Source organism: Ahaetulla prasina, chromosome 1 (genome assembly GCF_028640845.1).
Source record: "Ahaetulla prasina isolate Xishuangbanna chromosome 1, ASM2864084v1, whole genome shotgun sequence".
Lineage (NCBI taxonomy): Eukaryota > Metazoa > Chordata > Lepidosauria > Squamata > Colubridae > Ahaetulla > Ahaetulla prasina.
In genome coordinates, this window is record NC_080539.1 from 349,264,849 (window position 1) to 349,385,587 (window position 120,739).

Genomic DNA, 120,739 nt, shown 5'->3' on the forward strand with positions numbered 1-120,739 from the left:
TTTTTGATTATAATTTGAATAATGAAACATCGATAGAAATGGTTTGGGACGCCAGTAAAGCTTTTATGAGAGGTGTATTAATATATCTTAATAATAGACAGAGAAATAAGCAACAAAGACAGCGAGGTATCTAGAAGAGGAAATTTATAAGAAACAACAATTATTAATACATAATCCACATGATCAAAAACTTAAAGATGCAATAAAGTTACTACAGAATCAATTTAATATGATAATGGCTGATCAGGTGGCAACAAATATACAATATGCCAAACATAATACTTTTTGTAACGCAAATAGACCTGGTAGGTGGTTAGCATACACCTTAAGGAAAAGACAAAAACAACGTACTATAGAAAAAATAGAATACAAAGGCAAAGAGAGATATCAACAGGATAAAATTAAAAAAGCTTTTTTAGAATATTATACAAATTTATATCTTAAAGATAATATATTGAATAGGGATATTGATAATTATTTGAAGGAATATAAGGTTAAAAATTTAACTTTAGAACAAACGGATGAACTGAATCGGCCTATAACCTCTGAAGAAATTATTTTGGTAATTAAACAATTAAAAATGGGGAAATCTCCTGGTACGGATGGGCTCACAGTTATGATGAGATGTTAGGTCCACTTAAGGAATTATTTAATCAGATACAACTAGGAGGGGGAATTCCCCCCTCATGGAGAACCTCTTTTATTTCATTGATACCAAAAGAGGAACAGGATTGCTCTAAACCTGGGAACTATAGGCCAATCTCACTTTTAAATAATGATTATAAGATTTTTGTTAAAATAATAGCTAATAGATTAATGTTGATTCTGCAGCGAAGAATTCATAATGATCAATCTGGATTTATAAAAGGGAGACAGATGAGGAATAATGTTAGGCAGATTGTTAATTTACTGGAGTACTTAGAAAAGAAAAATTTTATTCCAGCAGCATTTATTTTTCTCGATGCAGAGAAAGCTTTTGATCGATTGCATTGGGATTTTTTATTTAAATTAATAGAAAAGATGCAATTTGGAGATGGTTTTTTAAGAATAATTAGGGCAATTTATGGAGAGCAAACAGCACAGATTATAATCAATGGTAGCTTAACAGAACCTTTTAAGATTGCGAAAGGAACAAGACAGGGATGTCCTTTATCACCATTATTGTTTATTTTAACTCTAGAACCATTATTGGATAAAATACGAGAAGTAAAGGAGATAGAGGGAATTAGAGTTAGACAATATGAATATAAACTAAGAGCTTTTGCAGATGATTTGGTGATTACTTTAACAAACCCTATAAATTCTAGTAAATCTTTGTTGGAAATAATTGATCAATATGGGAATGTCTCAGGGTTTAAGGTAAATCAGAAAAGACAAAAGTGATAATAAAAATATGGCCAGACAACAGAAAGAAAAACTAGAGGAAATAACAGGATTTGAAATTGTAAAGAAGGTTAAGTACTTAGGGTTTATATTACATCGTCAAATGTGAAATTGTATAAGAATAACTATGAGGTTTTATGGCAAAAGTTCAGAAGGAGTTGATTGTTTGGAAAAATTGCAATTATCTTTGCTGGGAGAATTGCTGCTATTAAAATGAATGTTTTACCTAGATTTTTATTCCTCTTTCAGATGATACCAATAATTAAGAAAGATAAGAATCTTGAGGAATGGCAGAAGGAATTAACAAATTTATATGGGAAGGTAAAAAGCTAGGGTTAAAATGAAAATAATTCAAGATTCTCGGAAAGGGAGGTTTAAAATGCCTAATTTTAAATTATATTATGAAGCAGCTGCTCTCTGCAATAAGTGATTGGTTTAATTTAACAGAGGACAGAATTTTGAATATAGAAGGTTATGATTTGCTATATGGATGGCATGCATATTTAATTTATGACAAAAAGTGGATAAGGCCTTTAAAAATCATGTGCTAAGAAATGCCCTTCTGCGTGTTTGGAAAAATACTCTTATAAACTAAATTATAAGGTTCCTATATGGGCAAGTCCTAGACATACAATAGAAAATATAAACATAGAACAGAATCAGGAAATGATTACATATAAAGATCTTTTGTATACTGAAAGAGGTAATTTGCAGTTAAAATCTCTGCAAGTATTAAGAGAGGAAGGGAAAAATTATACTTGGTTTCAATATGAGCAACTACGTGCTAGATGGAAGGGAGATCAGAAAATTGGTATAGAGCAGAACGAGGGAAATTTGGTAAAGCAAATTAGAAATCAGTCTCAGGAGCATATAAAGAGATTGTATAATGTGTTACTTGAAATAGATTCTGAAAGGGACTTGGTAAAGGACTGTATGATAAAGTGGGCACAAAATTTTCAGGAGCCAATATTATTGGAAACTTGGGAAAAATTTGGGTTAGAAATGTTAAATTCACGAGCACAGAATCTGAGGGAAAATTTTTATAAAATGTTTTATAGATGGCATCTAGATCCTAAAAAATTATCGTGTATGTATCCAGAAATGCAAGCAAAATGTTGGAGATGTAATTGTGATGACGCTACATATTTTCACATTTGGTGGACTTGTAAGGACATAAAGGCCTTTTGGATAAAAATTTGGTGGATTTTACAAAATGTTTTGAAAAAGAAGATAAAGTTCCTGCCGCAATTTTTCTTGTTGGGAATTATTACGGATTGTACAGTAATTGAGACTAAATTGATTTTAAACCTAATAACAGCAGCAAGATTACTAATAGGACAATACTGGAAGAAAAAAGAAGTACCTACAATAGAAGAATGGATATTGAAGGTTGCCAATTTGGCTGAGATGGCGAAGATATCAGCCTTTTTGAAAGACAATACGCAAGAAAGATACTTAAAGGAATGGAAAAAATGGATTGACTATATTCAACGTAGATATCAGACTAAGAGTTATCAGACTGTTTTTGAATGATTATGATGCATTATTCTTGATTGTTTTTGGGGGAAGTTAGGAATTGATGATTGTAGGGGTATAATTAAGTTGGGATGAAATTTTTTTAGCATATGTTTGTTTTATTTTTAACTATACCTTGTGCCCGTTCCGGGAAGTCGGGGGGGGGTTGTGAAGGGAGGGGAGGGGAGGGGGGGAAAGGGGGAAAAAATTTTGTAAAACTTTTTGAATTAAAAAAAAAAAGAAAAAGAAAACAGGAACAGGAAAGTAAAATGTAGATGAAATAAAGAACAATAGATGAATAAGAGTAAAATAAGACAGAATTAAAATATGTATAAATAATAGGAATGGACTGCCTTGAAAAAAATTGTTTTTAGGAACGGGAGCGAAGGCAGCAAGGGATTTTAAATTTTAATATTTTATTGGGTATTTTATATGGTCAATTGGACGGTTTTAATTTCGGCCTTTATTGAATAAGTTTTTTAATTGTTATTTTAGTGTGTATATTAATTGTTTTAATGTAGGCTGTACACCGCCCTGAGTCCTTCGGGAGAAGGGCGGTATAAAAGTTTAATTAAATAAATAAATAAATAAAAATAAAAAAATAAAAAAAATAAAAAAAAATAAAAAAAAGAAGTTGTTCTAGACCTCTTCAAGGTAGAATGGATTTGAACACCAAAGTCATGAATACAAAAGCTACTATATTACACAGGTAAAATTTCAGTAGGGTTTCAGTTTTAAATGGGTTTTTTACTGTTTTATATTTTAATTTGGGCCAATTTAATAAGTTTTTTAAATATTGTTTTTATCTTGTATTTATTCTTGTTTATTTTTATCTGGCTGTAAACCGCCCTGAGTCCTTCGGGAGATAGGGCGGTATAAAAATCTAATTAAATAAAAATAAATAAATAAATAAATAAAATAACAAAATCTCACAATTCTGAATGTGTCTCATCCAGTGGTGGGTTTCAAATTTTTTTACTACCGGTTCTGTGGGTGTGACTTGGTAGGTGTGTCATGGCTTGGTAGGCATGGCTTGGTGGGCATGGAAGGGAAGGATACTTACTGTAAAATCTCCATTCCCACCCCACTCCAGGGGAAGGTTACTGCAAAATCCCCATTTCCTCCCCAATAGCTGGGACTTGGGAGGCAGAGAATAGATGGGGGCGGGGCCAGTCAGAATTTTCACTACCAGTTCTCCGAACTACTCAAAATTTCCGCTACCAGTTCTCCAGAACTGATCAGAACCTGCTGAAACCCAGCTCTGGTCTCATCGCCCTCCCCCCTTTATCCTAAAAAGAACTAATTTTTAAAAAATTACATTTCTGACTTGGACTCAGAATTCCTCCCATCTCACTGTTGTCTTCCTTTTGTTCCTCAGGATTATTCTCATAGCCCATTTACATATGGTTAAGCAATTATATGCTGTTGCTATGCTTTTAAACTTTTAGGCTGTATATACACAATATTGTCAGTCACCAGAATCTTCTGAAATGGGGAACTACAATAAATCTAATAGAGGAAGAGGAGAAGGAGGAAGAAGATATCAATAAATAATTTTTCTTCTCCATCAGGCCTCAAGGAATTGTCACTGGTGATTTAAAACTGTCTGAGACTGTGGGATTATTTTCCCTCCAGAAACATTTTAATCAAGATTCTCTTTACTGCAATTTCTACACAATATATTTTCCCTGATTTTTGAAGGGTTAACTCTGTTAACATAAATCACGGAGCAATAACTCAATCATATCATTGTTGACATAGTAGAGTTGATAATAAATTAGCACCTTACTGGGGATTTAATTATAACATAAATCATTACCTCAAGGATTTAATAAGAGAATTTGTGCAAAGCTGCTGGAATAATATAGCAGAAAAAGCAGGGATTTGGATTGCTTCCAGATAAATATATGAGGAACTCAGTGGAACAAGCAAACAGCCCAGCATTTTGGGTTACATGGTATCAACCAGGGACAAGCAACTTACAAGCATGAACAGATGGCCATAGGGTTAGTGTTCATGCTGCCTGTGATTCTAGAAATAATAATCAGGGCTGTTAAAACTAATAGTTATTAATAGCCTGATCCTCTGTGATTTTTCCAGGTTCCTTTGAAACAATGAACATTGTCTCCATTGGTGGCTAGAACCACATCTGATGGCAGCAAATTCCAACTGAGCATTATATTAAAAAGTATTTTGTGTTACAGGTCCTGAATCTCCTTGTATGTCAGACTTCCCTCTGAGCAATCTAATGGGGTGGGGGGGGATGAAACAGTCCAAGGAATAAGAATCTGAGCTCTGATTAATAGTATTTATTAGAAGGAAGTTAAGGCTAAACCACAATGTTTAAATGAGATATGCACATACAGCCAATTTCTGTTGGCCAAACTCTTTTCATTTTGCCCCTTCAGTATCAAGGGGACAAAACTTATTTCTTAATTCATTAGCTCTTTCTTTTGGTAACTGCCAGTCATTGTATTAGTATGATAAATAATTTTCACAAATCAGTGTGTTGTGAAAATTATTTCTCATCCTGATACAATGAGAATGTATGGATACAAGAATTTCCAGTTTTAGCATTGTGAGAAACAGAAAAATACTTTTTATATCCACATTTTTCCATACAATTCAAGAGTTTATCAAGTTTGATATTTTTCTTTTCCCTGTCTTTGCTCAGGTAAAAAAAGCATCCCATCTTTGTGCTCACCTCTTATAGGATCAGGGTTAGGGTTAGGGTTATGCTCTTTAATCATATTAGTTGACATGATCTGCACCTTCTCCATCTCTAAAATATTCCTAAATTAAAGTGAAATTAAAACAAATAAAATAAACAAAAACAAATGGGAAAAAGAACATAAAGTGTAATTATTGGATAAATAAATTGAGGAGAAACACAAATTTTAAAATATGTTTCTACAAGTGAAAGTAATCTATTAGGAAAATCATTAATAAAGTAAGAAATATATTTGAATGGAATCTTTCATTGATTCCTAGAGGTAACAGGATAGGAAATTAAAAACAAGATGGCAGTCTATTTCCAACTTATTGCCAAGAAAATTGCATCCTTATTGACACCATCAGAGATAATCATTTTTTTATAATTTGACTCATATCCTTTACTAGCATACTAATACTCCCTTCCCAAAATGACCAAGGACAAATAAATAGGTAGAGTCGGGACTGGAACCCAATTTTATCTTTTATTAAAGTTTATTCTTAAATTATTTGAATGTGTTATGTATATTAGGTTTCATGATATTTTTATGATGTTTTTATTGCTTTGATCTACTGCCCAGAATTTTTATTTGAGCCGGCATAAAACCACTGTAAAAACAATGCAATATTATTGATAAATGTTTATGCATTTAATTTTGTGCATCATTTGATAGGATTGCTTATAAATCATGTACACTAGCAGTGATTTCAATTCTCCAAGGGCATTCAGCTAAAATAATAACATCCATGCACCAGAAGGAAACCCCAATTTTTCTAAAAGCTAAAAGAGAACCATTTGGGTGGTTCTTGACCTGTGACCACAACTGAGCCCAAAATATCCCTTGCTAAACTAGTTGTTGTGAGTTGCGCCCCAGTTTATGATCTTTTTTGCCACCGTTGTTAAGCGAATCTGGCTTTCCCACTTAATTTTACTTGTTGGAAGCTAGCTGGGAAGGTTACAAATGATGATCACATAACCCTGGGACAGTGCAAACTGTCATGAATACATGCCAATTACGAAGCACCCAAATTTTGATCATGTGACCATGGGGATACTGCAACAGACGTAAGTGTGAAAACAGTCAAAAGTGACTGATCATAAGTCACTTTTTTCAATGCCATTGTAACTTTAAACCGTCACTAAATGAATGGTTGTAAGTCGAGGACTACCTATAATGTGACCATCCAACTGACAGTCACGGACAACCTGAATGCACGCTGTCATTTATTCCTTCTCTGATTATAGGTTGCAGACATTCCTGGTAGAAGATAGGAGAGGGAAGGGCGACTTATTTTAGGTTCTGCAGGAATTGCTGCCAGACCAGAAATATAACCAGACCATCAGCAGATCACTAAGTGACTGGATATGTGGGAAACCCAGATGATCCTGCTGTGGCCTAGAGGTGCAGCTCTTGTTCAATCAAGAGGTTGTGAGTTTGATCCTAGGTAGAGGCAGATGTAGGGTCTCCTGCTTGGGCAGGGGGTTGGACTAGATGACCTGTATGGTCCCTTCCAACTCTGTTAATCTGTTAGATCTGTTAGATCCACCGCTGAGTAGCAGAGAAGGAGCAGAAACTGTCTACAGAGGACTTAGGACAGGGGTGTCCAAACTTGGCAACTTGAAGACTTGTGGACTTCAACCCCCAGAATTTGCTGGCTGCTTTGCTGGCTGAAGAATTCTGGGAGTTGAAGTCCACAAGTCTTCAAGTTGCCAAGTTTGGACACCCCTGTCTTAGGAGGAATCTGAGAGAAGCCCCTGAGAAGAACCAAAGCAGTGTTGCAAACTCCAAAGTAACCATGAACCGAATACCCTCACATTGACAAAAAAAAAAATTCAGGTGGTTCAAATATTGGCAGGAGAGTTTCACAGAGATAGATCTGGAGAAGACTGAAGGTGTTCTGCCCTCTTTGGGTCAAAGTAAAGCTCTTTTGCCATTCTATTCCATTTCAGAAACAAGTTTAGCAAAGAGGGGAAATAGCATCCCCAAACTTGCCCTTAAGATAAGTTACTGCAAGAGGAAGGAGGGAGGATTTGGTACTTGGTGCTGCTCTGAGTTTGATTGTTGTTTGGCAGAAATTTCAATACCAGGCTAAGTAACATCCTCAGTGCATTTCCTTGTGCACTAATGATGTTATGTACCTAGTCTACTAAGAATGTTAGTCTGGTAATGAAATACCTGCAAGAAAATAAAAGTTATCAATCCAACCCTGAGCTACTCTTATTCTCTTCTATTGGAAATTAGAACTATGAAAGACCTTGCTGAAAGGGCTGGATAGAGGACACAATAATTATACTTTTCCATAGGTTTTTGCCTTTCCACCAGTGGTGAAATCTAAATTTCTTTCCTACCGGTTCTGTGGGCATGGCTTGGTGAGGGAGTCATGTGACTGGGTGGGCGTGGCTATGTGACTGGGGGATCAAAAGACAGAAACTCACTAACAATGTCCTGCTGGAACAGGGTTGGACTAGATGACCTCCAGGTCCCTTCCAGCCCTGGATTATCCTCTGAAGCTGCATCTAGTCCCAGGTTTGTAGTCCTACCTTCCTCTCCTTTTTCCTCCCTCCCGCTCTCCCTCCCTCCCTCCCTCCTTCTCTTTCTTTCTTTCTTTCTTTCTTTTTTCTTTCTTTCTTTCTTTCTTTCTTTCTCTCTCTCTCTCTCTCTGTCTCTCTCAAACGAACCCCTCACTCTCCCCCCATTTTTTGCCTAACAGGCTTCAGTTTTTTTACTTTTTAAAAAATGCTGTTGTAAAATGAAAAGTCTCAGACGAGCAGGCACCTCAGTTGGGATCGTCAGAGCCTTGTTTTAACCCTTTAAAAGCATTTTTTTAAAAATGGTTTTAAAAGTAAAAAAAAAAAAGACTGTCATGATCATGTGGCTCAGCTGGGCATGGGGGGGGGCAGGGATTTTTGCTACCAGTTCTCTGAGCCACCCGCTGACATTGCTACCGGATCAGCCAATCCGGTCCGAACCGGGAGCATTTCACCCCTGCTTTCCTCTCACTTACCGGTATATATATTAACATAACTACATTTTTTTCTTTTTTTCCAATTTGCTGTAAATAACAATAAGTACCACTTTGTTGGATTTCTTGGCACTGTGTGTGTGTGTGGATCAGTTCCTGTCCTTACTCATGCACTGACAGGACCAAAGCCACAATAATAGCATCTTATCAAATTATTTTGAGCTTATTCTTATTAAAAATGTGTATAAAATATACTTTCAGATGCAGATTTATTGGATTATAAATACTATTAAATTTTATTTATGCATCTGTTGCATTGGCTAATAGATGGCAGGAGTTGTAGACCCTGGCATCTGGAGGACATCTGCTTGACAAAGACTGGTCTAGTTGATGGATAATTCTCCAAAGCAAATTAATGGTGAGGTATTTCTTCATAGCCAAAAAAGAAAAGAAATTACAGGTGGGAAATCAGCCAGAGCAAAGGCAGACTGTCCATCAACTCTCACATTTTCAGAAGCTTCTGTCTTGCTTCTTGATGGATGGGCAGAAGAAGGCTGTTGCCATGAGTGACCTTGCTGGTGAAAAAGACAGAAACTTGGAGTCATATTCCTATGAATTTGGTTATCTCATGGACTCACCTTCTCTCCAGCAAGAAGAGACTTCTTTCAATGGGCATTGAGCCAAGAAGAAGCTGCCTTTGAAACTCTCTGGTGGAGGACGGGAAGAACTGTTTTGGTTGGGACTGCAACTCAGCCCTCCAGCCAGGTGCAGAAGACCATTCAAAGTAGGCTTTCTGAGCCTACTTTGGGGTTGGGAAGAATAGCAATTGCAATAACATTTAGACTTATATACCGCTTCATAGTGCTTTTACAGCCCTCTCTAAGCGGTTTACATAATCAGCATATTACCCCCAACAATCTGGCTCCTCATTTTACCCACCTTGGAAGGATGGAAGGCTGAGTCAACCTTGAATTGAAGAGTTAGAATGAGACCACTTTGCTTTGTGAAGATTTTAAAGATCCTGAAGGTCCTATCCAAATCTAAAAATTATTACATTGCCAAAAGTCAATATTTCAAATGAATGTGGCAGCATAATTTGGCTGATCTTTGAGGGACCAAATATGATTCGGGTCCTGTTTCTGCTTACCACTGATGGGACCCATTATCCCCATATTTTAAAAGTAATTATCTCAGCATCACCACATGAATTCCAGCCTTAGATTTTAACTATGGAATTCCCTTGGTGTTCCTCCATAATTGTTTTAAAACAAAATATATATTCTTTCAAGTTAGAAGAAAATCAATTAGGAAATTCTTGTGCTGTAAAGCAAAACACCCAGCATTCACTTCCAAGAATGCTTCTAGGCAGTGGTGGGTTTCTACCGGTTCGCCCCAGTTCAGGCAAACTGGTAGTAGCAGCCTCCTTCCACTCACTTGGATGTCATCATGGATGTTCTGCGCATGCGTAGAAGGTTCTGCTCATGCGCACAAGCACGTGCTCACAGTTCCAAACCGGTAGCGAAGGTAAGTGGAACCTATTACTGCTTCTAGGTAGGGAACACCTGCAGTAAAATAAAAAAATCTGTAGTAGAATAAAAAAAACTAAAATGGCAGCCACAACTGTGTTTGCTCCCACACAAAAAAGGGGCAGGGCTTCAATCATGTTGTTATCTTAATGTTTTAGAAATCTCTCCTCCAACTTCTAAGCTCCATGAATGTTCCTCAAATATTTTGACTACCATCTAACTAAGCAAATGAAGAATTGCATATTCCATCCACATTGATTTAATCAAAACATTCTGTTTGCCTTTGAAAGAAAAAAAAATACAAACAGCTTTTCTACAAGACAATGGCTAGTTTTAATACGCCGAGTCTTCTAATTCCCAATATACATACCTCCATTGTCTTCAGAACTGACAGAAAGCAACTTATAATAACAATAGCTTTTGACTTGGATAGGCCTCGAATACCTCAAAAGGAAAAGATCATTATTATGGCTGCTGTTTGTATTTGTTTATTTTGTGGGTGTTTTTGTTGTTTTAATGTTTTTTTAATTGCTTTGTTTTAGAACAAGGCTGTCAAACTCCCAGGCCACAGGCCGAATGCATCACGCGCTGACCACGCCCACACCCGGTTTAGTGAAGGGGAAAAAAAGTCCCGATATGTCATGTGACACCACTGTGACAACATGAGTTTGACACTCCTGTTTTAAAATTTCAGAATTGTAAGCTACCCAGAGTCACTTGGTTGAATTGGATGGCGGAAGGAAGGAAGGAAGGAAGGAAGGAAGGAAGGAAGGAAGGAAGGAAGGAAGGAAGGAAGGAAGGAAGGAAGGAAGGAAGGAAGGAAGGATGGATGGATTTTATGATAAAATGCAGTCTTTGAATTAACCAAAGATTAATTCAGTCCTCAAAGTTAAGCCCATGATCCCTTTGCTCATCCCCAAATATGGCCAAATTGTGAGCTGATAAGAATTGAAGTCCAAAACGTCCATTGGTCTTAAGTTAGTTCTATACATCTGGTTCCAGGAGCATCCAGGGTCATGTGGATCACCAAACATTCCCCACACAATTTGATAGTTGCAAAAATCAAGGTCATAACCTTCAATCAAAGTTCCTTCCATTTTTATGTGCAACAGGTGCAGCTTTGATTGCACCACTGTGGCTACCATCTTGACTTTTTTAAGCACATCCCACACATACCTCTGCCCGGTTGGAAAAGTGAAATAGAGTGAGGAGATCCAGATTCTCAACAAATTCTGTGGGGAACTTTTTGCTATTTTAAAAGTCAGCCTGATTTACCTCAGAATGCGTTTTGGACGTTTGAGCAACGGTTACATTTGATTTATTTCATCCAGATGCTGTTGCTCTTTCTAAAGCTGCATAGTGGAAATAATTCTTTTCTGTAAGAAATTGAGGAAAGTTAATGAAATTGTTAATGAGACTGAACGCAATGTCTAGGGAAACAGATGGAGGATTACTTTAAATAACCTGAAATTGGTTACCAATTATCTTAAAATGAAGTTATACAACTAGAAACAATTGACTTAGATGTTTCAAAGAATGTTTAATAATCATATTACAGTTGGAGATGCAATTCAGGAATTGGAAATCATCTTTGGGTTTCAGGTTTTTTCCTGGGAGAGAACCAATTATTGTTACATTTTGGGTTGATATCAGTGGGATTGTGAATGTACCTCTGGATGTGACTGTATGTTAAAGAGTTGTGTGATCTTCTTAGCTAGTGTATATTCCTATTATTGGGACTCTATCAGACTATCCATAATTGAATGTATTTCAGGAATGAGTGTTGACTAAAAGAATTATTATATAACACTAGAAGAAGAAGTCTGCCTTTGATGTATAGCAAACCGTTATTGATGTGATTCTCCACATTTAAATTAGATGCAAGGGGGAAGATAATATACTTTGGGCCAATTGTTTTATCTTAAAATAACTTACCTTAGAAGATAATTTTTGGAGGTAAACAGGAGAACCATGCATGCTACCTGGAGAAGTTGAATAAATTATAAGATATCAGTGCAGTAAAAACATACATTATTATTATTATTATTATTATTATTTATTAGATTTTTATACCGCCCTTCTCCCGAAGGACTCAGGGCGGTTCACAGCCATAATAAAACAATACAATATACAAATAAAAACAAAGATTAAAAAACTTATTATATAATTGGCTAAAATTTAAAATAGTATACCGTTAAAAAACCCCTAAAAATTTATATCAAAATATGAATATTAAAATTAAACTCTTTAAAATTATAAAATTTAAAATTACGAAGCCAGTCCCGCGCGAATAAACAAATAGGTCTTCAGCTCGCGGCGGAAGGTCCGAAGGTCAGGCAGTTGACGCAATCCAGGGGGAAGTCGTTCCAGAGGTAGGAGCCCCCACAGAGAAGGACCTTCCCCTGGGGGCCGCCAGCCGACATTGCTTGGCGGACGGCACCCTGAGAAGCCCCTCTCTGTGTGAGCGTACGGGTTGGTGGGAGGTGTTCGGTAGCAGAAGGCGGTCCCGTAAGTACCCTGGCCCTAACCCATGGAGCGCTTTAAAGGTAGTAACCAACACCTTGAAGTGCACCCGATAGACCACAGGCAGCCAGTGCAGTCTGCGCAGGAGTGGTGTTACATGGGAGCTACGTGTGGCTCCCTCTATCACCTGCGCAGCCGCATTCTGAACTAACTGGAGCCTCCGGGTGCTCTTCAAGGGGAGCCCCATGTAGAGAGCATTGCAGTAATCCAGGCGGGAGGTGACAAGAGCGTGAGTGACCGTGCATAGGGCATCCCGGTCAAGGAAGGGGCGCAACTGGCGGACCAGGCGAACCTGATGAAAAGCTCTCCTGGAGACGGCCGTCAAATGATCTTCAAACGACAGCCGTTCATCCAGGAGAATGCCCAAGTTGTGCACCCTTTCCATTGGGGCCAATGATTCGCCCCCAACAGTCAGCTGCAACTGCAGCTGCCTGTACCGGGGTGCCGGCATCCACAGCCACTCCGTCTTGGAGGGATTGAGCTTGAGCCTGTTTCTCCCCATCCAGACCCGTATGGATTCCAGGCACCAGGACAGTACTTCGATAGCTTTGTTGGGGTGGCCTGGGGTGGAAAAGTACAGCTGTGTATCGTCAGCGTACAGTTGGTACCTCACCCCAAAACCACTGATGATCTCACCCAGCGGCTTCATTTAGATGTTGAACAGGAGAGGCGAGAGAATCGACCCCTGCGGCACCCCACAAGTGAGGCGCCTCATGGTCGATCTCAGCCCCCCTGTCAACACAGTCTGCGACCGGTCAGAGAGATAGGAGGAGAACCATCGATAAATGGTGCCTCCCACTCCCAAACTCCCCAACCGGTGCAGCAAGATACCATGGTCGATGGTATCAAAAGCCGCTGAGAGGTCTAATAGGATGGGGAAGAGGAACAACCCCTGTCCCTGGCCCTCCAGAGATCATCGACCAATGCGACCAAAGCCGTCTTCGTGCTATATCCAGGCCGGAAGCCGGACTGGAACGGGTCTAGATAGACAGCTTCATCCAGGCATTGGGGTAGCTGACACGCCACCACACTCTCAACAACCTTCGCAACAAAGCGAAGGTTGGAGACCGGACGGTAATTTCCCAAAACAGCTGGGTCCAGGGAAGGCTTCTTGAGGAGGGGCCTCACCACCACCTCTTTCAAGGCGGCAGGGAAAACCCCTTCCAACAAAGAAGCATTGATAATCCCCCGGAGCCAGCCTCGTGTCACCTCCTGTGTGGCCAGCACCAACCAGGAGGGGCACGGGTCCAGTAAACATGTGGTGGCATGCAACCTCTCCAACAGCCTGTCCACGTCCTCGAGAGCCACAGGGTCAAATTCATCCCAAACAATCTGGGGTAAATTTTATCTATTTATCAAATGTTTATACTGCCTATCACACTTATGTGGCTCTAAATAATTAAAATAACATAGGAGGGCCTGGCCAGGAATCAAGATCCCTTTCTTCACTTACCATTTTCTTTGAAATGTAGGAATAAGATGTGGATGGTTTCCTTTGGTTTGACTGTTTGAACTTTTTTAAAATTGAGTTCAGCCAAAGCTCTGAAGAACAAGGTCTCTCCTCACCAGCCAGGCCCCCTTAGCATGTTTTGCTGATGCTTCCATCAAAATGAAAATCCAATGTTAGCTACCATCTCCCACCATTGAAGCAAAAAGGTATGCTGATAAACACAGCACATACAAAACAGCAAGTATTTAATCAGGTTTCTGCTTTGGAAGGGAAGCTTGCCAGATCCCACTAGGTCAGGTTGAGGCTGTTTGCAAAAAATAAAAAATAAAAAATCCCCTATTTGTACAACTGGCCAGTGACCCACCAAAGGCCTGTCCTGCTTTTTCAAGCAAACAGCATTAGTTGAAAAGGTTATTTCTCAGTTCTTCAATCTCTGCATCGAAGAGAAGCATTTAGTTTGTGGCTGACTGACCTGGAAAACTTTCTGACAAAAGAACCCCAGAAAAATGACCTAGCATTTCCTGACCATATTTTATTCTCTTCTTATAGCTGTTTTGCTCAGTTTTTCAACCAGCCTCCTTACTCTAATGTTTTTAGAGCCATTTTTATTTTGTCCCAAACTATTGTCTTTTGCTTCCCTCATCAATTTTTTTGTTGGTAATTCCATTAATCTACAGCCAGCTGTTTAATCACATGGCATTATTACCATCCTTTCCATAGATTCCATAGCAACAGGATTGCCATCTAGATTTTAAAACTAAGAAAGGGGCAAGTATTCTGCCTTGCCATTTATAAGAACAACCATCCAACCATCCAACAACCATCCAAGGCAGAGGTGGGTTTCAGGAGGTTCTGACCAATTCTGGAGAACTGGTAGCGGAAATTTTTAGTTCGGAGAACCTGTAGTAAAAATTCTGACTGGCCCCGCCTCCATCTATTCTCTGCCTCCCAGCTGATTGGGAGAAAATAGGGATTTTGCAGTAACCTTCCCCTGGATTGGGGAGATTTTACAGTATCCTTCCCCTGCCACGCCTACCAAGCCACGCCTACCAAGCCATGCCACACCCACCAAGCCAAGTAGTAAAACTTTTGAAACCCACCATTGGGAATGATGACCCTTTTATGATTTGTGGACTTCAACTCCCAGAATTCCTGAACCACCCATGCTGGCTCAGGAATTCTGAGAGTTCAAGTCCACAAATCATAAAAGGGCCATCATTCCCCACCCCTGATCTAAGGTGATGACTTTGGGGAATAAGCATCTGGGCATTGGAAAACTGAGGCCTAGAGAGCACTTCTTGTCAATCACAGCTGACCCAGGCAGGCATCTTCCTTCTTTTGGGACTGAGGCGTCATCTTGCAGAAGTTCATTTTCTATCTTAAACCAACAAACAGTATTTTGAAAGTAGCTTGGTTATTATCTCAGCAGCAGTGCTGTTATGCTTTTCAACAATGAAGCTGCAGCGAAAGCCAAGCCTGCTGATTCTTGGAAAAGGTTTCCAGTAGTAGAAATTCCTTCTTAAACCAGAGTGACAGTCGAATATTATTTTAGCAACCTCTCCATATCCCTGAAAAATATTCCTGGATATGAATAAAGCCCCAAGAAGCAAAGCCAACTATCCAGGTTGATTAAGGTGCATGTACAGTAGCAGCGTTTATTCGTGCTTCTCCCTTTGATCATTTAAAAAAAATGGCTGAATAATTGAAAACATTCCCAGTGGTCTTATATCTTTCCTCTTCAACTTCTTGGGTCTATGGCCCATATTTTGTCATTAGATCCAGTGATCTCTGTATCTGTGTTACGATTTGTTAGTATTTATATTTAAGGATTCAGAGTTTTGAGTTAGAGCCATCTGTTGGCAATAAGCCACTGGCGATGACTGATACTTCAAAGACAAACCACTAAAAATAGTTACCTCATTACTTATTAATCAAGAACGTTAATAACATTTAGCACATCCTGTTGAAAGTGAATATATAATTAGATAAAATGGAATATGTGAAGGTTCCTTGGCCTTTCATTTTCTCATAAAAGATTTAAGCAAGAATTGCAAATATTTTCAGTAGCTAGTCAGTTGGCTGACAAGACGGATGTTCAGAAAATAGCAGGGTTTTTTTCTGATTTTTCTGATTCTGAAGTTGTGAACCTGTATAATTCTTTTAAGATTTCTTAGTGGCAAAAGTTTGAGAAGCACTACATTTCTAAAGTAATGAAAGATATGAATGTAGATCCAGAGGTCAGAAAGTCAGAAAGACTTTGCCAATTTACTGTTCTAACTCAAAATTCTGAGTCCTTAAATAAATACTAATAAATAATATTACAAATGCAGACATTACTAGATAGAAAGCTAAAATATGAGTTGTAAACCCAGGAAGTTTAAGGGGGAAGATGTGAGACCATGGAGAAGTCTTTCTTGAAGATTTAAAAGCCAAAAGTTCAATTTACAATTTTGGAGAGTTGAAGAACTACTTAATTCATGATCAACTTCTGGCTTTTTTGCATATTTTTTTCAACTTCTAGGAGATCATAGCAATGAAGGAAACTGTGAAGAGATATAAGTTGGGGTGATCAACCAAGAATTATCAAGTTATGGAGAAAACCAAATTATGTTGGAAAATAATTATGTCTAAAGATAAAAAAGAAACACAAATTAAATTCCAGCTCTATGAAGTATTGTGGAAGAAAATACAGTCCAGGTGATTGTCAAATATATTGAGTCCCCTGATTCTCGTACAAGAAAAAAAATATTTTGCAAGCATCAACAAGAAAGAATACAGAGCAGCCCATTCTGTGACAGCTGCTTCTTTTTAACCTTTACATATTACTGTGATATTCAATGAGGCTAATGGCTTTGCTCTTCTTCTTTCATTTCAATGACATTTTTTTCTTCTTATTCAGTTGAACTTCATTACTAAACTCCAACCCTTCACCATAAAAAATGACTAAGTGAAGAACCATGAGGAATACCTTGAAGTATATCAGTGCTAAGAACTTTCATTCCCTTGGGATTATGGAATTGAAGGAGAAGGTAGACAGGGATTCCCTTGAGTTGAACTCAGGTTTGGAGATTGCAGGGATATTCGATTTAATTTTCTTGACAGCAGTATAGACATGGTTCACCACTGTAAGTTTTGTTTTGTTTTTAGTTTTGAGGGGGGTGGACACTTTTATTTAATTCTACAGTTCTAAAAGATCTCTTAGTGGTCTCCCTTTCAGCTATCAAGCAGACATAACTCTACTTAGCATTTTCCAGATCAGCCAAGGTCAGTTACTACCCCAGTTACTATTGTGGAGTTGCTCTGTGAGTGAGAGGGGCAGTTTCTAAATTAGATAAATGGATGGATGGATGGATGGATGGATGGATGGATGGATGGATGGATGGATGGATGGATGGATGGATAGATGATAGAAAGATAGATAGATAGATAGATAGATAGATAGATAGATAGATAGATAGATAGATAGAATTGAATTGAACTGAATTTTTATTGGCCAAATGTAATTGGACACACAAGGAATTTGTCTTGGTGCATATGCTCTCAGTGTACATAAAAGAAAAGATACCTTCATCAAGGTACAACATTTACAACACTTAATGATAGTCATAGGGTACAAATTTAACACTTAATGATACAACATTTAATTATTGTTATAGGCTACAAATAAGCAATCAGGAAACAATATCAATATAAATTGTAAGGATACAAGCAACAAAGTTACAATCATAAGTGGAAGGAGATGGGTGATGTGTGATGGGAACGATGAGAAGATTAATAGTAGTGCAAATTTAGTAAATAGTTTGACAGTGTTGAGGGAATTATTTGTTTAGCAGAGGGAGAGATGGATGGATGGATGGATGGATAGATGGACAAATGATAGATAGATAGATAGATAGATAGATAGATAGATAGATAGATAGATAGATAGATAGATAGATAGATAGATAGATAGAAAGAAGACAGGCAGCCAGGGAGACAGACAATATAGAGTTATGCATCTTATTTTAATTTCTTACATACATTTATTTTATAATTATTACATAGAAAAATCCATTATATTCTCTTTTAGGAGGACATTTTATACCAAACAGAAATATTTAATCTTTTCAGTTCTTCTTTGTCTTGAGGCATCTAATTTTGGAAATTGCAAATACCACTGTTAAAAAAGAGTTGGGCTTTGTTTAGCCTTGCTATAGTTCATTACATTGTTAGGGAAGAAGATCTGAAACTACTTCCCACTGATCTTTCTTGCATGCTTCCTCCTGCAGGCAGTCCCTTTCTTCTACAAGACATCTGAGAGTGATACAGAATGAGTAAGCAAATAGACTGGTAGGAGCTTGGACCAGGGGTGAAATGCTCCCGGTTCAGACCGGCTCACCCGATCCGGTAGCGATGGCGGCGGGTGGTTCGGAGAACTGGTAGCAAAAATCCCTGGCCCTGCCCACTGCCTCTGCTAATCCATGCCATCATCAGAGGTTGGGGTTTTTTTTACTTTTAAAAGCAGTTTTTCTTCAGCTGAAAACATGCCTTTAAAAGTAAAAAAAAAAGCCTTTGAGGATCTCAGGATCAGCTGAGATCGTCAGAACCCTTTAAAAAAAAATTTTTTTTAACAACCCCTTTGGCCGAAGAGGTTGTAAAAAAAAAGTTTTAAAAGGCTCCTCTGGCGATCCCAGCTGAGTTCCTCATCACCAGAACCTTAAAAAACATGTTTTCTACAAGCTCTTCAGCCAAAGAGCTTGTAGAAAACCTCCTTTTAAGAGGTTCTGGGCTGCGATAAGGCACTTACCTAATTAACTGCTCCATTCCGGCTGGGAAAGCCATGCTTTACATCAGTTGCATCAGCTAGCAACTGAATCTGCCTGCTTTGCTGGCTGAGGAACTCTGGGAATTGAAGTCCACAAACCTTAAAGTTACTAAGGTTGGAGACCCCTGATCTAAAAAATATAAATAAAATAAAATAATAAAATAAAATAAAATATTTGTACAGCTTTCTGAGATTTGGTGAGTTTCTGTAGTGTTTCACTCTAACTACACAAACACACAGAATCTCACAAAGCTGTATGTAGCATTTTGTGTGTGTGTATGTGTGAGTCAGTTGTGTTGTGTTGTGTTGTGTTGTGTGTGTGTGTGTGTGTAAAGTGTGAAAGTTGGTTTTTGAGCTTTTTGTGACTGTGTGAGGTTCCTGCGTGTTTCAGGGGCCATTTTGGGTTAAGTGCAACTGCTTTTATATTGTGTATGAGTCAGTTGTGTTGTGTTGTGTTGTGTGTGTGTAAAGTGTGAAAGTTGGTTTTTGGTACCTCTTATTGTTTTGTATACTTTGTTTATTATTTTTATTATTTATTGTTATTGGCCATGCCCACCCAGTCATCTGACCATCAAGCCACGCCCACCAATTAAGCCACATCCACAGAACCGGTAGGGAAAATTTTGAGATTTCACCCCTGGCTTGGAACCACTTTTATCCTATCCCAGCGTATCCTGTCTCCCCATTCCTAAGAGGTCGGTAAGGGGCGTGCATAATAACACCAGGGTGCCTACCGTCCCTGTCTTAATGTTTCTTCTATTTGTATCTACTTTATGTATCCAATCCATTCTTATACGTATTACCTAATATGTTCTTGACAAATCTGAGGAGACGTGCTGAGGAGTTTAACGGTTATCTATAAGATAAAATCGTTCAGCTTCGGGACGGTTTGGACCAAAATTGCGGTGACTCAGGTGAGACGTCTGAGGGTGGTCTTGGTGACATTGTCTGGGATGAGTTTGACCCTGTGGCTCCCGAGGACATGGACAGGTTGTTGGGTAGGTTGAATGCCACCACGTGTTTACTGGACCCGTGCCCCTCCTGGTTGGTGCTGGCCACTCAGGAGGTGACACGAGGCTGGCTCCAGGCAATTACGAGCGCTTCTTTGGTGGAGGGAGTCTTCCTGGCCGCCTTGAAAGAGGCGGTGGTGAGACCCCTCCTCAAGAAGCCTTCCTGACCCGCTGTTTTAGGTAATTATCGTCCGGTCTCCAACCCGCCGCGGCGAAGGTTGTAGAGAGTATGGTGGCATATCAGTTTCCCTTACACCTGGATGAAACTGTCTATCTAGACCTGTTCCAGTCCGGTTTCCGGCCCGGTTACAGCACTGAGACGGCTTTGGTCGCGTTGGTGGATGATCTCTGGAGGGCCAGGGATAGGGGTTGTTCCTCTGCCCTGGTCCTATTAGACCTCTCAGCAGCTTTCGATACCATCGACCATGGTATCCTGCTGCACCGGTTGGAGGGATTGGGAGTGGGAGGCACCGTTTATCAGTGGTTCTCCTCCTATCTCTCCGATCGGTCGCAGACGGTGTTGACAGGGGGGCAGAGGTCGGCCCTGAGGCGCCTCACTTGTGGGGTGCCGCAGGGGTCGATTCTCTCGCCCCTTCTGTTCAACATCTATATGAAGCCGCTGGGTGAGATCATCAGTGGCTTCGGTGTGAGGTACCAGCTGTACGCGGATGACACCCAGCTGTACTTTTCCACACCGGGCCACCCCAACGAAGCTATCGAAGTGCTGTCCCGGTGTTTGGAAGCCGTACGGGTCTGGATGGGGAGAAACAGGCTCAAGCTCAATCCCTCCAAGACAGAGTGGCTGTGGATGCCGGCATCCCGGTACAGTCAGCTGAGTCCACGGCTGACTGTTGGGGGCGAGTCATTGGCCCCGATGGAGAGGGTGCGCAACTTGGGCGTCCTCCTGGATGAACGGCTGTTTTTTGAAGATCATTTGACGGCCGTCTCCAGGAGAGCTTTCTACCAGGTTCGCCTGGTGCGCCAGTTGCGCCCCTTTCTAGACCGGGATGCCCTATGCACGGTCACTCACGCCCTCGTGACGTCTCGTCTGGATTACTGCAATGCTCTCTACATGGGGCTCCCCTTGAAGGGCATCCGGAGGCTGCAGTTAGTCCAGAATGCAGCTGCGCGGGTGATAGAGGGAGCCCCTCGTGGCTCCCGTGTGACACCTATCCTGCGCAGACTGCACTGGCTACCTGTGGCCTTCCGGGTGCGCTTCAAGGTTTTGGTAACCACCTTGAAAGCGCTCCATGGCATAGGGCCGGGTTACTTACGGGACCGCCTACTGCTACCGAATACCTCTCACCGACCCGTGCGCTCTCACAGAGAGGGACTCCTCAGGGTGCCGTCAGCTAGGCAGTGTCGTCTGGCGACACCCAGGGAAAGGGCCTTCTCTGTGGGGGCTTCCACCCTCTGGAACGAACTCCCCCCAGGACTCCGTCAACTTCCGGACCTCCGAACCTTCCGTCGCGAGCTTAAAACACATTTATTCATCCGCGCAGGACTGGATTAGATTTTAAATTTATATTGGTTTTTAATGGGTTTTATTATTTATACTGTTTTTTAATAATTCGGCCTTTTAGAATAAGTTTTTTAATTGTTATTTTAATTTGTATTTATATGTTTTTACTTGCCTGTGAACCGCCCTGAGTCCTTCGGGAGATAGAGCGGTATATAAATGTGATAAATAAATAAATAAATAAATAAATAAATAAATAAATAAATAAATAAATAAATAAATAAATAAATAAATAAATAAATAAATAAATATTTTAAAAAAGTAAATTCTTAGGGGCCAGGACAGAAAGGGGAGCTTTTCAAGACATGACAAAGGAAGAACAGATGGACATTTCCGTCTTCTCTGGTAAAAGAGTAGTTAACTCTTCAGTTAAACCAATGTTTCTCAGCTTCAGCAATCTAAAAATGTGCACACTTCAATTCCCAGAATGCTCCCAGAAGTCCATGTATCTTAAATTTGCTGAGGTTGAGAAATGCTGAGTTAAACTATCTGTGAAAAAAAGGATTAAGCAATTTACTGAGATCCCTTGTTCTGTAATGATTTCAAAGGTGGTGTTTTGCTCACAGTATTCAGTTGTCAAGCTTCTGTGTCTTAGTCCTTTTCCCGCCATAAAACATGATGAAACTCCAAGTCTTGTTTTCTTGACCAGGCTTTGCTGTTTGGGAGCTCCTTTCATTCCATGGTATGCAGGGGAGGGTTCTACTTACCTTTACTACCGGTTCGCAACACGTACATGTGCAGAAGCTTCCTGATGATTTTCAGGTCAGCAGGTGGATTCTCCCACCAGTTTTACTACCAGTTCTTGCGAACCAGTCCGAACCGGGGGCAACCTACCACTGATGGTACGGCTAGCCCCAATGTCAGGATCTGGCAGCACGTTTTGCACTATTCACTCATTTTCTATGTCAGTATTTCTCAACATTGATAACTTTAAGATGAGTGAACTTTTTTTTTTCCTTTTAAGAGTCTGTAATACCTTTATTTGTGTTAGAGTCTGGGTGGCTGAATGGAGCTGAGCGTTTACTGGCCAGATGCCCTTCCTGTCACCTACTTGGAGTTCACAGCAGATATTTTCTGTTGGCACCCTTAGAGAGAAACATCCATCTGTTGCTGCCTGGGATTGAACTCTCAACCTTCTGCATGGGAGGTGAATGTCTTCACCTCTAGGACACCACACTATTCTGAGTGGACCATCTCCCATCTCCCAGAACTGACATATGGACATGCTGGCTGGGTAATTCTGGATGTTGAAGTCCACATATCTTAAAGTTGCTTAGGTTGAGAAATAATGATCTACATGAATGAGATTCCTCTCAACTGCACAGCTCTATTTGTGTTAGAGTCTGGGTGGCTGAATGGAGCTGAGCGTTTACTGGCCAGATGCCCTTCCTGTCACCTACTTGGAGTTCACAGCAGATATTTTCTGTTGGCACCCTTAGAGAGAAACATCCATCTGTTGCTGCCTAGGATTGAACTCTCAACCTTCTGCATGGGAGGTGAATGTCTTCACCTCTAGGACACCACACCATTCTGAGTGGACCATCTCCCATCTCCCAGAACTGACATATGGACATGCTGGCTGGGGAATTCTGGATGTTGAAGTCCACATATCTTAAAGTTGCTTAGGTTGAGAAATAATGATCTACATGAATGAGATTCCTCTCAACTGCACAGCTCTTGTTTTGATAAGTAGTCCTTTTCTATGCCATTTCATGTGCAATTTTAGCCACAAATTATTTGGTAGGAGTCTTATTACAGTCTGTCAGAGTTTCTTGCAAAAATCAACTCCAGAAGCATACACAGATAACTGATTCATCTGGATTCATTAGCTTCTTTATATACATAAAAATACATGAAGATAAATGCACAATACCAATATAGACGATTCTTCGAATGTAGCAGTTACAAGCAAAACACAAGGCAGGAGAGAACGGTTAGATTCATTTCAGCAGAGAAGACAAGTTCACACTCTGGTTTCAGTTTCGTTTCTCTGCACAGACTCAGAAGCTGCAGACTAAGACACACTGTCTGTCTCAGCTCCCAATTGGCTGACTTAATTCCTATGCCTAGGCTGACCTTGTTACCATGTCTTCCCAGTCATGAATATTCTGACACAGTCTTCCCCAAATTGGTTCTCCTGTTCTGCTAGGGAGACTGGAAATTTATGTCCAAAATACCTTGGGGGCACTGGGTTGGAGAAAATTATCTTATAGCCTCAGACTTATAGGAAACACTGAAAAATTCATAAAACACAAAATTACTAATTAAACTTTTTTTTCCTGGGATTTGTTTTTTGGGGGGGAAGCCAACGTTCTCCTGGCAAAGGCTTCTTGCTGACAGATGCATTCCAATGATCCCCATTTCACTCCATGACCTCAATTGCTGTGCTCCCTGTACTGCAGATTTTGCAGAATCAGAGAAGAGCCCATTCTGAAAATGCTGCCGTGAGAATAGAATAGAATAGAATAGAATAGAATAGAATAGAATAGAATAGAATAGAATAGAATAGAATAGAATAGAATAACAGAGTTGGAAGGGACCTTGGAGGTCTTCTAGTCAAACCACCTGCTTAGGCAGGAAACCCTACATCACTTCAGACAAATAGTTATCCAACATCTTCTTTAAAATCTCCAGTGTTGGAGCATTCACAACTTCTGCAGGCAAGTTGTTCCACTGATTAATTGTTCTAACTGTCAGGAAATTTCGCCTTAGTTCTAAGTTGCTTCTCTCCTTGATCAGTTTCCATCCATTGCTTCTTATCCTGCTGTCAGGTGCTTTGGAAAATAGCTTGACTCCCTCTACTTTGTGGCAGCCCCTGAGATATTGGAACACTGCTATCCTGTCTCCTCTAGTCCTTCTTTTCATTAAACTAGACATACCCAGTTTCTGCAACCATTCATCATATGTTTTGCCCTCCAGTCCCGCTAATCATCTTTGTTGCTCTTCTCTGCACTCTTTCTAGAGTCTCCACATCTTTTTTACATTGTGGCGACCAAAAGTGGATGCAGTATTCCAAGTGTGGCCATGAGAATGAAGGGTCTCATCTAAGAAGCTTCTCTCCATTTACGATTCTCCTGACTTGAAGGTCTAGTCATGCAGAAGGTGGAAGTGAGTCCACTGGAATGCAAGCAAGAGGCTTCCTTCCAAATCTTCTCCCGTATTCCCTATTATATAAAGCAACTAGGCTGCCTCTTTAAAAACAGGGCTTACTTCCCATAACTTGCCTACTTCCATTTTCTTGCCTACTGTAGCTACCAAGACTCCGAGTGTACTGCATTGCTGGCAGGGAAGTGGGAGAACCATCAATAAATTGATCAAGATAGACAGCTTGCTTGGCAGAAGTTGCTGAAGCAGCACCGCTTCCTATTGGCTGAGCCCGGGAGAGGTTCTGATAGGACCAAACGTGAGCAGCCCACCAATTGCTGCCCCTTGGAAAGCAGAATGGAATCTGGATGACTATGAGATGTTGTTTTTAATCCTAAATAGAGATTTATTGGATGGGGGCTCTTGGAGAGAAGAATATTCTCCTGGTGCAAATCCACTGTGCCTTTTTCCCTCTGGCTGGTAGACAAGTATTAAATTACAGAACTCTTGAATCCTAGCAATGGCAAGAGGCCATTTAGGGTACCAAGTGTCCAATGCCCTGCTCAGTGTGGAATCCAAGTGAAAGTGGCCGCAAGAGATGGCTGCCCAGTCTCTGCCTGAAGACACCCATTCAATGGCAGCCAAGCATTGCTTGGTAATTGGTTCCCTTATCAAATTCTCCCTTAAGAACCTGCAACTTCAATTGATTATCCTCTCCCTCTGAAATGGTAGAAATGGGTATTCTGGACATAGTGCTGAGTGAGAGCTTTTCTGGTATTTGAAGAGAGCTTTCATGCCCCTACTCACTTCGCTTATCCCAAGATCAAACATCCCCAGCAATTTGAATTTCTCTCTTCATAGAATGGAGTTCCTACTTCCCTGATTGTCTTCTTTGCCCTTCTCTGAGCCTGCTCCAGTTTCTCCGATTCTCTGAACTAGAAGCAGTACTCATGATGGGCAGTCTGAGAAATGCAAAATAAAGTGAAACTTTTAGATTCAGCGTTTAGATCGCCTCAGGGGAAGTATTCTCTTACCTTTGCTACTGGTTTGCAAATGTGACCACACGTGCCACCTACACGCATGTGCAGAGCATTTTGCACATGCGCAGAGGTTAAAAAATTATGTCAGGACAGGTGGATGGAGCCTCCCGCAGCTGCCGCTACCGATTCACGTGAACCGGGTAGAACCGGCCTCCTTCAAATGAGTGCTGACTGAATTCTTGTAGCATTCTTTCTATTGGTTTACTTTAAGATAAAAGAACAGCAAGCAAAAACCTAGTCTGTTTGTTTTTATTGTGCTATGGTTACACTGCTGTGGGGAAGGGAGAAATACATGGATGGATGGATGGATGGATGGATGGATGGATGGATCATGGAGGGATGCAGGGATGCAGGGATGGATGCAGAGATGGGTGGATAGAATGTTTCCTTGTTGTCAGAAATTTTTTGAATGATGAAACAAGAATTTCTTAAACCAGCCTGCTCCAATCTGGCATGTTCAGATGCAGTACAATTGTCATGATTCTCTTTAATCATGGACAGCTTTGTTCATGAAAACTGAAAAAAGATGCTAAGGCAGGTGACCCTTCCGTCAGGGTGATATGTGGCTTGTCTTTCAATCTCTTATGAAATTTAATTGCATTTTCAGGCCTGGGATTTAGGCTCAGCATTAGCCCAATTAGGCGTCTCCCAAATGTCACTTTTACCAGCAGAGTTGGAATGAGAGGAGCACCAAAGAAGTATATCAAATTAGCCTTAATTCCCACCCCAAACTGCACTGCCAGATGGGGGTACCTGCCTTTCTTATGCAGCCCATTATAATCAAGGGGGGGGATGGGACAAGGGAATGAGTGCTTTCTGAAGGACAGATATTTTATTTTATTCTTTTTTACAGTATTTAGAAGGACACTGAAATAATAAAAAAAAAAGCTTTAAAAAAGGAAAGAGAAAAGGGCACACACATCAATAGAATAGAATAGAATAGAATTTTATTGGCCAAGTGTGATTGGACACACAAGGAATTTGTCTTGGTGCATATGCTCTCAGTGTACATAAAAGAAAAGATACGTTCATCAAGGTACAACATTTACAACACAATTGATGATTAATATATCAATATAAATCATAAGGATTGCCAGCAACAAGTTATAGTCATACAGTCATAAGTGGAAAGAGATTGGTGATGGGAACTATGAAACGATTAATAGTAGTGCAGATTCAGTAAATAGTCTGACAGTGTTGAGGGAATTATTTGTTTAGCAGAGTGATGGCCTTCGGGAAAAAACTGTTCTTGTGTCTAGTTGTTCTGGTGTGCAGTGCTCTATAGCGTCGTTTTGAGGGTAGGAGTTGAAACAGTTTATGTCCAGGATGCGAGGGATCTGCAAATATTTTCACGGCTCTCTTCTTGATTCGTGCAGTATACAGGTCCTCAATGGAAGGCAAGTTGGTAGCAATTATTTTTTCTGCAGTTCTAATTATCCTCTGAAGTCTGTTTTTCTTGTTGGGTTGCAGAACCGAACCAGACAGTTATAGAGGTGCAAATGACAGACTCAATAATTCCTCTGTAGAACTGGATCAGCAGCTCCTTGGGCAGTTTGAGCTTACTGAGTTGGCGCAGAAAGAACATTCTTTGTTGTCCTTTTTTAATGATGTTTTGATGTTAGCTGTCCATTTGAGATCTTGCGATATGATAGAACCCAGAAATTTGAAGGTTTCTACTGTTGATACTGTGTTGTCAAGTATTGTGAGAGGTGGAAGTATGGAAGGGTTTTTCCTAAAATCTACCACCATTTCTACGGTTTTGAGTGTGTTCAGTTCCAGATTGTTTTGGTTGCACCACAAGGCTAGTCGTTCGACCTCACGCCTATATGCGGATTCGTCATTGTCTCGAATGAGACCAATCACTGTTGTGTCATCTGCGAACTTCAGTAGCTTAACAAATGGATCATTGGAGATGCAGTCATTGGTATACAGAGAGAAGAGAAGTGGGGAGAGCACACAGCCTTGGGGGGGCCCTGTGCTAATTGTACAGGTATTTGATGTGATCTTGCTTAGCTTCACCTGCTGCTTCCTGTTTGTTAGGAAGCTTGTGATCCACTTACAAGTCTGTTCCGGTACCTGTAGCTGGTTTAGCTTAGTTAGAAGAATGTCTGGAATGATGGTATTGAATGCTGAACTAAAGTCTACAAAAGGACCCTTGCATAGGTCTTTGGAGACTCAAGATGTTGTAGGATGTAGTGCAGAGCCATATTAACAGCATCATCTGTTGATCTATTTGCTCGGTATGCAAATTGCAAGGGGTCTAAAAGCGGATTCGTGATGGTTTTCAGGTAGGAAAGCACTAGCCTTTCAAAGGTTTTCATGACTACAGATGTTAGAGCAACTGGTCTGTAGTCATTTAGTTCCTTGATGGTGGGCTTCTTCGGCACTGGGATGATGGTAGAGCGTTTGAAGCAAGAAGGAACATAGCACATCTCTAGTGATTTATTGAAAATATGGGTGAAGATGGGGGCCAATTGGTCAGCACAGACTTTTAAGCAAGAAGGAGTTATCTTGTCTGGGCCTGGCGCTTTTCCTGGCTTTTGTCTGTGAAATAGGTCCTGCACTTCCTTTTCTGTGATCACTAGGGGTTGTGAACCCAATGAAATGGGGTCAGTTGTAGGAGGCTTGGCTGTTGTTGCTGTGTCTGAGATGGGGGTTGTGGAGATAGGTGGCTGTAGTTTCCTTTCAAACCTGCAGTAAAACTCATTCAGGTCATCTGCCATCAAGACAAAATCATCTCTCTCTCACACACACACACACACACACACACACATTCTTTTGGGTTTGTTTCAACAGAGCTCTCAAGATCTCGCCAGGCAGAAATTCAACAGGCATAGATTTCCTTCAAAAAGAAAAAGAAAAGCTGTGTTAATTAGATATTGCTTTGGGTCCTTTTCTAACAAATCCCAAAGGGTTTTGGGGGGTGGGGCGACAAAGGGTGAACAGGCAATGGGGAAGGAGCCCCAACCTCAGCTTCAGGACTCCAAGTCCTTCTACCGCCAGCCTCCCTCGAGGCTCTGATCCAGTTGGCTGGTTCGTTCAAATCACACAGAGGAATTGGAAGCACTTTACTGCAGAGGTGGGTTTCAGCAGGTTCTGACCAGTTCTGGAGAACCGGTAGCGGAAATTTTGAGTAGTTCGGAGAACCGGTAAATACCACCTCTGACTGGCCCTGCCCTCATCTATTCTCTGCCTCCCGAATCCCAGCTGATCAGGAGGAAATGGGGATTTTGCAGTAACCTTCCCCTGCCACGCCTACCAACCCACAGCCACCAAGCCATGCCACCCTTACCAAGCCACGCCCACAGAAACCGGTAGTAAAAAAAATTGAATCCCACCACTGCTTTGCTGCCTGAAAAGGACAAGGTGACCTCCCACGCCCTCCTTTCACTACTCAAAAGATACTGAAACTGGTTTGGCAGGGCAACCATTCTTTGTGGTCCTAAATCTGGCAACAGGCTATCTTTGGGGGTGCACTGCAGGTTAGGAGACTCATTGATCTTTCCCATCCAACACTTCTATCATGGCCCCATCGGATCCTGGTTCGGAGGAGGAGGAGTTGAAACCAGGACCATCTGACAAGGATTACATGTTTCCTGTTATGTCCCCCTCCCCACTTCACAGAGCAAACGCAAAGACGCGTGTCTCCCAGTCTTTTTATTTGCTACAGACCTGATTTTCTTCAGTTGAGGAAATAGTTGGCAGTGACCGTGCAAAGGCCTGCCAAGTTCTGAGTTCGTTATTTCGTGTCCAAGATCCGTTGCCAAAACTCACTGACAAAGTCCTTTAACCCTCCAACAACCGAGCTGCAGTGCACCCCTGGTAGCCTTTTTTTCCATCACAAGGGCCACATGGCAGCTCCACCCACTTTTATATTTTGCTCAGTGACTCAGCAATCTCTGAGCCTGCCACACCTTTTCCTCTGCTGCGCACGCTTATCTTTTCATCACTGCCTCGGATCAATCCAGGATTGATTGTCAGCAGCTGGGACTTGAGGCATTTGCAGGGAGGGGGAGGGTGCGGGAGAGGGAGGCCTTGTCAGCTCCTTCTCCTGGCCTGCAGCTGGAACTTGGGGCGGTGCCAGTGAGGAGGGTCCTGGCTAGGGAGGCCTTGCTGGCCTCTCTCCCTCACTCTCCGAGTCACTCTCCTCCGTGAGGACAGGCTCGGGGGGCAGAGTCACAACATCTCCCTTGGAATGTTCAGAGAGGCCGGGGGCTGAGAACGATGCTGTCCCAGGCTCTTCAAGCATTGGCAGAGGTGGTCAACTGGATGGGGAGCTGCCTGTCCTCACAGACATGGAGGAGGTTCAGCTGCAGACAAGCAGTGGTGTTGAGAGGCAACAGATCCCCTCTGATGAGGAGCAGCTGCATCCCCTACTTGATTTGAGGGTATGGAGAGTAGAGCAGAGGCAAGCTCAAAGGAGGTCTACGAGGCTACTCAGGAGAAGGTCACCCTGCCCTGCCCCTCCTCACATGGAACACCTAGCTTAGGTTAACTTAAGCAGAGGCTGGGGGCAGGTTGCCTTTGTCAGGAACAATTCTTTGCTTTGGCATGCATTCCCCAGCCTTGGGGAAAACTCTGCCTTGACTCGTGTTTCTGCCTGTGCCTTGTCTTGTGTGCCTTTGTCTCACCGACTTGCCTTGCCCTGTGGAGCTTAACTCTGGACCTTGCTTACACCTTGCAAATTGGCTTGTTGTGTACTAGCTTTTGTTTGTGGGTCTGTGAGTGACTGCCTTCAGGAAAGATTTGGGGTAAAGCCTTACCGGCTGGTTGATGTGCAATTTAACAGAGAAATAAAGGCCTCTACAGAAGCCTGCCTCTGCCTAGGTGACCTGGGACCAGTGGTGGGTTTTAGTAGGTTCTGACAGGCTCTGGAGAACCAGTAGCGGAAATTTTGAGTAGTTTGGAGCAGTGGTCACTAACCTTTCAGGCCTCAGGGACCACTAAATTCATAATTTTAAACCCCGTGGACCACTAATATGAATTTTTAAAAAGATAAATAGTATTTAGTGCAATATAAAAAATGCAAATAGTTTTTCTGTGGACCACCAAAATTTTCTGGCAGACCACCAGTGGTCCACGAACCACCAGTGGTCCAGGGACCACCAGTTGGCGACCACTGGTTTGGAGATCTGGTAAATCTATTCTCTGCCTCCCGAGTCCCAGCTGATTGGAAGGAAATGGGGATTTTGCAGTAACCTTCCCCTGGAGTGGGAAGGGAATGGAGATTTTACACTATCCTTCCCTGGCCACGCCCACCAAGCCATGCCACGTCCCCACCAAGTCACACCCAAAGAACCGGTAGTACAAAAATTTGAAACCCACCACTGCCTGGGACATAACTTCACTGTGCCTTCCTAAATTGCAGGAGGCCATGATTTGAAGCAAATGCAGGACTTGACATGGTTTTTTAAAGCAAAGAATGAAGAAGGGAAAACTAAAGAGTGATTTCAGGAAGTCTAGGGCAAAGTGGGGCTTTTAGGTCAAAGGGAATCAAGAAAGACTAAAATCATGGCCGTGATTGTGTGATCAAAACCCTGTGATACCCCTAAAAAATGGAACATGGCTTCAATCACATGGCTATAGTTGCCATCTTGATTTTTTTGTCCTCCATTGCAGATGCCCCTGAAGGGAAGCTTGTGTATATATTCTTCCAATTTTCAGTCTCATTACTTAGGAAAGAAAAAGAAAATCCTTTTTAATTCTCCTATTGCGAAATTACAGCCTGAGGTTATGTTCAATGTCCCTTAATGCGTTCTTCTTTTGCTGTTTTAATTTATTAAATAGGGTCCAAATAGGAGTCCTACAAAGCTTGTGAATTATTTTGTACACTTTTGTTTTAGTTTGATCCTAATAAAATTATAAACTAAAAAATAGTGTGTGATGTTGTAAAATTTCTGATAAATCAATCCTTTGATTGATTTGACCTTTATCACTACTGTATTTTTCGCTGTATAAGACGCTCCAGACTATAAGACGCACCTACCCTTTTTGGTGAGGAAAACAAGAAAAAGAAATCTGCCTCTGCCTCCCAGCGATTTTGCCTCATTGCAGCAAACAGCAGAGGCCTGCGCAGCAATAGTGTTGTGTCTTGCCCGCTCTCACCACAGCCGGGGTCTGCTTATCTGCTTCCGAACGCTGAAAAATGTCCTCCCGGCCCCAGCCCTGGCTCCATGCCCAGACAGGCTGAGGAGGGGGCATCTCCCGGCCCCAGCCCTGGCTCCATGCCCAAGCAGGCTGCAGAGGAGGGAGCACCCCCCCGGCCCCAGCCCTGGCTCCATGCCCAGGCAAACGGAGCAGCTAGACCCCTCCCCCTCCTCCACAGCATGTGAGCCTGAGGAAAGTTTATTTCCAACAGCTGCTGATTGGAGTGACCCTCGCATCAGAAGACTGGATAGGCGGAGGCAACAGAAGGAAGGGAGGGGCAGGCCTTAATGAGTGCTGAGTCATGGAGCCACACCCCATGGCCTATATAAAGGATCTGCTTTCTGGCAGTCTCTGAGTCAGGCAAAGTCGAACTTATCTTGCTGAAGTCACTTTCTGGTCTCCTGCCTGCTCTGAGGACTTTGCTAGGACTTTGGGTAGAGCTGCAGAGGCAAGCCTGATTCGGATTTCCCTGACCCGGCCGTCAGCGGAGGAGTGGGACACGACAAATAGGCAATGGCAATCCCTGCAGCCTGAAACAGCTGAGTAGAGAGGCCGATATAACGGAAATCAACTTTTGCTAATTAGACTGTGTTGAAGCTGAAATGGGCTGTTTCTTCTTGCTGCTTGCTGCAAGGAGGTAAATTGCTGGGGGGCAGAGGCCAAACGATAGGGGCCAGTGGGTGGGCAGGGTTACATTTGGTGTATAAGATGCACCCAAATTTTCACCCCCTTTTAGGGGGAAAAGGTGCATCTTATACTCCAAAAAATACAGTATATTAACTGCCTTTGTAGCCTAGCATAGCAATATGGGGACTTGTTTGTGCATGAGGGGTGGGTGGCAGGTGTGTAATCTATAGATGTTTATTCAAGAGTAAATAGCTGAAATTTACAAAAATATTTTTTAAAAGTCCAACCATTAGACTGGTCCTTTGTAATTATATGGCTTTGTTCTAGCCTCTGCTCCCAGTTGTTTCTACCTTTCCTTCTTTCTTGCTCATGGAAAGAATTGATCCAATAGTTCTTGCCAGGGCAAGTCAAACAGAATATAAATTTTCCCTTAAAGTAAGTTTCCATAAATATCCTCAAATTGCAATCTGGACGATGCTTCAGAAGGCCTTCCAGTCTTATGTAAAAGTTCTTCCTTCCTTTGTCTGCCCCTCCCTTAATCATCACCCTTATTCATTATGCTCAAACCCTAGAAAATAGATAAGCGGTCTATCAAAACACCGCAAGAAAAAAAATCAGCTGAAACTGTTAGGTTTGGGTATTGACGAGGCAGGAGACCAGGTTAGTGACAACAGCTCTTTAATATAGTGTGACCCAGCAAACCTTCTGGAGAAAAACCTCTCCTTATATACACTTCAGCCAGAGGCTGCATCCAATCAGAAGCGAGATACTTCCCGCCTAAAACTCCCGCCAAAACTTACAGTAATACATTACACTCCTTCCCTCCCAGAAGGCACTTTGCCAATATTTACATATTACTTCTCTACGTAGTCCCGCAGGTACGTGGGGCGTCTCCTGACTCTCCCGGACCTGCGCAATTCACTTTCTGGAGTTGAGTCGAGCTTGCCGGAGGGGCTTTTCGTTCCTCTGAGCTCCTCCTCCCGGCCATCCGGCCCTGGATTATTGCCGGCTCGGACCTGCTGTCCTCTAGAGGGCCGGAGGGTGTCGCTGGACCTCGCCTGACTCAGATAAGTCTCTGTTTGGTTCTCGCTTTCTGTTTGTTCTCGGCTCCAGTCAGCTGTGGGGTTAATTAAATCATAGTCAGGGCTGGTCTCGCCTAATTCTGCCTTATCGCTCAATCTGTTTCTTAATTGATCTATGTGGCGCCTCAAACTCTGCCATCGTCTATTTCCACTAGGTAAGATTTGGGGCCCGTTTGTCTATGACTATCCCCTCTTCCAGCTTGGGCCGTCGCTGTAATTATGTGCCCACACTGAGTCTCCTATGTTTAATTCCCGGATTCTATCTGGTTTTGTTTTGAACCCGTCCTGCACGTAGTTGGTGTAGCGGTCTAGCGGGCACCGTAGCTTCCGCCCATTAATAGCTCGGCTGGGCTGCGGCGGTGGCCACACAGGGGTCCTGTGTTGGGCGGTTAGGAATCGTCGATCTGTGCCTGCCAATCGCGGGGCGCTTCGTGATAGCGCTTCTTCGCACTCCGAACAAAGCGTTCAGCAAGGCCGTTCGGCGCGGGGTGGAGCAGGCGCTGAGAGGGCATGTCGGATGCCCTCTTCAGCCAGGTACCCTTCAAATAATGTTGCGGTGAACTGTGGGCGTTATCGGACACGAGGGTGTCCGGTAGCCCGTGCGTGGCGAAAAGGTGTTTTAGTGCTGCAATGACAGCTCCAGCGGTTGTGGATTTCATTAGATGATCTCCAGCCATTTGGAGAATGCATCCACCACAATTAGAAATGTTTGGCCGTGGAAGGGCGGCAAAATCAATGTGTATGCGGGACCAAGGGCCTTGGGGTTTCTCCCACTCCAACACTGGGGCCGTGGGTGGTAGTGGTCTGGATTCCTGACATACCTGGCATCGGCCAACCCTGTCACCGATTTCCCTGTCCATTAGGGGCCACCAAACATAGCTCCTGGCTAGCCCTTCATCCTTACAATTCCTGGGTGACCCTCATGCAGTAGTTCCAGGACTTTTCCTCAGCTTCTCTGGAACTACCACCTATCCCCCAGAGCAGGCACCCCTTGCACAGACAATTCCCTCTTTTCTTTACAAACTCTCTAAAACGGTCGCCCGGGCAGCGGCCATCCCTTTGAACCCAACCGATTACAGTTCTTAAAACAATGTCGGTAGGAGGCCGAGCCACTTCCTGCGATGTGACTGGGCCAGAGTCCCAAGAGTCAATTAGTAGAACGGGGTGCCCGGAGTAGGGTCCTCGATTTCCCGGCAATGGGCATCTGCTCAATGCGTCCGCATGCCCCAGCTCTTTCCAGGTCGATGCTGCAGTTTGTAAGAGTAGGCGGCCAGAAAAATAGTCCATCTGGTCAGCCGGGGTGATAGTGCCACTGGCATTGGGCGGTCGCCAGCCAGTAATCCCAAAAGCGGTCTGTGGTCAGTGATAATTTCAAAGTCTCTCCCAAAACGTATTCATGAAATTTTTCACCCTGACACTATTGAGAGCCTCCCTATCTAGCTGGCTGTAATTCCTCTCAGCCGGGACATCGTTCGTGAATAGAACGCTATAGGGGCTTCAGTGCCGTTTGGGAGTCTGTGGCTAAGTACAGCTCCTACTCCATAGGGGACGATCACAAACCAATACTGACGGCAGTCTGTTGTTGTATTGTATTAACAGGCTATCGCTTGATAGCAAACTTTTTACTGCCTCAAATGCCCTATTCTCTGACTTCCCCCACGACCAAGCAGTGTTTTTTCCAAGCAACTTATGCAGCGGTTCAGCAACGGTTGCCTTGTCTTTTAAAAACACGGCGTAAAGTTTACCAGACCCAGGAAAGCCTGGAGTTCTGTCTTGTTTTTGGGTGCTGGGGCTCTTTATCGCCTTGACTTAGCTCTCAGTGGGTGAATCCTTTTTGTCTATTCTATAGCCCAAAATTCAACAGATTCGACCCTATCTGACACTTGCTTGCTTTGACTTTTAATCCTGCCGCCCTAAAATTGCCAAAACTTTCCTTAACCGCTTCCCCAGTTCTCTTAAATCTTCCCTGATACCAACACATCATCGAAATAGGGTACGACTCGGTAACCCTTGTAGGAGCCGCTCCATCAAATTTTGGAATAGCCCCGGGGCCACACTCACCCCGAACTGTAACCGGGTGCACTTAAAGGCACCCCGGTGCGTTACAATGGTCTGGGCTTCAGCTGTGCTAGCATCTACGGGTAGCTGTTGGTACGCTTGTGCCAAGTCTAATTTGGCGAAAACTTGTCCGTGCCCTAGTGAGTGCAATAAGTGTTGCACTACTGGAACTGGGTAGGGGCTTTTGCAATGCTTTGTTCAAGGTAGCCTTGTAATCAGCGCAAATTCTTATGGACCCGCCTGGTTTTATAGGGTGACGATTGGCGTCTCCCATTTGGCATGGTCAACTGGCACTAGTATCCCCTGGCTGACTAATTTATCTAACTCTTTGTCGATTTTAGGTTTGAGTGCAAAAGGAACCCTCCTTGCCTTTAACCTAATGGGAGCTATTTGGGGGTCTAAATTGAAGGAGATAGGGGTCCCCTTGTACTTGCCTAAACGGTCCTCGGATACGTCTGCGAATTCCTCCATTAGGGCGATTTGCAGGTTGCATCCGCTCCGGTGGACGCCAGTCACCCCCATTCCCAACGCCCGGAACCAGTCTAACCCCAGCAAGCTTGGCAAGGTTCCCTCGACTAACGTGATGGGCAGGGTCTTTTCGTATGTCCCGTACTTGACCTCGACGGTCGTTGTCCCTCGAACAGGGATGCGGTTGCCCTGGTAATCCTGCACCCGGAGCCGTTGTTTCTGTAGCTTGCGCTTTGCGATGTGCGGCAAGGCTTTCACAAAAGTGTCCCAGGACATGATTGTGATTGCTGATCCTGTGTCTACTTCCAGTCGGCACGGTACGCCTTCAATTGTCGGGTTTGTGAAGATCTTTTCTTCGATGCGGGTAGCTGCGTGGTCTATGGTAACAGTCATTCGGTTTGACTTCGCGCTCTTTCTTTCCTGGCCAATCGCGGGTCGCCTCGCCGATCTCGCGCTCTGATTGGCTGGTTTGAAATTTCGGCGGGAATGTGGGGTTTGCATCTCTGACTCAGAGCCGCTCTGATTGGCCGATTTGAATTTTCGTGGAAGGTTGGGGTGCTCGGCAGACTTGAGCCAGGTGCCCTTCCTTTCACACCGCCGCAAATGGCGCCCTGAACTTACATCTTTGGCGCTGATGTCGCCCGCAACTTCCGCATTCCTCCGGGTCTTCCTTGTCGATTTTCCGGTGTAGTGGACTTCTTCCTCCTCTTCGCTGGTTGACTCACGATAGGTTTCTTCGTGGTGGACTGTGCTCGGCTTTGCGCCCGCCATCGGCGTGAGTCGCTTTTGTAAGGTGTCTGCTGCATGGTTGGACATCTCATGGGCTCTGGCTTCGTCCAGAGCGTTTGCCAATGTCAGGTTGCTCTTGGCTAGCAACCGTCTCCTCAAACGGATGTCTCTGACCCCCCGTATAAGTTGTTCCAGCAGCTCTTCGTCCAGATCGCGGTACTCGCAATGCTTGGAGGCTTGTCTCAGGGCTGCCATGTAGTCGCTGATAGACTCGCCTTCTTGTTGGCTGGGCCCCCCAACTCGCACTGCCGAACGATTTGGACGGGCTGGTGCGTAGTGATTCTTCAGGAGGGTCTGAAGGGTCTGCCACGATACGGAGTGTAGCGGTGTTGGCTCCGCTAGAGCTTCTGCGACGGCGATGACTGCGGACCCACAGTGGCTTATGAAGTAAGCCCGTTTGCGGTTGTCGGAGACTCCCTGTAGCTCGTTTGCCTCCAGGAAACTTTCGAAACGGGTCATATATATTCCCCATGTCTCCTGGGCAGGGTCAAACGGAGTGGGTGGCGTGTAGCCGGTCATCGCTGCATTCGCTATCACCTTGCTGGGTTTGATTCTCGTAGTGAGTTCAGCTCTGTTCTGGTGCTCTGCCTCAAGATCCCACCTTCGTCGCCAATGTTAGGTTTGGGTATTGACGAGGCAGGAGACCAGGTTAGTGACAACAGCTCTTTAATATAGTGTGACCCAGCAAACCTTCTGGAGAAAAACCTCTCCTTATATACACTTCAGCCAGAGGCTGCATCCAATCAGAAGCGAGATACTTCCCGCCTAAAACTCCCGCCAAAACTTACAGTAATACATTACAGAAACCAAGCTCAAAATTACTTAATTCTTAAAATAAAATTCCATCACTCTGAAGGGAATTTTGGTGAATCTTCAGATCGTGTTGTTGTTTTAATACAGGAAGCCTTGTTCTCAAAGGGAACAACCTGTTTGACTATACCGCTCAAATTTAGGAATCAGTATGACTGAAAAGTAATTCATTTATTAAGTAATCCCTCCATGTGGACAGATTGATTGAAAACTGCATGCAAGGTTTTTATGTGTATCGGAGAAGCTCTTGTCTCAAATGATGCTCCTCAAAAGCAGAGGACATGTCATGTCCCCATTTGGATCCATCCATATCACAATCATGCCCTGAAAACATTCTTTCCCCTCCTTGTGCTTCATATCATCCTTATTCCATAAGTGAGGACAAATCATCCTTAGTTCCATTGTTTTAAAGTAGCATTTCCCCTCTTATTCTGACTCCATAATTCAAGGAGTGTACAGCTTGTTATGCTTGGAGAGGAGTTGAATAATTGGTGTAATTGGTATATGGGAATGGCCTTGGGGAAAAGGAGATGCTTCCTATGATAGAATGAGATAAAAGAGAGCTTAGCCTGCAATTGCATAATGGATGAAGAAAGAAAGGATCTCCTCCCCAAGTTAACAGAGTTGGAAGGAATGTTGGAGGTCTTTTAATCCCTGCTTAGGCAGGAAACCCTATACCATTTCAAACAAATAGTTGTCCAATCTCTTCTTAAAAACCTACAGTGTTGGAGCACCCACATGTTCTGGAGGCAAGTCATTCCACTGATTGTTCTGTCAGGAAATGTCTCCTTAGTTCTAGATTGCTTCTCTCCTTGATTAGTTTCCACCCATTGCTTCTTGTCCTGCCTTCAGGTGCTTTGGAGAAAAGGTTGACCCCTCTTCGCCCTTAGATATTGGAAGACTGCTATCATATCACTCCCTAATCCTTCTTTTCATTAAACTAGACATACCCAATTCCTGCAACTGTTCTTTATATGTTTTAGCCTCCAGTCCCCTAATCATCTTTGTTGCGCTTCGCTGTACTCTTACTAGAGTCTCAACATCTTTTTTACAGGGGCGAAAGTTACAGTTACAATTCTCAGGCTGTAAAGGAGACAGTTGGAGATTTGTACGTTCAGAATTACTGTATAAGATTCTGATTCTTTATTGAAAGAAAGAACTGGCTCATCTGGTCATGCTTCCTGTTTGGTCTATCTGGAAAGGCTGGCATCAGCATATTGGCTGGGGAATTCTGGGAGTTGAAGTCCACAAGTCTTGAAGTTGCCAAGGTTGGAGACCCCTGGACTAGAGCACTTAGGAAGAAGAATCCTTAGAGAAGGATTTTGTCTAGTAAAGTCGCAAGATTCGTTTTTCTCGCCATGTACATCTATATATCGAAACTAGACTGTGTTGTTTCTCCGTGTCATATATGTGAGTAGATGCATAATTTTATATTTATTTATTTTGTCATATTTATGTAGTGTATATTGGAGGTGGAGACCCTTTGAGAGTTGTATGCAACGAAATTTCATTTTAATGTATGCCAATTAGTGTATATTCAAAGTGACAATAAAGTTATTCTAAGTCTAAGTTCTAAGACCTTGGCTGCTATCAGGATGTAATGGGACAGAATGGTAATTCACATTATAAATATCTCTCACTTCCATTTCCTCTTAAGCCTTGAGGGTGCAGAAGCATACTGATCAAAACCATCTTCCAACAGCCCTTGTCTTTAGTACAAAGAGAGATAATCATTAAGAAGCCCTGGAGGAAAAACTTAGAAGAGGCTCTATGACCATTTGTGACTTGATAAGACATTTCTCCAGTCTCTGTGCTCCTGATGACTGAACCAGGTTAGAAGCCTTCTGATCATCTCCATCATCTATAAAACTTACTTCTTGGAGGTAGCAAAGGGATAGGTACCATGAATGGCAATACTTTGAGCATGCCTCCATCCCACCTTAAAAAAATATGGAACATCTCCTTCCAATTGATCGGTGGGGTTTTGGATATTGTGTTCTCTGCATTGCAGAGTCTGTCTTTATGCTATTCCTTGGCAAGTGGCCAGCGCTTTTCACTTTTAGAAGAATTAATGCCTCTCCCATCAGATCTATTTTATCTCATGACTCTTCTCCCCATCCCCCACTCAGGAGAATGTAGGTTAGTTAATTATCAGCCTTACTTTATTTGATTAGACCCAGCCTTGCCAAACTGCAAGTAGTCTTTGATTCCTCTGCAAGGGCATAATAAAGCAGAAACATACTTTACAGAAAATCAATGTTTTATTGGGGGTTATTAATGTATGAGGATTGGGAATAAAAGAGTGAAATCTTCAATGAGCCACAGGAAACACTGGATACTCCCAGGATAGTCAGTCTCTTACGTCTACTTGACAGGTTTGCAATCAATGTGGTTTTTCAGATGGACCAATTCTGCATTCGTTTCCAGAATTTCTTGGACTAAAGACAGGTTGAAAATGTTATTCCACTTAAAGTCCGAGACAGCCAACAGCTTCATGTTAGATAATATCCTCCTTTGTCCTACTCGGTTGGTTTGGCTTCCCTTTTCCAGATTAAATTAAAGCAGGATTTCGTAACTCGTATAGAATCATGGACCTCTAACGCAATGCATCAGCTACAGTTATCATACGTCCTTTTATTATAAAGGACAGTTCTTCAGTTCAGAAAGCTATCCTTTAGATTTATTTATTTATTTTCTTGGCTTTGCTCTTGAATTTTCTATTGTGAAGTAAGATTATAAACAATTTTTGCTATCTTTATGAACCTCTTTCAAATTTTTCCCTTTTTCAGGCTTGTCCTTTATTTATTTTTTTCCTAAGAAATTGTGGCCATTGTATGTCACTGAGTACAAATGCCAGGTTCAAGAAGAAAATTGAAAGCAAAGTTTGACTTCTTGCATTTAAAAGCACCCTTTTTGCAAATGTAAGTAGCAGCTGTTGGAAAGTGGAAGGATGGTAATTAGAGATGGGAGCAAAAAAGTGAGTTTAACTTTTTCTTCAATTGCTAAACAATTGTTTTCCTTGTTTTCTTTCTAACCCAGTATTTTTCAAACTTGGCAACTTTAAAACACGTGGATTTCAAATCTCAGAATTCTGACTGGGGAATTCTGGGAGTTAAAGTCCACATATCTTAAAGTTGCTAAGTTTGAGAAACATTTTTCTGTGTTGGAAAGAATCATCAGTGCCAAAAAGCAACTCCTAATTATATAAGCAGCAATGGGAATCCTTAGCGCTCTCTGAGCTTGGTTGTTTGCTTGCAAATGTCTCATTACCCAATTAGTTAACATCATCAGTGTTAGTGAGTATGGGGTTCACTCCAGGGGTGAAGTCTACTTACCTTCCCTACTGGTTTGGAAGTGTGCGCTCTGTACATGATTTTGGGCTTTCTGCATATGTGCAAAGCCTTCTGCGCATGTGCAGAACCAGGTTACTTCCTGGTTCAAACCAGGAAGTAATGACATCCAGGAGGGTGGGTGGAGCCTCGTGCTGCCGCAGCTACCAGTTCTCTGAACCACACGCCACCGCTGCTACTGGTTCGCCCAAACCAGTGCGAACGGGTAGCATTTCACCCCTGGTTCACTCCCTGTTTTTATACTATAACTTGTCCTGCCAGTATTGGTGGGGGTGTGGTTTTCTCCTTGGTAGTTCCTTGATTAAAGTATTGTTTTATGCTTGTTTGTCTAATTATTTTCTCCTTAGTAATTCCTCTATTTACAGTATTGCTAGGATATACCATTGTTAGGCTTTCCTAAGGTATTACGCAGAAATAGAATAATATCCTATTCAAAGAACTTCCAAGTAGACCCCCACCAGCACTAGCAGGACAAGCTACTGTACAGAAATGAAGAGCAAACCCCAAACTCACTAGCACTGACAATGTTACCTAGTCAGGTAATGAAATGCGTGTAAGAAAATAACAAAGATTACAGCACCAAGAATCTTACAGCTTAACTCTTAAATTACAATACACTGTATTCATAGCAGGCAGCGATTTCAGATTAGATTTTTAGGCATTCCTCGCTTCCTGCTGCTGCAACCCTAATCACTTTATATGCACCCTGCCAAAATATGAAATTTAAAGGTACATTTTATGCTGCACATGTTTAAGCACAGCTTTCCTTAAACAAACATTCCTTGCATTTGAAAACTTCCCTCACTTATCTTTTACTTCTTGCTCTCTGAACCACGATGAACACTTTTCCTTGCTGCTTTCAGCTTTGGTCTGCCAGCCACCTCTAGCAAAAACAAATTTGGGTCCCTCAGGATTGCCTCTTCTCCCAACAAGCCCAGCTGTTGTCATTACGAAAGCCTTTGACTCTGTCGGGATGGCAGCAGCCTCCAATATGTCCATCATCCAGAGGGACCGAAAAATGGCGCCACAAGGTTTTAAGAGTAGCCAGGAGGGAACTTGATTCTTTTTTGGTCATTAAAAACAAAGGTATTTCCAGAAGTCCCTTCTTCCAATTAGGAGAACTTCTTAGCAAGCCAAAGTGCAGAGCCAAAGTGCAGAAAATCAGGAAATCATCACCCAGAACTAATCACTTGCTCATTAGTGTGTTCCTCAGACAAGGCCAAGAGAAATCAAATGTCCCCAGGAAAAAGAGCCCATTTTTTTCTTTCCAACATTTTTTATCTGCTGCTAATCATTTATGCCCACATTGATGCTGGATAGGCTACAATTGTGTTTCTTAAGCCAAACTTCCTTGTTATATATATATATTTTAACAAGCAACACTGTTTTGTTTTCTTTATGTGCACATATTTCTGACAGGACACGTTTAATGGCCAAGTGCTTCAAAACTTTATTGGCTTGCCCTCACAACAACCCTGTGAGGTAGGTCTCTTATTCCTACCCAAAAGATGACGATTGGGTTGACCAAAGTGACTTACCAAAGGCCCTAAGTGGCATTCCCCAACCTGGTACACTCCAATATGTTTAGGCATATCATGACATCATCACTATAGCTTCCACTGGACAGCTCGGATTTTGGACAACCACTCCGCATCCTAACCAACACACTTAACATATCCAGAGGGTTCCAAGTTGTGGAAGGCTGGTCTATAGCTAGACAACAGGACCAGGAGTCCTGAGATCCACCCCTGCTCAAGCGCTACCCTTTATCTACTTTCTACTGTATTCCTCTTCCTAGTTGCTTTTTTTTAGAATCCAGTTCTACACAAGTTAGATTGCTAACAAGACAACTCAAAATATTTCTCTTCTAGCCCTGAAATCTGTAGAGGTATCTTTCCCAATTCAAAAGCAATTCCAGTTTTAGCCGGCTTCTTGTGTTGTGAGATGCAGGGAGACTGAAGAGGAATTACCAGGCATGCAATGGGGGTCAGTTTCTATCCCTGCCTTAACTAGAACTCCGCCTACCCTTGAGTCTAGTTAAAGTCCTAAGAAGGAAACATCCAAACTCTTACGCTTGGCATCAAATATCCCTCCCGTTCCTATTGGAAAGCCATGAATTTTGAGTCATTCTGTCCCATTCTGGGAGTGAATCAGGAAGAGAGGGATCAGTCCCAAGCTCTGGCCTGCCATATCGGGGGTGGGGGGGCCTGCCATATCTGATCCAACAAAAAGAGCCATTGGAGAAATTGCAAGGGACAGAAGGACTGCTCTGCTTGGACTGGCTGCTTTGAATGTGTTGTAGTGAGCCACTGGGTGGGAGGAGAACCTACATTAGGGCTTTGCTATTCCATACCGCTGAACTGGCAGGCATGGAGAGGAGGAAGGAAAGAGCATCTCTATTTTATTTTATTTATTCATTTTTGGGAAAAGGTACCTTGACATATCGGGGATAAAAAGTTTTTATTCAGCCAATTTATGGTTGAGGGTGCATCCAAAATATGATCTTTCATTTTTAGTCTAGAGCAGCTCAAGTCCATTCTGTTGCTTCCGAACCATCTTTTTCACCTCTACCATCTCAACTTCACACTATCGCTGGATGCACGCATGGCCTTCAGCCCTTGCCAGATCAAAAAAGGCACCCCAACGTATTATGTGCTACACATCACATTCTAGTAGTTGTTGGAAGTCATCGGTCTTGGAAGCTTCTGGCTTGGCCATCTATGGTCCCAGTTTGCTGTCCTTGCACCATATTGCTTTGGTTACAATTGGCTGGAAATCTTGGCCCCCCTTGTCTACAATCTTGGGAAGCTATGCTAGGAAGCCACTCTTACTAAGACATTGCTTGTTTATGTAAGGGGTGTGTGTGTGTGTGTGTGTGTGTGTTATACAAAAATAGTGCTTAATATCCTTAAGATAACAAATTGCTCTCTATGGACTAGAAGCCTGAAACTAGAGACATTTCAACTGCTTTCGCACTTCTTTCCTGCTTACCTATGATTTACTTCATGGTGTACCGCTACTCTGAAGTTATTGACCAGAACTGTCCTCCTTTTTTCTCACCTTCACATAACCCTAAGGAGGGTCATTAAAAAAAAAATCCTCCAAAATGTTTTGGAAGATCAAATTGAAGCCCTACACAGAGGATATATTTACACATACTTCCATCAGGTAAACTGATGAGACAATGATTCCCAAAACATGTGAGCCAAAGAGGCAAAGCATTTTGGTAAAAAATAAACTCTACTATATCAGAAACAGTAATTGCTTAATTGTTAATAAAGCTAAAGATTTCTTGTTATAGCTTTCATTTCATCCTCTCTATCTCTTTTGAAAAAAAGAAAAGGCCAGAACACAGCAGATTATTTGTTTGGTACGCAGAAATTCCCAATTTCTGGCTTTAGCCAATATTGGTGTGACCTCTTCCTGAAACCCCTAACAGTTCTAGTGGCTCAGGGTGGATAATAGCAATAGCAACAGCACTTAGACTTATATACCACTTCACAGTGCTTTATAGCCCTCTCTAAGCAGTTTACAGAGTCAGCATGTTGCCCCCAACAGTCTGGGTCCTCATTTTACCGACCTCGGAAGGATGGAAGGCTGAGTCAACCTTGATATAATTGGGAGAAGTAAGCAAAGGTCCAGCTTAATACACATCTCATGTCTTTTTATGGAAAGCAAGACAAGAGCTCTTACTAGTTTAGTTAACTGGTGTGGGAAAAGCTCAAAGTCAGGAGCACATTTTTATTCCCAAGGAAGTTGAACAATTAATTAGACCCACTTTCCCCACCTCTAACTTTCTCCAGATTGTATAAAAATATTCCTATCTTCCCTGTTGACTGGGAAGAATGGGAATGATTGTCCAACTCAATTGGAGAGAATCCAGTAAATCAGACTGGGTTAGGCAATGCGTTGACTTCTTTGCATATTTGGAATTTTGAACATCTTGGCGGGAGCTCCCTTGAAATCACTGCTAGATGCTCATCTGTTTTCAAAACAGTTTCTGCTGTGGACATGGCCAATGAGGATGTGGCCACCATGTTTATTTTCCAAGAAGAGAAATGAAATGTCTATTGAATCTAGAGATATTTTTGTAAAAAAATAGAATCTTAGAGGGTGGTTCCATGCCAGCTTTCACTAGAAGCACTAAATTAAAAGGAAGTGAAATGTGGCGGGGTGCTTTATGGACGCAAAGATGTATACGGAACTGTCAATCCTATTTTATTTATTTATTTATAAATTTTATATTGCTGCCTACTCACTCACAGGTGACTCTACACAGCTATATAAATTTTCCAAATAAATAAATAGGGCTGATAACTTTGCTCAATACCCAAGTAGCTGCAAAGGAACATGCCCCAAGCTCTTGGCGCACCACAAAAAAAAGTGTACTCTAAACTTTAATCCAGATCAAAAAGTGCTTTGCCTCAAGGTGTCAGGAATTTGGGCACCACTATCACTGCATTTACCACTGGTTCATTGCCATCATTTGATGACTACAGCACCAAGTAATGATCTCTCACAGATCAAATGTACACGGACCACTTCCATATCACTTTGGGAACACTGCAGACAGTAGAGAGGTTTTTTAGCTGTGGGAGCTGAGTAAATAGTCATGTGAAGTATGCCATGCATATGTGACAATTTGCTTAGTACTTTGATCTTTATGGGTCCCCCACTGAGCTGATGAAAGCACTCTCCCTACCATTCTTCCACTCCCATTTGTTTCACAATGAACAAATCAAAGCACATGTCTCTTGGGTATGTGACTATCTAGTTTGGCCCTAAGCATAATACACTATATATACATTACGTGCTTGTTCATTGTATTCTACCTACATAGTTACTATCCTGTTTATGAGGTGGACTGCTTCTATATGACCCCTTTGTTAATTAAACAGAGCCAATTATTTTCAAAACCATGAACTTTAGCTCAGGAAATCCCACATCTTAGAAGAGGCATCTTAAGTGGGAGATTGACAGGCATTATCTGGGTTAAAAAAAATCATCCTCCCCAAGACAATATGGGAAAGGGTGACATTTTGATTGCTAGCATCAAAATGAAAACTAAAACCTTAGGATCGTTATTGTCATTCAGCCTGTCTTGTCCCCCACTCTTAGTGGAGTCATTGTTAAGTTTCATCCTTAAGAACATGCAGTGCAATGGAAATGAAGTTGCACAAATGCATGGTGTTTTTTTTAAAAAGGCTGCAACATGCAGTGAGTGGGATGTGTTTGGCTGTGTGTGTGTTTCTCCTTTTGGGGACTGGTTGTGTAAAGCAACACTGCCATGTGAACGCACAACAGGGGCAGGCCGCTGGGATGCAGCAGAAAGACTTTTTTTGTTTTTTACTTGCAAACCTCTCTTTGCAAACAAAGTAAGTCACTGGAGAACATGATGTAGCTTTGCAGCCCGATTCAAAATTCATCTTCAGAGCTGTCTGCTAAAAGCATCACCCGGTCTTGCATGCTGTTGAATTCTCTCTGCTAGTTGGGGTGGAGTGAAAAAGAGAGACAAAAAAAAAAGATAACAAGAAAAACATCAGCTACAAGGAAGACAACAAGGAAGACATTGCTTTTTTTCTTCCCTGCCTTGAAATATTCAGCTGCTGCAGCTTTCTTCAACCTACTTTCTTCCACATATGCTAGACTTTCAGCCTATCCAAAGAGCTGAAGTCCAATAAATCTGGAAGACACCAGAGAGAGGAAACTGGGTTAGTTATAAAGTTGGAGCACATTGAGAGTTATCAAGACCAAAGCAGGTGCCTCGTCTAAAAAGGTTAAGAAAATCTGACTCAGTTACACCAAGACACAACAGAATTCCAATTAATTAATTAAGACATTAATTCTACATCACCTAAAAACTAATTTGTGCATGTTCCAATTTTTTTTTACTTTTTTGGGGGACCTGAGACTGGATTTCCACTCTATCATTCAGTCTTCTCCAACTTTGTGTGTTTCGGATATACTGAATTAACTAAGCCAAGATGATGGAAAAGTCTGCATTTAATCATGCTTTATGTACCTGTCCATGTGTGTGCGTATGTGCCTTTGGGTCAGTTTTCGACTCCAAGCAAAGGTGGCAAAGTTTTCCAGAAGTGATTTTGCCATTTTTGCAAGGCTCCTTTCTGGGACTGAGACAGTATGACTAGCCTAAGTACACCCAGTCTTCCAGTTTCTAGCCTGGTGCTTTCCCCCCACAACACCAAACTAGCTCTTTTCTAATAATGCATCTTACAAATCTAATATCTCTCACATAAAGCCAACGTACGCGCTTTTTAGCAGAAACACAGCCTATGTCGCCACAGAAATAAACTTCGGTTGCCTCAAAGGAAAGGAGTGATACAAATACAGTAAATGGATACTTGCTTTAAACCATTCTTTATTCATGTCAAAAACACAAACTGAAAACTATAGACCAGGGGTCTCCAACCTTGGTCCCTTTAAGACTTGTGGACTTCAACTCCCAGAGTCCCTCAGCCAGCAAAGCTGGCTGAGGAACTCTGGGAGTTGAAGTCCACAAGTCTTAAAGGGACCAAGGTTGGAGACCCCTGCTATAGACCCATGATGGCAAACCTATGGCACACGTGCCAGAGATGACACACACAGACCCCTCTCTGCTGGCACACGTGCTGTCGCCCCAGGTCAGATCTCTGTGGCATTTCTTTCGTGAGCTCCTATTTCCCTGCAAACGACGAAACAAAAGCTCACGAAAGAAAAAGATCTTACCTCTTGCCACGCTGCTAGTGTTAGGATGTCTCGCCTCCCACCGGCCAGCTGGTCTTCAGGTCTCTGCTGTGTATTCGCGCATGTCCGTGCTAGTCCATGTCCATGCATGGACACGCATGTGTGCTTGCATGTTGATGCATGCACGCATTTGTGCGCGTAAACTCCTTTCCATTTGGGCATGCACGCGCACGCAGTTTTGGCACTCAGTGCCTAGAAGGTTCGCCATCACTGCTATAGACATTTAACGGCTTTAAGCCATTGCCTGTTGATTTGACAGTTAAGATGGCACTTTTCAAGAGCAAGCAAACATTTGTGGTGAAGAGACAACTGGAGCAATTTCACAGCATTTAAAAAAGAACACCAACCTTTCGCTTATGTCTTTTAAAGCCATTTCTGCGACGGCGGTTCATGATCTTGATGCTATAAAGTGCTCCCAGGATGAAAAGGGCTCCAGCAATGCCTACACCCACTGGGACCAGCATCCCAGACATGTATCCTGCCTAAGGAAGGAAGGATGGAAGGAGAATTGCAAGTAAACATCAGGTCAAGCTGGATTTTTATTATGCTTTTAATTATTTGGCCACTATTAATGTGTTGCAGACCTCAAACAATTGGACTATCTTCTTGCAGAAGTGTTTCCAACTGTTAGCAACCAAGCTGTCATTTAAACATAGAAAGTAATACTTAAGTTCTTAGTTGTAACTCTGGCTCTATCTTGTTTTAACCTTCTTACATTGCATACTCTCAATTATTTAATTTTATAACCTTACTACTGTGATTTTTTTTAATGGTATATTATATGTTGTGACCTGCGGTTACAACAATAGACTTATTTATTATGCTTGAAATTGATGTAGAGCTCTTTGCATTAATTGAGTGCGTTGCTTGGAACGCTTAATGAAGTAAAAAATGCGGTGCACAGGGCTATTCCCAAATGATGAAAGCCAGCAGCATCTGCAGGGGACCCCAAGGGAATTTGGACAGAGAGATGCCAGCAGGATCACAGGGTCAGAGTGCCATCCCGCCTGTTTTTCTTGTGGATCATGGCAACAAAGCTAAAAGGAGCAGAGCTTGTGATGCAATGCTGAAGGCAGAAAATTAAACATTGTGGAAAAAAGCTTTAGATGAGTAAAGGGCAGTACAGGTGATCCTTGACTTACAACAGCTCATTTAGGGTTAGGCCAGGGTGACTTATATAAGAGCCATGGTGGCACAGTGGTTAGAATACAGTATTGCAGGCTAACTCTGCCGACTGCCAGCAGTTCGATCCTGACCGACTCAAGGTTGACTCATCCTTCCGAGATCAGTAAAATGAGGATCCAGATTGTTGGGGGCAATATGCTGACTCTATAAACTGCTTAGAGAGAGCTGTAAAGCACTATGAAGTGGTGTGTAAGTGCTGTTCCTATTGCTTTTACTAGTGACCATTGCTGTGTTAGAGGGCAAAGAACTGAAAAACACACACCAAGTTCTGACCATAGTCCAACTAAAAAAATGAACAGCAGTGGACCAGATGTATTAGGGATACTGACACACAGTATCTTCAGCATATACAGCAGTGAACCCAATACATTTCCTCAGTACATCCTTGAAGAAATATGCTATTTTTTTCCTTCCAAAAGCTTTTGAAAATTAATTTCCATTTAATGATCTCAAATTTTAACATTATAAAAGGGAGAGAGAAAATATCAACTGTCTTTTTTTCTACAACTCTGATAATTTTTGGGAGGAAGTCTGGTATTTTACAAGTTGCTTTCTTTCCCAAGACAAAACAACATAAACTTTTAAGCGTTTAGGACTGTTTGTTTCTTTTAGGGTGACACTAATTAGAGCAGCTTTCAGCATAAAAACAGATAACTATGGATAAATATAGCATAAAAATAGATAACAGATAACAAGGATAAATATGAATGCTGATCTTGTATCATAAAACAAAACAGTATTAACAGTAGAATAAAATTAAAACAAAAGAATAACAAGAGCAATAAACTTATGGATCAATGTCTCACTTTATGAGAAGCATTTAAATGAATTTTGCTGATACCGAAGAAACACAAAAGCTTAAAAGTCACAAACACTCTGCATATTCCTGTTACAAACAAGTATTTGCTTTAATGTCTCGGATTTTATGCTTATTTTCTCAATTCATCACGCTAGAAATGGGTGGTACATTTGTTGCACATAATATTTAGGAATAGGAGAAAAACAAGGTGAATATAAAACTGGTTCTTCCTAAAGCATACCCTTGCTACATTGGTTATCTGTTGGACTGGTAAATAAAAGTACCAACATAGCAAAAGCTGGTTTAAGCTGTAAGTTTTGCTCCACTATTTATTGTCACCCTCATTCTTTAGGGCAAGGGGAAGAAATAAGTATTCCTTAATTAGGCTTAAGCCTCACTAGCCAGGGGGTTTGTTCCAGATTGTGGTTAAAAACAAATTAAAGATGGCATATGTATGTATGACATCCATGTAAAAACTGGTCAAGTTTCCATTATACCATCGTAGCTACCACCGTGCCCTTTTTTAAATCATTCACCATAGACAGAGTCAGAAGGGATCTTGGAGGTCTTCTAGCCCAACCCCCCGCTCAAGCAGGAAACTCTATACCGTTCCAGACAAATGGCTATCCAATCTCTTCTTCAAAACCTCCAGTGTTGGAACACCCACAACCTCTGGAGGCAAGACCAGAATCACCCTTGTAAGTAGTGACACTGCCAGATTTCTAAATGCACCAAGCTTAATGTAATGTGTATTCAGTTTGTAGTCAGGCCTTCACGCAGGGGTAGGATTAGACCAGCTTCTTTCTAGCCAGGAGCAAACAGGACAAGCTATTTCATACTGAATCATTACCTTTGAGGCAAGAGCCCGGGTCAGTTATGTGACCAGGAGTGTTCACAGAGGACAATCAAAAAGTCAAGATGGCAGCTTTGAGAGCGTCACTGAAGCGTTGCCTGTTTGTTTTTAAAATGTGTGTCGCAAACATGTAACGCACATTAAAAAAGGCAAATCTGCAGCTGCCATCTTGATTTTTTTTTTTTACCTTACTCTGTGAACACCCCTAAAAGTTATTGTGTCACTAGTTGATGTGCTAGATTTGTGGGGTATTTTGGAGACTTTAATGGGATGAAATGAGGCTGTCAAAAATGTATTTCTTGTTCTCCAGTCAGAGAAAGAAAAATAAGGCCGAAGCTTGAGGATAACTTTATTATTTAGTTTGACAAAACAACAAATTTTTTTTTAAATGCTGATTGGTCTTCCAAATTTTGGTTGTATGTGATCTCGGGTATGATCTGGAAGCTGAATATAGGCAGTGGTGGGATTCAGCCAGTTCGCACCACTTCGGGAGAACCGGTTGTTAACTGTCTGAGCAGTTTGGTGAACTGATTATTGGAAGAAATCATTAGGGCAGAGAACCGGTTGTTAAATTATTTGAATCCCACCACTGAATATAGGTAGTCTTGAACTTATGTCTGTAAGTCCTGAACTTATGCCTGCCCATTACAGTCATAAGTTGTGATGGTTGTAAAGTCATCCATGTGACTTAATCCAGTTTTGCAACCTTTTTGGTGGTTAAGCAAACACCACGGTTCTTAGGCGAATATACATGGTCATTAAGCAAACCCATTGTTCACTATGGGCAGTTTTCCTGAAAACCAGAAATAAAAGCCAATTTTCAGTAAAACCATCATAAAAACACAGTGACATGACCTAGGGTGCTGCAAATAACCAATTTCCAAGAGCCTAACATGTGGTCATCTGACCATAGGGGGTGGCCATTGAAACTTTAGAATGGGGTTGTAAGTATACTACCCTTGGGGAGGCCTGCTGTAACTTCAAACAGTTGCTAAGCAACTGATTGTAAGTCAAGGCCTACTTGAATAAACTGCAGGTTATCCAGCCTAAAGCATTAAACAAATCAAACAAAGGTCTACACTAGTGGTGGTATTCAGCCGATTCTGTCCGGATTGCACAAACCAGTAGCGGTGACTGCAGGAGGCACCGCCCACCATCCCGGACGTAATGCGTGACTACTGCGCATGCTCAGAAGACCGTGCGCATGCGCAGAGGTGGCACGGCCGAGCAAAGCGAGGTAAGCGAAGGTAAGTGAATCCCACCTCTGGTCTACACCTACATAAGCCTATATAGAAGTAGAAGGCATTGGGAATGACCTTGGAGGACAGGAGGAAGAGTTGTTACCAGGGAAACAATCAGATAAGAGGGCACTGCGTTCTATCCAAAGAAAAACAAATCTGAAAAAAAAAAGTCTCAGACAAACCTTTGCCTGATTCACCCAAAGATAGGGAGGTTCAGTGGAGCAGCTCATTTAGACTTAATTATATTTAAAGGATTCTGTTATTATAGCTATTACAGTAAAAGTAGTCCTGATCTATATGGCATTGATAGCTTAGTCTGGTCTACCTTATAGGGCTGAAAGTGGAGTTTCATGGATTCACGAAGCAGAAGCCAGCAAGGAGGAAAGGAAAGAGAGTAAATGAGAAACAAATAGGTGAGGATGTGTACACTGATGGGTCTAGCCTAGGGGTCTGCAAACTTGGCTCTTTTAAGACTTGTGGACTTCAACTCCCAGAGTTCCTCAGCCAGCTTTGCTGAAGTCCACAAGTCTTAAAAGAGCCAAGTTTGCAGACCCCTGGGCTAGACCCAATTCTGAACAATTAACAAGGTCTCTTTACAGATTATTTAGTCTTCATCAGCCTAGTATCCACAAGGTGTCTCAGACTTACAGGTCAAATATTCCCACTGCTTTCTAACCACACTGGCTGAAAATCCTAAGGGTGACATAGCAACTTATTCAGGAATACAGCACACAGGGGAAAGGTGAGTTGCATTTTGTCCATTAAAATGATAGGGCACTGCTTCTACAGTGTATTTATGAATGTAAATATATTTATGCTGATGCATTTCTTGATGTTCTGATGTATAATCTTCTTCAGGTATTCCTGCCCTCTATGGGTAGGAAGCTGTGCGTGCAGAAGGGCTGTTTGCAGGTGATATCCTGGTCATTGAGCATTCTCCACAAGGACATACTGTAGCTACATCTGAATCCTTGGTTATTTTTAGGTTCATATGGAAACAATAAGAGTCAATGGCTTGAGGTGCTTGGAAATGTGTAACTTTTTTCCTGCAATATGCTACCATTCATATATATGAGACTACAACCCCCATAAGATCCCCTGCTTATCCCAAGTTTAATGATAATTCATCTAGCATCTGAAGATTCAATGAGTTTCAACTTAACCCAAGCAAGACTGAGCAGCTGTGAGTATTTGGACCTTCTGGGGACAAGGATTTTCCACCTGGATGGGGTGTCTTCGGCTCCTGAGCCTGGCTTCTTGGCAGAGAGTGACTCAGAGAGTGAGGGGGAAGAGCTGACAGGGCTTCCCTCTGCAGGACCTTCCTCTCTGGCTCTGCTCCAGGATCCAGAGGCAGGCCAGGTGGAGGAGATGATGAGGCCTCTTTCTCCTGCACCTTCCCCCTCCCAGGAAACGCCTCAAGACTCAGTTGCTGACAAGGGCCGCGGTGTGGCTCAGGCTGTAAGAAGCCTGTTATTAAACACAGTTGCCTGCAATTACTTTGTACCTTGATGAACGTATCTTTTCTTTTATGTACACTGAGAGCATATGCACCAAGACAAATTCCTTGTGTGTCCAATCACACTTGGCCAATAAAATTCTATTCTATTCTATTCTATTACTGCAGGTTCTAGTCCCACCAGGCCCAAGGTTGACTCAGCCTTCCATCCTTTATAAGGTAGGTAAAATGAGGACCCAGATTGTTGGGGGGGCAATAAGTTGACTTTGTATATAAATATACAAATAGAATGAGACTATTGCCTTACACAATGTAAGCCGCCCTGAGTCTTCGGAGAAGGGCGGGATATAAATGTAAAAAAAAAAAAAAGCAGTCCTGGTTAAATCCCAGGCATCACAGAAAGGAGAAGCGGGAACAACAAAAGAAGGAGTGGGGCAGGCCTAGAGAGTGCTGAATCACGGAGCCACACCCCACAGGGTATAAAAGCAGGAGGAGCTGCTCTATAGCTTCTTGTGACTGACAAAAACTGACTCTTGGAAACTTTGGCTGCAATATTTTGAGACTAAGACTTTGGCTTCTGGATTTCTGTTTATTTCTGAACTGCAGTTACGCTGGTCTGAGGAGATAAGAGAATTTGGCAGGCAATCACAGGTTCGTTGCCAGAACTGATATCTGTCGTAGGAGTAAATTGCTGGCAGATATAGTCAGCTCGCATGTCTTCTTAGTTGTGGTTGGGGGGGACAGAACAGGGTAGCATTGCTCCAGATTGACCCAGTGCACAATCTAGGGATCCTCCTAGACTCGTGGCTCCTGCTCAAAGAGTAGTTGGCAGCCAGGCCTAGGACAGCCTTTGCAGACTTTCAGGTGGTGAGCCAGTTCTGTCCATTCCTGGAACGGGAGGCTCCGTTCACAGTATTCCATGTCCTCATAACTTCTTGTTTGGATTACTGCAACGTGGTCTACTTGGGGTTGTCCCTGAAGAGCATTCGGAAGCTTCAGCTGGTACAGAATGCAGCTGCACATGTACTAAACACCACTTGAGCTTCATTATTAATATTCTCATCGTTCCCATCACCAATCTCTTTCCACTTATGACTGTATGACTATAACTTGTTGCTGGCAATCCTTATGATTTATATTGATATATTGATCATCAATTGTGTTGTAAATGTTGTACCTTGATGAACGTATCTTTTCTTTTATGTACACTGAGAGCATATGCACCAAGACAAATTCCTTGTGTGTCCAATCACACTTGGCCAATAAAAAATTCTATTCTATTCTATTCTATTGGTTGTTGGTGTGCTTCAGGTGAAGTTCAAGATGCTGGTTATCACCTTTAAAGCCCTACATTGCTTGGGACCAGGTTATCTAAGGGAGTGTTTCTTCCCCAATTGTTGTGGTCCACCAGCAGTCTGCGGACCTGGCAGTGGAGTTGGACAGTGAGGAGGCTGGGGAAGACAATGGGCCAGTCCTGGAGTCAGGGGAAGGCCTGGATAAGGGGTCTGCATCGGAAGCAGAGATGGGGCCAGGGCCATCTGGGAGCGATGCGCAGACTCCGGAGCCTCCAGAGGTGGACAGCAGAGAGGCATAGGAAGAGGAGCAACCTATTCCTAATGCATGCATGCGAAGAGCTGCTAGAAGGCAAGAGCAGATGAAGCAAAAAGGATGACTCGGGAGTAAGGCCAGAAGATGATTGGCCACTCCCATAAGGCTTAATAGAGCAGCAACGATCCGATGGGTTCTTTGTAGAAAAGCAATGCTGATTCCCTTGCTTCTTGTCAGCATCTCTTGAACTTTGTGGGGTTTTTGCCAAGAAAAGCCTTATCACCAACAAAGGTTGGTGATAAGGCAGAAGGACTGTTTATGAAGAATTTGTTTTGGACTAAGCTGAGAATGAATTAATTCTCAGCTGTTCTAATAAAATAAGTTTGTTCAGGACTGAACTGGGTTTGGTAATCACTACTTGGGCCTTGGTCACAATACCAATAGTTTCTACCTATCCAATGTTGTTCGGCAAGTCAGGCACACTGTGGGTCCTCTCAGCCAAGGAATGCCAGCTAGCAGGCCCAGAAGGCAGGACCCCCCCCCACCCAAGGAACATTCCCCCTTCAGAGATTGAGATGGCCCCAACCCTACTGGCCTTTCATAAGGCTTTAAAAGCTGGCTCTGCACCTGAACCTCATGGCCCAAATGTGTGAAGGGTCCTGTTTCTTGGCTTTAAAACTGATAAGTTATTATGATAAATTATTACAATAATTTTCTTGGCTGTTATACATATATTTATTGTGTACTATTTTTAATTGTTTGGAATTGTTTGCTCTCCAGAAAAGCCAGTTGAGATGGGTGGCTATAGAAATTAAATAAATAAAATAAGAATAATGGGACTGCAGTCCAACACATCTAAAAGAGACAAGCTCAGCGAAGTCTATGTTAGTCTACTAGATCAGTCTACTAGTGTTTCTCAGCCTTAGCCATTTTAAGATGTGAAGGTTTCAGCTGGGGAATTCTGAGTTGAAGAACATTCACCATAAATATTATAAATATTTATAAATATAAATATAAATTTGTAAATATTGATTGTTTCCTGATTGCTTATTTGTACCCTATGATTATCATTAAGTGTTGTACCTTATGATTCTTGATGAACGTATCTTTTCTTTTATGTACACTGAGAGAATATGCACCAAAGACAAATTCCTTGTATGTCCAATCACACGTGGCCAATAAAAAAATTCTGTTCTGTTCTGTTCTGTTCTGTTCTGTTCTGTTCAATTCTATTCTATTCTATTCTATTCTATTCTATTCTATATGATGCTAAAGTTGAAGAATGCTGGTCCTAAAGTTTATCATATGTCGGAATACCCTGCATCTGCTGAAGATCACATCCTCAATCTTGATAATCTATGCAGCAAAGCACTGCTAAAGCACTGTAAAACACTCCAATTTCAGTTCCTAGTTACAATTTGCTTTCTTTCCTGGGAAGGAACATGCACTGTCCTGCCCTTGTTTCTGGCAATATGGAGAAGCTACATGCAAAGTGTTCAAACGACTTTACCTCCCCACAAAGGAATTGTAAAATCCAAGTGAGGATTCCTGCATCTCGCACCTCTCTCCCCCTGTGGATTCTATCATGGAAAACCTACTTAAAATAAATGTATCTGCTACACAATGTTTAGGTATATGTTGCATATCAAGAAGACTGTGGAATGGCAAGGCTCCAGATATATAAGCAGTAAATCCTCAGGGTGATTAGCAGAATTGGGGCATATACAGTATTTCCACGCATTATTCTGCTTCTACTAATTCTTAAGGGAAGAGGATAGAATCCAGGCCTTGTAGCAAAAATTGCTCCTGGTAGTACTCGGGATAAAAAAAGGAAGGGTATGATACACCAAAATAGTCTTCCCTTTGAAATGTGTTGGAACTGTAAATCTCAATTCTATAGCACTCATAATCCAGAAGATGCCATTATAAAAATTGAATCCAAGGCTCGAGAAGCACAAATGACCACAGGACTCCAGCAAAACAGCACAGGTACCTTGATGCCATCCCATAGCGATGTGCAATAAAATCATGATGCACGTGACACCACTTATGGAGATTCATGGTCATAATTCCACTCATAAAACAATTGTGCTCTCTGCTACCCATCCAGAAACTGTCTGAGTCTTATCAAAAGCTATGAATTAAAACAGGGGCCCCAATCCCTGGGCCGTGGCCCATTACTGGGCCATGTCCTTTTTTGGAACCGGGCCGCACGAGAGGCTGGCTGGTGCGCATGCGCAACTGCACTCATGTAAGGGGCACCCCAAAAGTTTCTCTTCTCTCTTGCATGAATGGAGCTATGTGTGTGTACATACTGGCCTGCCACTCATGTGGCCTGGTTCCCCTCTGTCCCGCTAGGCATGCCACCAAGCCACCTTCTCCCAATGCTCCAAAAGTGGAGCGGTGAGAGCAGAGGCTGAGTGGGGACTGGTGCACCCTGCTTAGCTTCACTGACTCACCAAGGCTACCTGCGCAGGACACCCGATCTGCTTTTGGAGCATCGGGCAGCCTCGATGAGTCTGAAGGAGCACGAGACTGAGCCACCCACCAAAGGCTTCTCTTCTCCATGCCAAAAGCTTTTGCAAATGAGTGAAAGGCTTTGGGCGAGCGATCTGGCGCTGCTTCAGGCCTTCTATCCGTTTGCAAAAACTTTTGGCACGCTGAAGGAATGCGAAACCACATCCCAAAGGCTTCTCTTCTCTCTTGTGTGAGTGGAACTGCACAGCCCTGTTCCCCTCTCCCCCCTCCCCACCGGCTGGGCTGCCAAGCCGCAAAGGTTGGGGACCACTGGATTAAAAGATCATCTCTCCATAGTGGATTTCTAAAAGTAAAAAAAAAAAAAATACAGTGCATTTTAAAATAAATTATACTGAGAAGAGCTCCCTACCTTGTCTTTCAGTTTTTCCATCCAGCTTCTCACTAGAAAATTAATAACATAAAATTAATTGCAATCAAAAGTCACTGAACATTATAGTAGCATAAAGCCAACATTAACCCAATTTTGTAGAGGATTAGAAGCTCCCCAACATCTGGAGACCTTTCTCCATGGTAGAGTACAGATAGTCCTCGATTTACAACTGTTGATTTAGTGACCGCTCAAAGTTACAACGGCACTGGAAAAAGTGACTTATGACCATTTTTCACGCTTACGAACTTTCTAGCATCCCCATGGTCACGTGATTTTCATTTGGATGCTTGACAAATGGTTCATATTTATGATGGTTGCACTGTCCCGGGGTCATGAGATCATTATTTTTTTTTTGCGACCTTCTGACAAGCAAAGGGGCCGGGATAGCTCAGGCAATAGAGAAGCCTGTTATTAGAACACAAAGCCTGCAATTACTGCAGGTTCGAGCCCGGCCCAAGGTTGACTCAGCCTTCCACCCTTTATAAGGTAGGTAAAATGAGGACCCAGATTGTTGGGGGGGCAATAAGTTGACTTTGTAAAAAAATATACAAATAGAATGAGACTATTGTCTTATACACTGTAAGCCGCCCTGAGTCTTCGGAGAAGGGCGGGGTATAAATGTAAACAAAAAAAAAAGTCAATGGAGAGGCCAGATTCACTTAACAATCGTGCTACTAATTTAACAACTGCAATGATTCGCTTAACGAATGTGGCAAGAAAAATGTAAAATGGGGCCAAAGTCATTTAACAAATTTCTCACTTAGCAACATAAATTCTGGTCTCAATTGTGGACGTAAGTCAAGGACTACTGCATATACAATGGCCCCAAAGGCAGTGAACTCAGCAGCCCCGCCCAAGATTTCAGTGTGTGGACAAGACCCTTTCTGAGACATGATTAAAACGCCCAGAAGGTGGACTGGGTGACCACCAGCGGTGCTTGGGTGAATAGCTCTACCCCACAGCCTCTTCTTCGAATCCTTGAACAGGCACCTAAGCAAATCGATGTAAATATCACAATGAGATGGTGAAGAACATATAATATTATAACTATGCAAAATATTTGTTGTTGTTAGTTGCGAAGTCGTGTCCGACCCATCGCGACCCCATGGACAACATTCCTCCAGGCCTTCCTGTCCTCTACCATCCTCTGGAGTCCATTTAAACTCATGCCTACTGCTTCAGTGACTCCATCCAGCCACTTCGTTCTCTGTCGTCCCATTCTTCTTTTGCCCCAATCTTTCCCAGCATTAGGCTCTTCTCCAGTGAGTCCCTCTTTCTCATTAGGTGGCCAAAGTATTTCAGTTTCATCTTCAGGATCTGGCCTTCTAAAGAGCAGTCAGGGTTGATCTCCTCTAGAACTGACTTGTTTGTTCCAGTCCAAGGGACTCGCAGGAGTCTTCTCCAGCACCAGAGTTCAAAGGCCTCAATTCTTTGGCGCTCAGCCTTTCTTATGGTCCAACCTTCACAGCCATACATTGCAACTGGGAAAACCACAGCTTTGACTATACGCACTTTGGTTGGCAGGGTAATGTCTCTGCTTTTTAGTACGCTGTCTAGATTTGCCATAGTTTTCCTCCCCAGGAGCAAGCGTCTTTAATTTCTTGGCTGCAGTCCTCATCTGCGGTAATCTTGGAGCCCAGGAAAATAAAATCTGTCACTACCTCCATTTCTTCACCATATATAGTTTGCTATATTCTTGCAGTGCTTTTAGAATTATGCCCAAAGTTGAGTAGCAGCTTTTCTGCTACAACGTAAGTGATCATTATGCTGCAGTTACAGTATGTTTAAAATGGGTTTTTGCACTATAGCGCATTTTGTAAGCAAAATAACAATCTGGGATTTGAACCAAAGCCAATCCAGTTCAGATCAAGCTAGAAAACTACCCTGACACTGCTTTCTATAAGAATTTGCAAAAAAAAAAAAAAGTATCCTCAGTATGATGACTCAGTAGAAATGGCTTCGTTAAACCTACTGATGCCAAGAGAAGATTAAGTTATTAAGAGCTGTTGTCCTTGATAACTGTTTCAGTGAATAAATAGACTTATAGCCAAGTTCCAGAGTATAAATAAAAGCAAGAGTCCCTAACCAATTCTTTGGAAGCATCTCTAAACCTGCAACTGATTGTGTATTGTGTAACTGACTTTCAGTGTATTCGATCTAACTAGGCAACCCATGACCCATCAGGTTATTGTTTCAGATGCATCATGATTTCAAAAATATTTACATAACCTAAACAAAAGGATAGAATGACCATAGGGAGGGAGAAAAAAAAGCAGTGGGAATAGGGACGATTTCTGATTCCCTGCCGGCTTCCCCACTGACTTTGCTTGTGGGAAGCTTGCAGGGAGAAAGTCAATGGGAAAGCCAGCAGGGAAAGGTCGCAAGTGGCTCCGGTATGTCTTCCCTACTTGCACACCTTCCCCAGGGCCACTTCTGCACCCTCGTGCACCCTCCCCATCTCACCCCCGTGTGCAAATACCCCAATCTGGGCTGCACTATGGCACACCCTCCCTGACCCTTGCCGTGCCTCTTATGCAACCTTTTACTTCCTCCATACAGATCCTTCCTACGAAGAGATTGCAAAACAGTGTTCTCCAGAGGGGTTGAGAAGGAATATTTATCCTGCCTAAACCATGCTCAGTGCCTTTCAAAGAAACACTGAGGTTGCCTCTACTCCCTCTCTTAATTTCTTTAGGAAGTTGTGTCGAGCACTGGGGAAATCAGGAGATTCAGGCAGTTCAAGTGAGTATAAAGATTTATTGCAAGCTTAAGCTCTCTACCAGATTCTAACCAACTGACAGTTAAGGGAAATGTGCTGGAGTTAAGAGAGGCATTCAAGGTGGGCTGGACTTAGACTCTTGTGGGCATGCAGGGACTCATGACGTATGACGTGTTTGACCCAGGAGTGAAATGCTCTCGGTTCGGAGGGGATCGTCCGATCCGGTAGCGATGGCAGCAGGTGGTTCGGAGAACCAGTAATAAAAATCCCTGCCCCTACCCCCATCCCAGCTGAGCCGCACAATCATCAGAGGTGGTTTTTTTTACTTTTAAAAGCATTTTTTCTTCGGCCAAAAAAATGCTTTTAAAAGGGAAAAAAAGCCTCTGATGATTGCGTGACTCAGCTGGGAACGTCAGAACCCTTTAAAAGCATTTTTTCTACAACCTCTTTGGCCGAAGAGGTTGTAAAAAAAATGTTTTTAAAAGGTTCTGGCGATCAGGCAACTCAGCTGGGAGTTGCTTTTTTTTTTCCTCTGCCGATCCCAGTTGAGTTGCCTGATCATCACAGGCTTTTAAAAGCATTTTTTTACAACCTCTTCGGCTGGGATCAGCCGAAAAATGCTTTTAAAAGTTAAAAAAAAAAAAAAGTTGGCCATGGCCACACAGTCACATTACACATACACACACACCAAGTCATGCCCACAGAACCGGTAGTAACAAACTTTACAATTCACCCCTGGTTTGACCCCTCCATCAGGCTCAGCCTGGTCATCTCCTACAAGTTGCTTATTACTTATTTCTTTGGAATTAAGATTTTTCCAAAAGACAAGGTGTATTAAACTGGGAGGTTTTCCTTCCACTCTAGACAAAAGAAACTCTCAGTAAATTTATGGAATAATAAGAGAAGCTTTAACTTTTGACAAACACCAAAAGGGGGAATAAAATGTTGGTTTTGGAAAGTTAAGATGCTAGATGGACTTGAAAGAATATTTCCTGTAGGGTGCTTAAAAATTTATAAAACAGTATAGGAAGTCTTTGAAACTACTTGTAAGAGATCCTCCTGTGGGAAGATTTTGTTGATTGGAAAATAAACTGATGATCAGAAGGGACCTGAAGGGGAGAACAAAAGATTATTCTTGAAGGAAAACAGACACGTTAATACAATGGAGTAATACTTTTTGACTATAGAAGAAATAAAGCTGTTTCGGAACGATTTACTCAGAGGCTACTTACAACAGCAAGTGATACTATAGCAGAGGATGTACAAGATCAACAAATTTTATGGGATAAAAGAGCAAACTGACAGAAGTTTTTAAAAATGTTGGATATGGAAAAAGATATGGATTTCAATATGGATTTTAAAATGCTAGAACGTAAGACCGCTATGGGAATTAATAAATTTATTTATTTTATCAATAAAACCAGCTGATGTGGGATGCAACCAAGAAGAGTGTGGCAGGATGGCTCATTGGTATAAGGATTCCTGCCATGGGCAGGGGGTTGGACTAGAGGACCTTTGAGGTCTCTTCCAGTCCTATGACTCTATGTCCTAATAATCAAGGAGGAAATAATAAAGCAGAAGATGAGTTGGAAAGCCTTCTACTTTGGATTTATCGAAGGAATGTGTGGAACAAAAAAAAACCTCTTCCTGAAAAGAGATAAAAAGTTCAAGCTGTGCTTTGAAGGAGATAAAAGAGAAAGTGATAAGAAATCATCTTGTGAGACAGTGTACGATGGGAAGATTTATAAAGTGAACCTGCTGAATAAGAGTTAAAATACATATATTTTGTCATTTTTCTTCTTTTCTTCATTTTTTAAATATTTTTCTCAGTTTGCATTAGTTTGTTACCTTTTTATTTGTAAATAATTTATTTAATCAAATTATTGGGGGGGGGGGGAAATGGTGATGGCATAACCATGGCTGAGTATAGCAGTGCACCTTTTCCTAATTCCAATCCCACAGGACTAATAGATCACAGATTTTGGATGCATTGGGTAAGTTAGTCCGTCTGAGGTATCTTGTTGCTTTATGATGCACCTTTCCAGTTGCAGGTTACAAACAGACAAACTTGTGACACAAGAGTGTTTGTGTATATAGATACGTTAGGTATACAGTGTAAGTTATGGCACATAACTGTTTCACTATATTCTACATTGCTTAAATCAGAGGTGTCACACTCGATTTCATTGAGGGTTGTGTTTGACCTCCAGAGGCCGGGGTGGCCAGCTCAATGCCACTAATGTCGGGGATGCCTGTGGTGGCCCAAATGCTCTGCCAGAGAAAATGGAGCTCCATTTTCGGCTGCCACAGCCTCCTGCAACCCTTTGCCAGTGAAAATGGAGCTCAGGAGGCCCACATTTTTGTTGGCAGAAACACCGTGGGCTTCGCTGTTTCCAGGGTGGCCCTGTGGGCCATATCTAAGTACTCCGTGGCTGGATCTGGCCCCTGTGCCTTGAGTTTGACACACCTGGCTTAGACCCTTCTTTAGCTAAGATTCTGAAATTTGGAGTAGTTTCAGAAAAGGGTTATACAGGTAATCAAAGGCCTGAAATTGCAAAGATTTGAATCATTGTGTGCAAACTGGGCAATTGTGTAAATTTGTTTAATAAAATAACAAAGGAAACAACTGAGGGAGGTGGATATGTTTAGCTTTTAGAAAAGTTGACAGGTTATGCGACAGCACTGTTCAAATATCTGAAGGGGTGCCACTGTTTGTTCTCCATTGACTGAATGGAAGATACACAATAATAGAGTTATGTTACAGGAAATAGATTCCAACTGAATTTTAGAGATAAAAACCTCCTAAAAGTAAGAACATTTCAACAGCAAAACCAATTGGTAAACCGGTGATGGTGTTCCAAAAGAGGTCGGATAGCCTTTAATCCACATTCCTGCACTAAGCAAAGGGTTAGTCTTGATGGTGTAAATAAACCCTTCTAACTTCACGACTGTGGTTTTACATCAGAGAGGCTGAGAAATTTAATTTAGCCTGGAAGAAAAACAGAAGCTAATGCTTCATGTCCCAGTTTCTGTACCATGAAGAAGGTTGCTTTTTTTCCCTTTTATGAAATAAGATGACAGGATCTCAGCAACTTTAAAAAGGATGAAATCCTAGAGGTGATGTTTTCCCTCTAACAGCATCCTTAGGGCTGAGAAGGCTATATCGGATTGATTTTTGCTTGGCGCTTACTAAAATGAGGTATATGAACAAGAAAGCAGCCATCCCTCAGCTTCCTTCTGGTTTCAGAGTGACCATATGGTAGCACTGTCCCAAAATTTGAGAGCTGCCAAGAGGGATCAACTATCTTCCAATGCACCAGAAGGTAAGACAAGAAACAATGGATGGAAACCAATCAAGGAGAGAAGCTACCTAGAACTAAGGAGACATTTCCTGATAGTTAGAACAATTAATCAGTGAAACGACTTGCATCCAGAGGTTTTGGGTCCTGCATCACTTTTAAGAAGAGACTGGACAGCCATTTCTCTGGAATGGTATAGGGCAGGGGTCTGCAAACTTGGCTCTTTTAAGACTTGTGGACTTCAACTCCCAGAGTTCCTCATCCAGCAAAGCTCTGGGAGTTGAAGTCCACAAGTCTTAAAAGAGCCAAGTTTGCAGACCCCTGGTATAGGGTCTCCTCCTTGAGCAGGGGGTTGGAATAGAAGACCTCCAAGGTCCCTTTCAAATCTGTTATCTGTTATTATTCTGACCGGTTCTATGCTGGATTACTCTGTCCCTTTTCCAGCAGCTCATTGGGAAGGAAGGAAGAGGAAGAGAGCAGGAAACCAGACAAAAGGAGAGAAAGAGTAATCACTTCCTTTTAGCTTTGCTTGTTTTTTGCAATGCAATCCCTAATATATTTACCCTACCCCAGTTTCCAGGAAATATAGCCCCTAATACCTAGTATTCTCCATCTCTCCTTTAAAGATGCAGCAGTTCTGGAAAAAAAATTGGCATCAAACTTAATTCAGAGTATCTCCTATTTACGTTCTTTCTTTCTGTCTCTAGTGCATTTAAATAAGTCTGCATTTTTCACAGTACCCTCAAAATAGTATTATTCTCTAAAACAGGTCTACAGCCCACTATACTGCACCACCCCCACTTAAGCAGCTTGTCAGTGTGGTTCCCTGGGGACATTTTTTCCCTTTCTCCCACTGATTATTTGAGAAAGCTGGAGGAGAGTAATTTTTCTATCGACTTGTGCTTTGTCAATGCTTCATACTGCTAATTGCCTAATTAGACACTCCAACAGGGTTAAAGCATCTTTAATGGAATTCTGCATCCCCTTCCCCTCCCAGCTGAAGGTCTTGGTTTTTTGAGTGAAAGTTGTCTATTTTATAATTGGGTTGGAATCAGGCAGCTAAAAGAGACTGACTGTATTCTTACAAGGTGCCTGAGTCACAGGTATGCATTTCCATTATGCAACCAGCAATTTAGCTATTACTAGACAAACCATGCCCCACTGGGTCACTGTTTCAGAAATACTTACTTACCGTGAGTGGCAAAAAAGCAATGAGAGCAGGAGCAACTTTCAACTTCCTGCCAGCTCGCCTATTGAATTTCCTTGTAGGAATCTGCCAAGATCAGAAATCTTCCTTCCTTCCTTCCTTCCTTCCTTCCTTCCTTCCTTCCTTCCTTCCTTCCTTCCTTCCTTCCTCTCCCTCCCTGTTCCTTCCTCCCTGAATCCCTGCCTCCCTCCCTTCCACCATTCCTTCCTTCCTCCTCCTTCCTTCCATCCCTGCCGCCTTCCCTCTTCTCCCTCCCCCTTCCCTCTCTCCCTAACATTTCGTCCTTCCTTTCTTCTTTCCTCCCTCGAATTCCTGCCACCTTCCCCATTTATTTTGCTTGTGGGAAGCCTGCAGCAGGTGTAGAACAAGAAACAAGTATACCTACCAGAGAACCCTGAAGCTCAACTAATACATGATGCAGAACATTCACAATTCTAGTTTTTTAAATTTCAAAGCAGCCACACAAGGCTGTTACTTGGATTGTAAGAATAATTATGAGGATGATATTCAATTGTTTCCTCTCCAAAATGCTTCCTAGTCTAGGTTGTATTTGCTGCAAAATGGGATGGAGGTTAATAAAACTATTTAAAACTGCAGATTTCTGTAAGACTAAATGGGTGAGAAGGTGATTCCCAGGAAAGAAACAGCATAGGAGAAAAGAGTTAAACCCTTTCTCGTGCAGACTATCTACCCAGATAAATTATTGACCCCTTCCACTGAGTAGCTTTGAAGTAAACATAAACAGTATATATTCACTCATCTCTACATAAATGATTCGGATCAAACTACAGCCTCATGTCTAGCTTGGATTAAAATATCCTTGTGCCTGTATTTTCCATCATGTTCTCACCACAAAAATAATATGCCTCCACTCAAATATTTCCAAGGCTTAACATCTAATAGGACCTCTATGCCCCAGCTCCTGCCAACTTAGTCGTTCAAAAGCATGCAAATGCAACTAGATAAATAAGTGCCACTTCAGTGGGAAGGTAACAGCGTTCCATGCACCTGGGCTTATAGTAGTCATGCTGGCCACATGATCATGGAAGCATCTTTGGACAACACTGGCTCCCTCAGGTAGGAAATGGAGATGAGCATACACACACACACACACACACACACACACACACACACACCCCAAGTCAGACACAACTGGACAAGGAAAGCTTGTAACTTTTTTTATTAATTTAAACTGTACAAATCTCACCAATAAAGGGCAGCAAAGAGACCACTGCACTCCAGTTATCAGGTATTCCAGGTATGGACCCAAGCTATATACCCAACCATGGTAAATCCCAACCCTTTTGAAAAATAGCTAAGTTTTTTAAAAGCATCTCAGAGGTAGGGCAACCTTAAGGAATTTATTTATTTATTTATTTATTTATTTATTTATTTATTTATTTATTTATTTAATATTGCCGCCTATTTGTCCATGGCAACTCAAGGCAGTTGACAGAATATAAAACCACATTTAAAACAATAAAAGCTAACAAAAAACAATCAAATAAATTAATATAGTACAATATAACAAAATCACCCCCCACCTCCCAACCCCCAGCAACAGCAGTTCACACGAGCCATTTAATGGGCTCCATCTCGCTCTGTGTTCCCCAGGCCCGCAGATCTTTAGCACTTTCCAGAAGAGAATTAGAGTGGGGGCCATTCTAATCTCTGGGGGAATGATGTTCCAGAGACAGGAAGCCACCATGGAGAAGGCCCTTCTTCTGGGTCCCACCAGGTGTATCTCCCTCGGGAATGGGACCCGCAGCATTCCCTGCCTCCCTGCTCTGATGGGTCGGGTAGATATGACCAGCAAGAGACGGTCCCTCAGATAACCTGGTCCCAAGCCATGAAGGGCTTTAAAGGTGACAACCAGCACCTTGAATTGCACCCAGAAGCAAATAGGCAATCACTGCAGCTCCTGCAGGAGAGTTTTATTTATTTATTTATTATTTATTTATTATTTGCATTTCTATACCGCCCTTCTCCGAAGACTTAGGGCCGTTTACAGCCAAGATAAAACACATATACAAAAGTTAAAACACAATATTTCAATTAAAAATCTGATTCAATTGGCCGAAATATTAAAATAACGAGTAAAACTATGAAACCAAACCATCAATAAAACTACCCATTAAAATTGCCATTAGGCCAGCCCTGCTCGGTGAAACAAAAAGGTCTTGAGCTCGCGCTTAAAGGTCTGGAGGTCGGGGAGTAGGCGTAGCCCCAAAGGTAATTCATTCCACAGGGCAGGTGCCCCCACAGAGAAGGCTCTTCCCCTGGGGGCCGCCAGCCGACATTGTTTGGCTGACGGCACCCTGAGGAGGCCCTCTCTGTGAGAGTGCACAGGTCGATGGGAGGCTATTGGTGGCAGTAGGCAGTCCTGTAAGTAACCTGGTCCCATGCCATGATATAGATGTGATATAGATATAGAGTTGATATAGATGTGCATACCGGGGTCTGCACAAAACCTTGCGGGCCACTGCTTTTTGCACCAACTGGAGCTTCCAGATGCTCTTCAATTTGGGAGCTCCCCTTACACATAGTCCTAGATTAACATGGCACATGGAAGTGGAGGTAGAAAAGAAGAGAAAGAAACAGTGTACTTTAGGGGGAAAAAATAAACCTTTTGTGCAGAAAACATGATTTGGAAACAGAATAATGCATTTATCATGCAATATAAAACATTACTTAGGCGAATGTCTTAATTGACCCAACCTATCCACTGGCTAACATGGAGCCTTTGGTGGATTTGTCTCACCCTTCCACCTCCCACTCCTCAGGGCAATCTTCCCATTAGCTAATGTGGAGCTGCTTTAGCCAACGCATACACCTCCCCTTTCAAGAACTCTTGGCCTGGGATGAAAACGGGGGCAGCAGAGGCAAGCTGTCACAGCCTTCACATCCTGGGCTGATGATGAGGGCTATGCACACTTTTCCAGGCAGGTTATTTGCACCGCAGGATGCTTTCTGGGAAAGAAGCGCCGCTGTGCTATGATGTCCCCAGTTGGCCTTATGCTAAGTTTTGTAGTCCTTCTATTTTGAAGTAGAGGCCCTTGGGTTCCTACTGTGACAGGTGAAGCGAAACAAACAATTACATTTTTTAAGATTGCTAAGTCTGTTGATCAGTCCAGCTAACTGCATGATTTCCCTTCAACTCACAAAGCCTTTTGGAAACCGAAGTGGCCAGAGCTGTCGAGAAGTACAAGGACTGAAAGCTTATTTTTAGCTAAACAGGAGAAGGAGGAGACCTCAGGACTTGCATAGGAAGACATGTGCCGGTTTAGCTCTGCCTGGTAAGGCCTGTTATTAAGAACACAAAGCCTGCAATTACTGCAGGTTCGAGCCCGGCCCAAGGTTGACTCAGCCTTCCATCCTTTATAAGGTAGGTAAAATGAGGACCCAGATTGTTGGGGGGGCAATAAGTTGACTTTGTAAATATATACAAATAGAATGAGACTATTGCCCTATACATTGTAAGCCGCCCTGAGTCTTCGGAGAAGGGCGGGGTATAAATGTAAACAAAAAAAAAAATATTAGCTTACTGCAGAGATATTATCTAAATCAGGCAAACAGCTGGTCCTGCCCAGCTCCTCATCCTTCCCCATCTGGACTTCCCCATGGACACTCAGCCTGGATCTTGCCTACTAGGGAACTGGGCTAACATTACTCCTGAACTGCAGCATTGTGCAAATCAAAGAGGGTGAGAATGGACAAGTGAGCAGCAGCAGCCCAAACAGGGTAGATTACATTCTTGACTCAGTGGGGGAAGGATATTGCAAAATATCCATTCCCACCCCACTCTGGGACCAGCCAGAGGTGGTATTTTCCAGTTCTCTGAACTACCGTATATACTCGAGTATAAGCCGAGTTTTTCAGCACGTTTTTGGTGCTGAAAAGCGGCCCCCTCGGCTTATACTCGAGTCTACGTCTTTGGGAACCCCGCACAGGAGGGGGTACCGAACGGACTCCCATGGAAAGGCTGGGACACACCAAGCGCGCCAAGAACGGCTTCCTGTCCTCTCCTCGCAGAGGCGGCACGGGTTCGCGAGCGGGAGGAGCAGCCGGCACCGCCCGCACCTGGCAACCGCAGGCAGCTGGCAGCGCTGCCCGGCGCTACGGGAGGGACGGGGAGCGGGCCCGCCGAGGTCTCGCGGGATTTGTCGCCCCCAGGCCGGCCCTCATTCCCGTGTCTGGCGGGCAGGACGCAAGGAAGAGGAAGCACGAGCAGACCACGACCAGACCGCCAGCGAGCACTGCGGACGGCGCAAACTTGGCGGGCTGCTGCTGCTGCTGCTGCTGCCGCCGCCGCCGCCGCCGCCGCCGCCACCGCCACCACCACGGAGCGAGCCCGACTCCTCCTGCCCAAATCGCGCCGTGCGAGTGCTGATGGGGAGCTGCCGAGTCCGGCCTGGGCTTGGCGGCTGCCGCCGCCACCGCCACCACCACGGAGCGAGCCCGACTCCTCCTGCCCGAATTGCGCTGTGCGAGTGCTGATGGGGAGCTGCCGAGTCCAGCCTGAGCAAAAAGGTCGCTCCGTGGTGGTGGTGGCGGTGGCGGTGGCGGTGGCGGCGGCAGCCGCCGCCAAGCTCAGACCAGACTCGCAGCTCCCCATCAGCACTCGCACGCGCGATTCGGCAGGAGGAGTCGGGCTCGCCTGTGGTGGTGGCGGTGGCGGCGGCGGCAGCAGCCGCCAAGCTCAGGCCGGACTCAGCAGCTCCCCATCAGCACTCGCACGGCGCGATTCGGGCAGGAGGAGTCGGGCTCGCTCCGTGGTGGTGGCGGTGGCGGTGGCGGCGGCGGCGGCCGGACTCGGAGCTTGGCGGCTGCTAGAGCGCGAGGCCCGGGAGGCTGAGCTCGCACAGCATGGGTAAGGCGGGAGAGGAAGGAGCCTTCGCTCCATTACTCCGATGGAATGACCTTTTCTTCTGGCCTTTGGGGTGGCTCTCGCGGCAGCGAGCTCGCGCGGTCGGGGAAACCCTCTCTCCCTCAGCCGAGAAGGCTGGCGGCTCCCCCGCCCCGCCTTCTCACTGCACCGCCAGGGCTTCCCCACGCCAATGCACAGCCTGGCGGGAGTTACTGCGGCTCACCCGGCTCCCGCCCCAACTGGTGGTGTCGGGGCAGCCGCCGCCGCTTTCTAGCAAAAAGGTCGCTCGCCCAAAACTCCTCGCCTTCTCCTGGGAAGGGCTGGATGGCTAGCCGGGAAGGGTTGAATAAGCCAACCTACCTCCCTCCCTCCCTCCTCTCCCCCGCAAGCGAAAGAGCGTTTTCCCGTTTCGTCGCTTGGGAGGGAGGAGGAACACGAGCACCGCCTTTCGCGCTGGCATTCCGGGATTTCCCTTTGTTTAGAGCTGGGAATCCTCCTTCCTCAGCGGCCTTTCCCTGCCCCAGTCCTCAGAGCTCTCTCTCCGGATCGCTCTTCTAGTTGACCCTATACTTTAGGCTGGAACAAGCGGTTTGAGAACTGGGTTATTGCTTTACTATCTTCTCTTGCTTTTTCATGCTCGGGCAACCCTGGGCTTTCCTTGAGTCTCATTTCCCACCCTAGGCTTATACTCGAGTCAATAGTTTTTCCCAGTTTTTTGTGTAAAATTTGGTACCTCGGCTTATATTCGGGTCGGCTTATACTCGAGTATATACGGTACTCAAAATTTCCACTATTGGTTCTCCGAACTGCTCAAAATTTCCGCTATCAGTTCTCCAGAACCTGTCAGAACCGGCTGGATTTCACCCCTGATCACATCCTACTCACCCTCTCTATGCCATTCATGCAGTGTCAGCTTGTCTTTATTTCAACAGACCCTTGTTCCTTTCTCTTGTGATTTATTTAATTTTTTTAACCCATTATTATTTTTGGCCAACTGGAAGCAATATACATACCTAATTTTTTTTATTTATTTATTTACATTTATATCCCGCCCTTCTCCGAAGACTCAGGGCGGCTTGCACTATGTTAGCAATAGTCTTCATTCTATTTGTATATTTATATACAAAGTCAACTTATTGCACCCAACAATCTGGGTCCTCATTTTATCTACCTTATATAAAGGATGGAAGGCTGAGTCAACCTTGGGCCTGGTGGGACTAGAACCTGCAGTAATTGCAGGCTGCTGCTGTTAATAACAGGCTGCATTAGCAGCCTGAGCCACAGACGCCCAATGTCCTGGTCTCCTATTTTTCCCCATAACAACAACCAAGTGAAATGAGCTGGGCTCAGAGAGAGACCCGGCCCGAAGTCATCCAACTGGCTGTCATGCCTAAGGGAGAATTAGAATTATCCTTCCTTGGTTTCTAACCTGGTACCTCAGCCTCTAAACTGCTGTTTTTCAAACTTGGCAATTTTAAGATGTCTGAGCTCCAATGATCAGAATTCCCCAGCCAGCATGCTGTCCCCAAATAATCTCATATCCTTATATTATAGAAATACAGGTCCCATTATCCTCTGACATTGCCATACTATTGATGGGAACTGGATTTTTTAAAAAACAACAACAACAACAACCTGCCATGCTAGAGGAACATTATTTTCTTCTTACTGGCCATGCAGTAACAGCTCTGAGGTAAAGTGTCTTTACCTCAGAACTGTTACACAATCAGGAGCAGCTTTTCTAATATTCATCAGATAGATGCCAAAAAAAAAACATATAATGATGCTACATCTTACAGGATCCAATCTGGGTCATTCACCAGAACCAGACGTTTAGTGTTTCGCACACTCGGCTAGAGAGAAGTTTCCTGAAGATGGGCTCCAACATTAATCCAAAAGCTCAGAAGTCTAAACTTCTGGTCCTGGTGACTGACCCAGATTGGATCTTGCAACATCATCCTGGGACATGCATATCTGCCTTCATTCATGCCACATCTTAGTTTAGAGAAATCCATGTGCTTGTAAACAAGGAATGATGTTAATGGGCTCTTTCCCAGCAATGTGTAATAACAATGGAACAGAGGTGGGTTTCAGCAGGTTCTGACCAGTTCTGGAGAACCGATAGTGGAAATTTTGAGTAGTTCGGAGAACCGGTAGTAAAAATTCTGACTGGCCCTGCCCCCATCTATTCTCTGCCTCCCAAGTCCCAGCTAATCGGGAGGGAATGGGGATTTTGCAATAACCTTCCCCTGGAGTGGGGTGGGAATGGAGATTTTACAGTATCCTTCCCCTGCCATGCCCACCAAGCCACGCCCACCAAGTCATGCCACACCGACCAAGCCACGCCCACAGAACCAGTAGTAAAAAAATTTGAAACCCACCACTGCAATGGAAGCTATTTATTAACATGCAAAAGGATAATGTTGTATAATGCACTACATCTATGCTTACTGCAAGTGAAGAAAAGAAAAAGAAGATTTAAGAAAAGAAAAAGGATTTATTAACTCGGGTGAAAGCTCCAGTTGAAAAGGTTTCTCGGGCTAAGATGCCTAAATTAAAAAAGAAATTGGTCAAAGGAGGCCCGTTTCATTATTTAGATAGGCGAGTAATTCTTTCTGACAGCTCAACAGAGACCTGACAAGTAAATATTTTTTTCAGGGCACAGACTTTAATAGTCTTGAGATAAAGAGGCTGACTGCTGGGTATTAGGAGAAACATGGTATCAGTAGTGAGACAACGTAACTGAAGATATGGCAAGGAAATGGGACAACCTTTCTTAGATTTCCTCAAACTAAGACTGGATAGACATTTGCTGAGAATGCTTCTGTCTAGATTTCTACAATCTTAGTATCAATAGAGGCCAGTTGGGTCATCTAACCAAGGAAACAATCAATTATCAAACAAAACAACCTAAAGTTCTCACTCAAGGCAAAAATGACTAGGCTCAAATGACCAAATTTTGGACACATTGTGGAAAAGTTGGAAGGAAAGAGAAGAGGATGATTACCAGCAAAGTGAATGGCACCATTGGGAAACCTGAAGGATCCAATGGGGAGAAAACTATCTATGTAATTCCTAAGAGACAACACCAACTTGATGGCACATAATCAATCAATCAATTAATCAATCAGTTTAGGCTATTGAATCCAGTCCTGTATTCTGTGCAGGTAAAGCATCTCTGAGATATCTTGACCACCTCCAGTGAAGGGAGCCTAGAATCACCCTTCTGATTGCTCATTGCTTTTCTGACTACATCTTTCCAGGAGTAAGCAGGAGATGGGCTCAGGGGCTAAATCATTCTGTGATTTTTCTGAACCCAATTAATTCTACCATTTGCCCCTTTTTACATGACATCCCTTCAGGTATTTGGGGTGAATTATCATATCTGTTCCCCACCAGTCCTTACTCTTCTTTTTCATGTTAAAGATACCCAATACTATCAAGCTTTTTAACCAAACTAATTTTTCATTTGGGTGACCAGTTTCATCATATCCTTTGAACCTATTCCAATTCACCGACACTATGTCATAATGCTAAAAAAAAAATCCAAATTTGTTCCAGAACTGAGTATTTTAGAATGACTTTGTTGCAGTAATTGCTAAACAGGAAACCAGAAGTAATTATATGTCTAATTTTATTTATTATTTATTTATTTATAATTTAATTTCTATACCACCCTTCTCCTGGAGAAGGGTGGTTTACAGCCATATTAAAAACTAACACAAAGTACAAACAAGTTTAAAAGCAAAATTAAGAACCAAATATTTACAATAGGCCAAATCAAACTAAAATGGTCATAGACCGACATAAAACCCTTTAAAATTTCCGTTTAAAATTTCGCTTAGGCCAGTCCTGCACGGTAAAATAATAAAGTCTTAAGTTCGCATTTGAAGGTCCGGAGGTCGGGAAGTTGGCGCAACCCCGGAGGCAGCTCATTCCAAAGGGCCAGTGCTGCCACAGAGAAGGCTCTCCCCCGGGGGCCGCCAACTGGCATTTTTTGGTCGACGGCACCCTGAGAAGGCCCACCCTGTGGGAGCGCACAGGTCAATGGGAGGCTATCGGTGGCAGCAGGCGGTCTCGTAAATAGCCTGGTCCTAAGCCATGGAGCGCTTTAAAGGTGATAACCAGCACCTTGAATTGCACCCGGAAGGCTACCGGCAGCCAGTGCAGGCCGCGCAGGATAGGTGTTATATGAGAGCAACGTAGTGCTCCCTCTATCACTGCGCAGCCGCATTCTGGTCTAGCTGGAGCCTCCTGGTGCTGTTCAAGGGGAGCCCCATGTAGAGAGCATTGCAATAGTCCAGGCGGGAAGTGACGAGGGCATGAGTGACCGTGCATAAGGAGTCCCGGTCTAGGAAGGGACGCAATTGGCGAATCAGGCGAACCTGATAAAAAGCTCCCCTGGCGACGGCCGTCAGATGTTCCTCTAAGGACAGCCGGTCATCCAGGAGAACGCCCAAGTTGCGCACCCTCCCCCTGGGGGTCAATAATTCACCCCCAACAGTCAGCGATGGTGTAAGCTGACTGTGCCGGGACACCGGCATCCACAGCCACTCTGTCTTGGAGGGGTTGAGCTGGAGCCTGTTCTTCCCCATCCAGACCCGCACAGCTTCAAGACACCGGGATATCATCTCAACGGCTTCATTGGGGGGGCTCGGGGTGGAGATGTACAGCTGAGTATCATCAGCGTACAGATGGCACTCCACCCCGAAACCATGGATAACCTCACCCAGTGGCTTCATATAGATGTTGAACAGGAAAGGCGAGAGAACTGACCCCTGTGGTACCCCCCACGAGGCGCCTCAAGGTCGATCTCTGCCCCCCTGCCAACACCGTCTGCGAACGGTCCGAAAGATAGGAGAACCACCGATAAACGGTGCCCCCCACCCCCAATCCCTCTAACCATCGCAGCAGGATACTGTCGTGTCCCACTCCTCCGCTGACGGCCGGGTCAGGGAAATCCGAATCAGGCATGCCTCTGCAGCTCTGCCAAAGTCCTCGCAAAGTCCTCAGGGCAGGCAGGAGATCAGAAAGTGACTTCAGCAAGATATGTTTAGACTTTGCCTGACTCAGAGAATGCCAGAAAGCAGATCCTTTATATAGGCCATGGGGTGTGGCTCCATGACTCAGCACTTATCCAGGCCTGCCCCTCCCTTCCTTCTGTTGCCTCCGCCTATCAAGTCTTCTGACGCGAGGGTCACTCCAGTCGGCAGCTGTTGGCAATAGACCTCCCTCAGGCTCACATGCTGTGGAGGAGGGGGGGGGGTCTAGGTGCTCCGTTTGCCTGGGCATGGAGCCAGAGCTGGGGGCTGGAGATATTTCCTCCTCTTCAGCCTGTCTGGGCATGGAGCCAGGGCTGGGGCCGGGAGGCATACTAGAACATTCCTCCGTGTTCGGAAGCAGATAAGCAGGCCCCGGCTGTGGTGAGATTGGGCGAGACACAACAGATACCATGGTCGATGGTATCAAAAGCCGCTGAGAGATCTAAAAGGACCAGGACAGAGGAACACCCCCTGTCCCGAGCCCTCCAGAGATCATCCACCAACGCGACCAAAGTCGTCTCCGCGCTGTATCCAGGTCTGAAGCCGGACTGGAACGGGTCTAGATAGACAGTTTCCTCCAGGTATTGGGGAAGCTGATATGCCAGGTATTGGGGAAGCTGATAGTACAAGGGCACTATTAATTACATTTATGTTACCATAGTATATTAGCAAAATTTAGTATTTAAAGAAGAGAAACTTACTAAAGATTTTGTGAGAGTATGCATTCATCATCATTATATAATGGCTGTGTACTAAACTAATTAGTTCCACCTGTTCCTTTTAAAAAATCCAAAATCCATAATTTAGTGCTTCATTTGCTAGGATCAACAGACAAGGCATTATTTCTGTGTTTTGCTAATTTGCCCCACTGAACAAAGAAGTTGGCCGGGTAATTCTGGAAGTTGAAATCTACACATCTTAAAGTTATCAAGGTTGAAAAATGTAATTTAAAGATTCCAGGACTATTGATTATATTAAAGGAAAAAAAAAAACAGCCCAAAAGAAGGTTATGGCAAAACTGCATGAAAACTGCACAGCGAAATCCCAAGAAGTTGAGAAAAGGCATTTTTACCTCTTTTTTTTTGTTAATGGAGCAGGATTTTTAATTGTACCTTTTAAAGGTAAAGGTAAAGGTTCCCCTCGCACATACGTGCTAGTCATTCCCGACTCTAGGGGGCGGTGCTCATCTCCATTTCAAAGCCAAAGAGCCAGCGCTGTCCGAAGATATCTCCGTGGTCATGTTGCTGGCATGACTCAACACCAAAGGCACACGGAACACTGTTACCTTCCCAGAAAAGGTGGTCCCTATTTTTTCTACTTGCATTTTTTACGTGCATTCAAACTGCTAGGTTGGCAGAAGCTGGGACAAGTAATGGGAGCTCACCCCATAGGGTATGGCATACAATGTCAGGGAAATCTACATATGCAAGACACAATGCAGTCCTGACAGCCTACATTGCTAGTTCATTCCATTTGGCGCTTGTGCACCTATTCTCAAGCTATTCTCGGTGCACCACGGGGAGGCAAACTAGCTTTACACCAAGTAGCTAGAAGTGCTTGGGTCGTTAGCTCTTCCAGGCTCCTCCACCAATCTCCTCTCGCCTTATGTGGCAATGTCTCGCGTCTGGCCAGAGCCAGCACTGGCTTCTGCTCTCTGCACACATGAACACAGGTAGGTTTTTTTTCCCACTGAAGTGAAAGCCATTTATGTGTTTGCAATATTGCCTGCTTTTTAATTGTTGGGTGGGCAGGAGCTATGGATCCAGCGAGGACAGCTCACTCTGTCTCATGGAGCCGGCCTTGAACCACCAGAATGCACATCATTCCTGGCTGGCAGTTCCAGTGTCATTAAGCCTCTGCACCATCACATCCCTACCAACTGCACCTCTGAAAGATTCTGGTGGGTTTACATTTTTGTTTTGCAGGAAGTAGAAAGAGCTCCAGAAAAAAAACTTTTCTTTAATCCTCACCTACTCATTCTATTTCCAGATTAATGCTGTTTTAAAGTGATTGGGTCAGTTATGCTGTCATTGGAAACTGGAAACCGTAAACAGCCACAGATAGCCTACCTCACATAACAAATATATAAAGTCAAAATAAATGCTCTACTGTCTCGATCCTGTTGATTTGTTTACTGAAAAGTAGCATTTTTGCAGGAGTTTTGATTGCTTTGTCCTCATGTAGCCTTTTCCCTCCCCAAGCTCCTCCAAAACAATTGCAAAAACTGAAGAGATAAGAGCAAGACATCTGGATGGCAGATGTATTGGATTGTCATAATGCATCTTCCCAAAAGGCATTTATATCATACACACCATCCCCGTGATTTTCTGTTGTCCTCTGGAGACTAGCAGCAATGGCTGCCACTTTAGTAACTCCTTGTTTACTAACAATATTTCTATGACACTGATGGTTAACCTTTTCGGCACCGAGTGCCGAAATTGGAGTGCATGTGTACATTCACTGGAGCACCATAACCCGGAAGAGAGCAGCTGGCCAGTGCACATGCACGCAGCTGCCAGATGCACTTCCGGTTTCCGTTGCATGCATGCATGCTGGCCAGCTGTTCTCTTCCGGGTTCGGGCAACTAGTCTTCGTGCAAAGACCAGCTGCACGCATGTGCGTGTTGGAACCCGGACAGCAGCTGGCAACGGCGCATGTGCCCACAGAGAGGGCTCTGCCTGCCATCACTGTTCTATGACATTAACAATGTTATTTTCTTTTTCTTTATATCATAGAGTTGGTAGAGGCCACCTCACCCACCCCATCTCACCTAACTGAACCCCTCACTCAAAACAAAAATTCAGATACAAGCTCTCACACAATCACAAAGTTGAAAGAGGCCATTTAGATCAAGTTTAATCCCCTGCTCAGTGCAAGAAAACTGACTGGCTGAATTATCTCAGAGAAGATGGCTGAACATATCCAGTAGGAATAAGAGTCCACCATCTCTCTGAGTGACCATTTCCACTATCAAGTCGATCTAAGATTTTGTAACTTTTAAAAAATTCAAGACTTATTATAAGTTAAAGACTTATATACTCATTTCACTGTGAAATAATCCAGGGCATAAAAGTAGCATCTAATCAATTCTCTACTCAATTCACTCCCTCTGTCCAGGTTCCAACTCTTCTCAAAGGCTGTAGGAACTTTCCTTTGTTTTCATTTTTAATTAAAGCTGAAAGTCCATGGATATCCAATGAAATCGGACACTCCAGTCTATTCTTTCTGGCTTTTTATTTGAAAGAAGCAAATTGCCTATTGATTAATTGAATGGTGGGGTAGCCATTCGTGTCCTCCCTTCCCAGTGAAATGTCATTCTCCTGTGTCTCCCTCACCACCACATCACCCCGACTCCTATATCTGTGCTTTCATTCTTCCTGAATTGGGTGCAATCCTGCTTTTTTCTCCTCCAAGAAAAACATCAGAAAAATCCTGGAGATGTTCAACAAATGCAATCCCATGAAGATAAAGTTCAGAAAAAAAAGGGGGTTGTAAGCTTAATTCTCTCACCAACCATTATTTCTGCATTTTTTTTAAAAAAATGGTTCTTTTTGCCAAGATTCATAAGGATACAACTGAAAGATGGAACCTCTGAGAATCTAACTGGGGTTTCATGTTATAAATAATATAATGAAGCGTGAAGGATGCAGGTGTTATAAGAGTGAAGATCTTATTTGCCCTCCAGATATTACTGAGTTACAACTCCCAGTATCCTTCATTACTGGCTATTTAAACAAGGATCTCTGGCATTTGAAGCAATACCTAAATCAGATATAAACCTAAAGTTTCAACAACCTTAAGTTGTGTGGACTTCAACTTCCAGAACTCCCCAGGAAGTTGGCTGAGGAATTCTGGGAGTTGAAAATTCACATTTCTTATAAAGTTGCTGAAATGTGAAACACTGACCTAGAGGAATACAGATTCCATATAGAGATAGTCCTCAACTTATAACAGTTCATTTAATGACCGTTCAAAGTTACAACGGCACAAAAAAATGATCATTTTTCATACGTATAATTCTTACAGCATCCTCACAGTCATGTGATCAAAGTTGAGACGCTTGGCAGCTGACTCACTATTTATGACAGTTACAATGTCCCAGGGTCATGTGATCACCTTTTGCAACCTTCTGACAAGCAAACTCAATGGGAAAACTAGATTCACTTACCAACCTTGTTACTAACTTAACAACTACAGTAAGTCACTTAACAACTGTGGCAAAAAAGGTCATAAAATGGGGCAATATTCACTTAAAAACTCACTTAGCAACAGAAATTTGGGGCTCAATTATGTCATAAGTCAAGGACTACCTGCAATTTTCTTGGCAACAAAAGATACATAGTTTGACATTGCCTTTTTCTGGTTTTGTTTGCTTTTAATGTCTTAATCTACCCTAAAGCTTTGTTCACTGAGGGAGCCTCTTATATGCCCTATTTCTCTGAAAATAAGACATCCCCTGATAATAAGCCCAATCGGGCTTTTGAACGCATGCACTAAAATAAGCCTCCCCCCGAAAATAAGCCCTCCCCAAAAATATTTAAACGCAGAGCTGGAAATCAGGTAAGACGGCAAGAGAAAGCCCATCTTGCTCCACGCGCCCCAAAATAATAAGACCTCCCTGAAAATAAGCCCAAGCACTTATTTCAGGGTTCAAAAAAATATAAGACAGGGTCTTATTTTTGGGGAAACACGGTAAATACTAACCATTTTTAACCTTGCTTAGTTCCCCCCACCCCAAGATCAGCCAAGGTCAGCTGGGTGCTGCTGTCTGCTGCTTCTGGACCAGCCGTGCGATTGATCAAATGCACCTCCCAGAGCTACATGTAAAATAGGTTCCCAGATCAATCAATGAATATTCATCTCAGATTGGAATGAACACTCAATCCACTGATGGTTTTTGTCTTCCTAAAAAATTGCTTCAACTCCAAGCTCCTCAGAAGATTACAAGCTTAAAGAAGATTCAAGAAGGGGGCCGTATTTCTAATTCTTTCCCTTTCTGCTGTCTTTTCAATTCAAATTCATCACTCCTTCTTCAAGCTTCCTACAAAAGCACGTAGTCAAAACAAAAGGAATGCGAACAGATGAGATCTCCCATTCCACTTTGCCAATTACGATAACTTTGTTTAAATTTGCAAGCTAACAATGCTGTTTATAGTTGAAAACAAAAACAATGAAGAAAAGACTCAAGGGACTGCAGAATTATTCTGTCCAGACTATAATAAGATCTCATGGTTTCTCCTTTCCCCCCGGATCACTGGGAAATTCTGGGAATTGAAGTCCACATATCTTCAGGTTGAGAAACATTGCTCTAAACCAGGGGTCCTCAAACTACAGCGCACGGGCTGCATAGGGCCCACCGAAGCCATTAATTCGGCCTGGCAAGGACCACGACGAGGCTGACCCATCCACATTGCCCCATCGACCTGCCAGTCCCCACCCTTTGGCCAAGTGCAGGACTTACCTTTGTGAGCCCTGCGGGCTGGAACTGGAAGGTAAGCCCAACATTTTTGGCCTGCAGAGTGCTTCTGGAGGTGGGGGAGGTAAAAAATGTGGCATGTGGATGCCCCAGGAGGCCAAAAATGGGCCCATTTTAGGCCTGCAGAATGCTACTGGAGGTGGGGGAGGTGAAAAACGGGGTGCCCGGACACCCCTGGAGACCAAAAACAGGGTGCACAGGCCTCCCAGGGCATCACCGCACCCCGTTTTTCACCTCCCCTGCCTCCAGAAGATAGAAAGAGAGAGAGAGAGACCATGTACAGAGCGTCCGTGATGATGTCCGGGCAGGTGTGCGGAGCTTTCTGCCGCCACCACCCGAACCGGGGTAAACGGTAGAAACCCACCAATGTTGAGGGCGTCACCTGATTATTTTGTTTTCTCATGTCAACAGCCAATGTACAGTAGTAGCAAAGATACAGAATAACAGAGTTGGAAGGGACCTTGGAGGTCTAGTCCAATCCCCCCGCCAAGGCAGGAAACCCTGTCTAGGCTTACATTGGACTAGCTGTGAGACCAACAGTTACAAACAATAAGTTATGCTACCCAAGGTAAACAATACCTTCTAATCACAATATCACATCAACAACACTGCTTGTTTAATTTCTCTGCCCACACACCTGGGGAAACAGCTAGGCCAGTGATGGCTAACCTTTTCTGGACCGAGTATCCAAAGCATGTGCACCCCAAAATGCAATGCACATGCGGCCTCCATGCATGCACCCATCCCCCCATGCATGTACATGCCCCACATGTGTCCCTGCACGTGCCCTGTCCCCAGCACATGCGCATGCAGCCCCTGCATGTGGCCCGCTTCCCATGCATGTAGAGCAGAGACCTGAAGACCAGCTGGCTGGTGGGAGGCACACGTGCATTTGCGACAGAGCTGAACTGGGGTGACGGCTCATGTGACCACAGAGAGGGCGCTGCATGCCACCTTTGGCACACATGCCATAGGTTCGCCATCACGGAGCTAGGCCTTCAAAACCATAGGAAAGGGTAACAGGGTTGGTGCCATTGGATGTCCAGGGTGATGCTGTTCCACAAGGCAGCAGAAAAAGCACAACTTCTGATCCAACAAGATGACATTGTTCAATACAGGAGGAGGCATGCTCTCCCTGCTGGATCTGGTGAGAAGGAGCAAAAGCAATGGGAGAAATGTCCTACAAAGAGCCAGGCCTTATGCCTAATTATCAGAGGATAATTAGAACTGCAGAAAAAATAATTGCTACCAACCTGCCTTCCATTGAGGACCTGTATACTGCACGAATCAAGAAGAGGGCCGTGAAAATATTTACAGACCCCTCGCATCCTGGACATAAACTGTTTCAACTCCTACCCTCAAAACGACGCTATAGAGCACTGCACACCAGAACAACTAGACACAAGAACAGTTTTTTCCCGAAGGCCATCACTCTGCTAAACAAATAATTCCATCAACACTGTCAGACTATTTACTGAATCTGCACTACTATTAATCGTTTCATAGTTCCCATCGCCAATCTCTTTCCACTTATGACTGTATGACTATAACTTGTTGCTGGCAATCCTTATGATTTATATTGATATATTGACCATCAATTGTGTTGTAAATGTTGTACCTTGATGAACGTATCTTTTCTTTTATGTACACTGAGAGCATATGCACCAAGACAAATTCCTTGTGTGTCCAATCACACTTGGCCAATAAAAAATTCTATTCTATTCTATTCTATTCTATTCTTATAGGGTTTTATAGGTAACAACCAGCACCTTGAATTGCACCCAGAAACCTACCGGGAACCAACATTATATGAGTACAGTGAAAATGCCAAAAATTGACTGCATAAATGCATTCCAGACTAGGTTGCCAATGCTTTTCAAGGGCAGCCCCATGTAGAGTCTGTTAGAGTAACCCTGAAAGGAGATGACAAAGGCATGGATTACTACTGTTGTGTCTTGCCCGCCCTCAGAGCAGCCGGGGCCTTCTTACCTGCTCCCGAACACTGAGGAATGTATGCCTCCTGGCCCAAGTCCTGGCTCCATGCCCACACAAACTGCAGAAGAAGGAGCATCTCCCTGCCCCAGCCCTGACTCCATGCCCAGGCAAACGGAGCAGCTAGACCCCTCCCCCTCCTCCACAGCAGGTGAGCCTGAGGAGGGTTTACTCCCAACAACAGCTGATTGGAGTAATCCTCGCATCAGAAGATTGAAGAGGCGGAGGCAACAGAAGGAAGGGAGGGGCAGGCCTTAATGAGTGCTGAGTCATGGAGCCACACCCCATGGCCTATATAAAGGATCTACTTTCTGGCAGTCTCTGAGTCAGGCAAAAGTCGAACTTATCTTGCTGAAGTCACTTACTGGTCTCCTGCCTGCTCTGAGGACTTTGCTAGGACTTTGGGCAGAGCTGCAGAGGCAAGCCTGATTCGGATTTCCCTGACCCAGCCGTCAACGGAGGAGTGGGACACGACAACTACAAACAAGACCTCTCGGTCCAGAAATGGGCACAATATGTAGAAGACAAATCTTGCAAAAGCCCAGGTTATGTTTGGGGGTAAACAGAATGAGGGGTCACTGAACTCTTCAATGAAAGGTGGGATATAAATTCAAATAAATAAATAGAACTAAAACATCAAGAATGGAAATGTTTTTCCAATTATAGCTTGATCACTACCCACTACACTACATTTGATAACCAGCTAAACCACTGAAGAATTGATAACTGCAATGAAAATAAGAACTTCCTTTTCAAGCATAGAGACTTTGCTGCCCAAACCTTCCACGTGTTACATATCGCTTACCGAGCCCTTGATTCTGCTGCTCCCATTCAATTGCGTTTGGTACATGATAGGATATTCCTGAGAGCTCTCCTGCAGGGCTTTCCAGACCTTCCAAAGGTTCCTGTGAGGTTTCCCCAGGAACGGTAAAACTGGAGAGGTCAGCATCATCTAAGTTTTCATCTATTAAACTGGGTTCTCTGTCGTCGTCATTATCTTCTTCATCCTCATCCATATCCTCTTCTTCCTCTTCTTCTTCTTCATCCTCCTCTTCTTCTTCCTCCTCCTCTTCCTCTAAAAGAGATAGGAATTAAAAGAAAGACGATATTGGGAAAAAAATATTATGGTGTTCATTGATGACAACCAGGTTAATGAATTGATTTGTACTCCTTTTTTAATGAAGTAATATTGGAAGATGCTTGAAATAGAGGCTATTGTCTTGGTTAATTAAAGTCTGTTACTCTCAGTGAGTATCTAATGATAGTATCTGGAAAGTTCTAAAGATACTGATACTCGTCAAATACAAAGTAGTTTCTTTCTTTTTTTCCTCTTGTCTCATAATCTTGATGAAAACTTCTACCCACTTGTCAGCTTAAGAGAAGGGCCTTTCAATAGAGATACATTACAATCCTAATGTTGATTGGACCATTTGCCCAATGATTGATACTGGCACCATTAGAAGTAAAAGTGTTTGACTTAATTGTGGCTTTTTAAAATTGTGGCTTTTTAAAATTAAGTGAATGAAATTTTTGGGAAGCTTAACACACTTATTAGGGGACTTAATTTGTGGGAACAGAAAGGCAAATATTGTGCCACTGAAAATGATCCCTTGGCTATGTAATTCTGAACGCTCCACCTGAATCTGCAAAATGGATGCATCCAGCCTATCGGCCATAATGACTAACAATGATTTAAGAAAGTCTGCCCAAGTTTCGTGCCCTCCGGACATATTGAATATATTCTATAGATATATCCTACAACTCCTAGCCAGCATGGAAACAGTTTGCGGGCTGAGAATGCTGAGAGTTGGTCTAACACATCTGGAAGGCACTAGATTGGGATGTTAATCAAGCATAACAGTGTCTTTAAGAGACTCTTTTTTCTTATGGACAGATGCAACTCTGTTTGTACTTGCCCAATATTAGAATTTATTCATCATTACCATGCATAATTTCTTCTTTCAATAAAAGCTTGAGGCCCCACTAGAGTCCATATTTTTTTTAAATGAAATAGGAATGCTATCCAATGAATTTTAGTATGTTCCTTTATTTCAACCGAAAATAATTAAATATCCTAGGTCAAACCAGTAGATATTTGACTGATCAATTCTCATACTTCCAGACATTGTGCAAAAGCATGAATGCAGTGATTTCATGCATCACAGAAAGAAATGCATTGGATTCTTGCCTATCTCTAAAATATTTTGCTCTAACACTGCATTACCAATTACATGTCATTCCTTGGTGTTAGAAACAAAAGGAAACATTGCCATCAGTTGGTCATAAAGAGGCCCTGCAATCTTCAAGATAGTTCAGAAGAAAAATCCCAATGAAGGAAGACACTGTAAGAGAAAGTGCCAGCAATCAGTCAGGAAATAAAATCACAGTATTTCCATTTTTTGTGTGTTTCCTCCCAATAGTGTTTTAAAGTATTAAAATAAATACATACATTTAACGTTTACATAAAGTTATAGTTAAAAGTGCTGGGATTAAAATTGGTGTTTTATTTCTATTTTAGATTTTGGTTGAGAGCAGTATAGAACCCAACCAATGTGGCATTTTTTGTTTGTTTGTTTGTTTGTATACCGCCTTTATTATTATTATAGCTTATTATTTATAAGAAATTATTATTTAATTTAAATATTTAATTTATAGCTTTATTACTTGATAGCTTAAAAAAACATGTCACAGATTATCTATGGAAATGAAAAAGAAGGAAGACACTGTGGAATAGATGGTATTCCAGGCTGGAGAGTAAATTTAAAACTTAAGGGATATTTTTGTTATGAGATAGAATTGTGAATAGAAGATAATTTAAATAAGGATGTAAGTTTAAGGTAGAGATATTTAGAAGTAGAATTTGTGTAAAGAGGTTAAGTAGGATAGAGATACCAATGTAGAAAAGCTGTTACTAGTATTGAAATTTTGATTTGTCTGTCTTTGTTTACTTTTTTTGTGTGTATTATGTTTTTTTGTACTGTATATTTTAATGTTTGGAAATTTAATAAATATTTTTTTTAAAAAACAAAACATGTCGCAGTAAAAGACAATGTATGAATCCAGCCACACACTCCATCCAGCCCCCTCCACCCAAATAAATAATTATTGTTCTATAATTAAGAAATATTTGATTTAATGAACAATTGTGCAAAGCCTCTACAGCAGGGGTCTCCAACCTTGGCAATTTTAGGACTTGTGGACTTTAACTTCCAGAGTTAAATTTTGGGAGTTGAAGTCCACAAGTCTTAAAGTTGCCAAGGTTGGAGACCCCTGCTCTACAGATAGCCTTAAATATCAAGAACCTCCTGACATTCCATACTCCTAGATTTTAACTTTTAATGTATTTTTGTTTCAACCTAGCTCCTTTTACAGATGTACTGCATTTTTATATGGTTTTTATGCTTTTATATTTTGATCCTAACAAACAGGAAGCAGCAGGTGAAGCTAAGCAAGATCAGTAATGCCCTAGGGAGATAGGGCGGTATATAAATATGATAAATAAAATAAATATAAATATGATAAATAAATCACATCAAATACCTGTACAATTAGCACAGGGCCCCCCCAAGGCTGTGTGCTCTCCCCACTTCTCTTCTCTCTGTATACCAATGACTGCATCTCCAATGATCCATCTGTTAAGCTACTGAAGTTTGCAGATGACACAACAGTGATTGGTCTCATTCGAGACAATGACGAATCCGCATATAGACGAGAGGTCGAACGACTAGCCTTGTGGTGCAACCAAAACAATCTGGAACTGAACACACTCAAAACCGTAGAAATGGTGGTAGACTTTAGGAAAAACCCTTCCATACTTCCACCTCTCACAATACTTGACAACACAGTATCAACAGTAGAAACCTTCAAATTTCTGGGTTCTATCATATCGCAAGATCTCAAATGGACAGCTAACATCAAAACATCATTAAAAAGGACAACAAAGAATGTTCTTCCTGCGCCAACTCAGTAAGCTCAAACTGCCCAAGGAGCTGCTGATCCAATTCTACAGAGGAATTATTGAGTCTGTCATTTGCACCTCTATAACTGTCTGGTTCGGTTCTGCAACCCAACAAGAAAAACACAGACTTCAGAGGATAATTAGAACTGCAGAAAAAATAATTGCTACCAACCTGCCTTCCATTGAGGACCTGTATACTGCACGAATCAAGAAGAGGGGCGTGAAAATATTTGCAGATCCCTCGCATCCTGGACATAAATTGTTTCAACTCCTACCCTCAAAACGACACTATAGAGCACTGCACACCAGAACAACTAGACACAAGAACAGTTTTTTCCCGAAGGCCATCACTCTGCTAAACAAATAATTCCCTCAACACTGTCAGACTATTTACTGAATCTGCACTACTATTAATCGTTTCATAGTTCCCATCACCAATCTCTTTCCACTTATGACTGTATGACTATAACTTGTTGCTGGCAATCCTTATGATTTATATTGATATATTGATCATCAATTGTGTTGTAAATGTTGTACCTTGATGAACATATCTTTTCTTTTATGTACACTGAGAGCATATGCACCAAGACAAATTCCTTGTGTGTCCAATCACACTTGGCCAATAAAATTCTATTCTATTCTATTCTATTATATACCATTCACTCTGAGACTGAGATAGGTGGTGATTAATTTTGATAAATATTTTCAATATAAAAATCTGTTTATTTTTAGAAATGCATCACATGAAAGTATGAACTGTAATTAATGACAGTAAAAAACAACATTAAGGACCCGATTTTTAGGATGGGAGGACACAGAGATTAAGTCTGTTCTGTAGGGCAATAGATTCAAAATTGTTTTCAGCCCTATAACTTCTACAGAACTAGACCATCTTTGATCAGATTCACAGTACACTATGTGATGTCTATATCTAGATCAGATGTTAAATGGTTTGTTCCAGAATTAATTAACCATATCACGGGTTGATATTCCTGATCTCCAGAGAGTGGGAGGGAGGCATAATTGTTGCAAAATAAAACCACTCCAGTCACTACTCCCATCCCTTTTTACTCCCCACAAATAAAACAGAGATACTCGTTTTGAAATAAGTGTTTTTTTAAAAAGAAAATGCCAAATATGCTTGGCAATTATACCAATGTAATGAAAAAACAGAAAAGTGTTACTGTTTTATGGTATAGATTTATGGTATAGATTTCCAGTCATATCTGATTGGCAGCTGAGAGCCCCCCTGAAGAAGTTTGCGCTTGTGAGATCTCACCGATGCCTTATTGCCCTGTTCCTTTATTTTTCTTTTTAATATAAAACATTCTGGTACCTTTATCTCCACAAGGTACCTTCCAAATGTTTTGGGACTACAGCTCCCAGAAATCCTAACCAAAAACTTCCTTACATCAGCTGTTCACATCCTTGCCAAAACATCCACAACTCACATGGATATATGCCTTGGTTATATACTCTTGGAGAAATATCTCTTAAGAGTTATTCCATCCCATTTGTAAGTTTTCTCTCCCTTCCCAGATTGAATTTAATTTTTGTCTACTCAACCAGGACACTAGAATACCTCCAACTCCCAAATCTATTATGAGATTGCAAATCCAAGTCATGCACATGTTCAAAAACACAGGATAGGCAAGACCCTGATGGAAAATAAAAAATAAAAAAAAATAAGGAGCACTGATAATTAAGTGACAAGGAAGTACAAGATAACAAATGTGATTGGTTACAAATTTTTTATAAAAAGAGAAAGCTTTGTCTTTGACTAAGCCTGAGTTTCTATTTTGTACCTGCTAAATGTCAAACCAAAGCTTCAGCTAGCTCTAATTGCCCTGATCAACTGCTCTGATCAGCTTAACTACAAATACTGTACAATATAGAAACTATTCTTATTCTGCAACTCACAAGAACCAAAGAATCATCACTTAAAATATTGGACGGCTTTGAACAATTGCAGGAACAGCAGCAGGCAATGTCTCTGTGCTACTGTCCCATCGTTGCACCAAAATTTAATCAAACTCCTAGAAAAGTTCTCTCCTCGGAATAAATCTTGCCCAGAAAATCATTAGTACATTAATTAAAACAGCTCAAATGGGTTGGTAATGATTACAGAAAAGAGGGGAAAAAACATGTAACTCAATTTAAATCAGGGGTCTCCAACCTTGGTCCCTTTAAGACTTGTGGACTTCAACTCCCAGAGTTCCTCAGCCAGCTTTGCTGGCTGAGGGACTCTGGGAGTTAAAGTCCACAAGTCTTAAAGGGACCAAGGTTGGAGACCCCTGATTTAAAGAATGATTGCTAATTAAAAGCAGGAAGCTAACCCCATGTTATCCGCAAGCAAGGAAAGCCATCTATGCCACTTCATGTCCCCTTCTCCCTCCACGATTTATAAAGCATCTGTCCTTTAAGAACTTAGTCAGGTACCTACTTTGTAAAAACGGAAAAACCAAGAGCAGATGGTAAGGGCTCTAGGGGGTTATATATGTTTAGGAGAGTTTAATCCTTGTACACTGTTCAGATTCACTTATGTGAGGTGGGTGGCCTCAAAAAATGGAGGGAGGCAGGGAGGAGGCAGGCAGATATTCAAGCCTGGGCACTAGATAGACTAAGAGAACTTGCAATTCATGCAATCTGCTTTTTTTAAATAAACATTGCTGAGACCCATTTACCAGAAAGTTAACTGATAGGACTGTTCCCTGCTGTTCCCATCAGTTCCCTTTCCTAATTTTTTCTACAACAGTTTACTTTTATTTTAGTCTGGCAGAAACATTTTTAAAATTTTCACAAGGTTACAACAACCCTTCCCTTTTCATATTCTAAAACTTTGATCAGGTTTATCACCTTTTGAGATAGACAAGGTTCCTGTTTTCTCCAGCTATCCCCTTCTACTTGCCTCAGAACGAATAACAAAGTTCAGAGTCCTTTGATTATGAAAAGACTTTGCAATAAGTGTTGAGAGTTTAACATCAGAGTACAGAAATGAAGCTACTCCACTAGCATAGAAATATTTTGAGACACATTTCCATATGTTTGGAGATGCTGAATCTTATAACCATCTATTAAGCCTTGGGTAAAGAAACAACTAAGATCATGGCATCCGGCCCTCTCAATTCCTGGCAAATAGATGGGGAAGAAATGGAGGTAGTGACAGATTTTATTTTCCTGGGCTCCAAGATCACCACAGATGGGGACTGCAGCCAAGAAATTAAAAGACGCTTGCTCCTGGGGAGGAAAGCTATGGCAAATCGAGACAGTGTACTAAAAAGCAGAGACATCACCCTGCCAACAAAAATGCGTATAGTCAAGGCTATGGTTTTCCCAGTTGCAATGTATGGCTGTGAAAGTTGCACCATAAGGAAGGCTGGGTGCCAAAGAATTGAGGCCTTTGAATTACGGTGCTGGAGAAAACTCCTGCAAGTCCCTTGGACTGCAAGGCGATCAAACCAGTCAGTCCTAGAGGAGATCAACCCTGACTGCTTTTTAGAAGGCCAGATCCTGAAATTGAAACTCAAATACTTTGGCCTCCTAATGAGAAGGAAGGACTCACTGGAGAAGAGCCTAATGCTGGGAAAGATTGAGGGCAAAAGAAGAAGGGGACGACAGAGAATGAGGTGGCTGAATGGAGTCACTGAAGCAGTAGGCGTGAGCTTAAATGGACTCCAGAGGATGGTAGAGAACAGGAAGGCCTGGAGAAACGTTGTCCATGGGGTCGCGAACAACAAAAAGAAACAATGCAGTATGAAATCTACTATAATTCTTAATCCATATGCTTGCAGTTTACTCAAAAAACATTTTATTTACTTATTTATTTATTAAATTTATATGCCGCTCATCTTGCAGTTCAAGGCAACTCTGCATTTAATCTGTTTGTGGCAGGGTCATGCTGGACCAAGAATATTTGAATATTTTGAGAGATAGATGACAGATGGTAGGAAGGGAGGGAGGGAGGGAGGGAGGGAGGGAGGGAGGGAGGGAGGAAGGAAGGAAGGAAGGAAGGAAGGAAGGAAGGAAGGAAGGAAGGAAGGAAGGAAGGAAGGAAGGAAGACAGAGACAGAGGGATCTGCCTCCAAGTCAGTCTTGATTCCTTGCACAAGCCCATGCAATTATCTAGGCAACATTTCCAGAACTAATTTATCATTGTCTTCTTCCTAGGCTAAGTGGAAACGATTACATACTCCAATGCCATCCAGTTGGATTCTATGCATTAAGGCAGGTTTAAGATTTACAGCTTACTTACAACTTTGCTACATTTCAATCCCAAAAGAAGGTAGTTCCTGCATCTTGGATATGTTCTATAACCCATTTGAGGAATTTCGATTCCAAATTGTTTCCCTATGATACACTCTTTCACCCAAGTTACAAACAATCAAAAAGACACAAGTGTTTTAATACTATATACAGTAGATATTTGGACCATTAGACTCTCACAGTCAATTCCTATTGGGGAGTATTCAGATTTTAAATATCCCTGTTCAAATCATCTTACTTAAGTACCTTCTGATTCCAGCCTCTCCAGCCCATAAGTTGAAGCTGTGGTAATTCGGTGGGCAGCTAGAACTGTGGTTTGCCTTGTAGAAGATGCTAAAGAAGGCAGAGTCATTTCAGTTGGCACCCTCAGATCAGCCATTTTTGCAGGAATATAGGCAACAGAAATGATCTCTTTATTCTCTAGGAGGGTGACAGGTTCTGGAAGCCAAGCAAGAATCACAAGTGAGACCTATAAGACTGCAAACTGTGACTAAGAAAGAAGTTTCATATTATAATTTTCATTTTCCTTAACCAATGGCTGGAGAGAAGAACCCCAGTTAATCCTAGTGCAGTGTTTCTCAACTTTGGCAACTTTAAGATCTGTGGACTTCAACTCCCAGGATTCCTCAGCAAGTCCAGCTAGCTGGGGAATTCTGGGAGTTGAAGTCCACAGATCTTAAAGTCACCATAGTTGAGAAACACTGTCCTAGTGGATGGAAATAGGTGAGAATATATGTTTCATACATGTGGAAATTCTTAGCACATGAATAAAGGATGATTCCCAAATGTTTTGAAGCTGTTTGAAATGATACAAGAGAATATTTGTAGCTCAGGGTTGAGATGAGGGGTCCTTGCTGCTCTCTGAGCTTCCTTGTTTTCTTGCAGACGTTTCATTGTCCAAAGTAGGTAACATCATCAGTGCTAGCTCACTAGCACTGATGAAGTTACCTAGTTTGGTTATGAAACGTCTGCAAGAAAACAAACAAGATCACAGAGCACCAAGGACCCTTCATATTTGAATTGGTAAATACCTTTATTTCTTACAATAAATAATTAAGTAAATAATTCCACCACTTCATTTCTTACAATAAATGATTCCACCACTTCATTATGGTGAATCTCTGAACCCTGAATCTCTAACCCTCCCTTTCAATGGATGATCTTGAGATCTGATATTAAGAGTTAAAAGAAAACTTCTACCACCTAGCTCAGCGGTTCCCAACCTTTTATTGGCCATGCCCCACCTAAGCATCTCTAAAATCCTGATCCCCTCCCCCCCGTGACATATAATACTTACTATTCAAAAAGTGAACTCCTACTCATGCGTAAAAGGCCATTAACTTGGTTTAAACAAGGTTCCAAATTGCCCCCATTAAAAATCAAGTTGCCTGCCCTGTGGGACATAGGCCCCACGTTGGGAACCACTGATCTAGCTCAATGTTTCTCAATCTTGGCAGCTTGAAAATGTGTGGACTTCAACTCCCAGAAGCTGTGCTGGCTGGGGAATTTTGAGAGTTGAAGTCCACACATCTTCAAGTCGCCAAGAGTGAGAACCACTGAGTTAGTTGATTGCAACTGTATTTAACATAATTTATTAATTTACTTGACAATTACCTTTCAGAATACACATCTCAAAATAGTTTATAATGTAAACTGCAAAATACAATAATACAAAAATTAAGAAAAACTGCAAACACAAACACTATACAAATGCAAAAAGAAATATACACTATAGCGTGCACTGTTACATTAGATCTCTTAATACTCCAAAAGTATATAAAAACTAATAAAAAGACTTTTTTCTACTCACCTCCTGCCTACTAATTGGGGCTATAAGGGCAGGGTTATTTACTGGGACAGTACTTCAATAGAAAACTTAATGTTTGAGTGAACTGATATGAGATTTGGCATCCTTAAAACTATGCATTTGTTTCATGACAATTAATATACTAAATTGCCTTACATTAGATCAGACTACAGATAGTCCCTGACTTACAACAGTTCACTTAGTGACCATTTAAATTACAACCGCATTGAAAAAAGTGACTTATGACCATTTTTCACACTTATGACCGTTGCAGCATTCCCCATGGCTCTGTGATTTACGTTTGAATGCTTGACAACTGACTCACATTTATGACGGTTGCGGTGTCCCGGGATCATGTGATCCCCTTTTGCAAAGTCAGTGAGGAGGCCAGATTTACTTCACAACTGTGTTACTAACTTAACAACTCCCAGAAGTTCCAGCCAACTTGATGAATGGTGAGGATTACCATGAGCAGTAATTCAGCCAGGCACGAAGTGTCAGGCTTCTGCCTATCGGCATTAGAAGCAACTTTCCAAAGTCTCACATATAAGGCTCTCTCCCATCAACCATTCAATTGAGATTGACTCAGAATTAAATTAAGGGGGGGGGGAATCCAACCAACCTTTAGCTTCCATCATTTTCACTGGGAGATGAGTAGGAGGAGGAGACCCTGTAGGAACAACTGTTTCTAATATTCTCAAGGGTTGGGCGGTGCTGGAAACTGTTGATATCTGAGTTGCCAACTCCATTTCTTTCTCCATCACATTTTGTGATTCTGTCATCTTCTGGGCAGGCAGGCCAAGTGATGATGGCACAGTAGCAGCACCAAGGAAGGCTGTGGCTGTTCCTTCAATACAAAAAGGGGATTGAAAAAAGAGATTGAAAACTATGGTTCTTGCTCATTTATTTGTTTATATTCTGTTTTTCAAAGGAAACTGTCTTCCCAATATATCTTGCATTATAATCGAACCATATAAATGCACATATATCACTATCACAGTTAACCATCACAAAAACAATTTAAAATATCATATATAAGATATTTAAGACAGCAGCATTTAAAAAGTGGAAAAAAAATAAGGAAAAGCTTTGAAGTTCCTATTTGACACAAGGAAAAATGGATGCAAAACCTCATAGTTCACCTAAGTTTGTTCGCCCACATCGCCCTCCAGATGTCACTGAACCAATTCTGAATATCCTTCCTATTAACCAGAGGTGGGTTCTACATAATTTTACCACTGGTTCACTGCGCACCGAAAATGTGAGTGTGCGCACCTTCCACACATGCGCCTGGCCTTCCATGCACGCGCTTTGCTCGCGTGCGTGGCTTGCATGCGTGCGGCTTAGAAAATATGGCTAAATAGGACGGCATAGCACCAGGGCAGGTGGACAGGGGTGGGCCTGCTACAAAGGTCCTAAGTGTGAAAAAGGAGTTACATGACTTTTTTCAGTGCCATTGTATCTTTGAAAAGTCACTAAAGGAACTGTTGTACGTGGAGAACTTCCTGCACATTATATGCATTAATACTGCCCCTGAGATCAGTATGTACCACTATGAGTATGCAAGAGAATTATTATTTGGTCCTTTTGAAATGCTGGCTGATACTTGGTTGTAATTGTAATTAGAAAGTAATTGTACTCCCATTATTATAGGCAAGTAGGTTTTTTTTGGAATTTATTAGAAAAGAAATTACAATCTGATTCCTATCCTTACGATAATTGTCAGGCCTGGAAGCCATCTTTTTATTGGATCTTCAGGCCTGCCACATTTAGTGCTTTGGGAAACTGGGAGGGGGGATTGTATGGAGCAGGGAAGATATATAATCATAATAATATTCTTTTCTCTGAGAGTCAAGGACATCTTGCCCTGCACCTGGAAGGGTGTGACTGGGAGGCATCGGCAGTTGGGACGGTGCTTTGATTGGACCAGGTGATAGACATGTGGGTGCTGGGCAGGGACTTGGACTTTTCTATGGGTGAGGGAAATCTGGAAGCTTTTGGGTTTTCCCAGATGTGCCAATATGGTATCTCTAATAAAATGGAACTTTGAGGAACTTCTAGCCTCAGAGTATTCTTTCATTGGGGTGTTATTTGGAACCCTGACAATAATTTGACCTTCTGAAATGATCTTTATTTTAAAATGAAGGTTAAAAGGTTTTTTTAAAAAAAATCCAGGCTAAGAAAGGGATTAACATCCTAGATCTGCTTATTTCTAATTGTACAGGTAAAACTTTTGGAAGCTTATGGAAAAAAACCTTCCCTGTCTAAAACCACTGAATGGCAACACAGCATATTCAAACATTTGTAAAATTCTCAATTTGAACCTGATGTATTATCATCTTATAATTTATAAAAAGGATATCTATATTTCGAGTACCATGGATTAAATACATTTTTATTCAGAAGCAAAACAAACAATTCAGTTGCATCAACAATTGGGAAATGTTACAAACATAAATAATGATAATTATTAACAATTTCAAGTTTCAAAAATATATTTCTTATTATAATGAAGCTAATTCATCAAAACACGGGATTATTGGACTCTTCAGTGGATGTTTAAAAGGGGGTTCTATTCACAGGTACAATAAATCTGAAATCATTTCTTCTCTTAGTTATGAAACCCAGCTGGGTGACTTTGGGCCAAGCTTTCTCTCTTAGCACAACTCACCTGACAGGGTTATTGTTGAGGCTGTGGCGTTATGTATGCCATCTTGAGCTGCACAAAATAAAGGTGGGATACAAATCTAATAGTTATTATAATTTTAACACACATGATTTACATATGTTTACATAAGAGCCAGTGGTTAGAATGTGGTATTGCAGGCTGACTCTGCCCACTGCCAGCAGTTCGATTCTGAGCAGCTCAAGGTTGACTCAGTCTTCCATCCTTCCGAGGTCGGTAAAATGAGGACCCAGATTGTTGGAAGCAATATGCTGACTGCTTAGGGAGGGCTGTAAAGCACCATGAAGCGGTATATAAGTCTAACTGCTATTGCTATTACTATGTTTTCTTGTTGCTCCATACTGGATGAATGTTCATAACACTGTTAACAAGTTTTTGAGATAAGAATTAAATTATGTTAGCATGTTGTTAAAGCATATTCCTAACCTTTGAATTCAACTGTTTATGAAAAACACTTGGATTTATACATACATGAATTATAGCAAAAATATTGCTGGAAATCCTTTTTATTTACATATATTTACATATTTCCAGGAACACCTATTTTTACTAGGAAATTTGTGCATTCTGTATAAGGAACAGGTGCATGTTTAATTTGTGCGAAACAGAACTTGACAACTCTGGAAAGAGATGAGAGATGTGGCCGATGCAGAAAAAAATATTCTCAGAGTAACAAAGATCACAGATTTCAGAACAAATTATGATGGAGAGTTTGAATTTTCAATAACAACTGTATGTTTCACAATCTCAATTTTCTGATCAACTTTGAAAATTATCCACTAATTCTGGACAGTTCAGTAACTGAACTAATAGGCAAATCAGTTTGTTTTCTCATATTTCTTTCCTTCCACTATATGTGAGTAAATTCTGCGTTGTAAAGCGTACTGACTGAAAAGGAAATAACCTCCCATTTTCCAAACATCACCTTTGTTTAATGAAGAAAAAAGAATCTAAAGATAATGCCACAGCCTTTCCTGCCTCTGAAAAGCTCCCAAAATTTGTATTAACTCTTAACTTTTCTGAGATTCCAGACAAGGTGTTTAATCTTGAATTGTTTCTACAGTGGTACTTTGGTACTCAACTGCTTTAAAACTCATCAAATTTGATACTCAACGCATTTTGACATGATAATTTTGCATCGTTTGTTTGCTACTTAACGCACAAGCTAGAACTTGTCGGTGTTGGCCGTGTTGTGACTCACTACATTATTTCTTATGGAAATAATTGTTTGGTACTCATCGTGCCTCCTGGAACCAAATAACAATGAGTACCAAGGTACTATGTCTTCCCGAAAATAAGACCTGGCCTTATATTGGGGGGGGGCTCCAAAATAAACATTAGGGCTTATTTTCGGGGAAACACAATTTCAGGGTGATTAGCCACACTGGGCTCCCCACCCCCTGGTTTGCGCACAGGAGGGGACAAATGCACGGGGATCGACCATATCTGGTAGCAGCTGCAGCTCGTCAGTCCCTTGATCATCACACTCTGGGGCTACACAGCTCATGCAGCATAGGTGAGTTGATTCCCTGACCAAGCAGCAGATGGAGCCAGAGGCGCGGGGGGGGGGAGGGAGGCGATCCAAATGCGCCACATGGACCACGGGAAAGTCGAGAGGTGGTGGGCCGGAACAGGTGGCCGCGGAAAGCTAGTCTTTGCACGGCAGCAACAGCAGATGAAGGCACGGGGCAGAAGGCAGGTGATTCCAACACACTGCATGGGCCACTGTCAAGCCAAGAGACATGAAGATGAGCCTCCTGTGACCACTCTGGCCCACCAACTCTCGGCTTTCCCACAGCTCATGTGGCTCATCTAGATGGCATGCCTCCCCCTCTGAGTCTGCCTCTGCCTGCTGTTTGGACAGGTAATCAACTCAACTGCTCTGTGTGGGCTGCAGCTGCTACCAGACACCATCAGCCACGTGTGCTCGCCACTGCCTGTGCTGACTATGCCCATCCTTCACTAGGGCTTATTTTGGGGTAAGGCTTATAATAGGCACATGTTTAAAAATCAGGGTAAGTCTTATTTTCGGAGTAGGTCTTATTATTGGGGAAACATGGTAGCAGTATAACTTTAAAAACACTTTCTTATGACTGAAACAATTACAGAGGTACAGAATTTTGGCAAATGTACTTCAGAAACCGTAAGTTGAAAGAATAACTCTAGTGAATCTCTTGAAAAGAACATAGTAGAACTCTAAGAGATAACTATTACCTCTCACAAGAAAGCAGAAATGAACCTGAATGCATTGATAATGTATTAAGGATTTTGACAGGCTTTTGAAAGGAAGTGAAGGTGAAATGATCCTTTTACAGAATTTGGTACAGTGAAATAACCTCAATTTTTATATCGCGAATGTTCTTTATAGTGTAAGTCCATCTCTGATGCTCTGTATAGAAAAAAACCCGCATGAGATGTTCTCACTATTACATACGGACTGGAGGTACAAGCTGCCCTACCAGTTGGGTGGCAAATTATTTTCTCAGATCCATACTGTTTACTTTTATCCAGTCCAGATGGTTCTTTCAAATGAAACAGAAAAGCAAAACATGAGTTCTTACTTGTGAAAATGCAGCAAGCCTATTTTCTGGAATTTAATTTGATAAATATGGCAACTTCTGGATCCATCTTGTGGAGAATAGACTTTTTTTTCTATTCCTTATAAAGAATTGCAATTGATTCGATTACTGTGTAGTTTTCTCAATCTTTTGTTGATCAGGTAAAAATATCTTTTCTACAGTTTTAACTCTCAACAGCTCTATTTCAACAAGTATGGAATAAAACTGAAAAAAGATGTTTAATATCCTTACTGAAGAAGAAAGGGCCAAGAGTTTATGATGGTAAGGCTTTCAACATTTAAATCTTAGACTCGAGGGCTCCCATCCTTGCCCCAGCTCCTGCCAACCTAGCAGTTCAACAGCAGGTAAATGCAAGTAAATAAATAGGTACCACTTTGGTAGGAAGGTAAGATGCTGCATTACATTATGATGGCCACCTGACCACAGAAATGTCTTTGGACAGCACTGGATCAATGGCCTTGAAACAAAGATGAGCATCGCCCCCTACAGTCAGCAACGACTAGTGCAGGGGTCAGCAACCTGTGGCTCTGGAGCTGCATGTGGCTCTTTCACCCCTCTGCTGCAGCTCCCTGTCACTCAAAATATGTGTCAGAACCACCAATGTGTGACACCCTCCGGCACACAATTTATTGAGCTTTTCAACCCCGGTAAGCCAACCATGGATAAATCCAAGAAAAGAAAAGTTTCAGAAGAAAACAGAAAGTTTAATTCAACTACATATGCTAGTTTTGTGGCTGCTCAGGAAATAGTCAGGTACGGGAAAGGTTTTGTGGTTTCCGGTGTTTTCTTTTCTATGAGAAACGGGTGCAAATGGCTCTTTGAATGCTTTAAGGTTGCAGACCCCTGGACTAGTGGAATAAAATCCACAGGGGACTCCCTTGAAATAACTGAGAATATTTTGAGGTTGTGATGCAAAGAAAAAATGGACTAGAAAATATGACTTTGTTGCCAAGGTTTAGGAAAGCAGAAGAAGGAAGAGATAATAGATGAGACAAATGGATGGGATCGGGGATACGGCTGAGTTACAGGTTTTTACTGGGAATAGATTTGGATGGCGGATGTCTGTCCATACAGTCACCATGGATTGGTCCTAACTCCATAGCCCTAATTATCTTTCTGCATTTAATAAACTCAGTGTTTTCCAAAACTCCTTCTCTTGTGGAACAATTCTACTCGGAATAAAACTTAATAACATGATAGAATGTATGCAGTTCAGAAAAACTAATATTGAAATAAATGTGTTAATTTTTGAAATGCCTCAAGACTCCTTATGGCTTTTGAAAAAAATAAAGGAGGCACACCTTCTAAAGAAAAAATGTTTTATAAGAATGTTTTATTTTACTTCTCAAAGGCTAAGGAAGACTTTTCTCAAGATCTTCTGCAGTTTCGAAAAGAAATGTAGCCGGAAGAGATCCTCATCTCTGTATCAGCTTGCTGAAAAAATGAATGAGTACACAAGGCCTTTGTCGGCCTACATAGTTTATGACCCAGATGATCACACTCTGTTCTCTAATATTGAGTACAAAGGGATATTTAGAAGATGTCTATCATTATGTCCCATTAGGGTCTTAGGGGGTTCAGGCAGCCATCCTGCCACAATGCTTTTAAACAGTTCATTCATTTAGGATTATTTTTGTTCAGTTGGTTCCAACTTGGACCCAGGCCCAACCACAGTTCACTGCAGCAGCACAGAAGCAGCCAGAATATCCAAGGGAATCCAAACACTGAAGCGAGGCTGCAGAAGACAGTCTGCCAAAATTCCCAAATAGCAGCACAGCAGCTTTCAGAACATAGAAAGTGAAGGTTAATATATGCTCTCCATCCTTTCAAAAGGTGCTATTATACAATGCAGTTAAAAAACAGTTTCAAATTTTTGGAAATAATTTGGAAAAAAAAAAGTAAAATAATAGGAAAATGGATTCAGTTCCCCAACTCTAGCATCATATACACTCAGGGGCTAGGTTTACCCATTACATAAGGTGGTTTTTGTTGGTTGGGTTTACAGTGTAAACTCAGTAAACATTGAGCCTTTTGTGGGCTTTTCAATAAATCAACAGTGAATCACCTACAACTAGCATGTCAGCCCCAGAGGCCATCTTTTTCTTTGGATAACAGATTAACAGAGTTGGAAGGGACTTTATAGGTCATCTAGACCAACCCCCCGCTCAAGCAGGAGACCCTACACATCTTCAGGGCTGCCACATTTAGTGCTGTGAGAACCTGGGAGCGGGGATTGCATGGAGTGGAGATATCTAGCCATAATAACATTCCTTTCCCTGAGAATCAAGGACTTCTGGGCCTGCACCTGGAGTGGCTTGACTGGGAGGCATCTCCAGTTGGGACGGTGCATTGATTGGACCATGTGATGGACATGTGGGTGCAGGGGAAGGGACTTGGACTTTCTTCTGAGTGGGGAAAACCTGGAAGCTTTCAGATTCAGATTTTCCCAGATGTGCCAATATGACATCTCAAATAAAATGGAACTTTGAGGAACTTCTAGCCTCGGAGTCTTCTTTCATTGGGGGTGTTACTTGGAACCCTGACACAGCATGTGACCCATCCTCCATATAGAATCCCTCAGCATGCCAAGATCAAGCCAAGACCAAAATGGAAGAGCAAAAAAATAATAATAAATCTAGACTTAAGACTTAGATTTAGACTTAGACTCTTCGGGTACCTTCCAGAAATACTGGATTATTGGACTTGGTTGGAAATGATGGAAGTTGCATCAGGAGGCTTCGTGTCAAAAAGAGCAGTTTCGAAGAAAGACATAAAACTTAATTAGGTTGGGGATAAAAGTATAATTGGAGCCATATGAAGTCCAGGGATTGTCTCCCCCACCCCTGCAAAAAAGTATATAAAGAAATAAAACAAAAGAAACCCATCTAAAGAAAAATAAAACAAATGTTCCTCTCCAGGCAGGATCTTAATTAGATGGAACTAAAGAAAGTGCAGCACTGAGTCAAAGCACAGAATTCTTCTGGCAGAGGAACAGCAGAGACTCCTTAGACAAACAGAGACAGCAAAAGGCAATAATAAATGTATGCTTTTAACTTGCATTTTAAGGAATTATGATCAACAAGGAAAACTAAGCATTGAGTCAGACAGAATCCTGGGACTTGCCGAACTCAGCATATACATACAATAATACAGTATAGGGAATCCTCAACTTACAACCACAACTGAGCCCAAATTTTCTGTTGCTAAACGAGACAGTTGTTAAGTGACTCACTGCAATTGGTAAGTTAGTATCACAGTTGTTACATGAATCTGGCTTCCCCACTGACTTGGCTCGTGGATCACGTGATCCTGGGGCACTGCAACCCTCATGAATATGAACCAGTTGCCAAGCATCTCAGTTTTGATCCCATGGTCATGGGGATGCGGCAACGGTCGTAAGTGTGAAAAATGGTCATAAGTCAACTCTTTCCAGTGCTGTTGTAACTTTGAGCAGTCACCAAATGAAGTGTTGTAAGTCGAGGACTACCTGTACTATTTCTCAGCCCCCAGCTTTAGGAAATATAAATATAAAAAAATATTTCTCTCCTTTTTTATCAGAGCTTAGGTAGTCTGCAAGTAGTCCTCAAATTATGAACATGCTGGAGCCTTAGTCATAAGTCGTAATGGTCATAAAACAGATTGGTCACATGACCAACCTGATTTTATGATTCTTTTTGCAATGGTTGGTCATTAAGCCAATGCCATGGTCGTTAACCAAACCTGTTGTTCGCTATTGTGTGGTTTCGCCAAAATCCCGAAGTGTCAGTTTTGGACAAAACCGTTGTAAAACACAGGCAAGTTAGCAGGGGGGCGCTGCAAATGGCTGTAAATTCAGCCGTGTTGCCAAGCTCCTGAACTGCAGTCTTGTGACCATGGGGCAGGCGACTGTCAGAACGTCGGATCTGGGTTGCGAGTCCCCTTTTTTAAGTCCATTGTAACTTTGAATGGTCGCTAAGCGACCAGACGTAAGTCGAGAACCGCCTGTATATACATTGCATACCTTCTCATTGGGGGAAGGTCACCAAAATCATCTGTTCCAATTTGGGGTCTGGCTAGGAATTTGGGGGGTGGGGATGTAATCTCACATCAACTGGAGGGCATTAGATTAAGGAAAGCCAAAGTATTGATGTTGCTTTGCCATAGGTTAGAAAAGAGAAGTATAGCAAAGGGGAAGAGAGGCCTTCTGGAATGTAACTTAACAGATCTGGCTTATCAAATTTGGCCTATACTGAGCCGTGGTGACACAGTGGTTAGAGTACAGTACTGCAGGCTACTTCTGCTGCCTGCCGGCTGCCTGCAATTTGACAGATCAAATCTCACCAGGCTCAAGGTTGACTCAGCCTTCCATCCTTCCAAGGTGAGTAAAATGAGGACCCAGATTGTTGGGGGTAATGTGCTGGCTCTGTAAACCATTTAGAGAGGGCTGTAAAGCACTGTAAAGCAGTATATAAGCGCTATTGCTATTGCTATCAGGCAAAACTCAACCAAGAATGGATCATATGGGTGACCAAAGAAAGCCTGATAATCCAAAGGGCAATGGGGGTCAGGGTGAACCATTCTGAGCTACTCTGAGACTCTGTTCTACCTGCATTTGGAAGCATGGGGGAAAAGCTTCTTAGGAGCAGAAAGAAGAGAGCCTAAGCAATCTCTCAATTGCCCATCTGAAAAGGGAAAAGATATTATTAAAAATAGGACTGTTATAAATTAAATCCCCGCTAAATATTTTAAGTAGACGAAGAACCTGAAAAAAAGAAGGATCATGTATAGCACCATTGCGGTATACACCATAAACCGAACAGTGGTCCATACTCTTTTAAGTTTTCTTAAAATAAGAAGCATCGATGAGGGCAAATAGGATGGGGGGGATAATTACCTCTTAACTGGTGTCTTAAGGTTTGGAAGACATCTGATTTGGTTGCATCTGTTGTAGTTATAGTCTCAGGAAACAATCTAGACCTGATGATCACTGTTGGATCTACGTTTTCCCCTGGACTTTCAGACTGGGCTCCAACCTTCTCAGATGGATCGATCGTATGAGCAAGATTCAAGCTTGTATTGGCTGATTCCTCTACCTGCATGGGTATCTGGCCTAACCCATTCTGATTATCTTTGCTTCCTTTTGCTGTGGTTACCAATAATCTCAGTGACGGGTCCTTTTTCACATCATCGTCCTCCTGTCCTGTTGGTTGCGCTATCTGAGGTTGGTTTATCTTCAGAGGATGCATAGCTTTCGCCTGGCTGGAAGGCTCTAATTTGGTATCATCCCACTCATCACTTAGCAGCAAGCCTGCAGTGGCCATCATGGTAGTGCTTAAGATGCCTTTCAAGGGCCCTTGGTTCTCTGAGATTTCCCCTTCCAAATTTAAGGAGGCATCTGCAGGCAATAACCTGGGCTCTGTAGCAGCATCTGTGCCCATCCAGATCGTTGGGAAGCTATTTCCATCAGATCCTTTTGTCAAATCAACTGGTGGGCTCGTTGGAAGAAATGGATTCTTGAAGAGGTTGCTTGATGTTGTTGTAGCAGGAAAGCTAATTATTACTTTGGGGATAGTTACCTGGGGATTGTCTGAAGGGTCAACATGGGCACCTTCCTCCAGACTGCCCGGTGTAAACTGATCTCCATCAAGTTTTCCTTCTCCCCCACCTCCCTCCACTGTTTCTTTTGCAGAGCTAAGTGTATCATTTTCAACAAGAAGATCTGGAATGGTCACAACAGTGGCAATTAAAGCTTCCTGTGTCCCATATTTATCCGGTTTTTCATTGGGCCCATTGAGACTGATTTGCCTTTCGCTTTCTGCAGCAATCTTCAGACCTGTGCTGGCAAAAGCATCCATATCTGAGTGCTCCGAGGGATTGTGAACATGCAGAATGGTTGGTAAGGTCGTTTTTACAGTTGTGGCTCTGTTTAATGACCTCCTGGATGGCTCTACCGAGGCTCCATAAAGGCTTTCAGATGCAGAAGCGCTGGCTATATTCATGGATGAGCTTAAGTTACCCTCTGGATTTGATGCATTTGTGTCTGCTAAGCTGCTCTCTGCTGGTGATGCCAGATGCAGTTTTTTTTCATGCCTCTCGTCCCCTTGTCCTAAAACAAGGCATTGCAGGCTGCCAAAGTTGAGTAGAATAAGGCAGAAGGCAAGGAACGTGTGATACCCCCTCACGCTGCTCATGTTCAAGGAAAAGTTTGCATGGAAGTGAGCAGAAAGAATTATTTCAGTCATCAGGTCCTGCAGAATGAAGCAAAATAGAGCAAAACAGGTTTCCATTCCTTTCAAATTAGTATTTTTTAAATTAAATTGAAATATCATGTAAAACTCTAGTATTCATAGCTACTTTGCTATTATATAGATCAGGTCTCTCCAGCCTTGGCAACTTTAAGACTTGTGGACTTCAATTCCCAGAATTCCTCAGCCAGCAAAGAATTCTGGGAGTTGAAATCCACAAGTCTTAAAGTTGTTAAGGTTGGAAACCCCTGATATAGATACATTATTATTGTAATGAAGTTACCTTTGGGGTTTTTTCCCATCTCATTCAAAGCATTTCCTCACTGAATAAACAAGATGCATTTTGCAGAAGCTGGGCCTCAAAACTTCTGTACCAAGCTAATTGTGGCTTATTCAATAAACCCTGGCTAAGGAAACAATTGCTTTGTGCAATGTACTGTAAAAGGGTTAGGCCAATCTAATCTCAGAAGGAACTGTATTCCATAAGGCAGTAGTAGCAACCAAAAAAGCTTTCTTCTTGGTGACATTCTTTGACTGATGGGACCCAGAGAATGCCTCTTCTGCTGAATCTAACAGGATGGGTAGAAACAAACTGGAACAAGAAGCCCCCAAAGCAGCCTGGCCCTATGCCATGAACAGCTTTCTAGTTGGCCATGAACAGCTTTCTAGTTGGCCATGAACAGCTTTCTAGTTGGCCATGAACATCTTAAATTGCATCTGGAAGCACATCTCCAACCAAGGCAGCTCATTTTTTTTATTTTTTTTTATTTTTTTTGCATTTATATCCCACCCTTCTCCGAAGACTCAGGGCGGCTTACACTATGTTAGCAATAGTCTTCATCCATTTGTATATTATAATAATAATAATAATAATAATAATAATAATAATAATAATAATAATAATAATAATAATAATAATAATAATATTTTAATTTGTATACCGCCCTTCTCCCGAAGGACTCAGGGCGGTGAACAGGCAGATAAAATATAAATACACACAATAATTAAAAACATCCCTTAAAAAACTAATTTAAATGCCCAAAATGTTAAAAAACGTACTTATATACAAAGTCAACTTATTGCCCCCAACAATCTGGGTCCTCATTTTACCTACCTTATAAAGGATGGAAGGCTGAGTCAACCTTGGGCCTGGTGGGACTTGAACCTGCAGTAATTGCAAGCAGCTGTGTTAATAACAGACTGTCTTAGCAGTCTGAGCCACCAGAGGCCCAGCTCATTGACAGAAGAGTAACATGTGCACATTAAAATACATTCATAACTGCCTGCATCCCTACACTCAGCAGCAGCTATAGCTTCCAGATGCTTTTCAAATGAAGCCCCATGTACAGTGCATTGCAGTAATCCACCCAGCAGGTGACTAAGGTGTGAGTCACTGTAAGCAGAGCCTCTTGATCCAGAAAACGGAACCGCCGATGTATAAAATGCAGTTTGTACAAAAAACCCACCTGGCCTTGTCTGACATCTGATCTCTGAACAGGAGCTGCAAGTCATCAGGTTTCACATCAGTTCTGCTTAGGGCAGTGCAGCCACTTAGTCTTGCTAGGGTTGAGCTGAAGCCTGTTTTCCCCCCTTCCAACCTACAACCTCTAGACACTGAGATGAAACCATAGACAGCAGCAGTTGGGTTAGATGTTAAATGGGAGTGGGAAAAGCACGAAGTTCTGAGGGACCCTGCAAAGCCCTACCCCATCAACACAGACTATAACTGACTCTGGATGAAAGAGGAGAGCCAGCATAAGGCTGCTCATTCCCAACTCCAGTGGTGGGATTCAGCCAGTTCACACCACTTCGGGAGAACCAGTTGTTAACTTTCTGAGCAGTTTGGCAAACTGGTTTTTGGAAGAAATCATTAGAGCAGAGAACCGGTTGTTAAATTACTTGAATCCCACCACAGCCCAACCCCCAAAGTTGTTACAGAAGGTCACCATGGTTGATGGTATCAAAGGCTGCTGAGAGTCAAGAAGACCAAGGATGGATATGCTACACCCACCCATTTGGTCCTCTACTCAGGTATGAAACTGTATTGAAAGGAATCTAAATAATCCACTCTCTCCCGACTTCTCTAAATCTGCAGAATGTAATTGGTTTACAAGTATATGAAATCAATAAAATAAACAACTTCAAGATGGCAGAAGCAAATACTTCTTTGAGCAACGTATCTTGCCCAGTCAGCAGAGAAATATTTCTCTGTTGTGACAGTAGTTCCTATCTTCTATACCAGTGATGGCGAACCTATGGCACATGTGCCACAGGTGGCATGCGGAGCCATATCGGTGGGCACATGAGCATTGCCTTAGCTCAGCTCCAGCGCACATGCGCGCACCGTCCAGCTGATTTTTGGGCCTTCTGGGCCACTGGAAGTCGGGAAACGAGTTGTTTCCGGCCTCTGGAGGGCTTCCGGGGGGGTGGGGAAGGCCGTTTTCGCCCTCCCCATGCTCCTAGAAAGTATCTGGAGCCTGGGGAGGGTGAAAAAACGGGCCTTCTGGGCCCATCGGAAATTGGAAAATGGGCTGTTTCGTGTCTCTGGAGGGCCTCCAGGGGGCTGGGGAAGGCCATTTTTACCCTCCCCAGGCTCCTAGAAAGCCTCTGGAGCATGAGGAGGCTGAAAAACGAGCCTACTGGGCCCACCGTGCCATCACGTGCCAAAGGCGGGGGGAGTGCGGGGGCAGTCATGCGTGCATGCACGGGGGGGGGCGCAATAAATTATGGGTGTGGGCAGTCGCATGTGCGACACCCCCCCCGCTCTCCCCCCGCTTTTGGCACACAATGACTAAAAGGTTAGCCATCACTGTTCTATACACTTCTGATTCCCATAAATTTTACATTCCTATACAATACAGTAAACAATTGAAATTGACCCCTGAAATATACATATATTCTAACATAGCCAAAAATTTAAAACATCTCTATTAAGATATTTTGCCTGCTACAATACTCCATTTCCAAAGCAGCTACCTGGAATTTCCTGTACAAGCAGGAATATGCTGAACTTTCACTGTTTAATATCCAAGAATGAATAATCCAAGATATTGCTAGACATGGAATCTTCCTTTAACTACCATGACAGAAACTTTAATCCTTCTCCTCCATACATCAAAGCAAACCCAAACGTAGCAATCCCTTCCTTAAAGGACAGAGATCTTCTCCTAAAAATCTCAAATATCAAGGAATTATTGAGCTATGGAACTCAGTCGCCTTAAGGGAGAAAGAGAGAGAAAAACTGGCTTTTCAACATCGTGAAAGATCCCAGCATGGATGGAGCAGGAACAAATGGATCAGCACATGGAGCTAAATACAGGTCAATGATGGAACTGAAGGTAAAAGTTTGGATAAGGCTCTGATTGTTTAGAAAGGACAACTGTGAGTGGCACCCAAATTGTTCCAAAGCGTCAAAGGCATTAGATAGAGTCAGTGCAGACAGCTCCATCCTAACAGCTTGAGAGAGATGACATACTGTTGGCTTCATCGAATACTGAGAACTGCTTGAGGCTGCCTGCTGCCATTTTTCAATATGCTACTGCTTGCAGCTAGGTTTAGTCAGAAAGCCCCAATCAATGCAGGTAATTACATATATTCAGAACAGTGTATTGATAGGTTACTTTCAATTGTTAATGGAGGAGGAGTTAATTTAAGGAAGTTGGTAATGGGGAAACATTTAAAAAAATGAGGTTTGAATGAGCTTAGAGGAGACATCTCTTTAAAAAGGACATAGAGCAAGCAAGGGCATTTGAAAGAGAAGACTGCACCAAGAAATAGGTAACCAACTTAATCATTTTTTCTGTCTGGTAGAAGCTTTCAAAATCTCTTGTATTCTGCATTAGCAGAGAATAAAGAGAGCTGTTCTACATGTCTCTAATCAGAGAAAATTAATTGCCAAAAGTCAAGCCTTTGAGTTGAGTTCAATTCCTGGGATCTTTATATGGATGTATCCACGGCAACAATCTAAAACTGATTTGTAATATACTCTTTTATACGTATATGTGAGTGTGTTTATTTCCCAGTAAACCATAATGTCTGACCTTCAGTGGCGGTTTCCCTTTTAAGCACTAACCACTAGATTCAACTATGACTAGTTTCTGCAATAAACCAAGACCAAGTATGTATCTCCTAAAACACTGGCTAAATTGTTGCACAGAGATTCCTATCTATTTTAACTACCCAGGTGATGGGTCAGGATTGCAACATTGTCTATTAGTTCAGAAGGATGTGAAAAGTAAATCTGGTTAACAGAAGGAAGATGCGGAATTGATATGAAGCTCCAGGGAAGATGGTATGTTGCGAAGATGTAGCGAAGACCACGTACATGAGAAATGAGAGGACACTGAATAACATGACCATCCTTAAGCAAGGACTATAAATGGGACCAACTTTCTCTTTTTGGGAAAAATGTAGAAAAGTTAAAAGAGCGTTGGATTCCCCACAGGAATTTGTTAAAAATACAGGTTGGCAAGGTTTTACAGAAGCGATTTGCAACTGTCTCTTTCTTAGAGCTGAGAGAAAGTGACTGACCAAGGTCACTCCGCTGGATTTGTGTGGAAGGTGGTACTAGAATTCATGGTCTCCTGGTTTCTAGCCTGGTACCTTAACCACTATACCAAATTGGCTCTTAGTTTTTTCATTAGCTGTTTCTAATTTGACAAAGATAAATATGTAACTGCAACTATTATGGGAATTAGATATTCAATGTTGCATAACTATCTTTCCGCACAAAAAACAGATTATTTTCATGCTTACTTGCTCTATTTAATGTTTTAATGATGTTTAGAGCAAAAATGAGATGGTAGAGAAGGCAATGCTTATTAATTAATAAGTGAATCACTAGATTCAATTCAGTTTCAGACACAGTATTTATTCTATAATGCCAGATTCTAGAAGAAGCAAATTATATGAATTATCTGTTAAATTCTTCTGAACAGTTGAATGAAGGAATCACTGACAGAGCATTGAATGAAAGATGCCACCAGTGAATTAGCCATCAACTCTGGGCTAGAATGTAGATTAGGATAATCTAAATTATTTTATCTACCTTTTCTTAATTAAAAAATACCAAAATAATATGCTGCTTTATTGGATCACTGGTCCAATTAGTATTAGCTATTGTGCCTTCTCCAACTTTATATTCCCACATGTGTTGCATTAAAACTCCCATCACCCTCAGATAGCATTAGTTGTAGACCAGCACATGTGGAGACAGCTTCAGCTACAACAGAAGTCTTTAAACTTGGCAGCTTTTAAGACTTGTGGACTTCAACTCCCAGAATTCTCCAGCCAGCATAGCTTCAATTCTGGGAGTTGAAGTCCACAAGTCTTAAAGCTGCCAAGTTTGAAGACCTCTGAGCTAAAAGATTCATCCTTAAACCATATTCAGTCCTACCTGAAGATGCCAGGGGGAATTAGCATGAAGAATCTTACATGAATTTAAGGTCTGCCCTTCAAGAAGCAGCTTTTCTTTCAAAGGAGAAAGAGGATGAATTCACTCTCATTTGAAGTCGTGATTTGCCTAATCATGGTTTGCTGAATGAGACAAAAGGCGGGATCTCAAATGAGATCAATAAATATATAGATATGAATTATAGCACCTGATTTAGAGAGGAAGGTAGAAAGAGGGGGGGGGAACCATAGAGCAGTTTTGCATAACTTTGGCTCCAACAAGCTAAGTGCAGCCTGTGACAAAGGCAATGAGGTTGATGGTTACATTTTTCCATTCTCTTTTCTTTTCTAAAATCTGGTAACACATTTTCTTAGGTAAATGGTACTCAAATGCCCATTTAATCTCTAATATACAGATTACAAACAAAACGAAAAGTAACTTTTTGTTCCAAGGCATCACATCTCCAGAGAATCCCACATGTGTCTCCCGGCACAAATCATTGTGGAGAATGCCACCTTATGTTGCATTTCATCGGGAGTGGGGGTAGTAACCCAAGCAAGCACTGCACAACAAATGGCACGGAAGTTGGCTCCCTCCCCTGCCTCCTCCAGATCTCTGATTCAATCATTCCCATGACATTGATAAACAAGAAAAAGAATAGTTCTTTTCATTCTCCTACCCCTATCCCAGCAAAAGAGAAAGATGCTTATCTAACAGCAAAGAAAGAGCAGCAGTTCTATTTAACTTTCGCATCGTACAAAAAGTTGTGTGCTTTTTTTAAAAACACATATTCAACCATCAGTTTTCATTTGTATGCGGGTGTTACAAAACCATGCGAGACCCTGTTTAGCCTCCAAATTCCACAAGGCTGTTGACCCAGAGCCAAGAGGAGAGAGAAATGAATGAAATCAGCCATGAACTGAGGGAAATTTGATCTTTGCAAAGGAGGGGGGGTGCTGCTGTGGAGGGAGAAGAGAGACACAAATCCTCAAACAAAAGGCAGACCAAAGCAGTAGCAGCTAGCTAGCGGCAACATCCATTTCCTCCAGTGATACAAAGAACGAGGCGGCTGCCCTTTTTCCCCCATTCTTGAAGAATCCAGGCGGGATGGGATGGGATGTAGAAAGGCAGAGAGAAAAGAATTCCTGTATTCCTCAGCAAGGCCCATTTGCTTCACTAATCCTGCACCCTCCAGATAGCGAAGCATAGCATACATCCATTGTCTAGAAATCCTAACTGAGCCTGGGGCGAAGCAATCTCTGACCAGTCCCTCCAAAGGCAGGTTCACCTAGGTTCCTCTTCCCTGTGAGCCATAAATACCCAAGGTTATCTCAAATTCTGCCTTACCTGAATGACTGCTATCTCTTTAGCTGGGTAGCATCTTTACGGTCCCCGGGAAAAGCTTCCTGTGGGTTTTCAGCATCCTGCGTTCAGCTGCTCTGCTGCTGCCTTCATGGCCAGGAGACTAGGAGGAGGAGAGAAGAAAGGGAGGAGAGAGAGAGGGAGGGAGAGAGAGAGGACAGATGCTTTTCATATTCATGAGACCCTCCTTCCCTGGCTCAGGGATTGGGCAAAGGCCCTGCCTCCCTGAAGCACTCTTTAAAGCCACCCAATCCTAGCTCTACTTAGTGTACACTGGAGCTGGTAGAAAGAAAACAATAGGGGATAATAGTAGAGGTAATAAGTGTTTATTAATAAGATAAATAGTAGGAGTAATACAGCATTTCAAAGATAGAAAGACCTTGACTTGCAATATGTAAAACCCATATCTCTGAGCAGACCATATGCTTGCCAGGCAAGCTGAAATGGGCCAAGCACAGATGGTACAGCTATTTTGCAGGCTGTCAACAACTGGACTAGAACCCTGGAGATTCCAGATATGCTGTCTGGTTTCCATTGGGGTGGAGAATGGGAAAACAAAATCTAAATGAAGTAGCGTAATAAATAAAACAGGTCCAGGTTTCATTCCCAGCATCCCTGGGGGAAAAAATCTTTGCTACAGGTTGTGAATTGCTTCTGGTAATATATAATTTCTGGGGTAGATAACAAATTACCTGATTTTGGAAGAGCATCTCTAACCTAATATTCTTTTAGAAGGGCAAGGCCAAATCAAAACTATGGTTTCATATTAGGAATTACTGAGTTAGCAAAGTTTAGAAGACAGTAACAATGTAAATTACTAGTTGCAATATGGATATAAATTGAGCTGCTTTTCAGATCACATTTTAGCCATAATTTCATAGTCCTATTTTTTTTCGTTGCTCCGCCTTTCATTACAGTACTAGAATTTGCAGATTATTTACACTTTCAGCTACCAGGGTAATGTTATCAGCGTAGTGCAAGTTATTGATGTTTCTTCCTTCAATTTTTAAAACACCCTGCTTTTCTCGTTATGTATTCCACATATTTCTATAGGTTTCATCAACCAAAAATTCCATCAATTTCTGTAGTTTTTTTTAACATGGTAAAGATCAGAGTGATGATCTTTTTATTTTCTAGTAAAAGGTTTTTGTAAACAGAGAATATACTGGAAGACTTTTCTTGTTTTCTTATCTTTGTTTCTCCCTCAGTGTACTTACAAATGTTATTATACTGCCTCTTGTTTCATTTAAAAATTTTTGTTAGGTTCTTCTCTTGAGATCTTTGTCTTTCTTGCCTTCTCCTCTCAGCAATCAGCACACAACATGCCCCCAGATCCAGGGTGAAATCCAGCAGGTTCTGATAGGTTCTGAAGAACTGGTAGCGGAAATTTTGAGCAGTTTGGAGAACCAGCAAGTACCACCTCTGGCTGGCCCGAGTGGGATGGGAATGGAGATTTTGCAATATCCTTCCCCCAGGAGTGGGGAGGGAATGTGGATTTTGCAGTGCCCTTTCCCTGGAGTGGGGTGGGGATGGAGATTTTGCAGTATCCTTCCCCTGCCACGCCCACCAAGCCATGCCCACAGAAACCATAGTAAAAAAATTGCATTTCACCACTGCCCCAGAGATGAGGACACTCATCAACTTCTGGTATCTTTCTATATTGCTGTAATTCAATATAAATGCCTGCTTGCTGGACAGCTGGGCTGACCATAAAGGCTGCCTTGATAGGCATATACTCCTGGCATTCTTTGTTCATCCTCCCAGAAACACATAGACAACAGGACTTGGGGAGAATTCAGATATATATATATATAAACAATATCTGTATTTTAGCAGTTAGACAAACTGTTTTCTATATGATAAACTGAGTTTATTTTAAAAAAAGTTTCTCTTCATGATTCTCAAATTTGATTTTCTCAAGAATGCATCAAAAGAAAAATGGGGCAATTTACTGTATTGGCAGGAGAGTTTACTATGACCACTAGGCCAGCCTAGTATTAATTAATTAATAAATTTATTAATTTGAATTAACAGGTTATAAATTCAAGAATGTTCAAGGTTTCCATTTCATTCTGACCTTTATTTTGTTCAGGACTACTAAGATCAATCAATTAGAATAGAGCTGAAAGGGACCTTGGAGGTCCTCTAGTCCAGGAGTCTCCAATCTTGGCAACTTTAAGACTTGTGGACTTCAACTCCCAGAATTCCTCAGCCAGCTTTGCCAAAAGTTGGCAAAGTTGCCAAGGTTGGAGACCCCTGCTAGTCCAACATCCTGCTCAAGCAGGAGACCCTGTACCTGGGAATCATACTTGAGATGCTCCAACTCTACCCCACAACCAGCTTCAGATAAAACTGTCACTGTTTGTATTTTCAAAGGGAAAGCAAAGCAGGCATCGCTTCTTTGTCCCAGCAGGCCTTCCGTACAGCCTCAGATCTTTTGCTGTAAGCTCAATTATTTATTATTATTATTATTAATCATTAAGGGTTAAATTGTACCCTATGACCATCATTTGTGTTGTAAATGTTGCACCTTGATGAAGGTATTTTTTCTTTTATGTACACTGAGAGCATATGCACCAAGACAAATTCCTTGTGTGTCCAATCATACTTGGCCAATAAATTCTATTCTATTAGACTTAATTAGTCTAACTCTATCTAGAAAAGCAGGAGGTATGCAGGCTGAGTCAATGTTCTGCCACTATTCTTTATTTGCCCCAGCTTTTATTCATAAAGATCTGCAGTTTTTAAGAGTGCAGTTGGGCATTAAATATGATGCTGAAAAAGTATTTATAAGTTCACCGTACTAATATAACATAATCCACAAGTTGGTTACAAGTGTAGTTTTCAAAGAATTATGATTAAGTAAATCAAAAAGTCAGTTAAATACTCTGCCTAACAGAGAGAGTAGAATATGATGCTTGTAAAATTAGTTGTCAGCTTTGGAAGCCATATTAGGCTGGAAGCTTCAGAGTTTTGCTTCAGAGTTTTTACTTGGGAGTTAGGGTTTTTTTTCTGGAATGCTGACATTAGTGTTACAATTAGCATGTGGTACAAATATCAGGCATTGGTTGGTTCATATATTGCTGTAAACAACAAAGGTTTGTTGTGGCATAACCCACTGATTTGTGCGTTATCACACTGATGTGAGATACAAATCACTGATTGGCCCACAGATTACATGCCACAGTTATTGCGATTTGTTATAGTTATATTGCGCTGCTTTGTTGCCTACCCTTTGTTGTTATTTGTGAAGTAGATTAGGCTTAGAGATATTGACATATTAACTCTGGGAGTTTTATGAATATGCATGGATAAAACCATACCAATTTTATTTCAGCACTAACCACAACACTATGATATGGTGGAATTGTTTCCACAGGGTCATCATCCTGATAGGCAAAACGTAACCTGCACAACACAATTATTTGTATTTATTTATTTATTTATTTATTCATTTTTTAATTTAATTTAATTAATTTATATGCCACCTCATATAAATTCATTCTGAAAAACAACTCTAGGCAGCATATGTTTTAGTTCTATCTCTGTTAACTAACTGTGATACAACTGATGTTCTAAACATTTCCTTTTTTGTTGTTTGTGATTGCACACTAGACCACAAACTCTGTTTGATCCGTTCCTTACAATAGATCCTAAACTGCTGACAATGGGAGAAGAAAATATTTCCTAAAACAAGTCAGCAGTTATAGTTTAGGAAGCAGAATTGCTGAATAGAAATACATAGACATTTCTCTTCACTGCCCAAGGTCACCAAATCAGCTGCAATTCTAGGAGGGGAGCCTAAAGTAGAGACCTGATTTCCAGGGCCAAATGCTGCTAAGTAGCATTTCTTTTACATGGTTCATACTGTGTATCAGTGGAATACATAAGTGACTTGATAAAAAGAACAGTCCCTGAAATAAACTTCTAGGGAAACTAGAGATAGAATGAATATCTTTGGAGGGGGAGGACAGGGACAGAAAAGAATAACAGAGTTGGAAGGGACCTTGGAGGTATTCCAGTCCAATCCCCTGCTCAAGCAGGAACCCTATATCATTTCAGACAAACAGCTGTCCAGTCCCTTCTTGGATTAAGGTAGTCAGTTCCAGTAACATTTAGAATTTTCTTCCATCTGTCTTAAATATTGGATTTCAGAATTAGATTAACATAGTATTTGTATATTAGTATGTTATCTTTTATACTCTTTTTTAATGCCATCACTCTGCTAAATAAATAATTCCCTCAACACTGTCAAACTATTTACTAAGTCTGCACTACTATTAATCTTCTCATCGTTCCCACCACCCATCTCCTTCCACGTATGACTGTAACTTTGTAGCTTGTATCCTTATGATTTATATTGATATTGTTTCCTGATTGCTTATTTGTACCCTATGACTACCATTAAGTGTTGTACCTTATGATTCTTGATGAACATATCTTTTCTTTTATGTACAGAGACCACATGCAACAAGACAAATTCCTTGTGTGTCCAATAACACTTAGCCAATAAAAAAAAATCTGTTCTAAAAGCAAGATTTCACCAATGCATCTTTCCTTACCCTTTCTATAAAATTTATATCCAGCACTGATAGCATTCCATTGATTATCTCCATTCTACCAGGTTTCTATTATATCATTTGTATCAGTTGTAAGTGTTGTACCTTGATGAAGGTATCTTTTCTTTTATGTACACTGAGAGCATATGCACCAAGACAAATTCCTTGTGTGTCCAATCACACTTGGCCAATAAAAAATTCTATTCTATTCTATTTATTCCATTTTTCATCAATTCCATTTAATTGTATTTGTAAGTCTACCCACTTGACAAGTGACTCTGGACAACTCAAACATTCGCACACACACAAACAAAACATTTAGCAGATTTATGTATCTTCCTGACTCAGTACCGCAGAGTCAAGTTTTTAAGTCTGCCTAAAAGGCAATAGTGCTGGTGCTGTAATGCATTTGTCTGCAACTCAGTACACTAATTCTTCCAACTGCTAGTATTGTTTGAAAAACTACTATACCCCACATTACTTTCCAAATGTTGCTGGCATTATTTTTATTTTTTGTTTCCTGATTATCTTGTCCAGTAAGTAAACCACTTCAAAAACATACAGTATATCTTTTCATAAACAATTCAAAATACAGAGCATAACACCAAAGACAAGGAACTATGTTTATTGGAGTGATCATTGGGTGCCTAGTTTACAAGAAACAATGAACAAGGGAAAGCAAAGACTTTTTATAGAAGTTGGGGATTGTAAGAAAGGAAATCCTAGGCACTTTGGAGGAAAGCTAGGCAGGTCCTTGTTAAGCAGTTGGAAGATTTGGCGGCCAGCTGGCTTTTCGATCTGCTGGCTGGCCGGACTGCTGACTTGCGGGCCTGTGGGCTTGCTGGCTTGCGGGAAAGGGACGGTGGCGCTCACTTTGAAGTGCGGTTTGGCGCCCCGAGATGGACAGCCGGCCTTGCCGCCTGTTGTCTTGCGGGCCTGCCGCCTGTTGGTCTCGCCTGTCGGCCTCCCGGATTGCCGGATTGCCAGATTGTCATTCTGCCGCAAGTACCATCGGCGGCTGGACTTTTTCCCAAGTGGTTGAATGAAAGGATAGGTTTACTCATTATTGATCTGGGTCCTTAACCGGGCTTCATAGAATAAATAAGTGTTGATTGCATTCCCAGAATCGTTGACCATAAACTACTCCTTTCTATCCATAATAGCTGTTTTGCATATGTTAGCCCAAAATCTGATGAACCGTTATGCTGCAGTGCAAGAATTTAGCTTGAGAGTTCATGACTAAGACTAGCTGGGGTTGCCTTTGTACAATAGGTTTACAGTTAATTGAACCACAATTATTGAATTAATTTAATTGCTGAATTTTCAAAACCACAGCTATCGATCATAAAGTTGGGTGCTTTAAGTTACATTACCCTAGCTAACCACCATATTTAGTCTAGGGGCAAACTTAGTCACAGAGGTCTAGTGTTGAAACTTGTACTTATTAATTGACCAGGGATTGATTGACCATCTTGCCTGATTTTGTTCAGAAATATTCCAGATTGAGACACATTGCTTATGCAATGTGGTGCACAAGGTAGTGTGGTGCTCTCTGAACTTGGTTGTTTTTTTCCAGATGTTTTATTACTAATCTAGATAACATCATCAATGCACTTACCTATTAGTACATTATAAAATGCACACTATTATAAAAGAGAAGGGAGAGAAAAAAGAGAAACAAGTTCCTGTTATCTGAGTAAGTTGTGTGTAAAGAATCTGGGTTTTAAATTCTATTTGTCATGTGTCATGTAAAGCAGACATATTGTGACTGAATTGCATAAGCTATGGTTTGTGGGAAAATGTAGTACTGCAGATTCATATAACTTGAAGCTATATCATGGCTTAAAATGACTGAAGTTATCACATTAGCTAATGTGAGTGTTTGGGGTGTCAAACTCGCAGTGTCACATTGCCATCACATAGTGGGATATTTTCCCCCTTCACGGAGCTGGGGTGGGTGTGGCCTGCACATGACACATCTGGACCGCAGGCCACCAGTTTGACACCCCTGGTAGTATGAAATGTAAACCCAGCCACTTACCATGTTAACAGAATACTAAGCCCTAGCTTTATAGTGCAGTTCACCATACTAATTAGTGTTTCTGATTATCACTTGTTCAGAACTTAAAATTACAGCTAATTGTTCTTTTAAAATTACAGCTAGCCATTGTTGCAATGGTTGCAAAAGATAGGTTCTTAGGTTTAGTCTTGGAAGAAGCCATGAATCAGGACCATGATTGAGAATAACGTGAGCCAGAGGCTCCAGTGACGTCACCCTCCTGCTGGGTGCTCTAACAGAGCACTCCGTGTTAGAAGATTGTAAAAGTCAGTGAAACAGAAAATAAATCGCTGTTCACTGAGCTTAGCATAATCTCTGGGTGAAAGAGGTTATCAGAATTGTGGAAGAGTGGCAGGTCTGACAGGGGGTTTGCTCTCAAGAGCGAATTTTCCTGGATTTATGACCCCACCGAATTCCACTCCTTCCAACTTCAGCACGCCCCTGTTTTTATCAGGGAAAAGGAGAGGAATGTCGCTTCTGCTCTAGAGGACTTATTAAATTGATTGATATTCCAAGCAGACGGGAATTTCACAAGCGTTCGAACTTTGATGTAGAATCAGCACGGCAAGTACCGACTCCCTTTTTGAAACTTGAAACCTTTCTTTGTCTTTGATTAATTGACTTAAAATGGCGTCTAAAAGTGAAAGTAAAAATTTTTTAGTACGATGAAGCAGCGTTACTTGTGGATTGTTACAAACGGAGTTTTTTTATACTGAAAGGAGGGAAGGAGAGTTATTAAGTTTGAATTCCTGATTCTTTTGAAGACAGAATGGCAGCTAAACCTTTAAAGCCTTCTGGAAGAAGGGGATCTGAACCAAGTCTTGAGGAAATATTGAAAGAACAATTAAAACTTTCTGAAGATAGGCAAAAAGAGATGATGGAGAATTTTAATGCAAAAATAAGAGAAGATATTCTTATGGCAGTTCAAGGACTGAGTAAAAAAATTGAAGGATTGGAAGTGGAAATGCAACAGATCTCTCAGTCAAATAAGCATTTAGAAGACGAAATGAAAGGTGTTCAGAAAAAAGTGGATCAAAATGAAGATCAGGTTGTGATATTACAATATAAACTTATGGAAGGAGCTCTTAGAATTGGTGGTATGCGAGAAGAGCGTGGGGAAGACTTAAGAAAATTATATCAGAAGCATTGGCTGAATTTATTGAAGCGGACCCCAAGAGGTAGCTTACCAAATTGATAAAATATATAGAGTTAATTCTTGGATTGCAAGACAGAGAAAGCTTCCTCGGGACATTGTGGTTTATTTTGTGAAAAGGACTATGAGAAATCAAATTCTGCAAGTTTCATATCAGACAACTTTAAAAATTGGAGAACAGGAGTTGAAGGTGTTGAAAGAGATTCCTTCAAAGATGTTAAGAGACAGGAAGGAATTTGCTTTTTTTACACAAGAACTTAAAAAACATCAGATTCAATTCAGATGGGAGGTGCCAGTTGGACTGACACTATTCTATCAAGGAAGGAGATATAGAATTGACACTGTTTTAAAGGCAAAGGATTTTCTTTCTACAGTTTTGAAAGTCGAAATAGAAGTGATAGAAAACTTCAAGAGACTCAAGAAGGCGTGGTGACCCAAGAGCCTTTATTGCTGCCAGTATTAGAGGAACCACAAGAGCAAAGGGTGACAAGAGGAGCCCTTAAGCGTAAAGAAGAGCAACAGTCTCAAAGTAAAAGTCAGGATCCCATTATGGAAGCTGTGGGAGGAGCTAGACGGAAGATACCGGAGGAGGAGCTTCCGTTGTCTGCTTCAAAGCTTCAGGAGGCCAGTAATGGCAAATAGAATCTTGTCATGGAATGTTAATGGCTTGAATTCAGCTCAGAAAAGAAGGAAAATATTTCACTACTTGAAACAATTAAAAATGATGTGATTTGTTTGCAAGAGACACATATAAAATTATCAGACCAAAAATATTTAATTAATTCAAAATTGGGTAACCATTTTGTTGCATCAGCTTTGGAAAAGAAGCATGGAATTGTTGTATATATCAGGAAGGATTTACCAGCTAAGTTAATTGAGGCAGATATTCAAGGAAGATTTATTGCTATTGAACTGGTGATAGATGCAAAAAAGACTTTGTTGATAGGTATTTATGCACCTAATCAGCAACAAGAAAAGTTTTACAAAATGTTACATGAGAGGTTGACCCTCTGGGATTATAGTTCGTTTATTTTATTAGGAGACTGGAATGGAGTAATTGATACAAGAAGGATAAGAGAACCTCCTCCAAGAAGATACCTATACATGCAAAATTACCAAAATCCTTTTTGAAATGATGGAAGACTTTGAGTTTAGAGATATATGGAGGTTACGGAATCCAGATGAGAGAGATTTTACTTTTTTCTGATAGGCATCAATCTTTTTCACGCATTGATTTTATTTTAATTTCTAATGACTTGCTTTCTAGGGTGAAGAAAACGAAGATATTTCCGAGGTGTTTAACTGACCATAGCCCAGTATGGATGGAATTATTACAAGGGAAAAAAGGTGGTAGAACATGGAGGTTGAATGAAAATCTGTTTAGATATGAGGATAATGTAACTTATTGTAAGAAACAGTTAAAAGAATTTTTTGATTTTAATATGTACAAAGGGACACCTATAGGAACTGTGTGGGAAGCGAGCAAAGCGTTTATTAGAGGATATTGATTTTATTTGGACTCCAGGCAAAGGAATAAATAACAAAGGCTGCGTAGATATTTGGAAGAAGAAATTCAAAGGAAGCAACAGTTATTAATTCAAAACCCACAAGATCATAAACTTAAAGAGGCTATAAAAATATTACAGAGTCAATTTAATATGTTAATGGCAGACCAGGTGGCAACGAATATACAATATGCTAAACATAATACCTTTTGTAATGCAAATAAACCTGGGAGATGGTTGGCATATAATTTAAGGAAGAAACAGAAAGCACGTGTCATACAAAAAATAGAATATAAAGGTAAAAAGATATACCAACAGGATAAAATTAAAAAGGCATTCTCAGAATTTTATACTGCACTATATGCAAAAGACAAAATATTGAATAGGGACATTTATGATTATTTGAAAGATTATAAGGTTAATATTCTAACATTAGAACAGAGGGAGGAGCTGAATCGTCCGATAGCTACTGGAGAAATAGTGGAGGCAATTAAACAATTAAAAATGGGGGAAACCCCTGGTACAGATGGTCTTACAGCAACTTATTATAAAAAAACACAGGATGAAATATTAGGCCCACTTAAAGAATTATTTAATCAGATACAATTAGGAGTGGGAATACCCCCGTCATGGAAAACATCTTTTATTTCACTGATACGCAATCAGGACCATGTCTACTCTAATCCTGGTAACTATAGGCCGATTTCACTTTTAAATAATGATTATAAGATTTTTGTAAAAATAATAGCAAATAGATTAATGTTAGTTTTACAACAAAGAATTCATACTGATCAATCTGGTTTTATAAAAGGGAGGCAGATGAGGAATAATGTTAGACAGATTATTAATATATTGGAATATTTGGAAAAGAAGAATACTTCAGCGGCACTTATTTTTTTGGATGCAGAGAAAGCCTTTGATCGATTGCATTGGGATTTTTTATTTAAATTAATAGAGAAAATGCAATTTGGAGACTGTTTTATTAGAATAATTAA

General features: G+C 42.0%; 1 protein-coding gene across 6 annotated transcripts; it reads right to left on the bottom strand.

Moving 5' to 3' along the window:
- Positions 1–39,782: 39,782 nt before the first annotated feature.
- ARMH4 (armadillo like helical domain containing 4) lies at positions 39,783–111,879 on the bottom strand. 6 transcript variants are annotated; one of them, XM_058163013.1, is made up of 11 exons: positions 111,686–111,875; positions 110,454–110,571; positions 105,181–105,328; positions 102,364–103,717; positions 94,897–94,944; positions 92,848–93,072; positions 90,665–90,856; positions 83,003–83,272; positions 57,575–57,606; positions 47,953–48,087; positions 39,783–46,345 (listed from the first exon to the last, which is right to left on the bottom strand). In XM_058163013.1, exons 4-11 carry the CDS (start codon positions 103,709–103,711, stop codon positions 46,277–46,279), a joined length of 2,319 nt encoding a protein of 772 aa, XP_058018996.1. In that variant the 5' UTR covers positions 103,712–103,717; positions 105,181–105,328; positions 110,454–110,571; positions 111,686–111,875; the 3' UTR covers positions 39,783–46,276. The 6 variants fall into 6 exon arrangements, with proteins under 6 accessions (XP_058018996.1, XP_058018994.1, XP_058018997.1 ...); XM_058163011.1 differs by lacking the exon at positions 105,181–105,328 and having other exon boundaries at positions 111,686–111,874; XM_058163014.1 differs by lacking the exons at positions 105,181–105,328; positions 111,686–111,875 and adding an exon at positions 104,829–104,879 and having other exon boundaries at positions 110,454–110,546.
- Between the last annotated feature and the right edge of the window lie 8,860 nt (positions 111,880–120,739).

Coding starts and splice junctions, on each gene's coding strand:
- ARMH4 (XM_058163013.1), bottom strand. CDS start 103,711: ATGACTGAAATAATTCTTTCTGCTCACTTCCATGCAAACTTTTCCTTG. Junction 94,945..102,363: donor CTTAAGACACCAGTTAAGAG/GTAATTATCCCC, acceptor TATTTTGTGCAG/CTCAAGATGGCATACATAAC. Junction 83,273..90,664: donor GGAGAGGCTGGAATCAGAAG/GTACTTAAGTAA, acceptor TATCTCTTTTAG/AGGAAGAGGAGGAGGAAGAA.